General features: G+C 37.8%; 3 protein-coding genes across 6 annotated transcripts in view; 2 read left to right on the top strand and 1 right to left on the bottom strand.

Annotated features, from left to right (window-relative positions):
• Crb1 (crumbs cell polarity complex component 1) overlaps window positions 1–4,788 on the bottom strand; it is a 133,885-nt gene extending 129,097 nt beyond the window's left edge. The window contains exons 1-3 of the mRNA XM_035445827.1: window positions 4,712–4,788; window positions 2,758–2,810; window positions 1,209–1,784 (exon numbers count right to left, since the gene is read on the bottom strand). Coding sequence (XP_035301718.1) covers window positions 1,209–1,784; window positions 2,758–2,810; window positions 4,712–4,788 — 706 coding nt within the window. The remainder of the gene's footprint in view (window positions 1–1,208; window positions 1,785–2,757; window positions 2,811–4,711) is intronic.
• A 56,542-nt stretch (window positions 4,789–61,330) lies between these two features.
• On the top strand, window positions 61,331–94,620 carry Zbtb41 (zinc finger and BTB domain containing 41). 3 transcript variants are annotated; one of them, XM_027417447.2, is made up of 11 exons: window positions 61,331–61,433; window positions 62,148–63,382; window positions 69,792–69,999; window positions 70,907–70,976; window positions 72,828–72,975; window positions 82,106–82,235; window positions 82,829–82,924; window positions 84,213–84,319; window positions 85,825–85,930; window positions 86,622–86,710; window positions 88,517–94,620. In XM_027417447.2, the coding sequence occupies exons 2-11, from the start codon at window positions 62,266–62,268 to the stop codon at window positions 89,188–89,190; spliced, it is 2,745 nt and encodes a 914-aa protein (XP_027273248.1). In that variant the 5' UTR covers window positions 61,331–61,433; window positions 62,148–62,265; the 3' UTR covers window positions 89,191–94,620. The 3 variants fall into 3 exon arrangements, with proteins under 3 accessions (XP_027273248.1, XP_027273246.1, XP_027273247.1); XM_027417445.2 differs by having other exon boundaries at window positions 61,332–61,442; XM_027417446.2 differs by having other exon boundaries at window positions 61,390–61,538.
• A 1,923-nt stretch (window positions 94,621–96,543) lies between these two features.
• On the top strand, window positions 96,544–138,878 carry Aspm (assembly factor for spindle microtubules). Of its 2 annotated transcripts, XM_027417443.2 has the most exons (27): window positions 96,544–96,964; window positions 98,603–98,746; window positions 98,910–100,341; window positions 104,499–104,603; window positions 104,860–105,006; window positions 106,303–106,548; window positions 107,628–107,695; window positions 111,249–111,390; window positions 111,926–112,056; window positions 112,599–112,774; window positions 113,702–113,847; window positions 113,931–114,016; window positions 114,954–115,175; window positions 117,040–117,247; window positions 117,340–117,482; window positions 117,728–117,856; window positions 119,216–119,410; window positions 124,047–127,880; window positions 128,696–128,862; window positions 130,172–130,265; window positions 132,788–132,937; window positions 133,690–133,881; window positions 134,003–134,195; window positions 134,330–134,484; window positions 135,462–135,638; window positions 136,732–136,901; window positions 138,641–138,878. In XM_027417443.2, the coding sequence occupies exons 1-27, from the start codon at window positions 96,686–96,688 to the stop codon at window positions 138,744–138,746; spliced, it is 9,237 nt and encodes a 3,078-aa protein (XP_027273244.1). In that variant the 5' UTR covers window positions 96,544–96,685; the 3' UTR covers window positions 138,747–138,878. The 2 variants fall into 2 exon arrangements, with proteins under 2 accessions (XP_027273244.1, XP_027273245.1); XM_027417444.2 differs by lacking the exon at window positions 124,047–127,880 and having other exon boundaries at window positions 96,545–96,964.
• The last annotated feature ends 5,301 nt before the right edge of the window (window positions 138,879–144,179 follow it).

Here is a 144,179-nt window from a genome sequence, read left to right as displayed (position 1 = left end):
AGTTGAAATATTATCAAGTATATTTTTTATGTAATAGAACCCTAAAACTTATTTTCCTTACCAGCTGTCACCTTGTACTCATTTACCAACATCCTCTCTTTCCTTATCCATGCTCCACCTTCTACCAGTCTATGGCAGCCACCACTCAATACCCTAATCTTTATGTCAGCTATTTTGGATTCTACATATGAGATTGGCTCTTCATGCCTGGTTTACTTCACTTAATCCAATGTCTTCTACGTGCATCCAAAATGCTGCAAATGCAGAATACATGTGACCAAGAAGACACACGATTTTCAACATTTCTGATCACCAGAGGAATACAAACTGTGATATTATCTTACAATTGTATTATTGGCAGTGTTCAAAACGATGAACAACAGTAAGTGCTGGGAAAGTTTTTTTGTTTTTTTTTTTTGTTTTGGAAACAGAACTCTGTTTTGTTGATATGTTATAAATTTTGGAAAACAATATGGACGATCCTCAAAAAAACTGAAAATTAGTTTACCATGTGATTTAGTGACCCCACTACTGAATATATAGCTTTAAAAAAGGTATTTTAAAGAAATGCTTGCCTTCATCCCTTTACTGAAGCACTATTCACAACAGCCAAGATATAGTAGCAACCTAAGTATCCATCAATTGATAGATATGTTTTATTTAAATATGGCATCTATATACAAAGGAATACTATAGTGAGAAATTACCAATACGGAGTCAGGTAGAAATATAAGGGTATTTAATAGGGAAAAGCCTTACTTACAGAGCGACCTAGCCAGCCAGCGTGGCAGCAGTCTGTACAGCAAGAAGCAAAGTGAAACCGAAAGCGAAAACGCAGTCACCCTACATCCCCTGACCAAGCCCTCGAAAGCTTGCGAGGGCGTGGTCAGGCACACCTGTAGCCAGCCCCTAAGTAGGCGTGGCTACAGCTTCCCCTACAGAATACTACTACTAAACATTTGTGAAGTCTGAATCTAAGCTTACAGTTATGTAGAGCTCCTACTGAAATGGCAATAGTGATGCTACACACCTGCTCACAAATTCAGTGAATTCACTAGGTTTTCAGTATTCAGCATGCTTTCTATCTAGCTATTAGTACCTTCTAGAATTTGGCCATTTTCATAAGTGATTAGACATATACGTGTATTGAATAGGAAAGAAAGAGAAAGCCAATCATGTATTCAGGGTGTGGTTGTAATGGCACTTACCAGAATACTCTTGAGGGCAGACACAAATGTATCTCCCTATCTCATTGAGGCACACAGCCTCATTCATGCAAGGATCAGAAGCACATTCATCCACTTCTAAGTCACAATGCCTGCCCTGGTATCCAGGCACACAGAAGCAGGAGTAGCCATTGATTCCATCCTGGCACACAGCCCCATTGTGGCAAGGGCTGGACGCACATTCATTGTGATCTGTCTCACAGAACCTTCCAGCATATCCAGCAGGGCAGATACAGACAGGGTGCTCAGGGTCTTTATGGCAAGTGCCTCCATGTTGGCAGGAGTTCTCTCCACAGGAATTGATGGCAGTTTCACAGGTAAGTCCACTGTACCCCAGGGGACATTGGCACAGGAAGCTCCTTTCTCCTGGAGTAGTCACACAAGTGCCATTTCCTTGGCAGGGACTGGACAAGCAGGGGTCTTTCACATCTTCACAGCCTTTGCCCAAAATATTGTCTATATTTGAACAACAATTGTCTTGTGGAAAACCCTTGCACACAGAATTGTTTTGACAAGAATTTGAGAGGCACCTGGTATTGTTTATATTGCAAAACGAGTCTAAAAGGAAATGCAAAATATCAAGATTAAATTTACAAATGGTTGAAGGAAAAATTAAAGAACACTCTTTCAAACACAGTTATTATTGAAACACACCATTGGATATGTTCTAATGTTGAATTGTAATTCTTCATTTGTCCAGAAGTTTTTTTATACTTGTTGATAAGAAATTAAGGGGATAGGGAGATGCCCCAGTCAGCAAAATGCTTGCCTTGCAAGCATGAAGACCCAAGTTCAATCCCCAGAACCCATATTTAAAACTCAAGCACTTAGAATTCCAGCAATGGGGAGGTGGATCCTTGGGACTCACTGAGCAGTCAGCCTAGTCTAATCAATGAGTAGCAGGCCAATGAGAACCCTTGTCTCAAAAAAGCGTGGATGGCACCTAAGTCATAACATCTGAGGTTGTCTTTGACCTGTACATGTGTGCCCATAAGCACACTGGCTCATATGCACATATGTAAGTACACAATGCAAACACACACATGCACATTCATGCACACACATGCACACACTCAGGCACACATGAACAGAAAGCAAAAATGACTTCACCTCATTTCTTCTGCATCTTCCTTTCCTTGGGTCTAAGTGCAGTTGGATAATGAGAGTCAAATGCTTTTAATCCCTTGAGCTACTCAGAATTCTAATGCCTACCTTCTTTGTGGAAGATTTTAGGAAATACTAGATCACTTACAAAGTCATCTACAAATCAGTGCCTTAACTGAAACATACATTTAGATGAATCCCATTTCTTGATTTATGACTAGCTGTTTAATCAACATCATCATTTTGTGGTCCAAAAAGCCAAGCATAGAAAAGTGAAAAATAAATAAAATCACTGTTTATCTAATGGGGGTATGTTGTACTAAATATTCCAGGTCTTCACACACAGCATTTCTCAGTCTTCCAGGAGCACAGCATAGCTACACACACTTTACAGACTAAAACAGATAATGTCACACTGCAAATATACTGAAGCCCGGGATGCAGACTTCATCTTCCAGAAACCTTCTCTGTTCTAGGAATCTATTTTTGAAACACAATTGGAATAATGAAGAAGAGCAGTAAGTCTGTGACTCTCTCTAAGTTGATTGGATGCATTTCCAGTTTGATGTCTGCAGCATTGCATGCTGGAGGATATAGAACATTTTGGAGCTCCCGAGAGAGCTCTGTGTGATGTTGCCTTTAACACTTGGTAAAAGGAGGCAGATCTCAGTTTGCAACAAGCCTGAGGTATGTAGTGAGACACTGTCATGCTTGTGTGTGCATACATGTGTGCAGGAACATGCACACACACACACACACACACACACACACACACACACACACACATTCACACAGTAGAGGAAGTCATTTATAAACAAGAATTATATGCCCAGCTACACTACAGATTTAATAGAAATAGAGGGAAAAAAAAGAAGATTCCAAATTTCCTCTTTTACTTGATTTTCAGGAAGATTCTGAGAGACCATGAATGAAAATGACGATGAAACCAAAAAAGAAGACATTCATTCTAGGAAATCTTGTCAGAAACCTAGCAGGACAAAAACAAGCAGATTTTTACTAAAAAAAGAAATCCCAGCACCCCAGATGTGCCATCAGTGTCAACATTAAGCAGAGCAGAAAGTGGAGCCTCATGAGGGATGTGTCAGAGAAGAAAAATGCAAATAAACAGACCAAGTGTAAAACTCAAAGCAACTTTTACTGCTATTAATTTTGGGAGAATGCTAAAAACTGTACAAGAAAGGAGATGAAATCAGTGTAGGTGGGGAAGGAAAATCAATACACAGATTGAGGAGAAAATAAAATCGCAACTTATGAGAATAACACTTTGCTGTAAAATAATATAAAACTGTAACTGATTTAAGGAACAATAGAGTATAGTGGTGTGTGTGTGTGTGTGTGTGTGTGTGTGTGTGTGTGTGTGTGTGAGAGAGAGAGAGAGAGAGAGAGAGAGAGAGAGAGAGAGAGACAGAGACAGAGACAGAGACAGACAGAGACAGACAGAGACAGACAGAGACAGACAGAGACAGAGAGAGAGACACCTGATGAAGAATTAAGTCAATTTTGCCACAGAAGGGTACAGTAATATTTTGTTTTGTTTTATATTGCTTTGCTTTCCTTTGTTTTGAAACAGGGGCTCTCTACATAGTCCTGGCCATTCAGCAACTCGTTAGTGTAGACTGGCTGGCCTCATAGTGATCCACCTGTTTCTACCTTTGGTGTGCAGGGCTTAAAGGTGTACACAACCACGCCCAGTTAGGATGCCAGTACTTTGCGTATGTAAAGATGAAAGAAACATCCAGGAAATATAAATGAAGACAAAAAGAAATTCTTAGATGTGGTTCAAGAACTTTGTCCTGGAGTGTACACCCCTGGCATGAGAAGCAGGTTTGTGCTTCATCACAGATCTGGGGATTCTGAAGGGATTACTGAAATACATGTGATAAAATATTTGCAAAGCAGAGCAGATGGATTTAAATACAGTCCACACCCTGTCCCTCATTGTTCTGTTTCTCTGTACATTGAAATGCGCTTTTAGTGAGGCTACAGTGGCACATTTTGCTCTCCTTGTGCCTGGTGCCATTAACACTGTCTACCATGTAGGTTTGTGGATGTGTCCTGAGATGCTAACAGGCTTTCTTACAGATGAAGTTCAGCATACATGTACTGACTAATGAGAAAATTATCTGTCAGAAAGAAAAGTCTGGTTTTTCTAATTTATAAAATATTTTCAATTTACTATATTTTATTTGGCACGATCTCACCTAGGCAGCCTTCAGACTTGAACTCTTGGGGATAATAGACATGTGTCACTCTGTCTGGCTAACCTAACTCTTTCTTGAGATGAACAAATTGATTAAATTGTTAAATAAGCAGCTAAGGAAACAAAACTAAAACAAAAATTTATAATGGGTGTCTATGACCTAAGGATCATGGCCACTCCAACTTTTCCACGAATCTTGGTGAAAAAAGTCACCTGTGCAAGCCAGGCACACTGCATTCTCTCGGTGAAAATGAAAACAATTTTAATAATTATTACGCTTTAGAGTCCGACTCATTAATAAGATTTAAATTTATCACTGGGATTTAGTTACCTGGAAAACGGGCATAGGGAATTTGCCTTTCATAATAGCTTTCTAACTGAGAGTAGGAAAATTCACTGCGCGGTTAATGCTCAGAACAAGACAGAGGCTATAGCATCCTTTCCTTGCAGTGAAGTTCGCCATCTACTGACGCTCTTAAGAAATTCTTCATCAGAGAGCTTTAAATTTCCTTTTCTTCCTTCCTTTCTTTTCTTGTCCCTCTAAGAACAGCAGAATTCCTTCAAGGAAAATGTCTTGAGTGATCCGGGTGAACACATCAGCAGTAGGCCTGGTCCAATTGAGGCACTGCGGACGCGGCCCTTGCTTCCGGTCCAACAGGACTTGCCCCCTCTTCCTTGGAGATGCCCTTCAGGAGTCCCGAGGACTGAGAACAATGGCAGAAGGGGGGAAAAGCATTTCTCATAATTTTTACAAGTAACCATTTTTGCATTTCCCATTGCCATTTTAAAATGAAATAATTACATTTGTTGAAAAGTAGGAATTAATTTCACCAGTTGTAAAGATATTAAAGACTCGTACTTCTTTGCATGTGTATGTCAGTGTATTATTCTGTAATTAAATTTATATGGAAAGTAGGCACCTTGGCAATTTAGCTAGTTGTGAAGTGCATCGTATTTATTCTCCTGGTGGAATGGGAAGGAATCTTTCCAGGAGGGAACCGTTTAATTTTTCAGAGGTTGCTGTCGACAGCATTTATTCTTTAAGCTGTCCTGGTCTTCTATCTACTTACCAAAGAAGAAGATAACTGAATGCTTTTTGAACATTCGATTATCTGAAAAATCAAGGTATTGTTTAATATCACCACTTCATTAACTTTTCTATTAACCAATAAAGAAGGTGAAGCCAAGGGGACAGTGGGACAGCACCAAGTCTGTCTCTGCTTGCGAAGCTTCTGTCTCCTCCTCTTCGAAACCTGAGCAGGACAATTTGTCTGTTTTTTTATGGAGATTAAGTCATTAGATCTTAATCCTGGGCAAGCATACTAAGCCCAAGATAAATGCTATATATGAGGTTGTGAAATGACCTAACTAACCATACAGAGAAAAAGATGTGTTGTATTGTCCTCAGCACCTATTTATCCCAATATACACTCTACAGTTATTTCCTGAGTATGGATTTTGCAAGCCATGCTTCTTTAATGATGTCTTTATACCAAACATGCACTTGTATATGGTCACCAACTATAATCACTACATACAAGCCATGTGTGAAGAAGTAATGATTAATACTCATTAAAAACATTTTCACATAAGTATTCCATTGTTATCCCTTTCTCAGTCTTTTCTTAGAATTTAAGACTCTCTAATCATGTCTGCCATTCATTTTTATTGATACTGAACTTAAGCATCAAATTCATTCTCTGCCATCAGAAAGATGGGAAGGGGGAAATGGCTGGAACTATTATGTGTCATATTTGGGTCAAAAATAGCAATTTTAATATGCCCATATTTAGTCAAACTAAACTCCCCACTACTACTGTCCCAATAGTATATGCACACTTATTTGGGTTCACATTGCTCAGAGGCACAAGTTTTTCCTGGATTTATTAATTCATTTTTGGTTTTTTCAGACTAGTGGGACATAGTCAAGGACTTAGAGAACTCATTTCTAAGGGGTGTGCTAGCTTTGGTGTGGAGTAACTTTTGAAAATATGACAAGGCGGTGCTTTCTGTTTTAATTTTATTTCACATTTAACCACACCAAATGTGGAAATAAATACAGGATTTATGCTTCCCAATAGCACTCAATCGATGGTTTCTGGTGTTTTTATAGAGAAGATTAAATATTTACTAATGAGATGCTGTTAAAATGAACTAAGAGATGTGTGTTGGCAGAGTCAAGCCCAAATCAACAGGTCTAAGAATTTTTATTTATGAAAATGAGGGCATTTGCTGAATTCTCCTTAGCCTGGCTTTCTGCAGAGCATGAAATTCTATTCTAAGCCTGGGCTGGGTAGGGCTTGGTATAGGAGAGAAACATATCTTTATTCAGGACATAGTCAAAATGGCTTGCACATGGTAGGTAGTGAACAGAAAACTGTTGAATAATGAATGAGGGAGCAAAAATAGCTGAATTCTCATTTAAGCCTTGTATGAAATTCTTACTTTGACCTCTTTTGGTAAAATCAAGCAGAACAAATCATCAGTTAAATCACTCCCTTTGATCCACAGTATGACATAATCCACATGGAACAGCTAAACTAAGACAATCCCTTCTCCCGTATTTCTGCTGCACAGCCAAAGCTAGGCATTCACTGTCATATATGCAGTAATTTCTGTGCATATGGTATCAGATACCCAATCAAGGCCAATATAATGCAATGAGAAGAGGACAAACATATGGCTGGCTAGCTAGATTTAAATTTTGGTTTGACTAACTTCCATCTCTGTGACTCTAGGAAAACAATCATCACTAAGACTCAGTTTCTTCACTTTTAATAGGGATAACTCACAGTTATGTGCATGGCAGGTGAGCACACAGGTTTTGGATCCTACGTTTACATTTTGGCTCTGCTACTTACTGATCTCTATGGGTTTTGTCATGAAAATACAAATTTACCTTGGGTTTCATTTTCATAAAAATGGTACTATCCCATAGAATCATTGTAATGATTAAAATAATTATCAAATACCTAACAGTGCTTGGCACAAATGGGCATTATCAGAGGTACTTTTGCTGTTCTTATCATCAGGAACAGAATTAATGATATACATAAAGTTCCTTGAAAAAATGGTTTTTAATCAATACCATTTGCTTTCCATGGTTGGTCCCAAGCCCAAACACCTTAGGAGCCCTCTGTTAACTAGGGAAGTTCAACTTACATAGTTGGTGCTTGATAAAGCCCTCTTCAGTGAATAAATTCAAGAAAGCTGACGTTACAATATTGAAAGGAACATATTGTGTCTTTAGAATTCTATGAATTACAGGCTTATTGCCATCAATACCCAGTGAAAATCAAATGTCAGACTCTATCTAGCTAGAGGCTTACACCTCCATACTTACTACAGTTAACTCTCAGGCAAACCCTGATGTGTAGCTCCCTTGCTCCAGCTGAGGAGACTGTGGCCACAGTTCACTGATGCCACTTGTACCTCCATGTCTGTATTCTATTGTTACTTCTTTACAGGGTCTATGGCTTTTTGTGAAACTTTCCTATGAATATAGTTTGAATATCTTGAGTAAGATAAGCATTTTGCTAGATGTTTTTATATATGCTTTCTGACTGTTAACACCACCATAGATGGGATTAAGTCCCTTTCAATCCAAAGATGTAAAGATCCCCTATGCAACAAAAGCATCTAAGCTCACCACTATATAGCCTGCACACCTTAGAATAGGGTTGGATTGGGTCTTGGCCATTACAGTTTGGACAGTGCCTCACATGCTTCTTGCCCCTGGCTGTAATCATGCACACCACAGAGGAGGTGTCTTCCTTCTTCTATCAGCCTCAGAAAATGACTTAGTAATGTGAACGGTGTCGATGGCCTTTTAGTAAATGTCAGTCACTGAACATTTTAATGGGGTTTCATCATGTTTCTTTGCCATTTAGGATCAATCAGCCTTAGGCTCTGGAATTATTATAACCAGTGTATACTTTAATAATAATTGAATTTTACTCAATAGAATAGACTTGCACTTTATTATAGCCATTGCTTTTAGTAAACCAAAATGGAGATTCTCCCTGATTAACTAAAATACCCTAAATAAAACAGAACAAACATTCCTCAGTGTATAAAACTGTTTTAAGAAGTGATCCGCAGATACAGCTACCAATCATCCTCTTTTGCAAAGCAATAGTCAGAAAAGCTTAGCGACACTGGCTTGGCTCTAGAAGGAGATGTGCAGTTTTTTAATTTACTGTTACAGTCTTATCTATGTGCTAAGTAAATGTACTGTATATAATTAAGACTGAAGAAAACACTAGGCATAATTGGTACAACACACTGAAATCAGCCTTTTGAAGTCTAAGAAGTCCTTTTAATGCTAAAATAGGATAGACAATCAACAGAAACTTAAAAATTATACATATATAGAAGGAATTTTAACAGAGTGATGCTACAGTAGGGACGATGCCTTTTCCAGACACCATAGGCTATCAAATCAAAATCCCAGTGCCAGGAACAGGTTGCCTTGCTTTAGGTTGTTGCCAGTGGGCACCCATAGACTGCCGACACTACAAGTTATTGCGTTCCTCTTGGTTACCCTCCTGGACTTGATAGTAAGACCTGATTGCTGAAGACAGTGAACATTTAAGACATAGAACATGGAGAAATCAAGCTAGTATCAACCTGGAAGTTTCATCTCCACTGACTAGCATTCATAATGCCAGAGGGTTCTATTTACACTACAAGGAGTCGGGAGTGTTCAACAATAAAACTCACCTAAAGGCACTGTGAGCTACGATAGTAATTGTCCTGGCAAGATATGCCCACTGCTGCAGTAGTGGCACAGATGCCACAGGAGTAAAGTGTTTTTTTATTGTATTATTTATTGTATTAAAGCCACCCACAACATGGAACTCATGTCTAGTGCTCTAATTGAGCTATGCTATAGACCTCAGAGGAGAGTCTAAAACTATTATTCTGTCAAATGACTATAGTATTAAACAGGCCTCAAGCTATTATCTTTATTTCTACAGACTAGTGCATCTCTCAACCCTCATCAGAAAAGCTTCTTTTTGTAGGGGATGGAGATGCATAGTGAGACTCACAGCTGGTTGTTGTGCAAAGAATAAGACACTGTGGAGTGGTCAGTTGTAAATCAGGCATCTATATCATGCCTCCCCACGACACACACAGGACTCAGGGATCATGGGAGTAGGAAGACTTAAAGACAAGAAGCAGTGGACATCAACAACAAAACAATATTTGCTGGGCATGACAGGACCATGGCACACATGAACTCACAGCAACTGTAACTGCATAAGCAAGACTAGAACATGATCAAGCCAGCCAAAATCTCAGCATGGAGTCAAGAAGTCTAGCTGAAAAGCTATAGCTAACTGATGGCTTTGGGAAAGGGTGAGTCAATTTTATGGCTCCAGAAAGGCTACCTATGCTCCAGGAGATGGTTCTGTACCCAGGCAGATAAGGCAGCACTATATGAACAGAACAAACATTTTTAAATAAGAGAGAGCCCATGACATTAGAGGAGAAAGTGGTAATGAGGATATGAATTAGACAGGAGGAAACAAAGGTGGAGTTGATCAAAACACACTATACACATGCATAAAAATCCTGAAAAACAAAGTCACCATCATAAAAAAATTAATGTGATCATAGCATAAAATGTCTCTAAGTTTTTGGTCCCTGGGGATTAATGAATAACCCTATAATTTCATTTACTTTCTGTGGAAAGATTATGGGATATAGAAATGTTATAGTCATCTTATAAATGTGGAAGTTTTGGGAATGTCAAATAACTTCACTGGTTTTATGCATCTCACATGTAACAGAACAGAATGCCAAGGGACTTCAAGACATTTTTCTGAAAAAAAAAAGTCAAATAAAGAAGAAAGAATCAGGAAAGGAAACACTGAAAAGGTTATTTCAGCCCATTCTTCCCAAGCATCAGCATTCATCTGAAGCACAGCAAACATTGTTTGGCCGCAGCTTCAGCACGTTTGGGTTGAAGCCTGACATTTGCTTTCCTAGGAAACTCCCAGCTGCTCCTGTTGGCCCAGGACTACATGGAAATAGCATGTGTTTGCACCAGCTCAGCCTCACAGAAGCTGAGTGGGAGCCACATACACAGTGAGGGTTCTACTAACGCCATTAAAAACAAAACACAGAGCTGTGGAAAGGGCTCAGCGGATGAAGGCACTTGCTGCCAAGCCTGCCAACCTGAGTTCAATCTCCTGGGACTTTCGCGGTGGAATGAGAGAGCCAGCTCCCCAAAGCCCAAAAGCCATGGCACTTGCATACACACACACACACACACACACACACACACACACACACACACACACACACACACACACACTCCACAACAAATAAATAATAAATATAGAAATATAAATTGAGAAAATTAATTTAAACATATTTAGTTTAACCACGTATACCAAAAATATGATCATTTCCATATACAATCACTATAAAAATTACTGAGATTAAGTGATACCATTGTATTCTCTTGGAAACCTAATGCATACATGACACTTTCCTTTGTTTTCAAAGCCACATGCGACTGGTGGCTGATGCCTCAGGCAGTGTAGCTCTTCGTGTTCTCACATGTTTGTAGAAGAGATCAAGCCCTAGAAGAGTAATGTGGGGGTGATGACTGCATAATGTAATTTTCTCTGTGATTTAAAATACATTATTTTGTTATTGTTGTAACTATAAATAAGGCATCTCAGTATGCTCAACGAGTGTCATTTGGGAGGTATCTTCAAATAGTGCCCATCCTCAGAAACTCTGGGCAAGGGCACACTGCCTTCCCATCTCTTAGTTCAGCGCAACCGTGTGGATCTCCAGCCAGAACAACCACAGGACTTACAGTTGGCAAGAAACATTGTAACAGTCACCATGTATTTCCTCAGTGGTCCTTCATTCCTTTGCTTATTAAAAATTTAACTCTTTAAGCCCAAGAACTAGGCTTCTTCAATGTGTCTGTGTATATGATCTATGTATTCAATTATGATTGCACACTTTATTTTATTATCCCATGGGTATGTGTGGTACATGAGTGCATGCATGCATGTTCACATGTGTGTGAGCATGTATCTGTAACGGTCCATGTACACATGCATATATTTACTTACAGAGGCCTAAGGTGGCCCTCCACATTTCTACATGGGTTCTGGGGATCCGAACTCCAGTCCTCATGCTCACTGTGCTGAGGCCAAAGGTGCTTTGACAACTGTGCTGTCTCCCCAGTCCTCGATTATACACTTTGAATACTCCTATGAGTCGTGATGAGTTCAGAGAATACATGGCCATTGTTTGCTCTTCTGGTTAATTGGTTTCCATAGGGAAATCGGTTTTGCTCACCCTACGGCTCACTACACTTGAACAGAGAGAGACTGATTTTCTTCTGTCAGGTCTCTCCAACTTGTGGATGGAATCTGGGGGAAACCCAGGTTACTGTGGCTACCAGCTAATTTGGGGGCCACCCTGAATAGATTTCATTTTCTTTATTCAGCTAAAATCTCCATGGCACTGAGCACAACAGCTGCGATGCCACCATGCCTCTGCTCTGGATATGATTTGGAAGCATTTGAGTGGCTCCCTGCCTGGCGAGTTCTGGCACACGCTGTTCTGAGCAGGGCCTTGGTGCACACAGATATGCCTCAGCTCTTCTGCACAACCTCACAGCGCACATGCAAAACAGGTCTTGATCTCACAGGGACCCATTTGGCAAACTCTCCTTGAGAAGGGAAAGGCAAATGTGTAAGTAATGAATTCTGAGGCTGCATTGCTGAGCATGAAACACCAGGGAAAAGAAAATACTGATACTTGAAAACTCCCAGGGAGATGCAGGGGTGTTGACATCCTTCTGAGAGATGGAAAGGACGGCTCATATATGGAGTTGGCAACCTACCTAAAGAGAAAAGTACGAGGGCATTAGAATGACTCTGTTGTAAAAAAAAAAAAAAGAAAAAGAAAAAGAAAAAAAGAAAGAAAGAAAAGAAAAAGTGCATAAGGAGTCACACCCCAGAATACCTATCTTCAACATAGTCATGATCATCTCTGGTTGGAAGATGTGGCTTCGTACTTAAAAAGTTTTTGCAAGCTAGTGGAAAAAGAAGAATAAACTCAAGCAAGTAATTCATTAATTCGATATCTTTGAATTGAATATCTTAATTGAAGTTTTGTTTAATAGTAGTGTTTAAAGTGGGCTTTTTGTTGTTTTTATTCATTTATTTATTTTATTTTTGGTTTTTCGAGACAGGGTTTTTCTGTGTAGCTTTGGAGCCTATCCTGGCACTCGATCTGGAAAGCAGGCTGGCCTCAAAGTCACAGAGATCCGCCTGCCTCTACCTCCCCATTGCTGGGATTAAAGGTGTGCACCACCAATGCCTGGCTTAAAGTAGTTTTTAAATGAAGCCTGTGCATTATTCATCCCCATGTATACCTCCCATACTGACTCATTATTGAACTCATTATTAACAGATAGTATGGTTACATTTAAGCCTTACATCATTATTTCTCTTAAAAATTGTATTCAATCCACTACCAACCTCATCTGGTCCTGTGCCTATTCACATAGAGGCTCTTGAACTGTGCTTATGAATGGGACGCGTGCCTTTGTTTTGTTCTGTCCAATTTCTCTATGCTGAAACTTAATAAATTCAGTAAAAGTACTGAATTTCCTTTCATAACACTTTACTGAGTTGTAAGTCAAATAGGGACTATCCATGATTTAGGGCATGTTGAATGGTATAACTAGACATGAGATGTTAGGCTTAATACAGCAGAGAAATCTCTCTACATGTATCAGAGTACAATGGTATGGGCACTGTGCTAGTATGGATTACTTCACTACATCAACAACCTTTGGACAATATGCTCAGTGAATATTATGAAATATATATCTTTTTGGGTCAGGCTCAGTGGGTAAAAGTGTTTGCTTCCGAGCCTGACCCTTAGTTCAATGTTGAGGACTGTCATCTGGGAGGAGAAAACTGACTCCCCCAAGCTGGCTCCTGATCCATAGCTGTGTGCCTCACTCAAATTATAAATACACAAATTAAAATGTAGTGAAAATTTGCATTTCTCACAAATATTCTACATGTTTAAAAGAAGTTCCTATGTTTTATTTCAATTTCTTTTGTAGAAATAAAGTATTGGTGCTATTGATATCCCGAAGGAGCCTAAAACCCCACCAGCTCAAGCCAGAACTATATAAAATCATGGATTGTTTCATCCTCAAAAAATTAAAGAGATAGTTTCAAGTCTTATCAAATAAGACATGTATTTCAAGAGAATGGCTAATTCTTGGTATAAAAGGGTTAAAAAGACTCAAGAAAGAATCCATTTGCCTCTGGTCCTTTTCAAAAGCACCCTATCATGTTGTTATAGAAACCACTTGCAGCTGGAAATCCCCCATCATGATTATTGCTATAGTAACCACTAAATGACAAGAAGCTAGTCTTTCATCCATTTGCCATCATCCTCTTTCCAAGATTGTTTTGTTTCTACATATTGCTGGAAACAGAAGAAAATGAGTACATTTAATGAGGATGGAAAATTAAAGGAAAGGGCTCACTATAAGCCATCATTAGAACAGTGAAGTTGGTTTGCACTCTTCAGAGAAAAACTGTGATTCTTGAAATGAACTTTTAAATTGTTCACTCAGTACTCATTCATTTTATATATTTTAATTTAAATTCAGAGTATTTTAAAAATTAGATGTAAAACACCCTTACCTTTTAAAACATCATTGAAAATTAGAGAAAATTTCCCAATACTATGTCTTTGCCTAATATAGTCTCTTTGTGTGTGTTCACTTTGTAAAATTAAGTCAAGTTAAATACATAAGATTATTCTCATAATAGTTCATCACAAAATATTAATCTAATATGGCACCGAATTAAAAGTCAACTTCTGACAAACAACATTAAACTAACTCATCTCTTTGCCCCAGAGTATGCAAGGTTTAAAATTATAATACAGTACTGAATTTTGGCAATCTTATATAAAAATTTTTTATGTAAATTAAACCAAACATAGGTCATCTTCTCTTTCACCTATCTATCTATCTATCTATCTATCTATCTATCTATCTATCTATCTCTCATATATTTCTGTCTTTATCTATACTACCTCTTTCTCTGCCTTGGACTTCATCTCTTCATATGGATCATCCTATATGTTACTAAGTAGCAAATCTTTTATTTGTAGACAAATGCACAATTCTGACTTTCAAATGTTTAAAATCAATTTGAGGAGAAGATAATGCAATGATAACAGCAAAATGTAAAAGATATTAGCTCATAAATGTCATAGACAGTGTTCCTGTGTAAATTAAAACCTGTAGTCCTTGCACTTCAGATGGAAAAACATGGTAGCAAATCAAAGGCTAATATTCAAACAGTTGATCCCTAATAAAAATTAAATGTTGCCTTTTAGTCTCAGCTTACCTCCAAGATAATATTATAGAATATCTACAAAAATATAGCATTCTCACATTTTCTAAATATTTTATTCAAGGAGGAATAGCCTCAAATCAGAATACTAATGTATCTGAAATTTCTGAAATAAGAGTGAGGTACTTGGAGTACACTGGACAACTTGACTGACTGCATTTGAATATCATTTTTATTAACTCTATTCTTCATGTGTGGATTTTTGTATATGTCAATTCCTATCTGCTTATTTTTGCTTTTTTCTCTAAAACTGGCTTTTTTATTTAAAATTTTAATTACTATTCATATTTACAGATCCATCCCCCCATTCCCTCGCCCTCCCATCCTCCCATGTTCCCCACCAGCCCCCCCAACTCATCCCCCAACTCCTCCCCAGGGATAGTAAGGCCCTCTACCAGGGACCTTCAAAGTCTGTCATATCATATAGGAGAGGGCCTAGGCCCTCCTTGCTGTATCTGGGCTGCAATATTATCCCTTCATAGGGACTGGGCTCCCAAAGTTCATTTGTGCTCTAGGGTTAAGACTGGCTCCACTGTTAGAGGTCCCATAGACTGCCCTGGCCTCCTAGCTGGCAACCATATTCAGAGGGCTTGGTTCGATCCAATGCTGTTTCCCCAGCTTTATGACTAGGGTCTCCATGCTCTCACTAGGTCAGGTCAACTGTTTCTGCAGGTTTCTGCAGCACCGTCTTGGCTTCTTTGCTCATCCCTCCTCCCTCTCCACAACTGAATTCCAGGAGTATGATTCAGTGCTTAGCTGTGGGTGCCTGCTTCTGCTTGGAACAGCTACTGAATGAAGGCTCTAGGAATGGTAACCAAGGTGGGCACCAATCTCATTATAGGGGAAGGGCATCAATGGCGTTTTCTCCATCACTGCTTGGATTCTTAGTTGGGGTCAACCCTGTGGATCCCCTAACATTTCCCCTGTGCCAGACCTCTCTCCATACCTGTACTGTCTCCCTCTATCAAGCCATCTTCTTTCTTGCCCTCCTCTCTTCCTCCCCTGTCTCAGTCCTCTTGTTCCCCTCCCCCTCCCCCTCTCCCCTTGTCACCTCCTTTCTCTCCACCCCCACCCAATTCTCCCACTTTGTTTAGGGTTGAACTGTGTCAACATTGTATTTACAATCAACTCTGTGATTATTTCAAAACAGTTACCATGATCAAAAATAATCAACAGTATTCATGAGCAAGTGCTGCATAAAATTTTGTGTGTGAACAAAACTAGTTCTGTCCATTTTGATTGCATCACCCAAGTGATCATGTTTTTCTGTGTTAACTTCACCAACTTAAATGACCATACTTGCTGTGTCTCTGGATCACAGGCTCCCCCATCTTAACTAGCCTCAAATCACATGTTTTCTTTACAACAAACATATCACTTAACAAATGAGGAGGGGTGGTTCTAATCATTAGCTCCATCTGTGCATAATAATTTAAGAGACATCGTCTGCAGCCACACCTGCTTGCTCTGTTGTTAGGAACAACTGAAAAATATTGGGAGTAGCATGCAGCATTGTGAAGGCCCTGAACACAGAGATGGCAGGGCTATGATTTTTGTTAGAAGCAGAACTTACATAGTACATTAGGTTTCCCAGAACTGCTTCTCAGAGTAACATGTATGCTCTAGGCAGACTGGAAGAGTATAGAGGAGCAGCCATGTTCCTGAGCAGAACAGAATGAGATCAAAAGCAGTAGGATTTTACAGGGCAGGGCAGCAGAGAGCAGGTTAGAAGGTGAGATGAGGGCCCCAAAGACTAGCTATTTTAAGGGCCAGCCCTGAAATCCTGAATGTTAAAAGAAATTAACACCAGCATAATCAGGAATTGCTAGTCAGTAGACCATAGAAGTTATTATATAATGTTAGAAGAGTGTGCCTTACAATGGTGAAAACAGTCAGTAAAATTAAATAGGATTATAGTAAATAGCATCAAAGAAACAGTCAGCAAAATTCATAGGTGAATATCATCTGGGTTGGAGGAATCATCACTTTTTAAAAATTTTATTTTTATATGTCACACACACATATGCTGTCTAATACATTATCACTCCAACACCTCTTTTTTCCATTATAACTTTTGATGTTCATATGCATATAATACTTTTAAGGTCTGACATTGTGCAGAAGTGGTCTTCAGCTAAATTCCAAATATTATTGGTATAAAGAATCATATACAGATGGTTTGAAAGGTTGTTGGAGTAAGCATTGAGCATGTATGTCTTAGATGCTGCAGGCACCAAGGTGTAGCTCTAAGTTAAGAACTGCATTCATTGGTGAATGGGAAGTTACATTTGAAGCATTTATTATTCTATGCATAGTTTAATTTAGATTTTTATAAAATTGGAGTTTGAGAACTGATAAGAAATGATATTTGTTCTATTGAAGTATTATAAAGTAAATATTTCATGTAGAATGGATGATCCTTGGGAATTAATTATTAACACCGAACAAGCAATGTTTTTCTGCCTCCACCTACCACCTACTTTTTTGCCAAAGGAAATGTGAGTTGTGTTTTGGTAACTTGCAAAGAAAACAACCGGCAAGATTTTTTTTGTTTTTGTTTTTGTTTTTTGTTTTTTTGTTTTTGTTTTGTTTGTTGTTGTTGTTGTTTTTGAAACAGGGTTTCTCTGTGGCTTTGGAGGCTGTCCTGGAACTAGCTCTTGTAGACCAGGCAGGTCTCCAACTCACAGAGATCCCCCTGCCTCTGCCTCCCGAGTGCTGGGATTAAAGGCGTGCACCACCACTGCCCAGCTGCAAGTTAGTATTTTGATAGCAGTTTTCTCTTGTGAATTCAGAGTGTGTTGTCTTGCTTAAGAAACTGCCTTTCTTTCCAAGTTTATTAAAAATAATCACATATTCTTTCAAAAACAAAGTTTTTGCCATTCTTGTAACTGGTTTTTTCAAATTTATTTAGGTATAATTCATGAATAAATTACATGTATCTAAGATGAATTCTATGGTTTTTTGATATATGAATTTATCATGAAATGATTTATCACAATCTAGTTACTAAAGTGCATGCATGTGTGTGTGTGTGTGTGCACACGCACATGTGTGTGCACATGTGTGTAGGTGGGTGGCAAGAACATTTAAGGTCTACTCTATAGAAAATTTCAAGTAATAATCCAATAGTACCAACTGTACATACCGTGCTATGCACTTGATCCCAAAAGTTATTTATCTAACTTAAACAGTGAATCCTTTAATAAGGATTCCTAGGACTATGCTTTGGGGTTCAGCTTTTTCAGATTCAACATGCAGGTGAGATCAGATATTATTTTAATTTCTCTGAAGAATGTATTCTATTTAGAATATTGCCTTAACATTGATCCCAAAGTTTACTCCTTCGTGACTGGATAATGCTACCCTACTCTGTGTTTTCCAGCTTTCCTCTCTCCACCTATGAGCTCTTAACTTGATTCTGTATCTTTACAGCTGCAAACATCTTCTTTAGATGTCAGAGAGCATGCCAAAACAAAACATCTACATTGAAAATATTTTAGCTGAGCAGCTCTGGTTTACACCTTAAATTCAGCTGAACTTTATTCTCTGCTGCACCCTCTGCTTTGATTTCCTGAAGCTGGCCATTCTCAGTACTCTTTCCAAGTGTTCGGGGTGCCCATTGTACTGTTCACTGATAGCAACCCTTGGCTTTGCTTTATGTAATTCAGGTACAAAGGTGTTGTCAAAGAGTACCGGGAACTTTGCCAGTTCTCATTTTATTGTTTTTCAATTTGAAAAGTTATATAGCAAGCATTGCTTTCTAAAATGAATAAACACACCATGTGCTCTTTCTGCGTCACAAAACTTTAAATATATATATACCTTGGAGTTTAAACAAATATTTACAAGAATTACAGATACTTGGACGTGTGTGTGTGTGTGTGTGTGTGTGTGTGTGTGTGTGTGTGTGTGTGTGTTCTCACTACTGTGTGACTGTGTGTTCAGAGGCCAGGGGAAGGCATCAGGTGTCTTGTCACTCTTCACCTTATTCCTTTGAGACAGGTTCTCTCTCTATTGGACCCTGAAGCTAAACTGATGGCCAGCAAGCCCAAGCTGTCTTCCCAGAGCAACAGTGTTAGAGAGGCACACAAGACATGTTTGGCTTTTATTTTTTCTTTTTCAAAAGTTTAGGTCTGGGATCTGAACTTATATCTTCATGCTTGTACAGCAAATACTTTGATATACTAAACAATTTATTCAGCCTTGCATTTGAACATTTTTAATTTTAAGAATAACGTCCTAGGATAAACCCTAAAACTACTGTTTTTTTTTTTTTTAAATAGGGGGAGGGGAGGAGAAAAATAGTGATAAAACGACTCCAGATGATATTCTTCTCTACTCAGAGATCAGTGCTTTATTCAACCATCATCAGAGAAACTCCTTCCTAGAGCAGATGGGAACAAAACAAAGACTCACAGCCAAGGCATTATTCTGAGAGAGGGAGACCTTGGAACACGCGGTTCTAAATGGGATGTCTCCTTCAAATCCCTCCCCTCATAGCTCAGGAGGAAGAGGGGGTGTAAGGAGCATGGGATCCAGGGGAGATGGAGGACTCGGAGAAAATGGCTCTTTAAATCAACTGAGCAAAGCTCATAAGAGCTCACAGAGAGTAAAGCAGAAAACTCAGGGCCTGTATGGGTCTGCATGAGATCCTCTGTGTATGTATTATAGCTTTCAGTTTGGTGTTTTTGTGTGACTCCTGAGTGTGTAAGCAAGTGGGTGCCTGATTCTTAGGTCTGCTCTGGGGGCTCTTTTCCTTCTGTTGCTTGATTGCCCTGTCCAGCTTCAATGATTTTTGTTTTTGTGGTGGTTTTTGTTTTGCCTTATTTTATTGCCATGTTTGGTTGTTATCTCTTAGAAGCCTGTTCTTTTCTCATGAGAGACAGAGGGGAGTGGGTCTGGATGAGAGGGGAGGTGGGGAGGAACTGGAAGGAGTAGAAGGAGGGGAAACTGTAATCAGGATATATTGCATCAGAAAAGAATTTATTTTCAATAAAGGAGAAAAATCACATAATAAAACAAATTTATTGTCAAGAGTGTGAAGTTGGGAGGAGAGATTTAAAAATGTTACTAAGAAATAAAAAACCTTCTATAGAAAGAAAAGGAAATGAAAGCACAATGCACCCAGATTTATGGAGACAATGAAGGTGGTTCTAAGATGCAAGTTCATACCACTAAGTGCCTACATAAAAATAATTGTAGAGATCTTTTGATAGTAACTTAATGGCATGCATGAAAGCTCTAGAACAGATAAGAAATCACACTGAAAAGGAGTAGCTGGCAAGAAATAAACCCAGAGATGAAATCAATAAAATAGAAACAACACTACAAATAACAAAACAATACAAAGGATTAATGAAACAAAAACTTGGTTCTTTGAGAAAATCAGTAAAATTGACAAACCCTTAGACAAATTAACCAAAATATGAAGGGAGAAGATCCAAATCAACAAAATTAGAGACAAAATAGGAGGACATTAGAACAAACATTTAGGAAATCCAGAGAATCATAAAGACATACTTTTAAAACCTGTATTCCTGCAAATTGGAAAATCGAAAAGAAATTGATAATTTTCTGGAGAGATCCGACCTACCAAAGTTAAATCAAGATTAGATAAGCAATTTACACAGACCTGTAACCTCTAGTGAAACTGAAGCAGCATTTAAGTCTCCCAACAACAACAACAAAAGCCCCAGGGCCAGATGGCTTAAGGGCAGAATTCTACCAGTCCTTCAAAGAATTAATGTCGATGAAATTCAAATTATTCCACAAAATGGAAACATTGCTCAAGTTGTTTTACAAGGCCACAGTTTTCCCTGATACCCAGCCCCATAAAAACACAACAAAGGAAGAGAATTACAGACCAATTTCCCTTATGTACATGGATACAAAATTCTCAATAAAATATTTGCAAGCCAAAACCAATAATGCATCAAATAGAAAATCCACCATGATAAAGTAGGTTTCATCTCAGAGATGCAGGGATGGTTTAGAAATAAATAAATAAATAAATAAATAAATAAATAAATAAATATGATTCATCATATAAACAGACTGAAAGAAAGAAAAACATGGTACTATTTCATTGGATGCAGAAAAGAACTTTGGCAAAATGTATCACCCTTTCATAATAAATGTCCTAAAAAAAGATTAGGAATACAAAGGACATACCCCCAACAAAATACAGGTGATTTACAGAAAACCCAAAACCACAATGAACCACAATGGAGAGAAACTCAAAGCATTTCCACTAAAATCAGGAACAAGACAAAGTTGCCTACACTTTCCATATCTATTCAATATAGTACTTGAAGTGTCTATAAGAGAGCACTCCTCAGCCCTAGATAGCTTTTTCAGCCTGATGGATACACTTCAAATTTTTATTTACTTATCCATTTATTGGGAGTGGCACCCACCAGAGCATGCACGAGAGGTCAGACAAAAACCATGTGGGGCCTTGGCATCTAACGCCTTCTGTAGCCCTGTGCTAAGTCTTTCCTTGCTAAGCTACTTCACTGGCCACCTTCTGAATGTCACATCACTTTCAGTTCTTGTTTTGATTCTGATGTTTGCTCTTTACTTTAGCTGGGGATGAGGTATGCTTTTAACTTTGGTTGTCTATATCTCTGACATTGGACACTCCAACGACACAATCCAGTGTCATGGTCACATAACTCCAAGCTGGAAGACAACAGGTCTGTATCCATAAATCATTGAAAGAAGTATCCAAGCACCTGCCAGTAAGCAGAATGATGTTTGTGGTCCCAAGCATAACAGTACATCCAGTCTCATCATTTCTGAAAGCATCGCCCCTCTTCTGAAGACTCAAATAAAAGTTTGGCCTGCACATGGACATCCAAGAATAAAGGCAAGAGAGGAATGGGTAGTGCTTAATGAAAATTGCAATTACCAGTATGTATGGGTAGATATATAGATACATAAATCCACAGGCAGATGAGTATGTGTGATGCAGTTGGAGATATGTATAGTCTAAACTTTAATGAAAGATGATAAGCTTCACAAGGATGTGATGTATTTTGTGCTATACATAAGAATTAAAGACTCTGGGAATGGAAACAAAATATTCAAGTCTCTCAAAATAGAAATAAAATCTCTAGATAATTCTGCTTTATCTCACAGAAAAACAATAGAATAATGTACAGAAATGCTATGAAGTTTTGGTGAGTAATTTGAGATAAAAATCAATTGAATAAAATTGTGTCATGTAATTTGAAGTTACTTTAAATGGGAGATTTTTGAAATAATCATAATCAATAATTAAAATAAGTAATCAAATAATGTTGGGAAATGAAGAAAATATTTAATTTAAAATCTAGATTGAAATCAAACAGGAATTGTTGAAAAGTGTAAGTGAAGGAAATGAACATGAGGCTCGTGTGCATTATCATGGTGTTGTCCTGGTGGCAGAGAGGAGGAGGAACAATGCATCTCTGGGTTAGAAGCTTGCCTTATAATGTGCATGAAGAGGAACCAGATGGATTTACAATTTGAGCATTGAATGAAAAGCAAGTGTTTCTATTACCAGACATGTGGAAGGCAAGAATGGGGCAAATGTCTGCCTGGGTTTTATACATCTGATTTCCAGAAATAAAAACAGCAGGACTTTGCATCCATCCATTTACTGTGTGTACAAATTGAGATGCCCTCTCTCTCTCTCTCTCTCTCTCTCTCTCTCTCTCTCTCTCTCTCTCTCACACACACACACACACACACACACACACACACACACACACACACGAGGAGGGAGAAGGAGAGGGAGAGAGAACTATACCAGGAAGGAATGTAAAACCTAACTGAGCCAATTGGCAAAAGCACATCGAAAGTATTTATAGTGTAACATCCATGACCACAACATAAATAAGTATATCGTATTCTGTATTTTGTGTGTATGTGGTACATGTGTGTGTGCACAAAAGTATAGAGGACAATGTTGAGTGTTTTCGTCAATAGCCCTTCACCTTACTGTTTGAGACAGGGTCTTTCACTCACCCTAGAGATTGGTGATTGGCTAGAGTAGTTGGATGGCAAACCCTGAGGATCCTGTTTTCTCTGCCTCCCTATTTCTAGGATGACAGGTAGGCACACTGTGTCCCATTTTTACATGGGTACTGGGGACCCAAAACAGGTCATCTCTATTGTACAACAAACACCTTGCTGCACTATCTCTCCAGACATAAATATATTTTAAAAGGCAAAAATCTGTTTTTAAGGAAAAGGTAACAACTAGACGTTGGATCTCAGCCAGTAACTTGAAGAACATGTTAATTAGCCAGAGTGGGAAAGCATATGAGCAAGTCAAGTTATCAAACGAGAGAAGGTAGAAGCTCCAGCATTCTAAAGCAAGTTCCAAGGGTGACTGGAGCAAGTCCAGGGACAGTGTGAAAAATGATGTGTCTCAGGTTTCAGACTCTACCTAAAATCATGAGATCTGTGCAGCATCAAACTAGGGAAGTTCAAGAAGTGTTGACTATCATAGGTAAGTTTAGAGAAACAAATACAAATGTATAAATCACAATATCTATGATCAAAAAGCCACATTTCCTTAAAGGAAAAGGTTTTGCTTGTGATAAATAAACTCACTGACTTTGCATAAATAATGAAATGTTTCCTATTTAAAGCTAGTTTTCTAATGCGAGAAAGGAGAAAAAGAGAGTTGTGGGATGGCGGCCACCTGTGAGATGAAATCAATCTGCAAAAATCTATAGTCCTGTTCTAGCACAAACAATTGCCTATTAGAATAGATAATAAATGCCTTAGAGAATTATGCTCCAGATATTTTATGATATCTGGATTATGAAAATAGTTTATTTCTGAAGTTCATGGTCTTTAGAATTCTACCATGAGTCACACATGAAAACTTCCTTTGAAAGTAGAAAGTTTCATGGTATTTGGAAAATACCATGCTGGTGGTGAGTACATGATGAATCATCTTTAATACTTTAGCGTGAGCAATGGCTCATTACCTACCAATTCACAAACTTGACTGATGGATTTCCCATGGCATCCCTATCATAAATTCCATGATTACTGGTTTCCCATTATGTTCATATGAATATCTCCCTTCTTAAAGTCAAAAAGGCTGGTATTGATTCCTCTTACTGCATTCATAACAAGGGCATTGATTTCAAGGGGACCAAAGTTTTAAATAGTTCAATTCGCCAATGTTTAGGAAGGTCATATGACATTTAAATTGCCACTTCCAAATTCTGACTGCATGATCAATGGTTGTATGAAAACCATTCAAATTTAAGAAATTGAGAGATGCCTTTAGCTATGCCACATAGCTCAGAGCATGCCGTGTGCTTGCTTCTTCCTAGTGGGTATTGTAGACTCTGGGTCTTTGCTGACACCCATTGCCAAGATGATTGTAATGGCCTCAGCCTTGGGTCTTTTGATTTGTAGGTGCAGAATCCAGATCAATGGAAAGCAGCTATGTTGGGAATAGCTTGTAAAACAAAATAAGGTAGTGATAAAGTCACTCATAACCTTAAGGCATATTTTCTATCTACCTCCTTGGTTAGCCTGTGTCTAGTACAAGTAGCCTTGATGAATACTCTTTTCATCCATTATGGATTTGAAAATAAAACGAGGAAAGTAAAAAGGTGTGTGTGTGTGTGTGTGTGTGTGTGTGTGTGTGTGTGTGTGTGTATGTGTGTTCGTGTGTAATGTATGTATATTCAAACACATCTTAAAATGTATAAACAAAATATTTGTATATGTAAAATATATTAAGTACCTTCACAGAAGAAACTTTATTTCCTTTAGACGATGTAGATAGTAACTTCATCACAAGATTTGGATTAATCCTGGTAGATTATTTAAAACTACTCTGAATAATGTTTGACAGAAAGAAGAGCAACAGAGTTTTGTTGTAAGTTACAGGCCATAAAGCATAAATCACAGATTCCCGTGAGCCACATATTAAATGGAATGATCATATTTGAACTTAAGGAATAAAAGAATAAAAGGGCCAGTGTTAACAGGGAATCTCTCAATATGGACAAGATTTTATCTCTTCTTGCACCCCTTTGCCTAGGGAAACTGCAGTGATGTACATATAGCCTCAGCTCTGGGTTTGTTCTGAAGTTCAAGGAGTTCAACATCAAGGTTGCCACATACAGCAAATGTGCAAAAAATTAAACAGCGTCGACACTCTCTGCTTGCAGTGTTCCAAAGAAGAGCTGCAAAAGGAGGCCAGGAAACAGAAGAACGTGGACAAAATAGACTTAGGTCCAAAAATATTTTTTATTTCTCTAATTATTGTTTGTATAGATTAATCTTTTAGTTATTTCAGATTGTTTTAGCAGAAAACATGGAACTGAAGTCGAGTATCATAAGAGGGAGATAGCTGAAAGTATAGCCATATATAAAGTCAAATTAACAAATTATCTGCATGAAAAAAGTTACTGCTGCCATTCCACAGCTGCTTTTACAAGATGTAAAAGGGAGATAGCTGAAAGTATAGCCATATGTAAAGTCAAATTAACAAATTATCTGCATGAAAAAAGTTACTGCTGCCATTCCACAGCTGCTTTTACAAGATGTGGTTCTTAATTTGTAAAGACGTGATGGCCTGTCTGAAGCTGGCCTTTGTGCAAAACAAACTGAACTGGACCGAGATTAAACTGTAAACTCAGCCTCATTAGCACTCTGTTCTCACCAATTTGCCTAAACATGGTTACGTAAAAGTTTCAGTGAATTTTGAATTTAGAGAAAAGAGTCATTCATCTGGAAATTACTATAACAATGTGAAAAACCAGAAAGACTGTGATAATAAGGTCAATGGAGGCTACACACCAGCACTGCCCATCTTTGCAGATTTTACTCAGAAGGGTGAGGCATCAGTTAAAATGGTGGGCATTTTAAATTCAAAATAGCATAAAGGTAATGTAGATACTTGGTTATCTAGTGCTATTTTTTCTTTAAACAAATTCACCCAAATCCTGGAAATATAGTATTTGTAATTATTTCTACCCTGGCTGATTTCCTACAGTAATGCCAGCATGCACAAGTCTTTTTGCATTTTGTGAGCTGATATGCTGCTTAGATCCAGACTAACCATGTTTTGAAAATCTCACATGCGGTGTGTCACCCTATAGCTGTGTTTTGAGTACACCTTTTAATCTATCTTGCTTTAAGTATATTAGTGGGTTTAATGGTGGCTGCTTTTTCGGTTTATTGTAAAACTTGAAGATACTGTTAGTAACATAATTGGTACCTACTCTAGTTTCCTGTTTTTCCATTTGTCTACTCTAATTGTACACAACACCTAGCAATCTCTCAAAGTCTATAGGCATGGTCCTGCCTCAGGACAATTGCATTAGATATTTTCTACACACATAAAAAACATTATTCACTATTAACCCCATAGTTCTTTGTCTCATCTTTGCTTTTCCCTACTGACATCACATAAGTACTTACTTTCTTTCTTTAGTTAGTTTTTTTTCTATCTTCAGAAAGAAAATATAAAATCTCACAACCTTAGTGATTGGGAGTCTTTTATTCATTAAGTTTCAAAATGTAGAACAAAGAAAGTTAGATGTATAGAATTTTGACCTGAACAACTATTTAACCTGTAAATCAGTAAACTAAGAAGTGATTAGATGAAGTTTTGTTATCTAGCTACTCACCCATCTTGCAGCTAAGGACAAACTACCGCAGTACCATTTCCCATAGTCATGAACAAAACACTCATGATTCCTACAGCCACCCTACAGCCTTACAGTTAAACAGAAATATATCGACACAAAAAATAATGAGATTAAGTTCAATATGTGACGTAGAACAAACTGCAACATGTAACCTAAGTACAGACAAGGTTGCTAAATCTGATGTGAAGGAGCAATGGCATCAAAAGGGCAAGTATCTTCATTAAAAGAACAAAACTGGCTTCTGCAGAGACTTCCTAAGGGATCAACAGCAAATCTGAAAAGAGAGGGAACCATCCTTGCTGTCCTTGCCAAACTTCAGCATTATATGTCAAACTTCAACATTATAAGAACATAGATGGTAGTCATTGAAAATCACCAAAGGTGAAGAAAGCAAGGAATACTTGAAAAAATCTGGTCTGCTTAGGAAGAGTGCATGAAGAGATATTAAAATGAATTCTGCATTGATGTGGGAAACAAGGGGTAGGTAGCTTCTATGAAGTAAAACTTACTGGAAGCTAATGAAAAATTACTTACAAAGAAGCAAAGAACCCCTTTCCCACTTGCATTGTTGATAAGTACTGTGAAATACACTGCAGTGTGGGCATCTAACTTGTGGCATCAATATCAGAGTTGTAAATATTCCTGCAAATGTAGAATTTTTGAAGAGTAAATGGCTATTCCTTGGTAAATTATACCAAGCTTCTCTGATCCTTTGAGAAAATTCAATTATTCCTTAATAATAGCAGTAAGGTTGGATAAATCAGACCATATCCTGTCTTCATAGATCCTATTTATTCTTTAGGAAATTCTCTTTATGAGGACTTTCCTCAAATTCATTATTTAATAAATGATAGCTTACAGAAGATTGAAGCCTTCTTAAAAATTCTTTTACGTCATTCACATAATTCTAATCAGGGTTTTCTCAAATTGCATTCCTGTTATATGCACTGATCATGCTTTGAATATAAATCAAAAGAATTCACATTACTCTAGACATGACAGTTGCATAGAAAAGGTTCCATTGTTCTTCAAAGTTATAATAGGCTAATGAAAAGGATATACAAGCTGCTATGTAATTGATCGATGCTTTAATACGATAAATTCTTGAGAGCCTCACACAGCAAGCTAATATCAAGGTCCAAATAGAGTTATTAGAACATGCTCCTATTGTTGAAGATAGCTGTAAAATAATGGGCCACAAGACAGTCTCACACCAATAAGATTCTCACTTAATATGTCAGAAGCAAAATGAAAAGGTCCTACTTAAATTATTAAAATATACCTGGTCCTATACATTGGAATAAATTTTGCAAAATTCTGGAACAGATATAGAAAAAAATCAAGAGAGTAGATTCACCAAAGTTTCAAATAAGGCGAATGACAACCTACCAATTTAGGAGAGGGAAGTGGATGCTCTGTGTGGAAGTCGGCTCTAATATCCTTCGTGGTGCATATCCTTAACTGCAAGGATGGAAAGAGAACAGGGCCCTAATAATAAACAGCATCTCTCTGACAGCGTTTTGAGGTATGGCTTTACAGAAGCAATATAATATGAAGCCAGTAATAACTTAAACTTAAGAGAATAAATTTCAAAGTGTGAATAAAACCTAATATGATAACAGTTTCAACTAATAAGATGCCAATCACTGAGTTCTCCGGTGTTTGGGATGTCCTGAGCAGAGTGCTATGGTCCTTGTGCATTGTTCCTGATTGGAACAGTATATATCAGTTGAGAATACAGACTAGAGGCAGACCCTCAGCTGAAAGATCACCAGTTCAAGGCTTGTCCTTACTACAAAGTGAGTTCAGAGCCACCCTGGAACTTAATGATACCTTGTTCAAATTAAAAATTTGAGAGAGACAAGGAAATAATTCAGTGGAAGAGCACTTGCACTTGCTCAGCATTTATAAGATGCTTAGATTTGATCTTTAGCATCACCAAAAACAAACTAATGATAAATCCAGTTTAGTGGCTGCATGGTGGTATATATCTGTAATGCCAGCACTTGGGAGGCTGAGGTAGGATATCACAAGTTGGAGGCTAGCCTGAACTACACAATGGGTCCATCAAGGTAATGTACCTTTTGCTCACTTCCTATCTCGTGGATCCCATTTTAAGTTTGAAAGGGTTGGATAACTTTTAAGATCACACCTCTTTAACAAATGAATCTTTGGAATTTCTTCTCTGTGTGTTTTGTGATGGAAGTTTTACTATCTGTTTGGATGTGTTTTCAGCTACCCAATGAGAGTACCTGCTTGTCTCTTCACCTCATCCTTGCTGTTTGTTCGGTGGTAAATCACCCCAGTAAGAACTCATAGCCCTGTCACAGCCAGAGAAGGTGACCCAGATTACCCATCACTGTGTTCAATGACAGTGGTCTCCCGCAAAGGCAGCTGCTCTTTGCTTTGCTGTATTGATACTCAGATGAAACAGACACAAATCACATGGCCCCTATCTTGACAAGCACACAGTCTCCCTATCTCAATTTAAATGTATTCAATAGCTACTGTCCTTCATATACACACAGCGTAGGCCATTCTCTCCTGGCTCACCATACTGCCACTAACAAGAGTATCCCAGGGGGGGAAATACATAGCTCTTTAAGTTTTACATTTGAGGAAGTTTGTGAAAATGGTATCTTCACTCATAAAATAGAAACATAAAACAATTTCTCTAGTGGTTGGGGGGTGAAAGGGACAGTTTTACCCATTCTCCTTTGAGAAGTATGGAGACTATCCCTCTGATTATGACAGCAACTGTAGCAATACAGAATTATTTACATATGAAGACAAATGCATAGCCTATGGGAATAAGAGACAATACAGCTTATTAACAACATCTTTTTAAGAAAGACCAATTATAAAGTGCCAAACTGTTTCATGAATGTGCAAATACGACAAAATATTCTTTTTACACGACCCTTTTATCCCACTTCATGCTCACCATTCAAGAGATAAAACACTCTGAGAACCCAACTACTACTTTCCATAAAACATAAAACCTGGACCAAAAGCACTGACTTGGTGCACTTGCTAACTCTTGTAATAACATTTACATTTTAGCCCTTTCTTGTAACTATATGCAGGTGATATTATAAGCCGGAAAGAGTGGCAGAAGTTCAGCAAGTGGGAAGGGCTTACTCTGTATGCAGATGAGCAGTGAGGAACTGAGGTAGAAGATGAGAAGGTAGTCAGTTTTCTTGAGCTTCATGGTCTTACTTGGACAGCAGCCTCTGAAGTGCGGCTGATGCTTTCCTGCCTGGCTCCTGACTCTTGTCTGGCTCAGAGAGGAGCAGGTGCCTCAGACACCCAGGATGCCATCCCAATCCCACTGCTCCCCCACAAGGCTTAGATACAAAAAGCACTGGTGCTTCAACCATGTCTCACTCACACAGGAGGACGGGGCGGTCACTCAAACCTGGAGCGGATTTTTCCAGCCTGGACTGGATTCATGCCCCTTAGGGTATTTCCTATCAGTTTTCTTGTGTCAATTAATGCCTCCTGGAAAGGATCTACTGTAAGATAGGGCCCTTGCTTGTTCTTAATAGAGAAATTAGTTTCTTGTGACGGTCTTGGCACATGGTTATTCTTATAGGGCAACTTGTAAAGAGACAATAAAATTTTGCATATTTACATTCACTTGCAAAACCCAATTTATGGAAAAGTAATTTTTTGTTCTGTTTCTAAACCCTACAGTGACAGTTCAGTAGTGCTTTTGTTGTTGATAGGGTAGAAAATTGTAAAAAAAAAAAAATAAGCTATCACATAAAATGAGTATAATTATAGAGACTTGGGGGTAGTTTTTCTATTATGAGTGTTTATACTCTGCTCTTGAAAATTACATCCTCCGGGATTTCTTGAATTGTTTCATTGCCATCATTAATTTATGCAAATTTATAGGTGGATAACAAATCCTACAGTTAAAAATGGAGTACCCGATTCGGTGATTGGTATCTGTACTAGTACATGTTTGTGCTGTTTATATAATGAAAGCTGCCCATGCAGCTTAAAATGCAATTCATGTGACTGATTCTGTGTAAATTTTCATAATTCGGTTAAATTTTGAAGGTTTTATATTTCCTGCCCATCTATAAAAAGCCCATGGTATTATTCCCCTAGCTAAATTAATGTTTTTTAGCAATGGTATTCTCAGACGTCTCTCGGAATATTTTATTTGATAAAGTAGAATTGACTCATTGAATATTATTTATTTTAGTTCTGTGTTGGGACAGGCTTCTATAGTCTGAAGTGCTAGAGCGACTGAGGTGGGGTCATCAGTTCATGAGTCAAAGACTAGGTTGGGCAACATAGCAAGATAACATCTAAAATTTATACACAGAAACAAAATAATTTATTTCTACAGAACTCATGGCAGTCAATATTTCTGGAGATTCCTTTACTTACCATAAAAAACTTAATTTATAAAATTTAGTTCAAAGTGATTTCAAGTTACTCAAGTATTTTTGCTGTTTGTTGTTGTTTTGAGATAGGAGTCTCCTGTGTGTTGTCCAGGCTGAGCTCGAACTTGTGGTCCCTGCCTCAGCATCTTGAGTAGTGGGAATCACAGAGACACACCACTATGTCTGGTGTATGCATGTATTTCTTGCTTTAATATCTGCATTTTGCCAGTTGGGGAAATAAGATACAGAGTAAACCTTCTGTATTCCCAGAATTATTTGTTGCTTTCATAGCATTTTCCTAAAGTCTCCCTATTAAAATCTAGGATATTATTATTATTATTATTATTATTATTATTATTATTATTATATTATTGCTGCAAAGTGTGTGGATCCCCTTTCTGTCATCATTCTATGTCTATATGCCTTTTCTAGAAATTTCATTCTGGAAAACCTATATGCGAGACTAGCATGGTCATCCTACTCCACGGAGCTGAAATCTAAGGAACTGCTACACATGAAGGCAATCAACACACTAGAGAGCACCGAATTTTATCCACTAGACCACCAGGGAAGTGTTCAACTGATACACTAGACAGACAATGTGCAGCTTGAAGCCAAGAATGTAACGGTAGCAGAAATTTTTCTCTTATGTGTGTTTAGTTGTGTCATAATTACAAAAATTAAAATTTGTAAATTTCAAAAGAAAAAAGTGTTAAAAAATAAAAAAGAGAAAAGTGTGTTATAGAAAGAATAGTTGTAGAAATTGGACCTGTGTTTAAACATAGAAATTAAAGGATTGAGCCATTAAACAAATAAGTAATAACTTGTGAGACTTGCGGTTAGATTTTCCAGTCTAATGGAATTCAAGGTATTGAATATTCCCTTATAATATTCTGAATTTCTTCAGTGTCTCTTCTAGTGTTTCCCTGTTCATTTCTGATTTCTCTAATTTGGGTCCTCTTTCTTTCTTTCTTTCTGTTAATTGGGCCAAAGTCTGACAATTTTGTTTGTCTTCTCAAAGAAGGAGCTTTTAGATTTTTTGTATTGTTTTCTTTATTTCTATTTTGTTGATTTCTGTTTTAATCATAAAACCATGCATTTGTGTACTTTCTGATTTTTTCAATGTGGGTGCTAAGAGCTATAAATTACTCTTTCAGGATTGCTTACACTGTGTCCCAGTGCTTTGTGTTGTGTTCAGTGCTAGTGAAATCAAGGTTATTTGAGGAGAATCTACAACCAGTAGTTCACTAAACCAGCACAATCCCTAACACCAATCATAAACATTTGTCCTTAAACCCTCAGATAGGTGTAGTCTTCACCCCTCATTAAAGAAACTTCTGTTTGCAATAGATGGAGATGACTATAGAAAACCACAACCAATCAAAATGCAGAATTATGGAGCAAAGTCTCAGTGCATAGATCAACAGAACACTCCAACACCTAAGGCTCAGGCAACATTGCAGAAGAGGTGGCAGACAGATTATGAGAGCCAGAAATCCAGCTGTGAGATTATGTTTCCACGTAACATCAGAAGCTATAACAGTAATGTCTCACCAACATGTCTGCCCAATTGTGAGCTGAAGCAGGGTGACATCAGTGAACACAACAAATTAGACTGCAAAAATCCTATGAAGCCTTGACCCTACACAGAGAATTTCAGACAACTGAGTAAATCTGGAAGTGGAAGGAATGGGAAGAACACACATATTGGTTGTTCAGTAACAAATAGTTAGCCCTGAAAACATGCCTATAAGTAACATTATATGGACTCAACAGGTTACATTTAGGAATATATATGTATAAGCAAATACATACATGCATGCAATAACACTGAAAAAAAAAGAAGCCATGAATTTGAAAGAGAGTTGGGAGTGTTACACTGGAGGGTTTGGAGGAAGGAAAGGGAAGGGAGAAATGTCATAATTAATATAAGATCTCAAAAATAGAAAACATCATCAACAACAAAAAGGTAAGGCATAGACACAGAAAAGTTTTCCTAACTATGTCGGGGTGGAGGATGGGGGATAATTAAAGCAAAAGAACAAGGATGATAGATAAGTAGGCAACAACTATTCTAACACAGCATTCCAGTCCCCAGTTCATACTGCTTCCATAAAAATGTAGGCAGATGTGTAACACTCAGCCTACAGTTCCTTAGTGACTGCAGCTGAGCATCTGGATAATGCAGATGATTGACAGGCAGATGAGTCCTAGCTTCTCCAAAGTGAGCATTATGCTCCAGTGATCAAGACGCACTGGACTACGGACTCTTTTTTACAATTACTATTGCTCATTTCCAATGAGCTCCTAAGCGACTGAAGCACATTAATGCTTGACAAGTATTTTATCTCTGGCTGCATTCACATTTAAAACAGACTTCTTACATTATAAGTGACATGTTTCTTTAAGAAAATAAAGGATTCCTTCTCAGAACACTTAAGGCCGTATTTAACAAAAAGAACTCAGCAGAACAGGACTAAATAGGAGGGAACAACAGCAACACAGGGCACAAACACTAAGAACTACAAACACATGCATCATGATGATGCCATTGAAATAAATTAATTACAGTAATTTTTCCGGTCACATTCCAGGGGGGTAGGAGTCAGAGTGGCCAGCCTAAGAAAAGGAGGTGTTGCCTTGAACTACAATTCAGATGGACAAAACTACAAGAAAAAAGGCAATAATTCCCCAAAAGGGTTTAACATGCTTGCTCCTATGAGATCAAAGAGAAGTAGAACCCAGCATTAGAATAAATGCCCAAAACACAGCTCAAGAAGAAACCACAAATTCATCATGGGCTTGAGTATTTCTTACAGTCTTTCAAATGAAAAGAATCTACTGCAAAATTATTATATCAAAATGCAATTTACACTTGTGAGTTTTTCAAAATTTGATAGAATTTCTAGAAACATAAATATTACAAATTGTCACATGAGAAAAATAGTTATTTAATAACTTTATTGGTATATATGGATTTACTTTATTAAAGTCTATTACTGTCTTTCAAAATTATTATATTTTAAAGTACCTGTAAAATGTCTTTACATTTTTTTATTTGTGTGTTCATGTGCGTGTGGGTGCACACATGTGTGGGGGTGTATGTGGAGGTCAGAGAACAACCTCAAGTGTCTTTCCTTAGAAGAAGTCCATCCTTTTTGAGACAGTTTGTCACTGGTCTAGGACTCACCAAGCAGATGTGGTAGAATGGATAGAGAGCCTGTGAAATACAGCTGACTCTGCCTTCCCACAGCTGGGTTTACAAGAACATGTCACTCTGCCTGGCTTTATTTCATTGTTTATTCTGGGTATAGAATAAAGATGTATTTCTAATAACTGATGTGTAGGGTTTCATTAGCAGCCCCAGCCCTAATTAATCAATGTCTTTATTCAGAAATGAAAACATCTGAAGCTTTTTTTTTGCTCTCTCAATTATCATCACCACTAAGAAGTAGAAACAGCAACAGTAGAAACGGCCTGAGAGTCAAGGAGGAGAATCAAACATGGAAAAAAAAGATTGCACTATCATAAATCATTGTGACAGTGCTGAGGACAGAACATTAACATTTCTGAGCTGTTGTCACTCATGGCATCAATATTAACTTCAAATGTCCTTCATAGGCTGAAACCTTCAGACCCCTTGGCATTTTATATCTTTCTATACTGACTTCATGGAATTTGTGTGAGCATGGTTCTTGACTATGGAGGACAATGAGTACATAAAGATGCACACTGATGACTCTTATACAGAAGTCAGCCTTCCTATTGCAGGTGAGTGACAGCAAGTTGCATGAACCAGATTTTAAGAAACATTAAAACAACACACACATTGAGTCTTTCTTTCCATGAATTATAATGATATCTATTAAAAGTTTGTCTAGCCTTCTGTAGAGGAGGAGAAAAGTTGTAGGGATTGAATAGAGTAGACTAGAGCCTCAGAGATCAGACCAATAACTTCAAGAGCAGTTTTCCATTAGCACCTTTAGGACACAGGGATTTCTGAAGGTTTCTGTACTCAAGTGCTTACCGCTCAAAACAAACAAACAAACAAAAAAACAAAACAAAAAAAACTCTAAAAATCTCAGATCTGGATTAAAAACTCTCTGTGCTTATTTATGAATTTTAACAGAAATTACAAACACAGCCAGCTATTATTCTTTAAAGCCTGGATATTTTAATGCTATACTTAGTGTTCATCAGTGAAACTCTTCATGAATTTGGCTGCACAGTTGGTGCAGATACTCACAACTGTGCAATGAGAAGAGAATGAATGAATGTGTGATGCTTGGCCTTAAATATAGCATCTGTGTCACACCTTACAGCTCTCAGTTGATAGAATACTTGCCTAACATGTATAAGGCCCTGCATTCAATGAATTACAGAATCCTATCACAAGGGAAGTGGAGGAAAGAGAACAAGAAGTTTCAAGGCCATTCTTAACTCCATAGAGAAGTTGAGTCTAGCCTCAACTGCATGAATCTGAGGGGAGGGGCATGGGAGGGATGGGGGAGAGAAAGAATAAGGATATAATGAGAAAGAGGAAGAAAAGGAGGAAGAAAAGAGGCAGCATTCATTTCTCTGGAGAGGTAGGAATACAAGGAGCTTGTAGAAATTAATTACAATGTATTGTGAACACCCAAGGTCACCAAACTCAAAATAGCATATACACAAAGGGCAAAGATCCCACAGCTTGCTCCCTAAGATCAGTTCCAAAATATGCTATTTCTGTCACTGACGGATTTTCTCATTCTTGATTTTCCAGCTAGCAGCCATCACAGTATTTACCTGCATATTTCGTCCATGGGCATCTAGGTTGCTTCCAGGTTCTGGCTATTACAAACAACGCTGCTATGAACATGGTTGAACATACGTACTTGTACGAATGTGCATTCTTTGGGTATTTGCCCAATAGTGGTATTGCTTGGTCTTGAGGTAGATTGATTCCCAATTTTCTGATAATCCTCCATACTAATTTCCAAAGTGGCTGTACAAGTTTGCATTCACACCAGCAAAGGAGGAATGTCCCCCCTTACTCCACATCCTCTCCAGCAAAAGCTGTCATCAGTGTTTATCTTAGCCATTCTGATCTGTGTAAGATGGTATCTCAGAGCTGTTTTGATTTGCATTTCCCTGATGACTAAAGATGTTCAGCAATTCCTTACACGTCTTTTGGCCATCTGAGTTTCTTCTGTTGAGAATTCTGTTTAGATTTGTACCCTATTTTTTAAATTGGATTATTTGGTATTTAGGTGTCTAGCTTCTTGGGTTCTTTATATATTTTGGAGATTGGCCTTCTGTCAGATGTGGTGTTGGTGAAGATCTTTTCCCATTCTGTAGGCTGCCGTTTGGTCTCATGGCCCATGTCCTTTGGCTTACAGTGTGTGTGTGTGTGTGTGTGTGTGTGTGTGTGTGTGTGTGTGTGTATAGTAGGTAAAGGCTCTTACATGTTGGACATCTTGAATTCAATCCCCAGGACTTGAGAGCAGACACCTTAACATTGTCTTCTAGCCTCTGCTTGTCTGCTGCAACAAGTGGTGGGCATACACACATGTGCGCACACACACAATAGATATAATTTGTAAAGATGCATTTCATTTTAGTTTGTGTGACTCCAGAGTGTGGGTTCTTTATTAAATTCATTTTATCTTTTTATTTGATTTTATTTCATTTTGGTTTTTCAAGACAGGGTTTATTTGTGTAGTTTTGGAGCCTATCCTAGATCAGACTGGCCTCAAACTCATAGAGATCCACCTGCTTCTGCCTCCTGAGTGCTGTGATTAAAGGTGTGTATTAAAGGCTATTCAATTATATCTTGTTTTATATTATTTCTAATTACTGTATTTAGTTTTTAAACTTTATGACAAATTAACAATGTCCTTTGCAGATGGGAAGTCTGGTCAGTTTGTCCTCCACAGCATCAACTCTAGAGACTTGATAATTCTTTGCAATACACGTTTTGATTAGGAGAACATATCTTACTGAAAATTGTGTCACCTTTAAATACACATTTATATTTATATATATATTTATATCTGAAAATGCTCTTCCAGACTTAAAATATGCATTTTTGTTTGACATGTACAGTTATTCTTTGATGCAAAAATATTTAAAATAAGAAAATTAGGAACATGAATGGCATTTATAATTCTTAATTAATATCAGAGTTTATTCTCTGAACAGGGTTAATATTGCTGAAGCACCTATTCACAGTCAATTTAAGATGCACATTCATGTGATAGTTGTGCTGGTGTGCCAAAGTTTAAAGTTTCTTTAACATGCAAACTCCCCCTGGGCATTTTATATTTTACAGTCCAAACAAGCTGATTCCAACAGGATCCCTGCTGCTCTCCAGGGAGCTCTGGAAAGCAGTGGTGTGTGATACAGTTCTGCTTATTTTGATGAATTCCTCCATGAAGAACATGTTTTCCCTGCCTTGCCTGTGGTCGATACCACCAGGGAACAATTCCACTGTCACTGATGAATGCTAGCTAGGTCAGACCTTGTCAGCACAAATGAAAGTCTTGTGATTAGCATCCTGTACCTTCTTACTAATGAACCTTCTAATCACGAAATCTGTCTTTATTGCTAGTGTTCTACTAACGGTTAAATGCCCTTGAAGGTGAGATAGACTGCATATAAAAGCATTGCCTTTTATATTTCCTTTTCATAGCAATCATGCCTTTCCTATTTGTTTGGAACTTACTGTTCAGGACTCTTAGGATTCCAACCAGTCAACACTTGACTCTGACAACCTCAGTTGTACAAATTGTTAACAGAAGTTACAGGTATGCAAAAATGGTTAGAATTAAGAAGTACATTTTGAGATCTTTAGGATTTTTTGAGAAACACTTTGCCAGTAGAAAAGAAAACATGTAAAAATATTTATGGGAGATTTTGCTTGGAAAGAATTTTAACAGTAGTGAGAAAGTCTGGTTTTAGTCCTTGTCATCTTTTAATATTTTTTAATTGTAATAGAATCACATCATTTCTCATATATTTTTTGTTTCTCCAGTCCCTCCCAGCTACCATCCAACCCCTCTGTTTTATGGCCGAGGTGATAAAGTAACTTTGAAATCAATGCTTAACTAAAAGTTTGTTTAATGTAACAAACTTTTAGTTTAATATAAACAATATACATTTAGGTATTCAATGACTTACTTACTATGGCACAAGATCAGTTAAATAGCTAATTAACTCTAAGATAAAAACAATTGCAAAGTATATTATCATTTTACATACCTATCATTAGCAAAGAAACCTATCATCCATTAAAACATAGCAAAGCATAAGACTATGCATGATAAAATGTGGAAACTATTATAAAAGTATAAATAGGTACAAATTGGAGGTTAACATGCTAAAATGTGGGAAAAACTTCTTTTTAGGATGTAGGAGCTAACAATTATAAAAACATGAAACAAAGGCAGCCTTCAAGAACTGTCTTTCTCATCCAGTGTTTCAACTAAGTCAGTATCCATCTTTGGGAGCCCATTCCCTATGGAGGGATACTATTGCAGCCCAGATACACTAAAGAGGGCCTAGGCCCTGCCCCAAATGATGTGACAGACTTTGATGATCCTCAGTGGAAGGCCTCAGTAGTCTTGGGGAGTGGGTGGGGTGAGTTGTGGGGGTCGGTGGGAGGCATAGGAGGATGGGAGGGTGAGGGAATGGGGGATTGATATGTAAAATAAGATTGTTTCATTTTGGAGGGGTTTCAAGACAGGGTTTCTCTGTGGCTTTAGAGGATATCCTGGAACTAGCTCTTGTTGACCTGGCTGGTCTCGAACTCACAGAGATCTGCCTGTCTCTGCCTCACCAGTGCTGGGATTAAAGGCATGTGCCATCACTGCCTGGCTAAGATTGTTTCTAAAAGGAAAACAAAGATTTGCCTTCTTGAGTTCATTGTACCAAAACACCAAACAATTCAATTAAAGAGTGGGGTTCAGAACTAAACAGTGAATTCTCAATAGAGGAATCTAAAATGGCTGAAAGACACTAGAGAAAGTGTTCAACATCCTTAGCCATTGGGAAAATGCAACTCAATATGACTCTGAGATACATCTTACACCGACCAGAATGACTAAAATCAAAAACACCAATGACAGTCTATGCTGGAGAGGATGTGGAGAAAAAGGAACACTCCTCCATTGCTGGTGGGAGTGCAAACTTGTACAACTACTTTGGAAATCAGTATGGCAGTTTCTTAGGAAAATGGGAATCAGTCTACATCAAGATCTAGCAATACCACTCTTGGGCATTACCTAAAGAATGCACATTCATACAACAAGGACATATGTTCATAGCAGCGTTGTTTGTAATAGCCAGAACCGGAAGCAACCTAGATGCCCCTCAACTAAAAAATGGATGGAGAAAATGTGGTACATTTACACAATGGAATATTACTCAGAGGAAAAAACAATTAAATCTTGAAATTTGCAGGCAAATGGATGAAACTGGAAGAAAACATCCCGAGTGAGGTAACCCAGTCACAGAAAGACAAGCATGAGCCTTCATCCAGTAGCTGATCGAAGCAGAAGCAGGCACCCACAGCTAAACACTGAGCCATAATCCTGGAATCCAGTCGTAGAGAAGGAGGAGTGATGAGCAAGGGAGATAAGAACTTGCTGGAGAAACCCACAAAAACAGTTGACCTGACCTAGTCAGACCACAGAGACCTTAGTGGTAAAGCTGGGGAACCAGCATTGGCCTGAACCAAGCCCTCCCAATGTGGGTGCCAGCTAGGAGGCCTGGACAGTCTAAGGGACCTCTAACAGTGGAGCCAGTGTTTATCCCTAGTGCACAAATGGACTTTGGGAGCCCATTTCCTTTGGCGGGATAGTAATGCAGCCCAAATACATGAAAGAGGGTCTTGGTACTCCTCCAATGATGTGACAGACTTTGATGATCCTCCGTGGAAGGCCTCACTATCCTTGGGGAATGGGTGGAGGTGGGTTGGGGGGTGGGGGCATGGAAGGATGGGAGGGTGATGGAATGGGAGATTGATAAGTAAAATAAGATTATTTCTAAAATAAAAAAAGATTTCCCTAAAACTGAATAGAACCTATCTGAATTTACGCATCATCTTTCCTTTAATTGTGTTGGTACTAGTATGCTATAAATAACATGAACAGCTACCAAATAGCTTTATATATATATATATATATATATATATATATATATATATATATAGAGAGAGAGAGAGAGAGAGAGAGAGAGAGAGAGAGCTCAGAAATATAGTAAAAAATTTTTAGATGCATCAAAGGAAGAGTACAAAAATGTTAACTGAACCACAGGAAGGGGAGAAAAAGAAAATAGGGAAGAAAACAGACAAAAAAACCCCAAAAGCTAACAAGCATATTAAGACTTATATTGCTAACATAAGCATACTAAGAATTATGTAAATATAAATGAGAAAACACACCAATTTAAACATATAGGTTTGTGAATTTTTAAAAATGTGACCTAACTACTTCTTGCCTATAATATATCCACAAGAAGTTTAAAAATATTCAGAATAAGAGTAAATAGGCAAAAAATATATGCTGGGCAGAAAGTAATTAAAACCATGAATTCTTCTTTTAATATCAGTTACACTTTACAACAACAACAACAACAAAAAACTATCAAATGCAAAGATTTAACAGCCAGTGGGAATGCATTGCATTCTGAAATTAGATGTCAAAATTGCAAAATATTCCAAGCAAAATTGATAATCTTAAAATATAAACTGATAAACCTGTATGTGACTGCATAAAAATGGCCCTCACATGTCCCTGGCAACCAATAACTGTTTAATTGGACTTAGTGCTCACTCAAAATGTGGGCAATCATGCCTGGCATTAGGAATCTAGCCAGGTTCCTGGGGCTAGTTCGATCATGGGTCTTAGAAAGGAGTTTGCTACTGCCACTCTCTAGAACAAAATAATTCCTTACTACATTATAAGTCTTATTCGTATACCAACAGATAAGTGTAGCTACCACCTTTCATCAAATAGCACCTTTTTCCAGCAAATAGAGATCATTGCAGAAAACTATAACAGGACACAATGCAGAGATTACTGGATTATGGTACTCCAGCCCCACCGGATATATCTGTACCACAGCTCCTGCATCTATGGCTTAGGAAACATCTCAGAAATCTGTTGTGAAAATCTCTACTAGAAATGGCTGCATAAACAAGCCTGGACCAATAATAATATCAATGGACATGTTAAGGTGAAAGGATGCCAGGTTATATCCCTAGACAAAGAAATACAGATAACTATTGACTGCTGGAGGAAGGAGAATTAGTCACTCTCAATGATGAGTCCCTTTTTGGATGTCCAGTACAGGATATTCAGCCCTGAAATCATATACATACTAACAACAAAAATGGATTCTGTAATTCTATTTACATCTATTTGTACATACACTTGTGTGTGTGTGTGTGTGTGTGTGTGTGTGTGTGTGTGTGTGTGTGTGTGTGTGTGTATAACAAAAATATTCAGAGTAAATGAAGTTACCAACTTAACAGTGGGGAGTAATAGGAGGAGTCTGAGGGGATAGAGGGTACAGACTCTATCCTGAAGGAGGAAAGCAGACAGTAAGTGATATAATTCTATTTTGATTTAAAACATCTAAAATTAAAAATGTTGCACTGAACAGGATAAACACGAAATGTTACATATAAAATGCTGCAACCCTTTAATACACTTCCTCATGTCGTGGTAACCCATGACCATAAAATCACTTTGTTGCTACGTCATAGCTGTAATTTTGTTACTGTTATGAATTGTAATGTATGCATCTTATATTCAATCCCCAAAGGGCTTGTGACCCACAGGTTGAAAATCACTGATCCAGAATGACTTATTAAGAAACAATAATATCAGCCGGGCGTTGGTAGCACATGCCTTTAATCCCAGCACTCGGGATTAAAGAGGCAGGAGGATCTCTGTGAGTTCAAAACCAGCCTGGTCTACAAGAGCTAGTTCCAGGACAGCATCCAAAGCCACAGAGAAACCCTGACTTGAAAAAAAAAAGAAACAATAATATCTAGAAGTCATGAATGATAGTAGACAATAAGAGACATTATGGACACAGTAAGGGATGAGAGGTAAGTACTCCATTTAGATTGCATTCCTTTTCACTGCTAATGGAGTTCCGATCTCTGGAAATAATTCTTGGTTATACTAACTTGAGAAAATCTGGTCATAACAAGCTTGTTTCAAATTTTTTGTTTTCTGGTTACTTCTTATTCACTCTTCTTCACAAGTCTCTCTGAAACTTGGATACTCAACAGTGGTTTAATTTAAGGTTCTGCATTCCAAACCATCCCAGCTGATTTGATTGGCTCAAGCCTCCACTCAGTGGGTGTTTTGGCTGTCAAACTTGTACAATCTCACTCATATGACTAGTATTTGGCAGCCTGTCCACTAAGCCACATGGATAACTGGACCACAGGTCTGTCGTCATCTATCAGGTTAGGCACAGACTCTATTATAGATAACCCCAGGATTCCAAGAGCTGCATGAACAAGCTACCAGGTATGGGCATTTTTCAAGCAGCTATTGTCTTACCTTTGCGTGACGGCCAAGTTTAATTACTCTTTTGGAATGTTGACTTATCTCTGTTCTAGCTGGCCATTTAACATAAAGTTCAAATTGTTCAAGGTGTTGCTGTATCATAATTACCAAGACCTGAGTGGAAGCATTCCCTCTTTAAAACAGGGTCCTCAAAACATAACTCTCTGTGTCAGAATTGTAGGGACAGAAATCTTAAGCTTCCCACTGGTTCCATGACAGACTATTAGTGAAGCCACCACTCCTTACAGCCATTGGTTTTCATATATTTCCCTAGTAGGACACAGTAGTGTGTGTTATTACTGATTTTGACTATGTACTGTTTTGGAAGAGTGTGTTATTAATTATCTCTGAGCTGTCAACTTCAGCTGCAGCTTCAAAAGAGTCTTTTGTCCTTCTGTCAAGTCAACACCTACTCAAGCATATAAAATAGGAGATCATTGGGTTCCTAAAGCAGGTGTCTAATTCTGTACCACAGAAGGAAGTGTTGAATGCAGCTATCAGATGATTTTCTCATAGGATATTTTAGTGTTATTACCTATTTTTGTGAGGTTGGACTTCTAGCACCAGCAAAGGACCAGTTGAGTAGCCTTGGGAGATGGGAACTTAAGGACCTGTGATGACGGTAAATGATTTTCCCATCTGCCCTCATGGCTTCTTCATGCGGGCAACCATTGTACTGATACTGAATTGTCCGAGGACAGGAAAGGACAAAGAACTTGACAAGTCACTTTCTCTGTTCAGTTTTTCTTCAACACTGGATACTTGGAGATAACCATTGAGGAGTATAACACTTACCCTTTGTGGTCTAAAAAATTTACAACACGCTTAGCATCTTGAAATACCAAAATGTTTATTGTTTTACAACACTGTATTGTCAGAAAACAGGAAATGTTGCTTATAGTTCAGCTTCCCTTGAAAGGTAGCCATCAAGGGAAGGAGTGTCAGACTGTAACCTGAGGGGCCCTTTACAAGTTCACCGGGATAACCTCCAGTTATCATTATCATAACATGGGCTAGTACAGTGTTCCCTGAGTATCCTTAAGTCAAGGAGTTATAGTCCCTGGATAAAGTGATGAAAGTAAGAACAGAAAGCCACAGTGTTTTTTTACAAACGAATCTCCAAAAGGGCACATCATTGTCTTCTTTCTATTATTCCCATTAGTATTAGTAGGAAACTTAGGCTTCTGTTGAAGAGGACTGTATCAAAGAACTACTGACAACTGAGGAATGCTGCAAGCAGGAGACAAGTTCTTCCTCAGGGAAAAGCACCCCAGTTGGTTACATACAGGTAATATTATATGGGATGATCAGGATATATTTATGTATTCAGTTTCATATATGCATATATAATGTATATATACACACAGCAACAATTTGAAAAAAGAGGCCATGATTTCGAGAGAAAGCAAAAAGGGTAAATATGAGGGGTTGAAGAAAGGAATAGGAATGAGTATGTAATTAAAGTATAATTTTGAAAAAGCAACTACAACTACAGAAGTATACTTTTAGACATACACAACTGATACAATGAGTGACACACATGTCTTCAGGATGTATGCTGGCTCTCATGTGTATAATCACATATTTCTGTTCTATCTGTCTCGCTTATGCTGGCCATTCACGTACTGCTGAATTGCAACATTTCCTCCAAGTTGAAATATTTACCCCAGGAAGGAGAAGGAGGCTCAGAAGCCCCTGATGGTAAATAGGAAGTAATCAAAAGGTCACTTGCCCAAGAAACATAGAAGCTTGGGAGATTCTTGGGAGCTCCTACCAACAGCACAAAAAAGAAGTGGGTGGGCATGAAGACTCTGACTGACCAAACTACAGTGACAAAGGCCTTCTGTTGTGGAAATTGCCTGCAAGCTGCGCACGGAGCTCCAGGGTTGCAGTTTCCAGGAGTTGCCATCCACAGTGGGTTTGGACTTCCAGGTGATACAGCTGCTGAGGCAGAAAGATGGCAAGTTAGTTCAAGACCAGACTGGGCAATTTAGCAAGACCTGAATTAGATTAAATAATAAGAAGGAAGATGGGGAGGGGGAGGCAAAAGAAACCAAGTAGTTTAGCAAGACTTAAATAGCAAAAAGGGAAAGGAATAAAGGGGGAGAAGGAGAAGAGAGAGAGAAGAAAGAGACTGGGGAACTTAGCAAGACCCTGCCTTAAATTAAATAGCAAAACAGTGGAGGAAAAGGAGGAGGACAAAGAGAAGAAGGAAAAGTTGGAGATAAAGTCCAGTGGCAGGTCTCTTGCCCGACAGACACTAGTCCCTTGTCATTACTAGTTCCCTCAGTTCATTGTTTATGTTTAGTTCTCTTTGTTGCTGTTAGAAACTATTGTAAACAGTGACTTAAAACAATGCAAAAAGTCATTCTCAGGTACACCTGGAAGTTACACTCCAAATTGTCTTGAGGGACTGAAATGAAAATGTTGACTGGACTATATTCCTTCTGGAGTCTTCAGGGTAAATATACTGACATACTGGCTTTCAACTAGGCAACTTGCATTCCCAACCTTCACCGGTCAGATCAAGGTTCTGCTTGACACTGATCTTCCTGAATCTCTCCTTTAAAGACTACTGTGATTCCACCTGGCCAATCCAGATAATCCAAAGCCCCTGAAGGGTACTTTGCCACTTAGGCTGAATAACCTTAGGTTCTTAACTTTGGGGTCATTATTCTTATGCCACAAACAGCACTTAGTATTATCATCTCTGATCTACAAAAGAGATTCTTTTCAATGTTTTTGGGTCTTTGAGTAACATGATCTCAACTATAAACAGCAAGTTTTCACTCCCCATTGTGGACACTCCAGTCTTGTGGTATATCCAACAATTCACCCAGCCTCTTTGTCACTTTGTTCATCTAGATATTAATTAAGCTGCATCTCTCTCACTCATTCTGGCTCAGTAGTTTCTCCTTGATATTAATGCCAATCTATTAGCAGGTTTTCACTATTTCCCAGAGTCCTTTCTAGGCTGGTAAACACTGGCAGAATGCTTTAATATTGTACTCTGTCCAACTTTGTGATACATCTTGTTTTGATTCCAGCTTCCTTGGAATCTAGTCCCATGCCTACTCTCCTGGCAAAGGACCAGTAGAATACCATCTAAGGGGAGTCTGGCAGCAGACAAATGACAGCTGTGCTTTTCAAATGTTAAATATGATTCTTGAAAAATACCAAAACCAAGATGGAGTTGAGGTAGTACTGTTCAACATACATTGAGTAAATGTTGTCTCATCTAATATAGTCTCAAGAATATTTACTGAAAATGTATTTATGTATTTATTTAAACTCTGCCACTGAGTTATACCACCAGTCCCATAAATTTTAGCTTTTAAGGATAGCCTTCATGCTATCATGAAGGAAACACCACACACTGAATAAAGTATTCCTCAGGTTTCATAAATTTATTTGTCTTGGTGCATTTTTGTTAATGTATGTACCTATTTAAATGATCATAGGGTGTCATGCCTGAGGCCATGCTGGACGTCTTTCTCTCATGCTCTGTTATGGGTATCATATTCTGTTTCTTTATGAAATGCTCTGGCCACTCCCTTCTCCATGCTTACATTTATAGTTTTTAACTACAATTGTTTTTCTTATTCAAGCCATCCAGTGGCAGATGCCTCTGTGTTGGAGCTAGACTCCCCATGGGTCTTTATAATCTATTCAGGTCCTGGATTTTAGGTGACATGGGATCCATTAGTTATGAGAGTCAGGCTGTTGATAAACAGGAACACTGAATGAGGATAACTGGTCTTCCATACCTTTACTTTATCCATCCTTATTTTTTTTACCTCCATTTTCCTTTTCTAGTTAAGCGCTTTCAATGCTTCTGTGCTCTGTCAACTTCCTGGATCTGAAGATGCTCTTGGCTGCTTCAGGCCATTTTGAAGAGGGACTGTGAAGACTGGAGATGAGGGCTCAAGAGCTGAGTAGGGGCTTTCTTTTCTCTTGCTCTTGAGGGCAAGATCACAAGTAGGCTTCCTGCCTGAAGTAAGGGGTGAAGTGGAAGAGGATGTCAGAAATGAAAAAGAGAGCCCGGAACTCTTTTTTTTTTTCCTTTGATGTGAGACTGGTTACTGTCAGAATTGCATTTGATTGATGAAACGTTCAGAACGCTTGAGCTTTGTGGCAAGATTTTCCATTTCTCATATACTACAGCTGTGTCACCCAGTGCACGTGAGTATTGACTCTACTCAGTGAATTTGCTCTAGACCTGAGAAATACTTGAATTTATTTTAAGCACAGTTGTACCTAATATTCATTTTGTAGCTACCAGTTTGTACAGGTTGGGGAGATCATATTTGTGTGATGCTAAATATAAGAAATAGAGTTTCTGAAAATTCCTGAATCTTAGTTATTTATCTGCTAACATGGAGGTTGAGTGACCTCTTTTTATCTCTTGAAAGCCATTAAGAAAATTAAATACTGAGATTGGGCAATGAAAACCATTAGATTAAAAGTTAAGATTTTCCTTAAAAATTTAGGGAAGAATATTTGTGTCAAAATCTTTTCTCATGTTTTGTAAAAGGCTAACACAACTATTAAACCAGTTTTAGTGGGCTTTATGATTTAAAAAGAATGAAAGTTCCATTAGTATTTGCGAAATGCCTGATTCGCTCCATTTTTTTTTTTTTTTTTTTTTTTTTGTGAAGAAGTTACCAAACTTTTTCTTGTCTTGGTACCAGAATCAGCTCTGAATTCTTGATAGTGTTGTTTTTATAGTGTTTATTGTCTATAGTGGAAGGAAAATTTATTCACAGCAGACTACAGTAGATAAATGTTATCACTTTTATCATCCTCTGTTAATCTCCTAAAATACATTATAATATATTTGACCTTAAGAAGAGAACGTCACAGTGCCCACCCCAGTCAATCTGGATTGCTAAAACAACACACATTTATTTAAGACATGTCTGGGGGCTGGAAGTTCATGGACAAGCTGCCAGAGTGGTGGGCTTCTTGATGAGATCTCTGCTCCTGGGTATGCCCCTCAGGCAATTATTTTGCTATTGTTGTACGTTTGTAGGTTTTTTTTTTTTTTTTTTCTGGTAGGGTATTTCGGGTCAGAATGAAACACTATGTAATCCATTCTAACCTGATATTCATGGCAATCCCTCTGTCTCAGTTTCTGAAGTGCTTAAATTATAGGCTCAAATCACTGTGCCTTGCTTTATAATGACACTAATCTCATCATAGGGTTTCCATATTCATGGCCTTCTCTAAAATTATTTTACCTTCCACAGACCCCATCTCCCAATTCTATCCCATTGGGAACTGAAATCTCAATTTATGGATTTATTGTGGGCAACAAAACTCATCAAAAATTATAGTTTCCTGATGATGTAGGAGAAATATAATCTGGCCTGAATTAAATTATTTTGATAATGGATGCCTGGTAGTACATCATACTCCACAGGTTTCTTATAGAACTTTTAAAATTAATTTTGAGCTATAGATAAATAACCTCTAAAGAAATTATTGTGAAAAATAAAAAATATTATTTATTTAAAACTTTAAAAATTAAAGGTATTTGATGATCTCGTGGCAGAATCACATCCATTGAAGAAAGGATATGGCAGGGTGTTGTTGAAGTTAAAGAGAGAGGAAATAGCTTTTAAACCTTACCAGGATCTGTTGATAGAATTAGAAACAGCTGCATGTAACAGAAAAATAAAAAGCAATCCCCCCAAACAGAAAAAAAAAAAACCTAACAAAAATAAACAAAAAGAAACTCAAACCACAAAATCCAGCAAGAGAAAACCCTTTATGATAGGTGATTAAGGGTGGCAGAAATCATTCCCTGACTTGCTTTGTCATTCTGGCCTCTTGTGCCAAGCACCCAAATGGCTGTTAAACCCCAGCTGCTCTCCATGCCTCTGTGGAGGGCAGGAACAAAGGATAATTTGGAGCAGGCACTGAAGGGGCACAGACCTTATTTTTAAGGAGATTTCCTGGGATCCCCACACAACACTTACAGTGAACATTTTATTGCCCGCTTGATTATGTGGTCATGCACAACTGAGATGGGGAAATTGGTCGTTTACTCTTTGTGACAGGTTGCTGTAATAACGCTGGTGTTCAGAGGAAGAAGGATGGAGTGTAGGCCAAAGGATACATGAGCCATGAAATAAGATATAAAGCTAACTCTTTCTTTTAGTTCCAATTCTGTCATAGTTTGCTTTTGTTAATTCTATTTTGTGGTGGACATGTGAATGCAGCATTCTGTGTTTTGAAGTAGCAAGAACCATCTTTGAATTCCAAAAGAAGCCAACATGTTATGCCTTTGAGACAGTGACTATGAAAGATGGGGTTTTGTTTTAATCCCATTGACCATTTGTACAATTGAAATTAAACATGAAATTTCAATTTGAAAATAGTAGTCATTGAATATTCATGTCATAGTGACCCACATAGGAAATGTGATGTTAAAAAGTTTTGTCGTTGGGATAGGGATTTAGAATCTTAAATTTCCTCCAGTTTCCCTTTCATTTGAAGCTATATGAGAACATTCTGACGCAGTGTTGTTTAATATTTCAACTGTGTTGCTGTACATAAAGTATTTTCTTAAATACTACTTTCCCATTACTGGGACAGAATCAAATACAAACAGATGGGTCAATGACAATCTTGCTCAAAATGACTTCTCTAAGTCAAAATTACAAGAGTTTTATCAGTTTAGGCCAAGGAGAAAACACACACACACACACACACACACACACACACACACACACACACACTTGAGCAAATAAGCCTCAAAGTACCTACTTTCTATATCTAAAATAAACATTAAAATTACCATCTGAGTAGCAGTGATGGACATCATGTATTTAACATAATTGTTAACTACTGATGAAATCTGGGCCTTGGGGATGCCACTTGCATTGAGCCTGGTGCCACTTTATGGACTTGGAAAGTCACTTAGCATTTTATTTCATCTATGAAATGGAGAATATGGTACCGACTCCATGAGACTGAGATGAGGATTAAGTAAATAACTGGAAATTCAAGAAGCATATAATTGTGCTAATAGTGTTAAACAAATACTACTAGCAAAATTCATTGTTTATGCATCTAATAATCTCAATACTATATGGGGTATGAAAAAGAAGTAAAAAAACTTTCAATTAGGTGTGTTGATTAGCTTCATGCTTATTAAATTCACATTTAAAATTGGACTAAATATTGTTGGTATAATAAAGAAAAATGTACCTATATTTTATACAGAATTTTAAATATATGGCTAGACCACTGAAGACAGCAACTATCAAAACTTCATAGTATTATAGATGAAATTATAGTATCTTCATGAATATTTAGTATACTTTTACAGTATTAACACTGGATCTTCTAAATATGCCATTAAAATAATCAAAATAAAATTGTATTTAGTTTATATATTACTTTATCCTAATTAAATCATAGGTATTTTGTTTAATAAATCCTAATTTCCGGGTGGCAAATTTTCATTTATTTAAAAGAATGTGCAATCTCTTCAGTATTCTTTGTGTTTTGGGAATAATCAGTTCTCTGATATTTATTAAGTCTACTCGTTAAAAGAACTATGGAAATGTTGATTTACTGGTAAATTGCACCCTCCAGTGGAAATAATGTTCATCCATAAAAATGAAATGTATTTCTATGCTGCAGCTCAGCTTAGCATATTCAACTGTCCTTCTGGTTAAATTTTAAAAATTTATGATTGTTTCATATCCTGAAAGAACATACTTCTCTCTGTACTTATATATACAATTATAGTTTTTGGCACCACAGGAAATGACTCTGAGTTTCAAATTCTGAACTAATGATTGATAGTGGTTGGCACAGCTCTCTGTGGGTGCTGTCATCCCTGGGCTGGTTGTTTTTGATTTTATAAGAGAGCAGGCTGAAGAAGCTATAGGGAACAAGCCAGGAAGCAGCACCTCTCTATGGCCTCTGCTCCTGCTTCCAGGTTCCTGCCCTGCTTGAGTTTCTGTCCTAGCTTCTTTCAATGATGGCCTTTGATATGGAAGTGCAAGCCAAATAAACCCTTTCCTCTCCAACTTGGTTTTGCTCATAGTGTTTCTTCACAGCAATGGAACCCTGGACTAAGACACTAGTGTATATAATATATATGTGCAAGTGTGTACATGATGTGTGTGGTATGGAGGAGGGGGACCATCGTCTACAGGTGGAGGTCAGAAGATGTCTTTTTGAAGTTGGTTCTCTTCCTTCCACCTTGATGTGTGCTTCACAGATTTAACTCAGGTCACCAGACTTGCAGTGATTGCCTTTAAGCAATTATCCACTTCCTGGGACTAAAACTTGATCCCTGTTTGCCTTTCCTCTCTCTTCCACAACATGACCTCCAAAAATATCTCCCAAGTTTCCTTTACTTCAGGATTCAATTTACACATCTTGCTCACATCAGGGAAAAGGAAAGCATTGTAGTCTAGGTAGGATGGCTTTTATTTGCACCCTTGGCATTTTCTTTTAGAGGACATAGTGACCTCCTCCTCATGCAGAACTAGGATGAAGAAAAGTTATTTATCTAGTGTTTCCACATTCGCAAACATTTTCTGTCCTTAGTTAAGTAGACCTAAATCTTCTCAAAAGCAAGCAAACAACGACGATTAGTATTTACCTTTGCTTCCCAGAGCTCCTACCGTCCATGCCTTAATTCATGCAGGACCCTGTTGTCCCCTCTCCTCAGTTCTTGTATGGCACCAGCCTAGCATAGGCATTCAGTCATCAGGGGACATTTACTCTTACTCTCATCCCTGTTAAATCACTGCTTCCATGCCTTCAGTTCCGTGTTTTATTTTTGCTTCTGAGCTTTTACTTTTCCCCTATGTTTTATTTTACTTATTTATATGCTTAATTTACTGAGTTCTTAGCTTCTCTTCACCCGTTTTAAAGGGGTAACCCACATCTCCTAAACTTTTATCTTGGATGTATGTTTTGATTTTGATGAAAAATTTCCTTTACAGGTTCATATGTTGAAACTTTGTCCCAAGATGGTGACACTATTTTGGAAGGTTGTACAGACTTCAGAAGTGGGGTTTGAATGGAGTAACAAAGCCCCCAGAAAATTGCTTCTGGAAGTTATACCTAATTCTTCAACCTACGTTTAGCTGAGAACTGCCAGTCAGCATGTTTTTGGTTATCTGCCTCTGTGGTTTTTCTAAGAACCAGGATATCTTTACCTGTGGTGAGCCGGTCGCTGTCCCACAGAAATGGAAACCTTTAGGGTCACTGGGGCACCATACCAACTTCCTGGTGGGGATTCTAACTAGCTCTTGACCTCATTGTATGCAAAGTATACTTGTCTATGCAACAATCATTACATTATATTAAATCACACAATTAAATATTTCCTAACCTATTACAGCCTCTTAAATATACTTTTATTGAAAGAAATTAATATAAAGTTCTGCATATAGAAGTGTTCAATTCTGTGGCTTTCAGTGTATTTGTAAGGCTGAAAATGTAAAGCTGAAGATGCATGACCTCTAGCTAATTTTATAAACTTTCGATGACTGTGGAGCTATTTCCTCTGCATTGAAACATCTGAGGCTCATCAGGAACAAAGCATAATGTACAAGGCTCAGCAAACTCATGAAACTCATGAGGCCTGAGGAGCTCAGAAAGTTGCCTGATTTATAAGGACCCTTCTCCCAGGTTATAAAAGCAGTAGAAACTGTCCAATATAGATTCCTGCATGCTGTGCAGGAAGCTATACAGTCATAGCTTTTATGAACTTTCACCTGTATGGGGATGGGATTCCCAATGATGCCATTGCCCTTGAGCCAACCATGTCCCTGTAAGTAACTCAATAAACTCTGCATCACCAAACTAGACTTAGATTCGATAGCTCCCACAGCTTGTGGTTGATGCTCTGTCTGTGACAAAAAGATGTTTATGTATGTCTCCATGGCAAAAGTCATACAACACAAATGGTACCCAAAAAAAGACTCCCAAAACCAAAGATGAACTGGGGAGGAGTGGGTGTATTGTCTCTGAAATGGGTGGTAAGACATGCAGCTGTGACCTGTCTTCATGGTAGTAGAGCATCCACAGAGTCAATCCTAGTATGGCTAGTGTGTGTACATGCTGTAGCACTGATTGCTTGCTCCCTGTGGTGAGTGGCAACACATGCTACCAACCAAAGTCATTCCAGAGTAGAGCATCCTTCAGGGTACTGTCCTAAGGGTAGCTGTCTTTTTCTTCATGTTTTGGGATATCACTCTGAGTTGTTGATGAATGTAGTTTACCATCTAAGTATGCTAATGCCACCCAAAAGAAGTATGGGTTAGGAAATACATTGCAATGTCTAATAGTGTATAAATCATGGGATTGTAAGGAGGTTATGGTGGCAGTCATGTGTGACAAGACATGTAACTGAGGCATTGTTCTTTGATTTGATGGGAAAAGTCTAAAAAGGAAGAAGGTGGAGATGTTGGTTTTCCATTTCTTATAGCTGAAAGGACCCGAGGTTCAGAGAGTAGACATTAGATCTGTTAAAATATAGAACATTTTGGGGATTCAAAAACATGGAACTCATAAGAAAGCTCAGACAACATGGGAAAGAGAGAAGCAAAGGGTATAGAACATACCCCCAAGGCTCAGTGTTCATACATCTATAATCCATGATGTCACTGGCATTGCTCTTTGAACAAAACAACTGATGGAAACAATTTTAAAAATAGTTTATTTGACTGTGCTAGACTTTTAAAGTCTTCACTTGGCCATCCAAGACCAACTGGCACTTGCTTGGAATAGACAGTGTTGGATCTCTAGAGATCCTTCCCATCCTTTATAAAAAGAATACTCATTATGTAATGCCAGACATAGTGTTTTTCAGATCTGAAAATGTAGTTTGACTTATGTAAAAACAGTAGTTAAATTGTTTAAGTGAAGGTAACCAGTGTGGGTGAAAAAAAACATGTACCCAAAAAAGCTATTAGACTTTGGGTGAAATTCTCAATGCCAGGAGTGAACTACCTTCCTGTGGCTTTTGAACATTTTGTGTGAGAGATTTTACTGTGGACACCAAGCACACATGTCCACTCATCCCAAATAGGGAACCCATAAAAGACCACAATAACTATCACACCAAGGTCCAACTGGGTGAAACAGTGAGCTTTTATTGGGGTTACTAGCAGAAGTGTGGGAATTTCTTATAGGAACAGATGTGGCACAAGGCAGATGCATCTCCAAAAAACGCTCACCTCAATAGAGGTGAGGACTCAGGAAAGCTGCAACCATGATCTCTCTGTAGGATTTACCAGCTTCTGAACAGCTTTGTGGTCAGTCTCCTCCAGAAGTCATTTGCTGCTTCTAAAAGCTGAGCAAGGGCTTTTCAGAACAATGCAAGTTTCAGCTTCCTCCTGAAGCAGATGGGAACAGATGCAGAGACCCACAGATAGGCATTACACAGCTGTAAACAGGGTGTCTTCATCAATCTCACCCCTCAAGAGATCAAGGAACTCCATGGAAGAGGTGGCAGGAAGAATGTAAGAACCAGAGGGGATGGAGGTCAACAGGAAAACAAGGCCCTCTAAATCAACTGAGCAAGGCTCATCTGAACTCATAGACAGTGAAGCAGAAAGCTCAGGACTCCCACAGGTCTGCACCAGGTCCTCCGATATATACTATAGTATTAGCTTAGTGTTTTTATGGGACTTCTGAGTGTGTGAACAAGTGGGTCTTTAATTCTTGAGCCTGTTCTTCGGGCTCTTTTCCTTCTGTCACATTGCATTGTTCAGCCTTAAACATGATGTTTTTTTAAATCTTATTATACTTTATTTTATCAAAAAAGAATAAAAGGATAACCCGTTTTAATGAAAAAGAAGTCCAAGTAGGTTATTTCAATATATTTACTGTTTGGAAGCATCTAGGAATTCTACTAGTTATTAAGATAAGAGCAGTGACAGAAATTAATAAGCTTGCCTCAAACAATTTTTTGTCTGATAAGTGGCTTATACAAGCAACCATACAATATGGTATATTAGGTTCTTTTCTAGTGTTATGATAAAAATACCTGGAATAAGTAGCTTAGGGGAGAGAGCGGTTATATTGGCTTTATAGTTACAAAGGGATAGTGTCCATCACGTTTGGGAAGTCATGACAGCAGTTGGGAAGGCTTGGCAGCAAGACCAGGAAGATGGCTGATAGCATTGCATCCACACTCAGAAAGCAGAGAGAACAGCAAGTGGATTCAGGCTCTAAAACCTCCAAGCCACCCTCCCCCTCTTAGTGGTGAAGTTCCTTCAGCAAGTCTCTACCTCCTAAAGGTATATACCCTTTCCAAAAATAGAAGTTATATGTATTTCCTGCTGAAATCACTACCTTAATAATGAACAAGTATTGTCTCATGTCCTTTTTACATCTATCCTTTTCCAATACCAGCTCAAGCGTCGTAATGACTAGATTTCAGTTACTTATAATGTATAGTTTTGTGACGTTTGATCATATAGAAATAAAATGTGTTTGGGATTTACTTAGTTATTGATATTCACTTATGCTTTTATTATTCATCTGTTATTTTTATTTTTAGTAATAGTACTTACCATAGGAATATGGGATATGCATATCTATTCATATGTTTTTGTATCCAATGAATTGCCTCCAGGTTGGGCTTGTATGTGTATGTAGAAACTACTCAGTTATTTTCCATAGCATTTATGCCATTTTACATCCTCACAACAAGTGCTGGAGTTTTTTTGTTATTGACCCATATCCTTACTGAGATCATTTTACTAGTAATGGCGCCCATATGATGGAGGAAGTAGTTCTGTGTATGTTTATCTTATTGACTATTTAATAAAGTTCTGCTTGGCCAATGAAACGGCAAGTTAGGCAGGACTAGGAGTCAAAGAGGATTCTGGGAAATGTAGTAGAGAAGTGGTGATCCAGGCAGGAAGTGACATAGCAAGGAGACTCATATTTAAGCGAAGGAGAAACAGGAAGGGTCCCTTTTTTCCCCTTGCTCCTCCAGCAGCACAATGTGATCCACCGGCAAGGAGGAACGCCAATAAGGCATCCGATAAGATGTCTTATGAAATATATAGATTTATGATAGTTAAGACTGAGCTAACAGATGAGGAATCCTAGTCATTGGCCAAGCAGCTTTGAATCTAATACAAGTTTCTGTGTATCATTTGGGCCTAACTTGGGCTGGCGGCTGGCATAAAGCTCACACGTGGCGGTGGGGCTCGGCAGCATTTGGCAGAAAGATTTGTTGTAACACCCATAGGTTCAAATATTGGAGTACCTGTTATTTTTATTTTTAGTAATAGTACTTACCACAGGAATATGGGATATGCTTATCTGTTCATATGTTTTTGTATCCAATGAATTGCCTCCATTAGTTGATGGAACTATTTGGGAAAGGTTGGGAACTATGGCCTTATTTGGAGGAAGTGTGTCAATGGGTGGTAGGCTTTGTTACATTCTCAGCATTTCTACTTTTGGATCAATATGTAAGCTCTCAGTTATTTCTGTTGTAATTTAAAAAGTGGAGTGAGTGAGAAAAACACCATGCAACAGAGCTCATGCAGAGGGTTTTTTTTTAATTAGGGAAAAGGGAATGGGAAAAGGAGAGAGGGGAGAGAGGATACTGACTTCTTGGGACAGAAGCAGACAGAATAGAGGAGAGAGGTAGAGAGAGGGGGAGAAAGAGGATGGGAGGAGGGAAAGAGAGAGGAGAGAAGAGACAGACAGGCATAGAGGGAGGGAGGAGGGAGGGAGGGAGGGAGGGAGGGAGGGAGGGAGGGAGAGAGAGAGTAGGCAGGGCCCTTTTAAAAGGGATGTAGTAAATGTGCACAGGTGGTACTCTTAGTGGTTGCAGCTGAGGGCATATCTTGTCTTAATCCCAAGTGCAGGCCAGTATAGATACCTGAATACTAACAATTTCTGTTGTCATGCCTTTGTACTGCCATCATGGACTCTGACCCTCAGAAACTGGAAGTTTAAATGAAACACTTTCTTTGTTAAATTGCCTTGGTCATAGTGTCATATCACAATTGAAAAGTAACTAATACAGTCACTTTCTTAGTTAGGTTCCTATTGCTTTGATAAGACTCCGTGACCAAAAGCACCCCTCCCCATCCTAGCAACCTGGGGAGGAAAGGATTTATTCAATTTCCACTTTCATGTCACAGTCTATCATCAAAGAAAGTCAGGGCAAGAACTCAATATTGGAACCTGGAAGCTGGAACTGAAGCAGATGTCACGGAGGAATGCTGCTTCCTGGTTTCTCCTTGTGGTTTACTCAGACTGCTTTGTTATACTATAGGGTGGCACTGACCACAATGAGTTGTCCTCTCCCACATCTGTAATTAATTATGAAAATGCCCTACAGGCTTTCTGACAACCAGATCTTATAGAAGTACTTTTCTCCATTGAATGTCCATCTTTTAAAATGAATCTAGCTTGTCAAGTTGATGGAAAAAACAGCTAGCACACTCATCAACACTTAATACATTGTCAGCATATATTCTATTATTATAATATAATATAGTGTCTGTGGATATTCTAGCATAATTAAACTACATGTTTATCTTTGAATGAAGTGCCTTTTCAAATGTTTTACTTTATACTCTATAGCTTTACATATTTTACCATTTTTATTAGCTTTCCTTATAATATTCTCAATGTAGGTTCTTTGTCAGATACATATCAACTGCCTTCTCTCCCCATTTTTTTCAATATGTGGATCGTCTTTTGGGATAAAAGTTAAAATGGTTGATGGTCTGGGATGGAGAAATGGCTCAGACTGCTAAGAGCACTTGCTGCTCTTGTAGAAGACAGTAGTTCAGTTTTCATGTGAAGCACTTTACAATCATCTGCAACTCAGCTCTGGAGAATCCAGTGCCCCCTTCTGGCCTCCACATGCAGCTACATTCTCATGCACATACCCATACAGGCAAATAGGCATACCTATAATTAAGAATGTTGATGGACACCTAGGCAGTTTGCACATATTGATACAAATAATAGTTTTTTACATAACAATGATGTGCAAGTGTCTATGTGATATGTTGGTTTGAGTCCTTTGGCATGGAATAGCGGGGACATATGGTAGATCTAATTTTAGTTTTTTTAGAAACCACAATACTGAGTTCCATACTGGTTGACTAGTTTACATTCCCACCATCATTATATACATGTATCTATATATAAAGGAACATGTTATCTGCAAGAAACTGCATGAAAGTGGGTATTAAGTCAGGCTCAGACACATATGTCTTCTGTCATGTGTGATTCCTAGATTTCAAATAGATTTATAAAGCCATCTATGTACACATGACATGAAAGTAGAAACAAACTGTTTATGGAACAAAGGCAGTAATAGTAATAGGAAGAGGAATGCATGGATTATACTCATAACTCTGAGTCACCATTAATGCATCATTGCCACATTAAGGAAAGATCTGAGAGTACTTCCCCTTGAAGTCATTTAACCAAGAGTGAGTCCAGATTTGAATTTGAATTCTTTCTCATTTTTCTCTGTGTCTTCCATCCTCTGTTGTATGAGTCTGACTCTGTGTCTGCCTAAAGGCCATCTGTGAATCTGTTTGTCCTTTTGTGTTTGTGTGTGTGTGTGTGTGTGTGTGTGTGCACATGCGCGCTATGTGCCTGCCCCTAACATAGGGCTTTGTTATGTGTTTATTGAAGAGCATAGAAAGCATCACTTGGAAAAATAGGATACTTTACAGAAAACTTTAACAAGTTTTACAAAGGATTTTAAGTCACTGGTTCCAATAGATCTTAAAATGACCCAGATAACAAACACCATTTATCTACTTATTCATGTTTATTTAACTTTGTTTTGTTTTGTTTTCTTTTGTTTGGAGACAGGGTTTCTCTGTAGCTTTGGAGCCTGTCCTGGAACTTGATCTGTAGACCAGGATGGCCTTGAACTCATGAGATTTGATGCCCCTGCCTAGAAAGTGCTGGGATTAATGGCATGCACCACCACCGCCCAGCCTTCATTATTGCTTACCAAGTAAAATCAATAAATGGTTGTCTTTATCCTTTCTGGTAGGGAGATGCTTTCAATTTCTGTATTTGTTGCTTTCAATTTCTGTATTTGCTGGGTCAGGAGCTTGGAGGAATACGATTATGGCTATACATTAGCTTAGGTTGTAAAAATTGATTACATGGGAAAGCCAAGATGAAAAAGGTTAGTTTTTACAATCTTCTCTCAAAGGAAGGTGAATGAATAGCTTGATATACAGCAGGATATCACATTTTAAACAACTTCAGGGTGTTTAACTCTGGCTGTGAGGTCCAGCCAAAGTTCCAGTCTCTAAGAATGTAAAAGATACTTTTAGAATACTGTCCTGCCACAGGGGAAGAGGGAAGAAAATGGGGAGTATGAAAGTGCCAGTTGGGATATGCTCATAGTGCTTTACACATTTTTATGAACATATTTTTATATATCCCAGTACCACATACAATATCTGTATGCTAACAAGGAGGAGTAGTTCAATATGCAATCTCATTTACTGATGTCTTTGAATCTATAGTAATTTGAAGACATCTTGGTGATACTATTTTTTCATTTCGTGATTATGTTGAATGCCCCCACTCTTATACATGCACTGAAACTTAATCTCCAGAATAGTGACTGACATGAGAGCTCTGCCTTCATGAATGAACATGACTTAAAATGGTTGACTAGAATTATTTTAGGACGTCTTAAAACCCTTCCTGCCACTTATCAGAAGAGATAATCTCTTCTTTCATTTAAGGATAGATGAGGGCTCTGAATGCCAACACTTCAATTTTGGATTTTCCACACCCTAGAAATGTGAGAAACAAAATTTTATAGTTATAAATTATCCAGTTTGGAGAGTTTCCTTATCCAGTGCAGAGGGTCTAGGACAGCAGTCTTCAATTATTTGATTGTTATTTTTGTGAGTGTGTCTGAGAGGTCAGAGAAACAATAGCTGTTGAGACAAATTTAACCACTGTCTGGCTTTTGTGTGGTTGATGGTGTAAGAAGAATTTTAACATCCTATAAGCTTTTAAAAATGCAGAAAAGGAAAAAATAATTAATATCTGGCCTTGGAATTTTTTTAGTCTGATTGCAGAGAACTTGCAAACAAGTTGGCTATAATTAATATTCATTTTTAGGCTTTTTAAATCTGTTGTATTATTGAAACACATTTACAGACAGTGGTGGCTCATACCTTTAATCACAGCACTCGGGAGGCAGAGACAGGCCAATCTCTGTGAGTTCGAGGTCAGCCTGGTCTATGAGCTAGTTCCAGGACAGGCTCCAAAGCTACACAGAGGAACCCTGTCTCAAAAGAAAAACATGTTTATTAAACTATACATGTCACATTCCAGTCACAATACAGTTGTTCCATAGGCATTTAATTGAATCAATGAAGAAAAACCTTTTCATTGTTAGAAACAAAATCATGAAACACTTTTTGAGGGTGTTAAGACCATGACATATCAGCAACACAAAGACACTGGGAATTTGTGGGAAGCTCTTTCCTTCTTGCCCTCTCTCCCTGCTCTGTCCTTAAGGGCCCTTACCCAACTTGCTACCTTCTCAGTGGTATATGGCTGAGAAAATTGTCAAGACTTTCTTTTTAAGTTATGCTTATTTTTTTTTAATCGCTGGTGAGTTAGTGTTTTCTAGAGAAACACAAACAATAGGATGGAAAGGTAAGATTGGTAATAGTTAATTCCAGGAATTAGGTCATGGGGTAGTTGTTGTTAGCTATCAAATTCAGGACAAATGGCTGAGGGGACTATTGTCAGTATCACAAGTTCCAGGTACAATTATCCAGAAACAAGGTGAGGCCTTCCCCCACTGGTCCTCCTCCTGGGTAGTTCCTTACCCCATATCTTTTTTTCTTTTTCTCCTGTTTTGTTTTTCGAGACAGGGTTTCTCCGTGTATCTCTGGCTGTCCTGGAACTAAGTCTGTAGTCTAGGCTGGCCTCGAACTCACAGAGAACTTCCTGCCTCTGCCTCTCTGAGTGCTGGGATTAAAGGCATGTGCTGCCACCACCACCCAGCAACCCCATATGTTCCAATGAGAAGGTAGCCTTCTCAGATTCCTAGTTATGTGTGAATTATGAAGAGGGTGGAATTACAGCTGAAGAGCGGATGTCCATTTCCTTTGGTCGCAGCCTTTGTGTCATCCTTAGGTCTGTACAAATAAGATCTAGAACCTTCATCTCCAGACGGGCAATACCCGTTCTCTGGGCATTCTGTCCGAGATGCCACACCTTAGGCACTAGTTCTGAGACTCCTCTAAGTCCCCTCAGAGGTTTGGTTGTCTTTTTTTTTTTTTTTTTTTTCTCAGCTTCACATCTACATGAACATTTTCACAGTAAGTTAAGAAAAACAAACCGCACAATTTTACGTGCTCTTACATCTTCGGTGCAATGTAAGTCGGAATTGTAAGCCATACAGCGACTTCCAGCCTGCACTTGGGCGTTTGCCACCTTGGACTGGGCAGGCTTCCGGCGGTGGCTCTTTGGTGACAAACTGGAATCACACCGGTTTTCACCGAGCCAGCTCCTCCTAACTCCTCATCAGTTTTTCTGATTCGATCGAAGAAGGCCCCGAAGTCACCACTAACGCCGGGTAGGACGGATTTAGGACCTTCGGTAGGGCACCCAGAACTGCAAAGGGAGCCAACGGCACGCATGCGCGCGGGGAGGGGGGGGCGTCAGGAGGCGCGCGCATGCGCTCTGGCGGATGCCCGGGCTCGCCGGCCTGTCGCGGCGGCTAGGCGGCTGCGCGCGGCTGACGTGCAGGGCGGGCGGCGGCGGCGGGACTCCGCGAGGGGAAGGAGCGCCGCCGAGGTGGATGAGGTGGGGGGCCGGACCCGGAAGTGGGTGGGCGCGGGCGCGAGCGCGCGGGGATCGGAGCTGGCTTCCCCGAGCCGGCGCGGGAGCCCGGGGTTCCCGGTAATGGGCCTGTGGGGACGCTTGCCCGGACAGCCTGGGTGGGAAGGGTCACGGGCGAGCGCGGTCCCTGCCGACCCGGGCCTGGGGCAGGGTTCGCTGCTTGCCGTGGTCGCCCGTGCTCACCCCTCTCCCTGCGCCCCTCCTAGGGCCGCCCTGCTCTGCCCTGTGGGTTTCGGAAGGTCTGTCTCCGAGGAGCCGTGCCGCGCTCGCCCGGGGAAAGCACGCTAATGGAGACTTGCTTTCCGTGGCCGCGCTGCTCTTATTGTCACTGTCCCAGCACCCACACCGGGACTGCAGCCCTGGCTGGTCTGCACGGTCCACAGCCTCGGCGGGATGGTCCTCTCTCTGTTCTGTTCTTTCCACCTGACTCGTGAATCGGGCCTGGAAGGTGTGCTGTGTATGCCTTCACTTAACACTATTCTTTTGTTGGTTGTCCTCCCCAAACCCAGCCCTTCTTGTTCCCCGCCCTCAGAAATCTTAGCTGCTAGTGAAGGCAACGTTGGCTTTGTGATTAAGTTACAATTTAGAAAAGATTACTTGATAGCACCTTTGGTTATTTAAATGATTGCTTTGCTGTGGAGTTCTTACATGCTTCTCACTGTTTTGCAGACCATGAAACGGTGGGGCACGCCCCTTCAGAAGCTGTTGTTCAAGACAATCTAGTTTTGTTTCCTAAACCCCATCAAGTCACTTATGAAGTTTCTTGTTCAAAAATTGCAGTACTGCAATGAAGAAAAGGAGAAAGGTTACTTCAAATCTTGACGAGAAGATCCATCTAGGCTATCACAAAGATTCTTCCGAAGAAAATGCTGCTGTGGAGTGCAGCCAAGTGACCTATCCTCAGGCTACAGAAAGACCAACCCCTGAAGCTCTTCAGTGTTACCAAGAACTTCCTCCCTCTCCAGACCAGAGAAAGCTTTTGAGTTCTCTGCAGTATAATAAGAATTTGCTGAAGTATTTGAACGATGACAGACAGAAGCAGCCGTCTTTCTGTGATTTACTTATCATAGTAGAAGGAAAAGAATTTAGTGCGCATAAAGTCGTAGTCGCCGTTGGCAGTAGTTACTTTCATGCGTGTTTGAGCAAAAATCCAAGCACTGATGTCGTCACCCTGGATCACGTAACACATTCAGTTTTTCAGCATTTGCTTGAGTTTCTTTACACATCGGAATTTTTTGTGTACAAATATGAAATACCTCTTGTTTTAGAGGCCGCAAAATTTTTGGACATTATAGACGCAGTGAAGCTGCTGAATAATGAAAGCGTTGCTACTTTTCAGGCAGAACTAACTGAAAAGTCATCTCCAGAAGAAACACTAAATGAATTAACTGGAAGACTATCAAGTAATCATCAGTGCAAATTTTGTAGTAGACACTTCTGCTATAAAAAGTCCTTAGAGAATCATTTAGCCAAAACGCACAGGTCCCTGTTACTGGGGAAACAACATGGGTTAAAAATGTTGGAGAGAAGTTTTTCTGCACGGAGGTCAAAGAGGAATAGGAAGTGTCCCGTTAAGTTTGAGGACACCAGCGATGATGAGCAGGAAAGTGGGGGCGGGTCAGACAGTTTGAATCAAGAAAGTTTTGATAAGGAGAAGTCCGATAGGAACGATTCCGAGGATCCTGGGAGTGAATATAATGCCGAAGATGATGAGCTAGAGGAGGAAATGTCAGATGAAGAGTCTGACACCGAACAAAGCGACAAAGATAATGATGCAGAAGAGGAACCTGAGGCTGGAGATTCTGCAGGAAGCGTACAGGAAGGGTTAGCTCCTGTAATCATTCAGAACAGTAATAAGAAAATACTGCAATGCCCTAAATGTGATAAAACATTTGACCGAATAGGTAAGGAAAGCCTGTTTCCTAGCTCTAATCGTATAGTCTCTGTGGCTTTTTTAGACACTACCATTGAAAAGTAAACTTTGAAAGGAACTGTTAAGAAGAGTTCTCTTTGTAGGGCAGATGTTTTGATTTTCAGCACATAGTTTGTCATTTTAAAGTTGTTGTGAAATTTGGTATGCACCCTTTTACTTTTTCTTCATTATGTCTTAACAGGCTACAGGTTATGTATTTGGGAGAAAGACTCCAGAAAATCAGAAGTTACTGTATATAGCTTTTAACTTCTGTACCAGTTTAATTTTAGAAGTGCTAGTTTTGAGTTTCATGTACATCGATTATGAAATTGTTAAGAACACTCTGCACATGAAATGATTAAAGCAATTTATGAAGTGCAGACTGACCTTGTAAAAGAAATCATGCAGTTCTTTCCACACATGACTGTCTTGTCCTGAGTTACAAGTGCAATTGGCACAAGTTAAATTTTGGTTTATAAGGCATTTGTAATCATTTGCTATCAAAATAGGTTAGTGAATACACTGTGTTTACAGTGGAAACCTATTTATTTACTTTTTGCTTTTTAGTACCCTTTGAATGTATTTCTAAGGATACTTCTTTCAATTAAAACGAGTATTAATAATTTTACTTTGTTTCATACACAGAAATAAAACAACTTCTAAACAACTTAGTCAATTGGAAGAGCTTATGTGTACAAGAAGCTTCTTAGTCCTGGTAGTAAATGTCACTGTCGCTCTATCAATATGAGGATATACACAGAGAGCAGCTTTTTGGAGCTGAGGTGCCTGGGAACATTTTATCTTAGAACATTTTATTTTTCCTATACATCTTAAACTTTGTGATCCCTGCTTCTGTTATTCTACAAAGTTTAATTAGCCTAATTTGATTTAAAAATCAGTGAGCAAGGGTCAGTTCACTGATTATAGACTATCGGTCCAGCACGTGGGTCTCAAACTGCTCTCTGGAACAGTCAGTCTGTGAGGTACTTTGTTGAAGAAGGAAGGCTTTCAGTTCCCCTATGTTTGGGGCACTAATACACAGTCTGTTTTAACTTTATGCAATTCTGTAATAATAATAGAAAATGTTTATTAATTTTGCTTACCCTAGCTTTTCTTCAAGTCACTTTATAAATAAGGTACCTTATGAGTGCTTTTCTTTATGCACATGAACTCAGAAAACCCTGCCTAAGATTGAAGCTGATAAACCAAAAAGTTTGCAAAATGTTTTTTGCCAAAGCCATTCCATATATTATGAGAATCAGTACATTACAATGTAGGATTATTTCCAACTTACTTTTCAGAATGATTTTACATTACAGTCTTTCCCTTCTGTTGGTTGACTATCCTGGGCTTGCTTAGTGTTCATTCATTCTTCCTATGGCCAAGTGTGTCTGTCTCTATGTACATCTATCTAGTACTTGTTTATATCTATGTGTTGATATTTTTTGTTTTTTTATTTAAATTAGAAACAAGCTTCTTTTACATGTCAATCCCAGTTCCCTCTCCCTCCCCTCCTCCCCTATCGCCCAACGCCCTATCTCAAACCCTTTCTGCTCCCCAGGGAGGTGTGGGCTTTTGAAGGATCATACTGCTGGGCTTTTAAATCTAGGCCTTATATGAGTTGTTTAACCTGTGTGGTTTTTACTCCCCTTTATTAGTGAAATGAGATGATGCTGATGTGTTGTTAATACTACGAATGGGTATGTTGAGGACGAAATGAGATGGTTCTGAGGAACCACTTAAGTACTACACAGAATGTAGGTGTTCAAGAATGTTAGCTGTGCTTAGTATTCATTAACTTACCATTGGATGCCTTCCAAGTTCTGTTAAACAGACATGAAATGATAGATTCTCTGTCCACATGCAAAATATTATCATGTACAATAAAGTTGCTTTTATCAGGAGGAGCAGGAAAATGATGAGTGGCTTCACAGAACTGGTAGTATTGAACCTGAAACTTTACAGAAAAAGGGAGGTTTTTACAAGGTAGAAGGATCAGTGTGTGAAGGCATTGAAGTATGGTATGTTCTAGAAATAGCTAAGGTGTGGGTGTCTTTCAGATAAGTGAAGAGACACAGAAAAAATGACAGGGACTAAGAGTAGGCAAGTAAAGGAAAACCAGCTTTGGAATGGCTTGAATCCTATACAGAGGAGTTTTATCTGATGAAACTACTGGGGAGGGGAAGCTGAAAAAGGAGAGTGACAGCTAGTGAGTTATAGCCAGATCATACAGGCTTCATTGTGAGGAGGGAAATTGGGCAAGGAAATGAGAAAGCCAAGGAGGTGAGAAGGAGCATATAGCAAAGAGGCAGAAGCATAAAGCTACTTGGATTCAGAAGTTGAGTGACATTGGCAATGAAAAGTGGGATGAGATTTGAACAGTGTTTATGGTGAATGTCAGTAGAGGAAGCAATTGGTGACAGATAGAATGAAAAGAGTTATGTACAAGAATGTTTTTTCCAGTAACCTCAAAACAATTCTATAGCTGTCTTTCAGTCATTTTTCTCATCTCACACTCATTCCTTTTACAGGATTTTATGCCTTATATTTTTAGGTTTCATTTGGGACCCAATGTTCCATTTGAAACCAAAAATGAGGTTTGTGCATTAGAAAGTTGATAAATTATTTCCCAATCCTGAGAATCTGTACTAAAGATGCTAAGGATAATAATGGGTAACATTTATTAGTGTTTACTAGGTACTAGAATGTTTTGATGTCATTTTGCTAGTCTAACTACAATGAGGCTAAAACTTATATACTTTGTGCTTGGTTAGTGTGCTTTGGATATTTCAGGATATTAACATTTGCCAGTAAGCACTTACTGACTTGAACTAAGTTTAAAGGACATTATCTAGTTTCTGTTGGCTTGCACAGACCCTGCTAGCTGTTTTATCATCTTGCTTGGCTGTTGTAAAGTGTGCTTATGAGAACAAGGAATAAGCTCTGAGAATTCTGCTGGAATCATTAGCTGCACAATACATAACTGAAAAATTTGATTCCATTATTTGGATCTTTTATTCTATCTGGTGCTGCAAGTAACACTCCTGATCTAGTTATGTCTTTCCAGAGGCTACCAGCTGTCCATTTCTCATCCAATTCTCATGTAAATAAGAGTCCTTTGACCTTGCTGCCCCTTATACCAAAAACCTACTGGGTAAAAAGCAAAATAGAGAGATGACAGATGGGGTAAGAGAAAATTTGGATAATTTATAGTTTTTGTTTCCTCCACAGAACTAAAATCTTTGCTTGGAGTAAATCATAATCTTTTCTAGAGACAAAAAATATTTTGTGTTCCCTCTGACTCTTTATTAAACATTAGTTTATCTGGTCTATTTGAATAGGGATTCTACTTGGTTCTTAGTGAATTGTTAACAATGGTGTAATTCTCTACAGCTAAATGTTTTGTTTGTGTGCTTGTTACGGTCTGTTACATGATTAGATGCAATTGAGAGTAGCAGTGTCGGATATGAACTATAGTAGGGTAATGTAGTGATTGTCTCACAAAAACTGCATGTAAAATCTGAAAATAATAATTTTGCCTGAGCCATATCAGGGAGTAAATTTTGAAACACATCAAGACAAATTTATTCATGTGGAAACATCTTTAGTTTGTGAGATCCTCATAGTGAGATTTGGTTCAGAAAACTACTATGTACAAAGTTTTCACTATATGATGCTTTCTAGTTTTTAAGTAGAGACTGATAAGTTTGAAGAGAACAGGCTGATTTTACACATTGTTATTGGAACCTCTTCCACACAAAAATGAAACAAATGTAGATTGTAGATACTGTTTCTACCAAGGAGTGTCCCTTTCACACCTCTACACCCCTGCCATTTGCTTTAAACATGAGATTTATTGGGGGATTACATTTTGTTTGTCTTCATAAATCTCTGGAGACCGACTTGGATCTTCTGAGTCCAGCTTTCCTCAGGCTTGTCTGTTGTTCTTGTTCAGGATTTCAACTCTAGGGAAACAATGGGCTCTGCAGTATACTCTGCAGTACGGATGTGCATAAACTTTGAGTTTGTAACAAGTTTTTCATTTCTGTGATTTGTAATGAAATGGGAATTTATCTCTGTCTCTTGAAATTATTACATTTATTTTGTTCTGTTTTCTCCTTTAAAATGTATTTAAATTTTATTGTAAAAATCTTGCAAATTAAAAAAAATCACACATTTACTGTATTTACTTCGAAACATTTTTTTAAAACCGTTAGGTTTGGGGATTGGGGAAGTGGCTCTGCAAATATGAAGACCTGAGGACCTCAATTGAGTCCCACATAAAAAGCTGGAAATGGCTGCCTGTGCCTGTAAGTTCTGGATTGACAGGTGGAGTCTAGGAATTGGCAGGGCAGCAGATTAGCTGAAGGGCAAGCTTACTGTTCATTGAGTGACCTGTCTCAAGACAACAAGGTGAAGGGCATTGAGGAGGACATCTAGTGCTTTGCTCTGGTCTCCTCGTGTGTACGCATGGACAGGCACCCTCCCCTCCCCCCCCAAAAAACAACCCCCTACACACAACATGCATGCACATGCTCATGCTTCCTGAGCACACTTTGAGTTATTCAAGTTTTAATTTTTTTCTATTAATCTTTAAGACTGATGATCTAAGAAGGTGAGGTTTAATAGGCAATTAATTTTTTTAAAAATTTAACTGTTTATTCTATGGTTTTAATATTCAATAATGTCTTAATATTTCAAGTAGGAAAAATGTCATCGTTGTAAATGTAATGAAAACGCCACTAAATACTAGTATGAGATCTTTACAGCTGTAACATGTTTATGGAAAGTAAACAACTGTTGCAAAATTTTTCTTATGCCTTATATCTTAGGTTCCATTTGGGAACTAATGTTCCACTTGGCACCAAAAATGAGTTTGTGCATTAGAAAGTTAATAAATTATTTCCCAATCCTGAGAATCTGTACTAAAGGTGCTAAGGATAATAATGGATAACAGTTATTAGTGTTTACTAGGTACTATACTAGAATGTTTTAAGTATCATGTATATATTAATTCATTTGCTATATAGAATCCCATAAAGTTTTACTAATTCAGGTCCTGAGAGGCTAAATTTTTAGCTTACTTAGGACATAGCTAATTAAGGAGGTGGCGAATTACCGTGTTTTCTGGAAATGTGTGTAAAAAGAGGATATAGACCACTGTGCAGAAAATTTTATACTTATTTTGTTATTTGGATGAGTAAGATTTGATGCAGAGAAGTTACTTGTTGCAGGTCACACATTCTGCTATTTAAGGAGACAGGATTTGTGTCCTGGTGCAAAGATCCAACATGGCCTATGCTTAGCTGTGATGTTTTTCTGCCTCAAAAATGTGGAAATTTTTATGCTACACAGTGATGTATATTCTTATTTAATTAATTTTATGACAAATAAGAATATACATAAGTTAAACCAATTGTATGCATTTGCTTTCTTTTTCACTGTGCTTTTCTTGTTGAGTAGTCTGTGCTACAGTTTCTTGGTCATTTCTATTAGAAATACCTGTATTACCCATTCTGAGCAGACAAAGATCTTAGACATGTGTTTCATGTGTATGACTCTGGGTGACTTTTATGCCTGCCTGCTCATCTTTTCTTACTTGCTCAGATTTTACCTGTATGTGTTGCATTTCAGTATTAAGCTCATAGTCATATTTTATTTTCATGTTCCTTAAAGAGTTCTTATATAAATAGGTTGTAGTGTTAATTATTTGTTAACTGTTGTAGGTTTGTTGCATTCTTTCTAGAATGCCACTTGTGAGAAGAAACATGTTTCTCTTTCTAACACTTTAATAAGATCTATTAATCATATTTGAATAAGATCTACCAGTTCTGAACACTGAGTTTGTGCATATGTATAGGAAAAGTAAATTGTGGATATAATACACATTAAATGATGAGTAAAATTTTCCTAAAGGGTAGTTTTACATTTAAAAAATACATTCAATATTTAGAATTTGCCAACACCTTTTCAGGAAAATTTCAGACATTAAGATTTATTTGTTTTATTTTTGGTTTTTCAAGACAGGGTTTCTCTATGTAGCCTTGGCTGCCCTGGAACTCATTCTGTAGACCAGGCTGGCCTCGAATTCAGAGATCCACCTGCCTTTGCCTCCTGAGTGCTGGGATTGAAAGTGTGTACCACCATGGCCTGACAACATTAAGGTTTTTAAAGTATATGAATGAATATGTTAATGACTGAAGCTTTTGAGGAAAAGTTATACTTCTGGTAAACTTGAAGCGCCAAGTCTTTGAGGTTTGTTTGAGTTTGAAATTTAGATAAATATTTTTCTTTTTAGTTTATGAATATTAAGTTTATTAAACCATGCATTTTTATTCCACTCTGAAATTCCAGTCACAGCATAATAGATTTGTTGAACTTAATTTTCTTCTTAATTGTAGGGAAATATGAGAGCCATACCCGTGTGCACACAGGTGAGAAGCCTTTTGAGTGTGATATTTGTCACCAGCGTTATTCGACAAAGTCTAACTTAACCGTTCACAGAAAGAAGCACAGTAATGAAGTAGAGTTTCATAAGAAGGAGCACAAGTGCCCTTACTGTAATAAGCTTCACGCAAGCAAGAAGACACTAGCCAAGCACGTCAAGAGGCAAGTATTGTCTTGCTTCCATTTTGTATGTCATTGTGCCTTCCAATGTAAACACAAGTAAACTGAAAATGTCTACAAGCAGTTCTGTCATTGTTTTATGGTCTTTATGGTTTTTTAGAGTTTCCATATCAAAACAACAGCAAATGTTAGTTCAGTGGTATTTTCCCCATTGTTGAGATGAAGTCTTGTGGCAGTGCAACAAGAATATGGCACATAATGAAACGTTTAAGATGCATTTTGATTACCTTTCTTTCTTTCTCTTTTGTTTTGAAATTTGATTTTGACAAGTATGTCTTCAGAAATGCATGGCTTTAAAATTCTTATTTTTCATATTCACCTTTAGTGTTGAAAAGTTCATGATTATATTTAATAGAGTGTTGAAGATTAACTCTAAAAATTAAAGTATCTGCATACATGTAGATGTTGTTTAAGAATGCATTTAAATATGCTTTTCTTAATTTCTTTGTATCTTAGATATATGCATAAAATCTTTAAAATGATGGGGCCTATATTCTTACTACATGTACCTGTGTTTATAAGAGAAATTGGGACCTAAGGTGGTTAAGGTGGCTGATCACTGTGATCCTAGCACCTCTGAGGCTGAGGTCAATGGATTATTGTAAGTTTAGGGCCAATTTGGGTTATAGAGTGAGACCCTGTGATAATAACAACAAAAATAAACAACTCATACCTAATTCTTTGTGTTTTGAAGCTGAGTTTTGGTTTGTAGCCTAGGCTGGCCACCGATACTCATTCCTCCTGCCTCTGCTTTCTGAGTGTAAGGTTGCAAGCATGTACCATGCTGTGTGGTCTAATATCTGATTCTTGAAATTACTGTTGAAAATTCATATGCAATATAGATTTAATTAGCATATTTTTCTTAATATTTTTTCTCTCTTTTTGATAGATTTCATCCTGAAAATGCACAAGAATTTATTTCTATCAAGAAGACTAAAAGTGAAAGTTGGAAATGTGATGTAAGAATTTGTAATTTCTATTAGAAAATCAAAGTAAATGTAATGTTGTCTTTTGGGAAACAAAGGTAATTAGGTTTAAAGTAATAGAGTTACCTCACTTTTAGAATCTTTTTAAGTAAAGTTATTTGAAAAAAAATTCTTATTTTAATTTCTTCTGCAAACCTGTAAGGTTTCAGATAATAGGCCTCAGAAGTGGAGATCCTATTTTGATTCTTATTATTCCTGGGATCTGTACGCTGCATACAATTAACAAAATCACTATGCTTTGTATTTAGAGTTGTGTATGATCTCTAACATTACTATGGCAGAGTATAAAATGTTAAAATTACCCCTCCATTCCTGATTGTCTTTTGATGTATAATAAACCATGTTGAAGCTCAGAGGTCCTTAAACTGTTATTTTACAGTTTTTCAACTTTTTGTGGGTCAGAAATCCAAACTGGGGACAAGGCTTTGCTAGGTATTTCTTTATTTTTGTGCTGTCAGTCAAAGTAACTCAGTTGTTAAAAATTACTGGGTGGGGCTGGAGAGATGGCTCAGAGGTTAAAACCACTGGCTGCTCTTCCAGAGGTCTTGAGTTCAGTTCCTAGCAACCACATGATGGCTCACAACCATCCATAATGAGATTTGGTGCCCTCTTCTGGCCTGCAGGGATACATGCAGACAGAATGCTGCATACATAATAAATAAATAAATAAATAAATAAATTAATTAATAAATAAATATAAATATTTTTTTTTAAAAAAGAAATTACTGGGTGATCTTTTCTGGTTTTAAGGCAATTTCACAGCGACTTTCTAATATAGTAGTCAACTTGGTGATGCCTGATGGCTAGGGTTAGTAGGGATGGATCAGGGAACAGGAGACTTCCTTCTTGCCCTCTCTGAAGCTACTTGTGCTCTGCTACCCTTCTGGTATATAGCAGCTAGGATCAGAGAGAGAGAGAGAGAGAGAGAGAGAGAGAGAGAGAGGGAGGAGAGGGAGGGCGGGAGGAAGGAAGGAAGTGCTTGTGTACATACATGTATGCACCAAGAAACCTAGTCCAGGCTTTATAACTTTACAGATCATAGCTTCTGTCCCATGCTATTTGTTAATGGTCAGTTGTAGAAAAGGGTGGAGGGGAGAGGAATTCAGTGGGAGTATTAGCAGTGACAGAATTTGTTTATTCTCTCACACCCTAAGGATTTTTTTTTCAGCATTTAGTTGCATATAGTTTAGTATTTAATTTTGCTTATTATCATTTACATTATTGTTCTAAAGATTAACTTACATATATATGACACTTGCAGAATTGTCCCTAGTTGCTGATTGCAGCTTCAAAAAATTGAAGTTAATTTTTTTGACTCCTCACAAGATTATGTCTCCTTCATTTTATTAAGTTTTATCGTCTTCAACTCCAAAATGAAGCTGTTGATAGTATTCTGCTCTGTAACATTTTTTGAGCATTAAAAAAATAATTGTGGAATTGTGCCTAATTGGTACAGTTATCTGGTGCTGCAGGAGCTTCACACTTTTTAAATCCCTGACTTATATCACTTTTTTATTTTTTAAGTTTGATTTTTCAAGACAGGGTTTCTTTTTGTAGACCTAATTGCCCTGGAGCTCACTCTGTAGACTAGGCTGGAAATTTATCTGTTAGGGTTAATTTAACATAATTCTGAACTATAATTCTAGTGTTTCTTATTTCTCCCCCTTTTTAGCACAGTTAGAAAATTGATAATATTTTGGTAAGTTTTCTGTTGGGAGATGTTTCTCTTTACTTGAATTTATTTGTTTTATCTTTATTATGAGCATTGTATTTTAATTCAGGCTCAAATTAAGGTAGTTACATTTTATATGCACTTTCATTTAGATTTGTAAGAAATCTTTTACTCGAAGACCACACTTGGAGGAACACATGATTCTGCATTCACAAGATAAACCTTTTAAGTGTACCTATTGTGAAGAACATTTTAAATCCCGATTTGCACGGTTAAAGCATCAGGAGAAGTTCCATCTGGGTAAGTTATGTTTTTGTAAAGCAGGCATCTAGTTACTGATTATCTGAATCTAGAAGAGTTCACCACTGTTAAACTGTACTTTTTCCTCTTGAAGGTCTCTGTTGCTTGAAGGGAGTAAAGAGAAGGGGGAAATGAAATAATTATTTTATGATCTTGAAAAATATCTTTTTTGTTTAAGAGTAATTTTAAGTTCACAACAAAATTGAGAAGGTGCAGATAGTTATTGTATTGCCAAGCTCTATGTACGGTGTCATCCTTCATCAGCATCCCCACCACATGCTATCAGCCTCTGTACATAGCACCATCCATCATTATCAGCATCCCCACCACATGGTACATTCTAAAAATGATGAACATCCAAGTTTTGGTGATTAATTATAAAATGGCTTTAGTTATTTGTTTGCAAGTTTTGTTGTGGACATAAATTTTAAGTTTGCTTGGATAAAAAATCTAAGAATATAAAGAAAAGGTCTATTGGATTGTTAGAATACATTCAGTTTGTTAGAAATTGCATATTTGTCTTCTAAAATAGTTGTACCATTTTGAATTCCCACCAACTGGATTAGAACTCCTGTTACTTTAGCATTTAAATTTAGTATTGTCAGAATTCTGTGTTGGAGCCACCATAATAATCGCTTGCTATATCATTGTTTCACTTACATTTTACTGGAGATAAGGTGTGGGACATCTTTTCACTTGTTTGTCATTTGATTGTGATGCTCTGTCGGCTAAGTCTTTAGCTTTTTTTTAGTGTGGTTGTCTGGTTTTTATTGTTGAGTTTTGAGAATTCCTTTTAAAAATACTTAGGCATTTGTAGTTGGTGTCACATCTTCCTGGGTAGGCCTATGATCAGGTATTGGGACAACTTGTAGGAGTTCGTATTTCTTTCCACTATGTGGAACTCAGGTCACCAGGCTTAGTGGCAAACACCTTTACCTGCTGAACTATCTCTCTGGCTTGACATTTTTCTTATTGTTTTAAGGATTTATTTTTATTATTTTAATTGTGCGTTTATGTTTTCATCCTGTGTGTGCTCATGAAAGGGTGGTGGAGTGGTGGGGATCTTGGAGCTGGAATTACAAGTGGTTGAAAACTATGCAACATGCTTGTTGGGAACCTAATGGACCCTCTGAAGAGCAGTATGTGCTCTTAACCCTCTAGCCCACTCTCCAATCTGTTTAGAATGCTGTATGTATTTTGTTATACTACTTTAGTAATTTTTTTCCAGTCTGGCTTGTCATTCATTACATTTACAAGGTTTTGCCATAGAAATAAATTTAACTTTCATGAATGTTATATCTAAACGTTGCCAAACCCAGAGTCACCTAGATTTTTCCTACATTGTTGGTATATGTTTTATAGTTTTTTATTTAGGTTGGTGAAACATTTTGAGTTCATTTTTGCGAAGGACACAATTTGTAGAGGACTATGTCTAGATTTGTCAAATTTCTAGTCTCTTGTGTACATGATTGTCAAATTGTTTCCACACCATTTTTTTTTTTTTTTTGAAAGTCCATGGTGTGGCCTTCACTCCTTTGTCAATTCACTTCATGTTTGTGTGAGTCTATTTGCTGTTCTGCATACTATCTATATTATTACAGCTTTATAGTAAGCTTTGAAGTCTGGTACTGTTGGTCTTCTAACTTTGTTTTTGATTTCAGTATTATGTTGTCCATTCTGGATTTCTTGTCTCTATATAAACATGAGAATCAGCTTTTCAGGCTGGACTTGGTGACTCATGTTTGTGGTGATACATTATTTATGGTTTATTAAAGTTTGGCTGAAGATCATAATCATAGAAGCAAAGCAGCCAAGCCAGTAGATCTTACCTCTGCCAAGCTGAAATGGCAATCCTTCTTGTATTAGACAAAAAAAAAAGAAAGAAAGAAAAAATTCTTGTATTAGACAAAAAGGGGGATTGTGGTGATATATTATTTATGATTTATTAAAGTTTGCCTGAGGATTCAGAAAGCAAAGCCAGCCACAAGCTATAGAGGTCAGGCAGTGGTGATATACACCTTTAATCCCAGCACCATACTAACTAGCCATAGATAGAGCCAGGCAGTGGTGGCACATACCTTTAATCCCAGGACTCAGGAGACAGGCAGATGGATTTCTCTGAGTCCAAGGCTACCCTGGCCTACACAAGATCCTCACACTTGGGATCACACACCTTTAATCCCAGCACTAGGAGGATATGGCTGGGCAGAGAAAGGAATATAAGAAGGAGGAGACAGGAACTGAGAGCCTTTTGCCTCTGAGGATTCGTGGAGACAGGATTGCCGTTTCAGCTGGGTAAAGGTAAGATCTACTACCTTGGCTGCTTTGCTTCTCTGATCTTTAGCCAAGCTTTAACAAATCACAAATAATACATCACACACATGCCTAAAATGCAGCACTCAGGAGCTGAGACAGGAGGATCAGTATAATTTTGCAACAATTTAGGCTACATAGTAACTCTAAGCTAACCTTGTATACATGGAGAGACCATGTGTCAAAGAAAAAACAAATTCGGTTTATTGATACCCAATAATTTATCAGGAATGATTGGGATATCATTAATCCTGTTTTATCAAATCAGAAGTCCTGGTGTTCTCTAGTCTTCCTGCTTATGAACATAAGATATCAGTCATTTTATGCAGTTGTTTATTTTCATTAGAGTTTTGCCATTTTTTGTTTTACTCCTTGTTGTGTCTTTCCTAATATTGTTGAGACTTTTAAAGCAGTTTCTTCTGGAGGGTTATTAAAACACTCATGATGAACTTTGGGCATTGAATTAGGGCAAAGGGACTTGTACTTAATTTGCTATATATATTACATTCTTACAGACCAGCAAATATGGCTTGGTTTTGTTTTGAATAGCAAAAGTATCAGAGGGTGTAAACAATTCACATTGATCATTGGATAGATCTCATTAAGTGCTTGAAACAGGGCATTTGATTTTATAAAAGCTTTTTGTGAATGAATAAATTTAGCATATTTGGAATAAAATATTAGGTGGTGAGTTTCCTCCCTAAAGCTTATGGCCAAGATGGAGACTCATATTTTAAATTTGAAAATATGGCTTGGTAATTTTATGAAAGTTAATCCTCATAATCATTTGTTGTTGTCCCAAATGGAAGGTATTTCTTTCAGTTTTATTGCTTTTATTGACAGCTTGAATAATAATTTATAGTAAGTAAGAATCATGTGGGCAAATAGCTTTATAAATGGTATGAAGCTGTGAAGAATGTTTCAGATACCAGAGAGTAAATTATGTATTATTTTGAAAAGTATAGGTCATACAGTAGTTCAAGGCAAAGACATTTGAAATTAGGTATAAATGCAGAGTGGTAGACTTTCGTTCTTGTACTATTTGATTATGAAGCAGTCCATGATCCAAACACCTTTTCTTGTGGGTGGGCTTAATACCAGAGGCTTTGTAGATGGAGGTGTGGTATGAGCATGTGATGAGTTGATAAAATCAATGTAGATCTAAGCTTTATTAATAGTGTATATTTTTCAGAATTAAAGTAGTATTCTTTTTTCTCTTTTTATTTTAAAAGCACTCTTATTTACATATCAATCCCTCTATTCCCTCACCCTCCCATCCTCCCATGCTTCCCACTGGCTCTCCCAACCCACCCCCAACCCATTCCCAAGGATAGCAAGGCCCTCCACGGGGGACCATCAAAGTCTCACATCATTTAGGGGAGGGCCTAGGTCCTCTTTCTTGTATCTGGGCCGCAATAGTACCCCTCCATAGGGAATAGTCTCCCACAGTTCATTTGGGGCCTAGGGATAGACACTGGCTCCACTGTTACAAGTCCCATAGATTGCCCAGGCCTCCTAGCTGGCACCCACATTCAGAGGGTTTGGTTCTTTCCAATGCTGGTTCCCTAGCTTTACTTCTAGGGTCTCTGTGTTCTTACTAGGTCAGGTCAGCTGTTTCTGTGGGTGTCTCCAGCACAGTCTTGGCTTCTTTGCTCATCCCTCCTCCCTCTCTGCAACTGGATTCCAGGAGTATGGCACAGTACTTAGCTGTGCATGCCTGTTTCTGCTTCAATCAGCTACTGGATGAAGGCTCTAGGAATCATAACCAAGGTAGTCATCAATCTCATTATAGGGGAAGGACATCAAAGGCAGCTTCTCCACCACTGCCTAGATTCTTAGTTGGGGTCATCCCTGTGAATCCCCTAACTTTTCCCCTGCCCCAGACCTCTCTCCAAACCTATACTGGCTCCCTCTATCATGACATCGAATTGATCTGAAAAATTGTATTAATTTCTGGATAGTATATTTAAAATGGATATTAACAAATATAGAAATGAGTAGTTTGGTTTGTTTTTATTTTTGTTTTTGTGGGTTTTTGTTTTTGTTTTTTTTGATAAAACAGTGTTTTAAAGTACATTACTTAAAAGTGTTGAAGGGCCTTGAATTATTGTGCCTCGATAATAACTTCAAGCCTGTGTTGTGTTTCAAGGCATATTTGATTTTTGTGATAATAATACAGAAAGCTACTTATTACAGGTAGATACAGCACATGCATTTTTTAGCTTAATCCTTTCCAAGTAATTTTTGACTAAGTTCAATCTTAGAAATTCTAAAAAACCATCATAGAAACTATTAAATTTATTAAAGATTCCAATTGGAGAAATCATGATTACGTGTTACATGTGAGAAAATTGTTTTTATACTTTATTTCAGGAATAACTACTTTGTGATTGTATTTGTGCATTTGTAACTGTGTGTGGTGTGTGCACATGTGTGATTGCAGGTGCACCTGATTGTGCATGCAGAAGCCAGAGGAAGATGTTGTATGTCCACCTTAATCCCTTTAGACATTATATGTGACTGAGCCTGGACCTAGACTGTTGGCCAGAAAGCACCAGCAAGTGCACAGCACTGGGGTTACAGATGTGCTGTCCTCACCTGGCTTTTGACCTGGGTTCATTCTTACTCAGGAAATACTCTTATTCATTTCTGAAACTCAGTACCTACCTACTTGTTATTGGACAATTAGTGGCTTCTTTTCTATTTGATTTGAAATCTATAGTTGATCTTTTTGCTTTTTGGTTTGAAACATATCCTGGCGAAGAGATTTTTACAATTACTATGTTGATTCTACCTTCATTTCTGTATCAACTTCTATTTTTTATTCCAACTTCTATTAAATGTATCACTTACTAGTCAGCATTTGAAGTATTCTTAGAGTATAAAAGTTAAAGTAACCTGTTGTATATAATAGTTTCTTCCCTATCAGCATATGCTGAGCTGGCTAACTCTTAGAGCTCTTGAAGAGGACATTTCTAAAAATGAATTAACTGGATTTTTCTGTTGTTGTTCATTGAAAGATTACTTATTTTTCTATTATATCTGATCTCAATAAGGGAAATGTTCCAGAAATGGTAGACAGTGAAGTTTAATTACTGTGTTAAGCTTTAGTTATAAAGGACACTAAAAAAATACTCTAGGAAAAGACACTGAACATTCAAAGTAGTACATGTTTATCAAATAACTTCTAGCTGTATAATGAGTTCTGTTTTTGTGTCTAGGGAGATTATGTCTTTAGATTATATTACAGTGCAGAGCCTAATTGAGCAGTCCAGTAAATCACAATTCTCTGCCCACACATGCTTATTTGCTGCTGTGTAATTTCTGTAAAAGGTGACATTTACTAGGAGAACTTGTAGTTATGGTGTCATGTAAATGAAGTATATGACTTCATAGTGAAGCTGTTTTTACTGTCACGGTCAGCCACCTACAATATAATCTAAAGAATGTTCATAATGTTGTAGTTTTCTCATATTTCAGAGAAGGTTAATAAATGTTGCTACGTGGATTAAACAAAATTGTATTGGTCACAGTTCTGTAGAATCACAGAACATGTACAATGAATCTATCATCTATCTATCTATCTATCTATCTATCTATCTATCTATCTATCTATCTATCTATCCTCTCTATGTAAAGAGGATTTATTAGAATAAGTTAAAGCCTGTGGTCCCACTAAGCCAACAGTGACTGGCTATGAATGGAAAGATAAAGAATCCAGAAGTTGCTTATTCCACAAGGCTGGGGAATAAGTGTACATTGGAATCCCAGAGAAGTAGGCTCTAATAATGCCAATGAAGGCAGCAAGTGAGAACAAGCAGGTGAAGGGCGAAAGATTCCTTCTTCCATGTCCTTATATCCATCCATCAGAAGTTGTGGCCCAGATTATGTGTGTGTCAAGATTCAGATTAAAGGTGGATCTTCCTATTTCAAATTAAGTAAAAATGCTTCACTGCTGTGCCCTTCATTTTTTTGTTTTAGTTAATTCTATATGTAGTCAAATTGACAACCAAAACAACCATTGCATGTAATATGTAATAGGTGTTAAGTTTGCATTCTCTTTCTCTGGATATATGTTATAGCCAGTATTATAGTTATTATTTTCAAGGGCTTTGAAAAGTCTATTTTTGAAAAAAAAATGGGCTTACATTTTTTCATATTTATGAAAAAGATCAAACACAATAAACTGTATACATGATTGGCTTGATTATTTCTGTTTTTATTTTCCCCCCTTAAATAATGATGCTAACAAATGGTAGATGGTGATGTGGCTCAGAACCCGAGCAGATGCATGGCGTGGGAAGGCACAGGGTCCATCCTTAGCACCATGAAGACAGTGGACAGACAACAAAGGGAACGTGTAATGACAAATGTAGTAAGCCAGTTTTGAGCCTCACTTCTATAACTTTTATTGCTGTGAACTGCTATAACTTCATATGAGTGATTCATAAGAAACAGTACAAGTTGTCTCACCTAAAGGGTTTGCTGAAGCAGCTTGATCATACATGCTCCCGGGGACTTGCTTTTGTAAGTCTGCTCTACTTGTTTGTTGATTCTGATGCTTCCATCACACATGGAAGAACTCTTACTCAAAAATACACTTGTGTTTCCTATGTTATGATTGTACATTCTGTTAAATTAGAGAGAGATCTAAGTAATATGATTGGAACAGCTAAGAAAGAATTTTTAATATATCTGCATTTGTAAATGTGAGATTTATAGTAAGATTATTTAACTTTTAAAAGTCAGATCTTGTAATTCTATCCTGTGTGCAGAGTTATTTTGAAGTTCTGCTTAATGGTAAGACTTTAGCTTAGCTACATGAAGTAAAGAGTTGAGAGAAATTTGATGATATGTGAAACTGAGCATCCAATACTGGAAAAAATTAGAAGTGTTTTCTTCGAGGAACCCTAACAAGTAACTGAACATACAGGTGGATGCTCTGTTTCCTCTTCACCCTGGTGAATACATCAACTATATAGAGTTAACAGGTTACAGAGATGTTAAGAATAGATAGTTAATACTACACTCAACTTAGGCTTGTCCTAATAGGTTCATCTTGGCTGTACAACTTACCAGTTTGTTTTCAACTTCACAAATACTGTCTTTTCTTTTCCAACTATAGCAGGAATTCAAATCGTTCTTAATAGTAAAAACTCAGTCAGATATTGGGGTTAATGCTGAAGATAAGAGAAACAAAGTGACCAGCCACTAGCGTTCTTTACTCTACAATGCTCAGGCCAAAGGGGCGATCCTGTTCTCAGACTCCATGCTTAGACTGCACTGCTGCTCCTCAGACTGCAATGCTCCGTTTTCTCCTGCCTTATATTTCCTCTCTTCACCCAGTCATATAACTCCTTTCTCCACCTTGCTTAGCGCTAGGATTAAGGGCATGGGATCCTACTTGCAGGGATCACCTTTGTGTGAGCTATTTTTCTTTTAAAACAGATTCAATCTTTTGTAGCCCAGGGTGATCTTGAACTAAAAGAGATCCATCTCCCTCTGTCTCCTGAGTGTTGAGATTAAAGATGTGTGCCACCACTGCCTGTCCTGTATGGCTTACAAGTGTGGATAGCTTTGCACTTTGATCTTCAGGCAAGCTTTATTTATTAAATCATAAACAAATTATCACCACTCCCAACTATTTGGACACCTTTTCTTTTCTCAGCATAGATGAAGGAGGGAGTTTCCACAATACTTAGAATGAATCAGTAAATATTTGTTGAATGAGTTAATACATGAGTAATAAATTGAAATTCCATGATCAAAGAAATATAATTTTAAATACGAATATGTTAAGCATACCTGTAGTGATATAGTTTTGTCTCATTTCCCGAGTTCATGGATCAGTTTTGCTTTAGTCTTGGAGTCAATGTCCAAATTCTTTATCTTTCCCTTGTGCTGTTATGATTAATTCATTATAATTTCTACTTCAATTTATTATTGCAAATTCTGAGACACCATCCTGAAAATATATGGTTTCCTTGCACTGTATCTGCTGTGTGTGTTTTCACCATGTTTTTCTTTTGCTCGATGTTCAGTAGAACTTACTGTCTCTACTTACTTACTTGATAAAATTCAGAACCAGGAAAGGTCAGTATTTCGCTTTAACAAGTATGGGTTTAAGTTTGCAAGAGTGGACAGAAATGTGCCACAGTTGTTTTCAGTTTTCTCAGTGTCACTGACAAATTACTGTATGTGAACAGCTGGTTATTAACAAATCATGAACTGTTCATCTTTTATTCTTTAAAAGTTCTCATTGCCTCTTTTCATAGAAATTGTGCATATAGTACTTCTTACTTTGTTTTAGTCTATTTTGAAATTAGAAATTAGCCATTTAAATGTATGGACACATTAGTTTATTCAGGACTTCTACTTATTTTTTGGATATAAAGCCTTGTACTTGGGCTGGAGATAGCTCAGTGGTTAAGAGCATGACTGTTTTTCCAGAGGACCTGGGTTTAGTTCCAGCACCCACATGGCAGCTCACAGCTGTCTGTAACTTCAATTCCAGGTGATCTGACACCTTCACACCAATGCATATAAAATAAAGTTAAATGAATTATTTAAAAAAAAAAAAAACTTCCTTTAAAAAAAAAAAAAAGCCTTGTACTTTGGCCTAAGGTCTAAAAATGCTCTTCAGGAATGAACAACCTAGAAAGGAAGAGAATATAAACAAATAATTTGAGTGTATCACAGATTTTTGCCTATGCTCCTGGTGGTGGTAGGAACAAATTTGTGGTAACTCTATTGAATTTAACATAGTATCTCTCAAACTTCAAATATATGCTTTTGTTTGTTTGTTTTGTTCTTTTAGGTCCCTTTCCATGCGATATATGTGGTCGTCAGTTCAATGACACTGGAAATTTGAAACGTCATATAGAATGTACTCATGGTGGAAAGAGAAAATGGACTTGCTTTATTTGTGGAAAATCAGTACGAGAAAGGTAAAATTATTTGCACATTCAGAAAAGTTGAAGGACTTACATGTGTTATAAATTGTTATATAAACTGTTTACTGTGGCTGCTTTTATACATAGTTTAGGAATATCTGCAGGGGTATTCCCCACAGAGCTTGGGAATCCTCTCCTAACACTTGTCAGGTACTGGAGGTTCTTGTAGATGAGCACCATCTGCTGGCAGAGCCTCAGCTCCTGATGGTCTGCCTTTTCAAGTCAGCTCACAGGGGATTGACATGACAACCAAGTCAGAGAGGTTGGAAAAGCCAGCAGAAGTAAGGAACATTTCCTTTTCTGTCTCCTTTAATAGCTTTGCCCTTCCTGATTCAGCCCTTTAAGTGTGTAGAAAAATTCTAAAGTTAGAACTACAAGAATTCTGGCAAAGTGCTTGCTGAAGTAATAGATAAAACTATAGGTCTATGTTCTAATAAGGGGTTTAAAATCTGCATTTAGTATGTATGTTGGCATTAAAAAGAATTAAAATGTGAGTATCTACATCAGAAAATATAAAATTAAGGACTCTGGAATATGTATATATATTATATGTATATATATGTAATTTTTAATGTTTTTAAATATAGAACTACTTTAAAAGAACATTTGAGAATACATAGTGGAGAAAAACCTCATCTTTGTAGTATCTGTGGGCAAAGTTTTCGTCATGGAAGCTCATACAGGTGAGTTACCTTTCTCTGTATTATATGATAAAAAATTTACAGGTCTGGTTTAATTCTATTTCATTATAAGTGCTTTGTTCCATTAAAGACTTATGGTATGCAGCTGGGAGAGAACTTTACTGACTTTTCTTCCTACAACTTTAAATGATTATCTTTATTCTCTGTGTAAAACATTAAATATTTCCTCATTACCAACTTTACCAAAGTCTTTACTGAACTGTCATTATTTAAATATTTAATTATTTATCTTTGGGTGAAAATAGTATTAAAACTCTGGTGTTCTAAGCTTTGTTTATTTCTTCATTCTTCATTGTAGAAGAATATATTTAGTATTGAAATAAGATTAAGGACTCTGGAATTCTTAGTTTTAGATGGCCTTCTGTCCATTGTTACTTGTTTAATTGTTTTATGTATGAATGACTGTACTGAAGGTTCTGAATTTACCCCTAAATAGGTAAGTGCTTACTACAAAATATGTATGATTTTAGTTTTTCTTAGTTAATTCTGGAATTGTCATCTTATGGCTTTAATAGTCATAGTTTTATTTATTATCTCTTTACCTGTGAAGAGATTTTTTTCTCTTTAGGGGTAGTCTAGTCATTTGACTATTTTAGTTAATGTAAAGTCAACACTTATTTTAGAAAATGGAATAGAAAAACTATTCATTTCACTTGGTATACAGAGGACATTGAGGAGTAAAAGTGATTCAAACTAGGCAAATTTCAATAATCTAAACCTTTTATTGTTTATCTTTGAATTTAAAACACTATTTTTTAGTATGAAGTAGTAAAAATGTAATTTTTATAAGCCTGAGGTATTTTAAAATATTGTGATTTTTCAGCTATCAATTTTATAAATAGTATCAGTTTTACAGAGTAGTGTCGTCATCAGTTATTACTACTATCAGTAGCTGTCATTATCATGTAGTTATTTCTATAGTAACCATTTGTCCAGTTCTAATTCCAGAAATAGATCCTGCGACTCAGATCAGTAACACACCCAAACATTTGGTAGAGTCTGTGGGATAGATTTAGTATCCAAGAACTTAGGAAGTATCTAGAACCGTGAGGGATATGCATATTTCAAAGTGCTCTTTTGGGGGAGGTGGATAGGAACCCTGAGGTTTTTGTTTAAAAGACGAAGAAGGACTCTGGAAGTGATACATGCTAGCAAATGATAGATGAAGGTGCTTGTGCAGACAGCCCGTTTTCATTCTTTTTCATTATTCATTATCAAGCATTTTCTTTCCATGTCAGTTTCAGCAGTCTTTGCTCTTTTATCTTTATAGGCTTCACTTAAGAGTACATCATGATGATAAAAGATATGAGTGTGATGAATGTGGAAAAACATTTATTCGCCATGACCACCTAACAAAGCACAAAAAAATACATTCAGGTAAGTTTTATTTTGTATTGCTCTTTCCAAAACTGTTTAAAAAACAGGGTAGAGAACATAATATTGTCTTCTGTATATGCTAGCTGTGGTTTTAATAGTTTGAGGTTTGTTGATCACCCCTTTTAAAATACTTTCTGCAAAAGCTTCTGGAAACAGAGAAATAATTATATCATGTTTACTGAAATTTAAAATTTAGATTTGAATAAATTCTCAAAGGTTATAATTTGCATATTATGCTAATGTATGCAGTAATACTATTGGCACTGCCCTGAAGAGAGAACTGTATTTTTTTTTTCACTGTGATCATATTTAAGAAGAAGTTAGTGAAAGTTTTGTGTGTGTTTTTTTTGTTGTTGTTGTTTTTATTTGTTTTTTGAGACAGGGTTTCTCTGTAGGTTTGGAAACTGTCTTGGAACTCTCTTTGAAGACCAGACTGGCCTCGGACTGACAGAGATCCCCCTGCCTCTGCCTCCCAAGTGCTGGGATTAAAGATGTGTGCCACCACCGCCCGGCTAAGTTTGTTGTTTTAAAGGAACATTATTGTAACTGAATGTTAAAGTTTATGTTGTAGTGGATTTTGAAGCCTTATATTTGGAAACGAATACCTTTATATTCCTGACCGGTTTTTCAGATCTTTACTTTATATATACTCTGGGGATTTCCTTCATGTTTCATCTCAGATTGATGTTCAGGAAGTACTAAGAGAGCCAATTATGTGAGCACACTATAGGAAAGAGCCATCTATGTGCATAGTAGAACAGGTGATTATCATCAATATTATAAACATTCCTTAGTTATGAAGTGTGACTGATGGCTTTCTTAATGATCACAACCAGGCAAATTGTAGTTGTCCTTACTTCTAAGAGATTAAAGATCTGATGACATTTTAATTGAGATTATCATTTCTAGTGAGGGAATTCTAAATTTGTAATTCTAGAAGACACATGCATTAATTCCACATTGGTATAGAGACAATGATGTTTAGTGATCAACCCTGGAATGGAAGTGTAATAATAGGTAATCAACTGGATTTTTCACTGTATTTATATTTTGGCTCATTGTGAATGTAAAATATCCCCATAGTTGAAAAATATTTGTAAAATACAAGATCTGAAAATACTCACATCCATTTTCTAAGTAGTGAAATAGCTCATCTGAATTTAAATGTGTTCATTTGAGGTATTTCATATCTAGATATATATTTCTTGGTTTAAGTAATTTTATTCATCTTGTTCTGCTACATTAAAAGGTAAGGTTAATGTCTACCACAAAGGTTACTAATTTCTCCATGTGAGTGAAACATCCACAATCATGAAATTAGGCGTGGTTTCTTTGTGAAAGATAATTAAATAAATGATATAAAAGAAATAACCCAGATTGAAGGGTGGCTTTGTTTTCCTGGTGTCCCATCAAATGATCTTACTATTTGATCATTATTTCTGGGGAAAAAACATCAAACTTAAATGCCTATCATGTTAAAAGAAATATGTGGACTTTGTTTTCAGGTGAGAAGGCTCATCAGTGTGAAGAATGTGGCAAGTGTTTTGGTCGGAGGGATCATCTCACTGTTCATTACAAGAGTGTGCATCTGGGAGAGAAGGTCTGGCAAAAGTGAGTAAAAAAAGCAACTTTCCTCTTTACTACTGTTGGCAGCCTAATGGATGGAGAAAAATTTAGACTTTTGTTTATTCTCTTTAATTTAGGACAAGTTAATCATCTCTCTTTCTTTGGTTTCTATATTCTTCTAAAGTCTTAAAAGAAGTGTGCCCCCCACCACACACACACACTTGGATGCACTGTTTTACATGGCTCAAAAGCTAGAGAGTGATAGGCATTGACTTTCATTTAAATGCTACTTAATCCACAGATGTCATAGTCCTGACAATTAAATTTGAATTTGACCTTAACTTAATACTTATTAGGCATCCCACTGTGTTGCTAACTATGTTAACTTTTGGGCCAATTATAAATTTACTTATATCTTTGTGTAATAAAAACAAAGAATTTACATTTTATTTCTTTTTATTCTTTTCTCTGCATTCTTTTGTGTATCTAATAACTAGTTAAAAGTTGGGTTGATTTAAGATATTTTGAAGTTGGACTCTTACAAGTGTCTTTTAAAATGCTTTTCTATTAATGATAACTGGAGAAAGTCCCTTGAGGCTAGCTCTGGATTTAACAGTACCTCTGATCCTCCAGGCTTGGTGCTTTATTGATGTGATATTTGTCTGTATAGCTGTAGAGTGTCAATTATTTGTTATTATTGATTACAGTTACATAGATGAACTATTTACTTTCTTAGATATAAAGCAACGTTTCATCAATGTGATGTTTGTAAGAAGATTTTTAAAGGAAAATCAAGTCTGGAAATGCATTTTCGGACACATTCAGGTAAAATTTAAGGGTACTATATGCATAGATCTTTGTTTAGTTATTTAATAATACAACATACCTATATGTGTTATTCTTTTTTTTTTTGTCAAATTTTATTCTAACAAAATTATCAGAACTCTAGGAATGGTGTTGGGTTATTTAAGCAGAGATTTTTGTGACTTGAGAATAAATATAAATACTACCAAATATATCTATATTTACAACTAAGTATCACAATAAAATAATGTAAGTTTTTTTTTTTTAATGATTTGCAAGTCTAAAGCCTTAAAATTTATGACCTTAATCCTAAGTGCTTTGGCCACAATTATATAACTCTGTACTAAGGCTAGACAGTGGAAATCATTTCTTTCCTTTACATTTTTGCATTAAATAAAATTGAATGTGGTAAATGCAGTGTAGATTGTATAGAAAATCATGGAGTGGCCATGGCAAGGTGAAAGTGATATTCCTCTCTCTGAGGGTCAGAGTCCAGGTGTCAGAGAGACATTCATTTTTCCACTGTTTTTTTTTTTTTTTTACGGTGTGTATTTTATTAATTTAAAGGGAATGTTGGTATTGAAAGTAATTCATCTCATTATATTTGTACAGAAAATTATTTAATTCAGCTATAATCCTATTGTAGCTGATACAATAACTATGTTTTATCAATTACCATGTGTAGTAGCAGTAGTAGTAGTGTGTAGTAGTGCTCTACCACTACTTACATACCCAGCACAGTCTTAATCACTGTTATTGTTTGCTGTTCCCCTACTGTGTTACTATTCTTCACCTTGTGCCTGATAAACACAGTTATCATCACTTGTGGCTTTCTCTTTCCTTGGCCACTTGCTCCCATCCATTTTCAAAGCTAACAATTTGAAGTTGAGTTCTGACACATCTGACTTACCCTTCATTAGTCATCAGACACTTTTTAAGGTCTCTTGTAGTTATTTGGGTCTTTTGATAGTCCCATCAGTCTGCCCATTTACTTAACTTAAGTACACTGCAAAGCATATCTTATTGTGTAAAGTAATATATTTCTAGCTTCCATGGATTACAACACTTGCCTTTAAAGGGTTATTATTCTGCTTAGCACTTTGGCTGTGCTAGGATTTTATTTCATATTTTTTTATTATTTTTGGGTTTAAAGACAGGGTTTCTCTGTGGCTTTGGAGGCTGTCCTGGAATGATTTATTTTATTTTTTTAAGAAAAAAGCAAATGAAACTATAGTGTAAGAACATGACTGCAGAAGAATCAAGAACTGATTTAGCATTCTTAATTCTTTTCCCCAATGTAAATTTTGACCAGTGTTACTACTTTTTGTTCAACACCCCTACCCCTCCCACCCCTTCTCACTCCCCCAAACAGCTCAAGTTAAACAGAGTTGTTGCTCTTTTGGTTTTTATATATTTTGTAAGTAGAAGGAAATCAAATGTTTCTGTTTTGTTTTTTTTTTAGTAGTAATAAACCTTTCCCATTTTTTTAGTAGTAATAAAGTAATAGCAATAATAATGTTTATTAAGCACTTAACAACATACTGACAATAGGGCTAAGTAGTTCCTTATTTAGGTACTACATTGTTGGTTAGGGAACCAGGCTTAAATTTTGGCTATTAAATGGTTTATTCAGGTCTTAAACTCAGAACATTTTAATGTTTAATTCATTATCTTAATGAGTTTGATAGGCTGTCTTTATTTATAATAGCATAAAATACTACTGTTTTTACCAAGTCATTACAGGTTTGTGTGTGATGCATTTGCTACTTAAATTGCCATCTTATCAAATAGGTACATTATACATTAATTTTATTTTTGTTTATACAGGTGAAAAACCATACAAGTGTCAAATTTGCAACCAGTCTTTTAGAATTAAGAAAACTTTAACAAAACACCTGGTTATTCACTCTGATGCCCGACCTTTCAATTGTCAACACTGCAATGCAACATTTAAGCGAAAAGACAAGCTGAAATACCACATTGACCATGTTCATGGGATAAAATCTCCTGAGGATTCTCTCAGTACTTCTGAGGAAAAACTTGTGTCTTTGCCAACAATAGAGTACTCATCTGATGATAAGATCTTTCAAGCAGAAACAAAACAGTATCTGGACCAGCCCAAAGTTTATCAGCCAGAAGCCAAGACTCTGCTACAGAATGTGTCTGCAGAAGTATGTGTTCCAGTAACATTGGTTCCAGTTCAAATGCCTGACACATCCAGTGATCTGGTGCCTCATACCACCACACTTCCCCCATCATCCCATGAGATGCTGCCACCACAGCCTCAGCCAACTGATTATCCACGGGCAGCAGATTTAGCTTTTCTGGAAAAGTACACTCTTACTCCTCAGCCTGCAAATATCGTTCACCCAGTACGACCTGAGCAGATGCTAGATCCTAGAGAACCATCTTATCTTGGAACATTATTGGGCCTTGATAGCACAACTGCTGTCCAGAATATGTCCAGTAGTGAGCATCGCTCAGGAGTAAACATTCCATAGACTTTTTGATGCCTGTATGCGGACAGCCAGAAGCTACTGGCTTTTCAATTAGTAGGGCTGCTATTTTTTTTCCATTGTTTTCTAATTTCTCAAGTCTTCAAAATAGCTACAAATCAAGAAAAGTTTATTTCTATTGAGTGAATACTTTGGACACATTTTGACATAATATTTGAAGTATGATTTTTTAAAAGATTATTTAGTACTAATTTTGAATGGATTTTTAAATTTCAGATTATTAGCTGCTGACAATGGTAGAGGTATTTTTTTAAATCATCAATGGAATTTTTCTATTTCTTTCCTTTTTTTTTTTTTGTTTTGTTTTTGTTTTTTGAGACAGGGTCTTAGACTGTAGCCCAGGGTGGCCTCAATTTGTGGCAATCTTTCTGCTTTAGCCAACCAGGTGTGAGCCCCAAGACAAAGTTTACTTTTAGTCATCTCTTTTCTCCCTTACCATATTGCTATGAAGTTTTAAGAACCATGTAGCCTATAGGAAGGAATATAAGCAAATGTCAAAAGTTGCAAATTTTTAATACTAATTAAATACCATTATTTCATTTAGATGTTCAAAATTGAGATTTGAAATTTCTTACATATTTATGTAAGAAAATCTTGAGATTTCATCATCTTTCCATTTTTTTTGTCATTATATTTGGGGTTTTCACAAACTGAAAGCTAATAGATAACAACTATAAGATAGATGCTAAATAAAATGTAAGATTGTTATTTTAATCCAGATAATTGGGCCTGTACTCAACTATGATGAATAATAAATACAGACAGATCCAGGCATTAGATTATCTAGTTGAGTATATCTTAATGAGAAATGTGACAGTTTTGCCTAGATATCATCAAGACATGTGCCTGTTTGTATTTGTTTATTTTTTCCACATTCACAGTATGTTTCAGCATCTAGATGAGTAATGAAGGGACAGCTGTAACTAAATTGATGGCAGTTTAGTTAGATAATGTATTTAGTGTTTCATTTATTAAGTTTAGCTGGCTAAAACGGAACCTAGATATTTTATGTATAATTGTCAGAAAAGGTGCCAAACCCATTCTCAAATTTGCCCTAATTTAATATAATTAGTTTTTCAGCCATGTATACTGCCATTTGTATACAGATTTACACTCAAACTAGATCCTTAATTTTGCTTCCTCATGAGATCTGTCTCTATTCTTCATTCTAGTTTTTGGAGGAGACAATAGTTGAAAGCTTTGTGAAAGGAAATAGCAATCACAGAAACACCTCACTGATTAAGTTTAAGTGAAAAAGCCTGCCAAAATTATAAAATACCTTTAATGATGTGCACTTTGCATTTTTTTTTTTCAACTCAGTTTTCACTTAACCTAGGATTAGGTTTTTCTGGTGGGGTTGCTTGAGGGTTAGACCAGGCAGAGTTGACTTACTGCTAACATGTAATTTGTAAACTACTGGAAAATTAGCAGTTTTTAAAATTTTCTATTTCAATTTGTTTACACTCCTAATTGCTTTTAGCACTTTTTTGTGTGTAAACTGTAAAGTCTTGCCTAGCCCTTGTGGGTTTTGAAAGCATATCACAATAAAATAATGAACTTTTAGTGAATAAAATGTAATCAATAAGGAGGAAACTGTTTAAGCACTTAAGAAATGAAGGTACTTTATAGGAATGGTTGCCATATTAGTGTTCAAACAAAGAGCATGTTGCAAGTTGAGGCATTAACCAAAGTAGGTGATATAAATAGTAAAGGTAACCTGAGTTTGCCTCACTTATGAAAGTTTGGTTGTAATTGTCTTCAGAGCAGTACACTTAGTTTTATATTATTTCTTATTGTTAAGGCATTCTTATTTACTTAGTGTGGAAATGTTCTATGGGGACTAATGCTAAAGCTGGACTCTGCAGCACTGTGAGTCCCAGACTTTTAAATCAAGTGTCAAAAATATGGATTTATAATGTTTATCCTAAAAGCAGATAAGATTTTAACTAAATATCTTACTGAAATTAAAACATCATATCTATAAATATGCTTTGCCTTAGAGATAAGCTGATGTTGAAAAAATTGGGTTTATCACAAAAGGCAAGTGGTATATATGTGTGTTATATGCATGATATATTGTATATTTTGGCAGAAAAGGAGGATACAACATTTTCACAGTGAAAATAATACCTTTGGTTTTGAAGGTGTTTAAGGTTCTTTTAATAATGATGTGCTAATACTTTAAATATATGATTTAATTTTAGGAATTAGTTTACATAGGGCTTTTCAAGAATATAGCTCTTATGTAAAGTGAAATACAATTGTATAATTGTACTTAGTTATTACTGTAGATAAGCTGGAATATTGTAGTAACCAGAGCATTTTCACATGTTATCTCATTTGAGCCTTGTAAGTAGTTCTAAAAGAGAAAGGGAATGATGTATTTCCATGTTACAGAGAAAGGACTCATTTTGACTCTCGAGGAAGACTGCAAAAAATGGAAGAAGGAAACATTTAGCATTAATGAATGCATACTGTGTGCCAGGCACTACATTCTCTTGCTCCTAACTCAGTCTAGAGGTAGTCAGAAATAAGTAAAACCACAATAATGGGAAATCGCCTGGCTCCCTCTAGTTTCCAAAAATGTAAGAACATGGATTCAGGTAAACTGAGTGTATATTAGCTTTCAAAGTTGACACAAAAATTATAAAATGAGCCCCTTTCTTTGTAGTTCACCTTTCTATGACTCTAAAATCATTATTTTGTAACTAAAATTTTGAATCTCACAATAAGTTTAGCCTCTTTGTGAATATTTTATTTTGTGAGTATAATTTATTGTTTTAAATTAATTTTGATAGATAACAGTTAGCACTTAATCTGTAAATTGAATAAGTTATTGAGTACAGAAATTTATTAACTTACTGTCTCTGACTTAATGCACCAAAGATTTTGAGTAGGTATTGGACAATTTAAAAGAATTTAAATTCTTTGTTGTTTGACTATTATCTTTGTCCAAAGAAGCACAGTTGAAGTCCTTGGATAATGGATTTTAAAAAAAATTGTTAGTTTGAATACTGCTTTTAAGTGTTAAATGTTTGTGTTTATATGTATAAAATAAGTAGGATAACTACTCTGGGAACAGTCACACTGACCAACCAGTTACAAGCTAGAATACTCATTTCTCTGTTTAGTTGGATGCAGTTTTTTAATGAACACTATTGAATAATAAGCTTATATTTTACACTACATTATAAAAATAATTTCTGCCTTAGATTTTTTTTAGATCAAATTGAGGTTATTTTTATAAGAAACTCCTTTGGTTTTGGCAGCCTATAATACCACTTAACCATAGTTTTTGTTCCTCATGCCAGCAAGACACTTTTAAGCAACTACAAAAGTAGTAAAGTTTGCAAACTTTTAATTTAGATCTTTACTGCTGGGGAAAAGAGGAATAAAAATAGCAATTTAAACTGGTGCTTTAATAAAGTGACTGCCTTTTAAGTGATGGTAGCATAAAAGAAGTACACTAATTTCTCTCAACCTTAAAAAGTGTCAAAAAACACCTTTACGGAGTGACTATAAAGTGTTAAGGGCTATTAAAAACCATCCATTGCTTTTCACTCAATCACAACCTAATTAAACACAAGTAACCTGGTATATTTATGAACTTGAATGTTGTTCCTACCATATGACTCTAATTTATTGACAGGAGAGGTTTTGAGCATTAGTTTTTTAAGAGTGTTCTTTTAGACCATCTTTTTCGGATTGAATACTTTGTACTATTATTTCAGAGATATGTAGCTGTGTTTCAGCTCCCTAGAGTGTACTGATAAATAAATGGCTTGTTCGTTTTGTTTTATTCTTTTGGTTCTGAGTCTCATGTTTGTGTTGCCTGCTGGCTGGGCAACAGCCTGTTACATTGTTTTATGTTAACTTAGAAAAAATGGCATTAAGTGATAGTGTGAACATTGGTTTTTATAATTTACATGTCATGTTTTAAAAGTTTCTACTGTGGCCTTTAAGGTTACTGGAGTCACTCCTCAGCCTGTCTAGATGTTTAGAAGAATCTGGCAGAAGGAATAGTGTGTCTGCCCCTCATGTCGCTCTGTCTCTGATTGCTCTCTTGAGTAACTTGGTACCTTGAGCACACAGCTCTGCACTGAAGACTTAATTCGCTTTCCCTGAAGGCAACATGATTGAAGGTGTGAGAAGAACTTCTCTTAGGGAGCAGCAGCATCCCAGTCAACACAGAACTTGAGTTGATGACTCAGGAAACAATACAACCTTTCAACAGAGTCATGTTTGGACATTTTAAGATTTAGTGCCAAATTTAAAAAGACTGAAAATGCATTATTTAATAAGGATTAAGTAGTGTTTCTAAATCTTTAAGTAGAATTATGTTACCTGCTATTAGCGTGAATAATGGATGAGAATTATTTTCTACACAGCATATAGGAACTAGACATTTCTACATACCCTCATTTCTTTTGCACATTTCCCTTTAGGTATCCTGTGTGCCCCTCCCCCCCTTTGGTTGGTGTTCTCTCAAATGTATACAATTTTTACTGAGGATACTTTCCCCTATGATATCAGCATGCTTTGTGCACTTCCTCTTTGGAAGTAGATCACTATGATAAAAGCAATAGCATTAGGTTGTGTGGGAGATGAGAGGAGGGATGATTTGGTAGGGAAGGTGTGTTTATGTTTTGCTTATTCATGTTTTAACTTGCTGTATGTTGGTCTTAAGTCTATGTCCTTTGAAAAGGCCCCCAAACCAATTAGTCTCTGCAGCCATTTATTTAGAGAGAATTTAAGGATGTTATTTGGAGAATAAATGTTATTCAGAGATGAAAACCTTTATAAAAACGTTTCAGATTCTTAAGAAAAGCCAAGAAATTTCAATGCTTGCATTACTGCTGGAGATTCTGAAATGTGTGTCGAATGAAGAATACGTTGCACATCTCATTGGCACCATGCCTCTCTGTTTGATATCCCTGCTTGCATAAAGTAGAATAATGTACTGTGGTACAATTAGAAAACTTCCTTTCTTCAACAATCAGAAGTTTCTCTTTGTAAGTAAAACTATATTACAGTTGATGAGAGTGATTGCCAAACATTACCCAAGCTGGGTGCTTTAGTTGCTCCATGTGGTGTCAAAACTATTCTGTTTAAGGGAGAAATGATGTATATTAAAGTGGAAATGCTTTTGTTTTCAGTTTCAAATCATTTTTGTTTTAAGGATAGTTTTAAATTTAAATTACAAAAGAAAATCTAAAATATCAAAGTTAATTATTTCCCATTGTATGTTAAATGTTGAGTTTAATAGATATTTTATTTGTCTTGTGTTTCTTAAGTATAAATGTCTTTGTAGCAAAAAATTAAGTTCTTTGTGAGTATTAGGTGTCATCTTGTATATTGAATTTGTTCTTTGTGTTATTTTTGATTTTTAAAATAAACAATTCTTTGGTCCTAGTAAAGCATATCCAGGTTCTTTTCAATTACATTTTCAGAGTATGGGAACAGTGTTCTGTATTCCTATAAAATGAAAACCATGAAAAAGCAGAATATCAAGTATCTTGGGGGCATTTTTGAAACCTACAATTTTAATAAATTACATATTATTTAAAATATATTATTGATATATTTATGTATATTATTAAAATGTGTGAATTAATAGACCTTAAAATTTAAGTGTTTTATATAAAATTCAAGTATCAGTGATGACTTTTGTTTGAAGCTTTTGGAGAAATCTAAAGTGCAGCAAAACTATTTGTGAAATATGATATCCTATATAAAACTAAAAATGGGCACTCTTCACCTCTTCAGTTCATTCCTGCTATTCATCCCGTCTTTTGGGAGAAATGCTTGCTGTAAATGTTAATGCCTGTATGGGATACTACCTGGACCTTACAAACTCCCCTCCATTTCTGTTACAGCCATGAACACAAATGTTCATGGCTATGGAACAAGGCCCTGTCTAAAAAACAAAATCAACCCAGCAACGTGATTAACTGTTTTCTTTACATGTCTGTTCAGTCCAGTAAACTTAACAAAGTAAAGCCAATTAATTCTGGGCAGGTGTATCAGATAAGGTATGGTTTATATGAAATTTCTCAGCTTAACAGTTGTGTCTGGTTATATGTGGCAAGCAGGAAGTCAAACTTTCTGACATAGTGCAAAATGCTGGTATAAAGTTATAAAAAACCCAAAATTTCATATTAACTGCACTGACAGAAAACCAAAACTCAAAAGTGTGTCCTTCTTTTGGTCCCATTTTATCAGAGTTTAATCAGAAGTCAAATATGAGTGAACATAGCCTAGGGACACAGATTTAGGTTATCCCAAATTCCCTGTTCCAATGTGTTAACAATTCGATGAAGTTTTTACAGTACTCAAAGGTACTTTTCAAATAATAGATGGGAACATTAAAAATGTGTTAAGACAAAAGGGAAACCTGTTACAGATACAGGCAGTACCCATAGTTGGTTGGAAAAACAGTACTCTGTACATTATAATTAATTTACACAGCGGTCACAATGCTATTAGGTAATTTACAAATGATTGACAAGACATGGCTATTAATTGGGCCAACGATGTTCCCCAATAATTGTTAGACCCTGTCTAAAAAGCAAAATCAAACCAACAACGTAACTGTTTTCTTTACTTCTCTGTTCAGCCCAGTAAACAGAATAAAAACGGGTAATTCTGGGCAGGCATATCAGATAAGAAGGTATGGCTTATATAAAATTTCTCGGCTTTGCTGGGCGTTGGTGGCTCACGCCTTTAATCCTAGCACTCGAGAGACAGAGGCAGGCGGATTTCTGTGAGTTCGAGGCCAGCCTGGTCTCCAGAGTGAGTGCCAGGATAGGCTTCAAAGCTACACAGAGAAACCCTGTCTTGAAAAACCAAAATAAATAAAATAAAATTTCTCGGCTTACTTAACAGTTGTGTCTGGCTATGTGTGGCACGAAGGAATGTCAAACTTTCTAACCCCCAAAGCGTAAGCTCTCCGCTATCACTTTCTAATCAGTTCCTCAGCCTTGCCCAATATTTCTGAAGATGCCCTTTCTTCCCGGGAACCTTTGCTCACAAGTTGCACTCAGTTATTCTGGGCCGTGTGCGGCCGTGGGTTGGGCAGTGATGATGCCTTTTCCTTCAGCGCAGCGTATTTAAAACACCAAAGGCAATTTCATTTCTAAGCCAATGCATGGAATTACGCATCTCCCCAGGCAGCCGTGTGAGCCGCGCCATCATTTAAACAAGGCGCCGCGGTCTCATTGGCCAGCAGCTCTCGCTCATTCATTGGCTCTTTAGCAGATGTGGGCGGTTATCTGCTCACTGATTGGTGCGCTAGCGAGGCGGTTCCGGGAGCTACCATTGGTGGAGGCCAGACATTTGAACCGAAGCAAAAGCGGCTAGACTGTTTTCCTCCGTCTTCGGTAGTGTGTGGCGTCCTGATCTTTATCCTGATCCCGGGTTTCTGGGGACACGGCGGGCCGCGGGCCGCGGGTACGAGATCGCCTGCAGCGGGGCGGCTGCTATGGCGACGCGGCAGGCGGCTTACAACCGGGAGGAGAGCGGGAGGCGCGTACACCGGGACCCGGCGCCGGCGGCGGCGGAGTCGCCGCCGCCGGTGCTGCCGCTCAGCCACTTCTGTGCCGCTCCCTTCCTCTGCTTTGGGGACGTTCGCGTGGGCGCGTCACGGACGCGGTCTCTGGTCCTGCAAAACCCGCACGAGGAGCCTCTGCTGGTGGAGCTGTCGTTGCTGCGCGCCGCGTCTCAGGGCTTCAGCGTGGTGCCGAGCCGCTGTGAGCTGAAGGTGGGTGCCAGGGGCATGTCACCGGGGCGTGGTCCCCTGGGCTTTCAGCGAGAAAGTAGCAGAGAAACTAAGTCAGCCTCCAGTCTTGACGGTGGGGCTGGGGAGATGAGGGGACTCCGATATTAGATCAACCTCCTGTTTTGATTCGGGAACGCCCCCCTTTGCACAGGGTATGGCCAGGGCAGATAGAACAGGACTTGGACACCAAGTCTGACTAGACGGGCTTTGGAGCTGCTGGATTTTTGTGAATGCTTGGCAAAAGTGGACAGTAACTTGCTCCGGGTGATGACTCAAACAAAGGTCGTGCTCCTGCCATCCTCAGAAGCTTTTCAGAAAGTTTCATTTACACGTTTTTAATGGATTTGGCAGTCATTGCAAAAATATGTTTGAGGTTAGCGTTCTGTGTTTTGAGATTGGACGTTCTACATCGATGCAAGTTTTCTAATTGCTTCTTTTCAGCCATTTTAATATGCATTTTATTTGTCATATATATGCTTACACTCAGTGGAACTACATTTCTGTTTCGATCATGAGCTGTTTGCTTAAATATCCAGACAACACCCTATAAGCATCCTTATTTAGGATTGTTACTCGATATATATATGTGATGTATAGGCACATCTTTGTAGTTTACTCTATTTTCTTTGCTGTCAATGTAGAGTTAAAAAGTTTTTAGTTCAGACCGTGATTACTGTGGCCTTTTCTTGGAGTAGAACCTCAAAAGCTGAGACAACAATTAGATGAGGAGGTCTGCACAAATTGCCCAGTAACTAGTAAGAAAGGTCTTCAGGAGAAGACTAATCGTAGGTTGGTTGTCTCCATCATCTGGAGTCCCTGCACTTCAGTAAACGGTGCCCGCCCCGCCTCCCCTTTGATGAAAAACTTTCTGAATTTTTGTCGATAGCAAGACTTACTTCCTCTCTCCCCAATTCTTGTACTTAACTCCATTTTGTTATAATATAGAAGCAAAGTTCTTGGTTGATTTTTGTTTTTTTCGAGACGGGGTTTCTCTGTAGCTTTGGAGCCTGTCCTGGAACTCACTCTGTAGACCAGGATGGTCTGAACTCTAGTGCTGGGATTAAAGGCTCGAACCACCACTGCCCAGCATCTTGGTTGTTTTTTTTAAGGATAAGTGCTGGCTTATAGAGGAAAAATTCTCCATTGTTATTATTTTTAATCAGCTGGTTGAAAATCTATGATTCCTACTTTTCAAGAAAAGCTTATCTTTTGCACTTAAGGTTTCTGCCACCATGCCGGGGCAACCCAGGCTATTCAAAGCGCACACTTTACCACTGAGCTAGGTTCCTAGTCCCCACAACTATTTTTTTTTTTTAACAGTTAAAAAAATGTACAATTAAAATGACTTGTATATTATGAGTTCTTTTGCTTTTGTGTAATTAGATTTTATTATAATTTTATAGTTTGCATGATAGTTAAAATTTTACTTTGTTGTGGACTTTTATTTCTGGTAGCTGTTTTTTCTTACAATGAATTAGCATAAGAAAATAAGAATAGCAAAAAAAATATTTAACCCTATTAGGGTGTGATAAATAAGTTATTAATCTAAGTTATATATAGCACATCTGAATATTATATAATTATATCATAATAATCATTTAAAATGTATTCTTCTTTCAGCCTAAAGAAAAAGTTACTGTTTCTGTTACCTGGGCACCACTGAAAGAAGGACGAGTAAGAGAGATTGTCACATTTCTTGTAAATGATTTTCTGAAGCACCAGGCTATATTACTAGGAAATGCAGAAGAGCACAGAAAGAAAAAGGTAATATTTTAATCATTTTAAAAAGGTGATTTATTGGAAGGAAATATTGTTATAGAGAAATGACTTTTATGGGAGTCACGAAGTGACATGTATAACATCTCGTTTTTAACAGTAATAGAGAACAACTTACCCCTTGTTTAGTGTATTTCATTTATTTCTACAGAGAAGTCGATGGAATACCATTAAGAAGATTCCAAACTCTTCAAAACATAATAAAGGGACTTCCAAAAGCCAAAATTGTAATGAAGCATTTACCATTTCACAAAATGTTGGCAGAATTAGGAGCCCACTGCAGGCCTGTGAAAATCTGGCTATGAGTGAATGCTGTTCTCCAACAGAAAACAGTTCTTTATCCCTTGAAGAGAACAAAATACCCACCTCATCTGTTACCCCTGTTAAAGAAAGCCAGAATGAAACCTGCCTGGCAACGCCTTTCCTCAGTTCTACTGCCTATTCATCTCTGCCTGGATCCAAAGATGCACATGTAAAAGTACAAGATGCCAGCATTTCCGATGATTGTAACTTTAATGAGGAACTCACAAATCAGACTTTTCTTAATCCCCTTAGTATTAGTGACCAAATTGAAGGGAAGGGCCAACATCCTCTTGCCCCAAACTATTCTTCACCTTTGAATATTATGCAAAGCCAAATCCATTTTCTGAGTCCAGATTCTTTTGTAAACAACAGCTATGCATCTGATAATGGCCTAGGGTTAGTGAGGAATGTTTTATCAGAAACATTTAGGAAAGATAACTCAGAGCCTTTGTGTTCAGAATCCCAAAAGGTCGGTGAAGTTTGCCAAACAATCATAAGCCCAGAGTCTTTTTTAAATGATAATTATGGACTTAAAAAAACTCTTAAATCAGATTCAGTCAATCCCATTTTAGCTCCACAATTTTCTAAGGATAACATGGTACACATAGGTCAGCAAACATGTAAGTTATCAACATTATCAAATAAAACTTCCCAGGATTGGAGAATAAGTGAAGGTTTAGCATATAACCTGGAGTGTCTGCATTCAGAAACTCCCAAAGTTCGTTTTGAAAAACAAAACCTTGAGGAAATAATGTCTCCTAACCCAGGTTTTACAAAGCATCCCAGTATTTCTAATGCTTCTCTTTATAACCAGAGTAAGCAACCAAAGAGACGCCCAATTCTTTCTGCCACTGTTACCAAAAAGAAGCCCACCAATGGCAGAGAAAAGCTACCTGAGATTGATAAACCAAATGCAAAAAGATGTCTCAAAGGCCTAGTAGGTCAATGTGGAGAAGAAATGACTAACCTAAAAGAGAAAAGTTGTCATTCCCATCTTCCAGTTGTAGAGCCGGTAATAAGTAAACCTCAGGGTTATAAAAGTGAATCGACACCTTTAACTACAATTTCAATTTCTCGGAAGAGAAAGAGCAGTGGAAACATGGCAGATGCAAATGGAAAGCTAGCTGTTACAGAACATGTAGACGTGTGTGAAATCAAACGAGTCCACTTTTCTCCTCTTGAATCTACATCATCAACTACTTCGAGAACCAAGAAGAAAGAAACATTCACCTCAGAACATACTGGCAACTGGGAGAAAGCAAGCCTGATGAAGAAAACTGGTAAGTTGTCTATACTGTCTCGAGTGGAAGGGCAGTGGGAGAACAGGTTTTCTGTTTTTGTGAGGGTTCTGAATTAGCAAATCTGCTATTGATGGGTTTGGATTTGTTTGTACTTTTAGCAGTTTGTTGATACTTGTTATGTGGTGCTTTGAAATAATCATAATCCAGCCCCAATTTAAATTTCATATTTTGTTCATAAATTTTTTGCATAAATTATAACATCAAAAAATTCTGGTGGGATCTTGTTATCTGCTTTCCATATCTATTTCCAAAGTATTATTTCTCTTTTCTTCTTCAACTAACAAATGGAGAAAAACAACATATCTTCCTGACTGTCACTCATGTCTTTCCTTGCTGCAGTGAGTAATTATTCTCAGAAGGAATTGGCTCATGATATTCTTCTCCAGTGACTAATCTGAAGAATTCAAATCCTTGGAGAAGAGTCTTCTTGTAACCTGGCCTTTTTAGTTCCAGCACATAGAACTCAAAAGCATCTCTGATTTCAGCATTTCTTCCTTTTTTTTTTTTTTTTTTTGGGTTTTTTGACACAGAGTTTCTTGTGTAGCTTTGTAGGCCAGGCTGGCCTCTCGAACTCGAAAAAATCCACTTGCCTATTCCTCCCCAGTGCTGGGATTAAAGGCGTGCGCCACCACCATCTGGATAGCGTTTCTTCTTGATGGGAACTCCATGTAGGTCTTTGTGACTTTTAACTACAAAGTCCTTATCCCCCCCCCCCTTTTTTTTTGCCTAAATTTTTTCTGGCTGGAAAAATTTGACATTCCATTTAATTATATTATCCCTTCTTTGCCCTGAAGTCTCCTTTCCCCACTTCATGTCATATTAAAGTACCTAACATTTATTGAGCACTTGTGTGTCAGGCACAATTGTATGTGCTTTCTTTCCTGTGGCCTTCTTTAGAAGTTATCATGTTCTCATGGAGTCAGTGTTGGCTTTACATGTAGTACAGTTCTACAAATGGGAAGCAGGTACATGGAAAAGTTGAATAGCTTTCCCAGCATTCACAGAGTTATTGAGAGACCTGCTGGTGTCTCAAACTGGTCTTGTGAACCTCATTTTTTTTTTAAGGAACTAGAAATGCAGGTGTGTAGTGTGTTAGGTGCTTTTCTGTTTGTAAGAAAATATCCCGACCAAGGCAGCGTAGAAGGGAGTTTTTATTTAGTCCGTCTTGGTCTGGAAGATGTGACAACAGGAGCAGGGAACTGGGGGATTACTTTAACTGAAAACATAAAGCAGAGAGGTGAGTGGCCTCAAAGTGGGGCCAGGGTGAAACCCACGGCTTGCCCCTAGGCATGTGCTTCTGTTGGAAAATATTATTTTAAGGTGTGTTACTCTTTTTTTTTTTTTTTTAACTGCTCCGGAACATTTGTTAAATGATAAAAAGATGTGTTTGATTAAATAAAATTCACTTGTGGTCAGGAGGCTGGCTTAGGAACTAGCTGACAGGAAGTTGTAGAGGAGCCAGGTGGAGAAGGGTTTATAAAGAGGGGCAAGAAAAAGCACAAGGACTTCTTGGAGATGAGACAAGATGAGCTTCTAGCTATTTAGCCTTTCTGGGAAGCAGAATTCTACCTCAACCTTTGAATCTTGATTTCTTTAGTGGGACAAAGATTTAAATAAGTTTTCTTAGTAACTTTGAAAGAGTTGGTGCCTGAGGGAACATAATTCCCTCAGGCTTCTGCTCTTGCCACCTAGCAGCGGAGTGGCAGTTGCTGAACAGGATAGCTGTAGTTTAAAAGGCAGCAACAAATTAAAAAAGAAGAACAGCATGCTACCTCGGGGAAGACTATATACCTCCAAAAAGTTTCATGACTTCCCCAAATATGAACTAGGGACCAGGCCTTTAAATATATGAACCTATGGGAGGTACTTTGTGTTCCAACCCCACAGATGGAATATGTCCCCTAAAACCGTGGGTGTTGAGTACTCAAAACTGATTGCAGTTTGTCTGGTAGACAGGGGAGGAGTTAGAAATTGCTAATACAAGCACCTTTCAGAGCATACTTTTTAATCCAAGTATAACCCATACACAGAAAAATATTCAAACAAGTACATAACTCAGAGAATATTGATTGACTTTTCTAGGTTTTGCTTAAAAGAAGCAGGAGACTGGAGCATGGCCTGCAGGGATATGTGGTCGATGGCGTCCAAACTGTAAATACAGTAGTTGTTTCTTAAAGCATCCTGATCATCTGTCAGCAAGCTATTTATAACTTAGCTTTGGGCCTCTCCCTTCCTGGAACACTGTTTTCTTACTGTCACTAGTCTTCTTACAATACTGGTGCCTGCTTTTGGTTCTTTTCTTCTAGAAGTTCTTATTGCCCTAATCTTTGGGCTATAAGAATGGTTTTTGTATTCATTTTATAATATCCTATGTCAGAGTTCTGAATGCTAATTATGCACATGTATCTTCATGTATTTAGTTTTCAGGATGGACTCCTACTATGTAGACCTATAGTCAATATGTTTCTATTTGGCTCTCCAACGGTCTCTTTCACATGCTTTATACAAAGCCAAATCCTTCCTATCTACTCAATACAGACCTCAGTGAAGAATGAAGCTGAATTTTTCCATTGCTTGGGACAATTACCTTGGCATCATCCTTGATTGTGGTTCTTTCCCATCCTTTCTATGGAAATTCCAATACAGGCCCGATTCTAAATATTTATTTATATTTGAAAATGTTTCTACAGGAAAATTCATTAGGCAGTGGAATTAACAAAACTTAAGCTTTTAATACTTTAAAGGAGCACGACTTGCCAAGAACCCAACAAGCACAAGTGTTAGTCAGATACATAGAATGCTAAGAAGACTATCATGACCATTCTACTGTAGAATCAAAGGCTGTCAGGCTGGATAAGCAGATGATTCAGTGGACATCCTTAACTGATGTCAGGAGGTAACAGGAAATCATATAGGTTTCCTGCATAGGAAGTGAAAGTACCATTTATTACTATTTGCATCAGCACGTCAGAACTTTGAGACCAATATGTCCTTCTAGTTACATTTTCAAATATAAATGACTTGCACAAGCCTGGTAGCAGCATCTCACTGATTGACTCTTTTATATAAGATGTGGTCTAAGCAAATAAATTCTTTGATTTTAAGGAAATATTGGTTTTGACCTTCTACAAAGTAGACAATAAGTGATAAAGAAAGTCATTGAATTCATGAATAAATACACAAATGACCATGGAAGCTTTGTTGTCCAAACCTACTGTTTATTTGAAGCAGCAGCCTATTAATGCCTCTTTGCTAGATTTAGAGAGAATGACATGTGTTAGCTTTTGATTTGCTAGCCAGTGTAACTTTGACTACAAAGTTGCACTAAGCCCAGTATGCTAATTACATAAATTATGTATGATTATAATACTCTTGATTAATTGTGTATGTGAATAAGACCTTGAATTTAATATTTTGTAGTTCCTGACACAATATATTTAAATATTAGTTGCCATTGTTGTTAATATTGCCAAACTCTTCCCCCTTTTGCCATTTTTCACATGTAATCTTAGCTTCATCCTTATTGCAGCTTTGTTAGTAGGCCAAATTCCTCACATGAATCTCAGTTAATTTCTCTTTAGAGGGGCTTTCTAAGGCCCTTTGATACCGCTGAAGGCGTAATGACTGGGAGCATGTGTTTCCCTGCATATAACACAGTCTGGAAGTACACCCACACCCTAAGCTGTGGTTATATAAGGATGCTAGCTTCTATAGGTCATTAACAGGTTTGTGGTCTGTAATGTGCAAATGTAATGTTTAATGGGTATGGGTGTTTTGCACGCCGTGTATGTCTGTGGAGGATGTACATGCCTAGTGCCCATCGAAGTCAGAGAAGGCAATGGAACCCCTGGAGCTGGACTTACAGATGGTGGTAGAGAGAGCCCTGTGGGATCTGAGAATTGGACTCAGGTCCTTTGGAAGAACAGCAAGAACTCCTTATAGTGGCACCATCTTTCCAGTCCCCAGGGGTTGCTGGTTTGATTACTGAAATTCATAACATTGGCACCTAGAACATAGTAATTATTAAGTATCTGTTTTATGATTATGAAGAACCTAAGTTTGATTTTCAAATTTGTTACCTTTTTGGAAAATTTATTTTGTTTTTTAATGCTATTGTGTTTTCTATTTTATTTTAGATTCATTAGTGTTAAAAACGCCCCTTTCTAAAACAAAGAAAAGGACACGACCCATTGTTGCTGTAGCACAGTCTCATCTGACCTTCATAAAGCCATTAAAAGCAGGCAAGTGTCTTTTATTTAACAAAGTGTTTTGTATTTAACAAACTGAAAAATAGGATAACAGAGGGATATTGCCTTTAGCCTTAGATTTGACTATATTTCGCACTTCAGAAGTTTACAGCTCTCTTCAGCAAGTAATGAAAGCAAATAGTGTTCAGTGTTTTGAAGATGATTTTTCTAGTACAGAAGTCCTTTTGGTCTATTTAAAAAAAATAATTTAAAGGAAAATTTCTTACACAGTAATTAATTATATCCTTAGCTATTCCTAGACACCCAATGCCGTTTGCTGCAAAGAACATGTTCTATGACGAGCGCTGGAAGGAGAAGCAGGAACAGGGCTTCACTTGGTGGCTAAATTATATATTAACACCTGATGATTTCACTGTAAAAACAAATGTTTCTGAAGGTAAACGTTTTTGAATTACATACTGTATGATATTGTACTTGATGGTGTTTTACTAGCTCATCGTTGTACCAGTTTAAGGAGTGTGCAGGAAAGTTAGGTAATTATGAGGAACCTGGAAGCCAATACGTAAGGAATTTAAAAATATCCCAGTGTTTGTTTTGCAGGAAGAAATGGGTGTAGACAGGGTAGTAAAAGTTGGAGGATTCTCTTGTGAAGGAGAAAAGTCAACTTGAGTGGTGCGCTGGCACAGAAGTGATAGGGTCAGTTTTAGGCAGAGATAATAACAGATCAAGCTACTGTAGGTTTCCTTGGGAAGTGATTTTCTCACTGTGGTTGCAGAGAGATACTGCTTTGTAGTTCTCAGACAGACTTACCTAGGATTTCTGCATGAAAGGGGTCTTTGAATTCCATGCTTTCTCCCATTGTGCTTCTTTCTCTTCTTAAGATAAAATATGCTCTATAAAAGTTTCAGATGCAGGTCGGGAGACAGCTCAATTGGCAAAGTGCTTGCCGTGCAAACATGAGGACCAGAGAGTTCAGTTCTTGGAAGCATACAATAAGCCGCCTAGGTCTGTACTGTAGACAGGCAGATCCATGGGGTTCATTTATCCACTAGCTTAGCCTACTTGATCCATTCCAGGCCAGTGGGAGACCATCTCAAAAATAATTAAGAAGGTAAAGGACACCTGAGAAGTGACATCCCATATTGTCTCATCTCCATCATGTGCACACATGTGCATATAAACACACACAAACAATTCAATTTGTCATAGTTCAATTGATTCTCAACCTCTGGGTCACGATCCTTTTGGGGGTTGAAAGACCATTTCACAGGGTTTGCGTATCCGTTATTTACATTACAATTCACAACAGTAGCAAACTTATAGTTCCGAAGTAGCAAAGAACTTTATGGTTGGGGTCATCATAACATGAGGAACTGTATTGAAGGGCCACATCATTAACAAGGTTGAGAACCACTGCCTTAGAAGCTTAATATTTTATGAATTCATAAGGAAATAGAAACAGAAACTTGTTGGGAGGCCCTTTTGCTAGTCGGAGTTAGAAGTGCTAATGTTTGAAGTTGTGCACAGAGTGCTTGGGTGGCACTCTGTAGATAGAGTTTGGTCAAAAGTTCTCAGTGAATAGTGAGTAATTGTTGTAAACTCAGGAGAGGACATGCAGAGTGGAACACATAGGCCTTTTTGAGCATCTGTCTTGTCTTGCATCCAGTTGCTCGGTTTAGGAAGCTGTAGAGATGCTGCATAATCAGAAGCGTTGTCCTCTTGTTTTATCCAGTAAATGCTGCCACCCTTGTTTTGGGAGTGGAGAACCAACATAAAGTAAGTGTCCCGAAAGCACCCACCAAAGATGAAGTTTCTCTCAGAGCTTACACAGCCAGCTGCAGGATAAATAGATTACGCCGTACAGCTTGCTCCTTGTTTACTTCTGACAAAATGGTTAAAGCTATTAAAAAGCTTGAAATTGAAATTGAAGTTGGACGCTTAATTGTACGGAAAGATAGACACCTTTGGAAGGATATTGGTAAGACTCTAGAAATACCAGGATTCTTTCTTTTAAAATATTGTCAAGTTTTTTGCATTACTTTTTCATCAGTTTTATTGAAGGGTAATTGACAAACATTGTATATATTTGAAATGTGATGTGGTTTTCCCTTGTGCAGTGAATGGTGGTCACAATCTAGTTAAGTAGCAGCCATAGTTACCTTAGTGTGTATGTGTGTGTCTGTCTATGAGACTATGTGTGTGTGCTTGTGTGTATCTGTGTCTATGAAACTGTGTGTGTGTGTGTGTGTGTGTGTGTGTGTGTGTGAGTGAGTGTTAATGGAATGTAAGATCCACTCAGTAACTTTCAGCTCTGTGTTATAATATTAGTAATTACACTCGCCCATGCTATATAGCATATCTCTAAGATTTACTCCCCTTGCATAACTAAAACTTTGTACTTTTTTAGCCAACATCTTCCTACCTCTGTCAATCACCATTCTCTGTTTCTGTGAGCATGATAATTTTAAATGACAACTTGCATATGCAAGTTGAAACTGTATAGAATTTGTCTGTTTCCCTAGCTTATTTAGTGTCTTCCAGGTTCATCCATGTCATTAGAAAATGGCAGGACTTAGCTTTCTTTAGAATACATTAATATGCCCCTCTGTTTCTCTGTCTTTCTCTGTGTCTCTGTCTCTGTCTCTGTCTCTCTCTCTCTCTCTCTCTCTCTCTCTCTCTGTGTCTATCTGTGTATCTGTATGTCTATGTCTGTACATGATAAAAGTGTGCTTGCTGTCTGCTATAGACACAAAGATTGCCCTAGTTGACTATGGTGAATGTTGATCCAACAAAACATGGGATTGCCTCATTCAGATACTGACTTTAGCTCCTTCCTATACATCCCCATGAGATGCTGCATTTCTTTGCTACATAGGACCACATTCCTATGTGTTAGTAATTAAAACCACCCATGCTATATAACATATCTCCATGTGGTGCTATCCTTGAGAAATGTAACTTATTGTTTCAGTTTTGCACTGATACATGCTCTGAAGTGGTTTATTTATTGTCTCTTTTAGTAATATACACTTACTTGTCTTTTAACCTATGTTTCAGGACAACGCCAAAAGGTTCTGAATTGGCTGTTGTCATATAATCCTTTGTGGCTTCGAATTGGCCTGGAGGTAAGTTTTCAGGTTTTGAAAACAGTTGATTTTAAAGATTATATGCTTCCAGTAGAATACACTCTTTTGTAAAAATGTGGTATTTGCTTAGAAAAGTCGTTTGGTTGACTTGATTCATCTTCCGTAGCACCAATTCTAAATGGTATAATAATAAAAAACCCAGAGTCAGATCGAGAGGTTAATGCTGAAGATCAGAGAAGCAAATCGGCCAGCCACTAGAGTTCTCACCTCTACCAGTTCTCAGCCCAAAGGGGCGATCCTGTCCTCAGACCGCATCTCCAGACTGCACTGCTCTCCACAAAACCTCAGACTGCCTGGTCTCCAGTCTCCTCCCGCCTTATATTTCTCTCTAGTGCTGGGATTAAAAATGTGGGATTCCCAAGTCCTGAGATCATCTTTTTTCGAGCTCTGTTTCTCTTTTAGACTGGGTGACTCTTATGTAGTTCAGTGTGGCCTTAAACTAACAGAGATCTGTCTGCCTCAGTCTCCCAAATGCTGGGATTAAAGGTGTACACCATCACTGCCTGGCTACTGTGGCTAACTAGTGTGTCTAGCTTTGCACTATGATTTTCAGGCAAGCTTTATTTGTTAGATCTTTAACAAAAATGCCACCACAATCTTCCTGTAGAAAATATAAGGTCAGTTAATAAATACTTATTGGGTGAATAGATCATACCTTTATAAGTTTCTGGCATATGTTTCAAAGTAATTTGCTCATGAATTATTTGAAGTTTTTAATCTAATCTACATTACTATTATTATTATTATTATTATTATTATTATATCTTTACCCTTTTATTGAAAACAGAATCTTTTCTCATAAAATATATTCTGATTACACTTTCCTCTCCCTCTACTCCTCCCAGTTATTCCTCACTTCCCTTCCCATCCAGATCTACTTCCTTTCTGTCTTTTATTAGGAAAGAACAGGCTTCTAAGAGATAACAACCAAACATAACAAACTAAAATATAAGAATAAGATTTTTTTTAAAAAGCCATCAAATTGAAGTTGGACCAGGCAAACCAACAGGGAAAAGAGCCCAAGAGCAGGCAAAAGAGTCAGAGACCCATTCTTCACACTCCAAAGTCTCATAAAAGATACTACACTAAAAGCTATAATATATGCAGAGGACCTGGTGCAGACCTACAGGAGCCCTGTGCTTGCTGCTTCAGTCTCTGAGCTCATAAGAGCATTCATCAATTGATTTAGAGCGAGTTCTTCTGGTGACAAAATGAAAAAAGATTTTTACCAACTCCACGTCCAGTAGAGGACTAATACCCAAATATATAATGAACTCAACAAACTAGATATCAACAAACCAAAAGATCCATTTAAAATTCGGGGTACAGATCTGAATAGATCTCTCAGTAGAGGAAACCCAAATGGCTGAGACACACTTAAAGAAATGTTCAGCATCCTTAGCCATCAGGGAAGTGCAAATCAAAACTGCTTGGAGATTCTGTCCTACACCTGTCAGAATGACTAAGGTCAGTTAACACAAGTGACAGCTCATGCTGAAGAGGATGTGGAATAAGGGGACTATTCCTCCATGGCTGGTGGGAGTGCAGACTTGTTCATTCACTCTGGAAATCTGGTGGTTCTTTGGAAAGATGGCAATCAGTCTACCTCAAGATCCATCTATACCACTAATTTTTTAAGCATTGTTACTGAAAAAAAAAAAAAGTTTTCATACAATGTGTTTTGATCATATTTCCCCCCCAATTCCTCCCAGACCCTCCTCACTTCCCCAACTACCCAACTTTATGTTCCTTTTCTCATTCTCTCGCAAACTGACAAAAACAAAACCCTATAAAAACACAAAAATGAAAATAAACCAGCACAAAACCAAAAAGACAAAAATAGTAAAATGTTTTTTTTTTTTTTTTGTGAGTGTGTTTTTTGTTTTGTTTTGTTGGGTCTTTTTATTTTTTTTATTTTTTTGGTATGTATGTTGGCCTTAGGATGGGCCTGCCATGTGGTTAATATACCCAGAAAACTGGTTTTCCCTTTCTTTGCCAGTGAGTATGAATTGTTGATGGCTTCTTTGTTAGAGGTGAGAGTTCATGTCCGCTTCCCTTCTCTGTGCTGGGAATCTCTGTCTTGCTTGGACTTGTTCAGGCCTTGTGCATTGTCTGAGTTCCTATGTGAGGCAGTCCTGTTGGGTCGAGAAGACACTGTTTTCTGGGGTCATCTGTTACCTTGCCTTTATAGTCTCTTTGCTTCTGCATAGCTCCCTGATCACTGAGGGGAGGAGTTTGATGAAGACATCCTGTTTAGTGCTGAGTGTTCCAAAGTCTCACTGCCTGCACATTGCCCAGTTGTGGGTCTTTGTGTTACTTTCCAGTATTGTTACAGAGTAATTTACTGTATATTCTTCTATTTTGTACATCATTTGTTGCTGGTTTAATGACAGATGGCATTTTTTAAATTTTTTTTTGTCTATTTTTCTCTCAGCAGTAAAAATGACAGCTTAGGTCGGGTAAGATTTGACTGTATATTAGTATGTTAGCAAAGCACATGTTTGTAAGTGTGCAGGACTATTTCTCATAATAATGCCATATGGATTTAGTTATGTACACTTGGTTAATAACGCCTAGAGTTATGACAGGTGTGTTGGCTCATGCCTGTAATCTTGGGTGGGGGTAGGGAGGTAGAGAAAGAGGGTCTTTGCAAGTGAGAATCGGCTACATGGTGAATCCAGGGTAGCCTGGGCTACATATTGAGAACCTGTCTCCAAAAATTTCTTAAAAATTAAAAACTGACTTAGCAGCTACTACTATTAAAGTATTCTTATAAAAGCATAAGATAGAGCATTCTTTTGTGTTTTCCTGTGAGTATTTTACCGGTATGCTTTTGTGTTTTCCTGGAACTAATGTAAAAATCTCTCGATATTTCAGTTTTTTTTTTTTTCCCTATTTTAGAGCACAGGAGTCTGGAGAGCTGAAAGCAGTAACTGTGTAACTAGTAACTAGGTTCAGAGAGAACTAATTCTACCAGCACTATAACAGTATTGCATGATATTATCATTGCATGTCATTGTACAATAGTGTCATCACGTGATAGCATCTTCACACAATAGCTTCATTGCATGATAGTGTCATTGCACAATAGCGTCATCACATGATTGCATATAACAGGAATAATAAAAACCCAGGATATTTATAGATAATTTTCTCACTAGCCATTATAAAAGTGTAATTAGGCTTCTATTTTACTTTAACGGCATGCTTCTTTAGACAATTACTGAATGTGAGCAATGCGCCTATACTTGGTAGGTCTTTAATTGTGAGAGAAAAATTAAACTGTAAATGGCTTTCTTAGATGATGAGTAAGTTGTCTATGTTTTTGAGTTTATCACACATACACTCACACACACACAAAATGCATACATAACAGGCTCTGCACAGTTTAAGGACACTATTTAGCAGCCATGTTGCATCTGTGCTCTTTTATATTCCTTAGAAGACAGCAGTCTGCTCTGCTTTAGCAGTTGCTTCTTCCTCCCTACAGTTCGTGTAACCCTGGCCTTGCCTTGCCTTCTTCTCTTTGCAGACAGTTTATGGTGAACTGATCCCTCTGGCAGACAACAGTGATGTTACAGGGTTGGCTATGTTCATTCTAAATCGCTTACTTTGGAACCCTGATATAGCAGCTGAATACAGACACCCCACTGTTCCTCTCCTGTTTCGAGATGGTGAGTATCTCCCCCCACTATGCAAAATGGCTTGTTACTATCCCTCTTAGCTTGCATTTTACTTACTTCAATCAGTTTAAATAGGTCTCTGTTTTGACTAGCTTTTCTTCTCTTACCCTCATTCTTTGCCCTTTCCTCAATCACTGTTTGCATTTCTTGTCATCTCTACCGACTGCCTCACCCCAGTAGGTTGTAAGTCCTGTGAGGACTGTATTTGTTTTAATTTGCTGCTTACTATATATAGCACCTAGGATGATGCTTTTGTATAGTAGTAGGTGTTTATTAAATACCTGTTGAATGAGACCAGCTAAAAGTCATTGCTGTCACTGTGTTGTCTCTTCCATGGATTGAACATATTAAATAGTATTATAATAGTAAATAGTCTATAGAGATATTTGATTGACTCATACCTGTAAATTATTAAGAGAAAGTACCTGGTGATTTAGGTATACTTGCTACTATTTTTGCTGACATATGATAACCACTGCCTTTCATAGATAAACTTACTGTTTTATGTGTTTGTTTGTACTTTAAGGTCATGAAGCAGCCTTGTCTAAGTTCACATTGAAAAAATTACTGTTGTTGATCTGTTTCCTTGACTATGCGAAAATTTCCAGACTTATTGATCATGATCCTTGTCTCTTTTGTAAAGATGCTGAATTCAAGGTATCATTTTTTTTATTTTACTTATAAAACTTTTTCTTGCTTTGGTGGTATGTTTTCTGTCATAAAAATGTTTGTGTCCCAGCGAACACATTCTGAAGTGGGTTAGGAATGGGAATTTGTATAGTGGTTCCTTCCCTCTTTATTCCTGTTTCCTGGGTAGGGCTCAGTTTATCCATGTATATGAATCTCATTTCTGTCTTCTTACAATGTACTTGTAGAGTTCACACCCCCAGACTTAAATGCCTGATTTAGTTGAGCGACAGCTTCCCATTCATTTTGACTTTTAATTTTGATTTGAGAATTAACTAGGCTATTAATAGCTGCAGAATTAACTTTGGAGAAAATATCTCCCTTAAGTCATAGGCTGATTGTGAACAGTTTTCACAAGGTCTTGAATTGGAAATATGAATTTGCATTTGCCTTGGTCATAGGCAATCTCGTTATACTCCTTTATTTCTGTAAGCACAGAATGGTTTGAAGATTTGCTGTTACCACAAATAAAATTATAATAGTGAAACATAATACTTTCTCTCTGTTTATAGGCTAGTAAAGAACTTCTTCTCGCCTTTTCACGAGATTTCCTACGTGGGGAAGGTGACCTTTCTCGTCACCTTAGCCTATTGGGATTACCTGTGAGCCACATCCAGACACCACTTGATGAATTTGATTTTGCTGTTACGAATATTGCTGTGGACCTGCAATGTGGAGTGCGCCTCGTGTAAGTATAAGTTTCAGATTTACTTAATGGGCTAGGCTAAATTTTTTTTAAAGTGTAATATTCTGTACTAATATTTTATAATATTATAATAGTCTATAATACAATAAATTCATGGTTTTTTTTAAATACCTGAGATTTCTCTTTGAGGAAAAATGATATATGAGTTATGCTACACATTTTTGTTTTCTCTGCTGTTATGGGAATAGGTTATGTGGATGGGAGCTCCCAGTGTCTCAGAATTGTAGTCACAAAGAACATGAAACTGATTGAAATATTGAATACCTATTAATATTTTGTGTCAGCAGTGGCTTCATGAGTTCCTTCATGGCTTTAATTTTATTTATGCATAATAAAGTAAATAATAGATACTATCAGGAGTTGGATTTCAAATTCTGATGTAGCTCTTTTAGGTAGGTTCTCAGGTATTTTCATAGTGTTTGCTATGACTTGGAAACTGATGTCATCTTTTATCTTACTTCTGTCCTTACTTGCTTGCTATGTGACTAAGTTCACTTAACTTCTCTATGTCTTGGTCCCGTCTGTAAAAAAAAAGACTAGGAGCAGTTAATGCCTAAGTATGTGATTTCCTGGATGAAAGAAATAAGAGAATATGGCATCTTAAACATGCCCCACATTTTCCTCCCAAACTCTTCCCCTCCTCATCTGCTTGTGTCTTACTGTGTAGAACTCTGTTGGTTTGTTCATATATGGAAGTCTTGTGTTTTTCTTTGTCATATATTTGTAGATCTCAAACCTCCAGATGTAAGATGAAAAATAATTCCATTTGCTAACTGAAACAGTAGAAACTTGGAATAGTTTCTGGGAGTCATTGTGTTTATAGTTTTGTGACTTATATGGGCAATAACTTTATTTAAACGAACCTGGACATGTATGCAGAAGCTTCATTGAAAATTTCTTTACTGCTAGGCGAACCATGGAACTTCTCACACAGAACTGGAATCTGTCTAAGAAACTGAGGATTCCTGCAATAAGTCGAGTTCAAAAGATGCACAATGTTGATATTGTTCTTCAGGTTCTCAAATCTCGAGGGGTTCAACTAACTGATGAGCATGGTAAAAATTGAGTGAAACGTAGTGTCCTTGCTGAACCTTGATGTGTGCGTAGATTGTGCTAACACACTGCCTTTCATTTGTAGGAAACACAATCTTGTCTAAGGATATCGTGGATAGGCACAGAGAGAAAACACTTGGGTTACTTTGGAAAATAGCATTTGCTTTTCAGGTATTGTGTGTTCAGCATACTTTTTTGAAATCTATTTTGAATGCTGATTACTAAAATTATTTTTAATCAAGTGAAAACTAGCAATACTCACTTTCACTTTTTGGACTTTTTTCTATGCTAGGAACTGTGATAATTGCTTTATGTTGCCCAATTTAATCTTTTTATACTATGGACAATGTAAATATTGCTTCCTTCCTCATAAAAGAACTGAAGCTAAAGTTTTCGTCTTTGCAGAAATAGAGCTAACTGTAGAACCCAGACTCATGAAGATCTTAATTCTATATTCTTTAGTTGTGAGTCTAGCCTTTGATGACTGAGCCATCTCTTTAGCCCCAAATTCCATATTTTTAACCACTAAACATTTCTGTTGTTTATGTGCGGAAACTATTTGTCATTAAAAATAGAGTTTTTGTGCTAACATACATACTTTAGGTAGTTTTTGTTGGGTTTAAGAAAAAAATCCGGTGTGTGTGTGTGTGTGTGTGTTTGTGTGTTCGTGTGATATATTTATGTGTGGAGAGGTAAGAAGATAATGATGGATGTTTTCCTTGGTTGCTCACTTTGTTTTTTTTTTTTTTTTTGTTATAAGTTTGTTTATTGAACTTAAGGCTCACTGACTTGGCTAGACTGGCTGACTAGCAAGTTCCCAAGTTACATCTGTGTCTAACCCCCTAGAAATGGGGTGAGAGGTGTGCTGCCATAACTGGCTTTTAGTCATGGGTGCTGGTGATCTGTGCTTAGGTTTTCATGACTCTGCAGTGGGCCCTTTACCTCCTGAGCTGTCCCTTCAGCCCCTTTTGTTAACATTTCTGATTAGGCTGTTTTTGTTGTTGTTTGTTTTTCTATCTTCAGTTTCTTTTTGTAGAGACAGTTACTTTAATTTTTGAGGGTTAAAAAGAAATGTGAAAACCATAGAAATGTATTTTGTACTTTTCAGGTGAATATTTCCCTTAATTTAGATCAACTAAAGGAAGAAATTGATTTCCTAAAATGCACACACAAAATAAAAAGAGCGATGTCTGACATATCATGCCATTCTCGAGCTGGTGCTGATAAGCAAAAGGACAAAAGGAACAGTGGACCCTTTGAACACTATGGTGACAGTGTTAAGTTATTGATGGACTGGGTGAATGCCGTCTGTGCCTTCTATGATAAGCAGGTTGGTCTTTCTGTTTCTGTTGTAATTTAACAAACCTTGGCTAAAGTCTAATGAATACATACGTCTTTTTCCGTATTTCTTAAATATTTAGCCTGTCGTCACACACACACATGCTAAGCATAGTCATTATTAGCAAACTGTTTCTCAAGAGAATGATTACCATATTGTCATCTGTATAACCTGTTATACAATCTATCTTCAATTGAACAGTATACAGTAATCCCCAAGAAATATAAAAATCTTGATAAAAGGCAAATGTTGCAATGTCTTCTCTGTTAAATCTAGATTTAAATTCATATATATGACAAGATATTTATATACACATTTGACACAAAATCAGAAGGGGCCGTAGAAGGGGGAGACAGTGATAGTGGAGCAGGGGAGAATGACTGAATAAGCTGGTGTGTGTGTGTGTGTGTATTTGTGTGTGTGTGTGTGTGTATTTGTGTGTGTGTGTGTGTATGTGTGTGTGTATTTGTGTGTGTGTGTGTATGTGTGTGTGTGTGTGTGAGACATTTTGATGGCTTACTATAGAGTTAGGACATGAAAATCCTGACATTACTATATAGTAACATCCAGAGAAACACCATGCAGAAAGGAGTAACAGACCTTGGTTGAGTCTTATAATGATGATCAGGTTGCTGCTTTCTGTACTATACATCCTTTTAAGTATAAATACTTGAAAACTTTCCCACATACACACAAGCTCCTTGCTAAGGAATATTGAACAGGACCAATAGTAGAGTTTGCATGCTACTAGGTATATAGTGAACTGTTACACCTCAAAGACATGCTACTAGAAACATGGTTGGCTGTATGCGTGGCCAGTGTTGTAATCAGATCCTTTGGCATTAAAGTTGTGACTCATGATTAGCTGTGACTTTCTGTCTGTGAAGTGATAGTGGCAGTCTGTCTGGTTGTCCACTGCAAGTGTTGAGGCGCTCATTCTCAGCTGAGGTTGAACAGTGACCCCACCTTCTTGCATCTGCCTTTTCTGTCCTCTTCATGATCCATATGCTTTTTGTACTTTCTGCTTTTCTTTGACTTTCTTGTTTAAAGTGGTCCTCAAGTGTAGTGCTGAAGCACTGAGTAATGTTCCTAAGGGAAGGCCATCGTATTTCAGACTGACCACTTGATACATAAGCTTGGTGTTGGCATCCATTCCAGTGCTGTGGGCCATGAGGAGAATGAGACTTCATCCTGTAAACACATGGACCAAGTTTTATGATTTGATGGAGATTTTGGAACTTAGCCTGATTTTTTTTTCCATTAAGAGATTGATTCATTTTTCCAAATTTCGTTTTCATGAGTAATTAGGATTGACTATAAGTCTTACAGAGTTTTCCATAGCCTGTCATAATACATGACTGTGCACCAGGTGACTTAACATACAATTTATTCTTTCAACAGTTGTAGAGGCCAGAAGTCCAAAAGCAAGGTGTTGGCCAGACCATAGTCTTATTAAAGGTCATTCTCCCCCACCCTTCTCTTATGTTCTGCTACAAGTCAGCCATCTTGTTTGTTCTCTGGCTTGAAGCTGTATTAGTTCAGTCCCTTCCTTTGCCATCACACAGTGCTCTGTGTTCCTATCTGTGTCTCTCTGATTTTCAAATAAAGTCATATTCTGAGGTTCTAGAAAGGGTAGTATTTTGAGAGATGTTGTCCAACCAAGGACAGTAATACCTGTCATCAAACCTACTTTTGAAATGTTATTTAAGAACTAAAAATTTGATTATGACTAGTGTTAAATGCTATCTACATTATCAATGAATATGCCTTAAGCTCTTATAAGGAAATAAAGACTAAATTATGTTTATGCTCATATCTAATTGGAACCAGTTGCTTCTCTGGCATTTGCATGCAGGTGGAGAATTTTACAGTGTCTTTCTCAGATGGCCGTGTGCTGTGCTACCTGATCCACCACTACCACCCATGCCATGTGCCATTTGATGCTATATGCCAGCGCACTACACAGTCCGTGGCCTGCGCACAGACTGGTTCAGTGGTGTTAAATTCTTCATCTGAATCTGATGGCAGTTGTCTGGATCTGTCTCTTGAAGCACTCACTCACGGTTGGTCCCTTTGGTTTGATTAAGTAGTCACCTTCTTTGCCGTGTCTGATTTTTGGCTACCGTCATCCCCTTGTCACTTGTGTATTTAATAGAAAACACTCCAGACCTATACAGAGAGCTACTAGAAAATGAAAAGAGCAATTTCCATTTGGTGAGATCAGCAGCTAGAGATCTTGGTGGGATACCTGCTATGATTCATCATTCAGACATGTCAAACACAATTCCAGACGAAAAGGTCAGTGAATGACTTCTTGTTTTGTTGTCCGAGACAGGGTTTCTTTGGGCAGTCTTGGCTGTCCTAGAACTCACTGTGTAGACCATTTCGCCCCAAACTCAAGAGCTCAGCCTGCCTTTACCTCCTGAAGGAAGGGATTAAAGGGGTGTGCCGCCATAGCAGGCACTCCTAATGAGGCCCAGAGGTTGATAGAGAATCCTATTTCCCTCTTGACCCTCTGCTTTCCTCTTTTGTATTTTTCTTAGGTGGTTATTACCTACTTGTCATTTCTTTGTGCAAGGCTTTTGGATCTCCGTAAAGAAATAAGAGCTGCCCGACTTATACAGACAACTTGGAGAAAATATAAACTAAAAAGAGACCTAAAACACCATCAGGTAATTGTGGAAAATGAAAACAGCATTTCGAAGGATTCTAGTAAATTTCACAAGCTGGAGGTCCTTGCCTTATATCTTCCCTTTTTCTACTACAGTCTACCCTGTCTCCAGAGATGGGAAACTCTCTCAATGTCTCAGTTGTGCTTTGCATGGCTGTGTTCTGGTGCTGCTTGGGCTTGAGTGTAGCTCGGATCCTGCAAATTACCCTCATATCCAGTCATGTTGACAACTGAGATGAGCCATCAATGCCCGTATTCCCACCCTTACACAGTTTTGATGCCATCCATCTGTATCTCTCTGATGGGAGCATTGTGTAGCATCCTCTCTAGATTCTCATTGGCATTTCCTAAGCTACTAGGCTGATAAGGATTATCCTGAGATACCTTTTAAGCTTTTAGAGTTTGCCTTTGTGTTATTATTTTAACTAGTACAAACCCTCTATTGATAATAGAGTCACTTAAGCTCTGTGGCAACAAACTGGCAGGTAGACAATGTTTCCTGGGTCCCTGGAGAAGTTCTGCCTGTTGGTTTTTCCTATCCATAAGTCGACACAAATTCTAAATGAAATGAAATAGTATTTGGTCCATGTAAGAGGGAAACAAAATAAACTGGCAGCTGGATGATGGAATAGTAAGAATAACATTAAAAATGATGGCATGCTTTAGAGAGGGTCCATAGTGGCAGATGAGGACATAGAAGCCCTTAGCTTAGGGGAGTTTTCTAGCTAATTCTTGTAGTGTATTTCCCTGCTTCTTATCATCTGCTTATCTAACAACAGATAACGTTGTGGGTTTTAGTTGCTTGAAGTAAAATTGATTTTGCAATTGAGTTAACTTTCATTTTACTTTAGCTTCTTACATCCAAGATGTCCTTGGTGTTTTTGCTGTATCATTTCTAAAATCTTTTCATCAGTTGCCCTTATTATAATGGTGTGCATCTAGCTGAATTTGTTTACAGATGCATGCTTAGTGGAGTGAAAATGCCCTGTGATGATCTGATCACTTTGGTAGGCATCATTCCTCTGTCCCAAGTTTAGAATTGTCTGGTTTATTATTTCCTCTTCAGTGCTGTGGTGTATTACATGACCTTTCCTGTTTCCTGGTATTTGTGTTAATCTATTGATTGCCCTTTTCATATTTTAGAACAACAATTTGATCTGTGCCATAGTTGTGTTCACACACTGAAGAGCACCCACCAATGGTTATTGACTAATAATTGACGTGTATAGCTAGCCCCTATGGAGCCCACCCTTTCATGTGGGATGTTCCAGACAGTAACATAAAGGGCATCAGTCATGCTTTATGTTGTTAAAAAAATGGTTAACTCAAATTTGTTCTTCTTTTCTTTTCCTCATTAAAGGAAAGAGATAAAGCTGCTAGAATTATTCAGTCAGTTGTTCTCAGTTTTCTAACCAGACGAAGATTGCAAAAATGGACCAGTGCAGCTTTGGTCATTCAAAAATGTTGGCGAAGAGTTTTAGCACAAAGACAGTTGCAGATGCTGAAAAATGAAAAACTGGCCAAACTTCAAAGTAAATCAGCATCAGTTATTCAGGTATGACATTCTAGAATTATATTTAAACTTAAAACATCTTCATGTTTTTTTTTTTTTTAACCTTAGAAGGCAATATATGATAGGATTTTCAGTGACCATATCTCAAGATTCATTTTCAAATGCTGCTGTCCCTTGGTGTGTCAGGATGGGATTGGTCCTGGAGTCCCATGCAGATACCCAGATTTGGAGGTGTTTGCATATAACTTTTATACTTCTTCCCACATATTTCAAACCATCCAAAGCTTCTTTATAGGATCTAGTGCTGTGTACATGCTGTGTGAATTGTTCAGGGAACAGTGACAGGGAAAGTTACTGCACATTTGGCCCAGAAACTTGCTCATTTCCTCAGGTATTTTCCATCCGTCCTTAGTTTGAATGGAAGGATGTGAGACTGGAGAATACAGGGGCTGACTGTCCAGTGACTAAGCACTTGCTACCTCCTTGCTGTCTGCTGAGTGCTGCTGTATTCAGCATCAGGCTGACTTGTTGAAGCTCTTGGTTTACATCAGAGCTTTGTAGTCTTTGAAGATATGGGGAGTGCCGGCATGCCATGCTATTCTGCTGCCCTTTACTTTGAATCCTGGAAAGTTCTCTTTTCTAAGAAAAGTGCACATTCTAGCCCCTTTGGTTTGTGGCAGAAAGAGTGTTTATAACAGGTTAGTAGAATGCCTATATTACTTTTCTTTTAAAGACAAAAATGTTCCATACATTGATACCAATTAATTTTAATAATGAATTCTAACAACATTAGTGGGGTATGCTATTTACATTCATCCCTTGTAAATGCCATTGAAACTTTGCCCAATAAATGTATCTCTTTTAGAAATTTAAAAGCATCAGTCTACTTGAAATGCTAGATTAGTTCCATAAATTGTCTGTTTTTGAATCTTTTTAAAAATGAAATACATGGGAGGGGTAGCATGCAACAACATTATAGATCCTGGTGGTTTCTCACAAAATGAATACCCATGTTATTGCCTCCTTTACCAAGAGATAAAATATGACCAGCTTCTTATAAGCAACTTCAGAGTCAGTTAGCTTCTCTACCTCAACCCCAACTGACGATTAGCTGTTCTATACTAACCATACCTTTCTCATATGCATCTTTTTAAAGCAAAATAAATTAGTTTTGTTCTCTTTTGAACTCAGATTTATGTACATTCTTTCATTTACTAATGTTGCATTTGTGAGAATTTTCCTTGTTGTTGAGTATGCTATGGCTTAGTTGTCATTGTATTGTAGATGGACATTTGATATTCTAGTTCTGAACTATTGTAATTTAAAGGCTAGTTGAATGTGCTATTAGTGTGAACACGTCGTCATCCTGCTCAGTGAATACCTGGAAGTACAACTGTGGAGGTGTGTTTTTTGGGGGGCAGGGAAGGTGGCTTGTTGCATTTTAGGAGATATTACCAGAGACTTGCCAAAGTGTTGTGGAGCTTAACACAGCATGTAATGTAAATACTTGGAAAGTTTCTTAATAACTTTGATATGTAGTAGCATACAGAGCAGTTTTAATTTTATTTTATTGATAATTAATATGATGAACACCTATTTTGGAAATTGACTTGTGTGTGGTGTTATTTCTAGTGTCAATAATTGTTTAGTTTATCTCCTTTAGACTCAGAGGTTTTTATACAGTCCAGTTATTAGAACATTGTTGGCAGTGTGTACTGTAACTTTGAGTTTGTTTCATTTCTCCCTGGTGGGAGGATTTTTATTTTCTTTTATACTTTTCATGTTTTGTTTATAAACTGCTTGAGGAATGTTTCTTTACTTTCTCTACAAGTTTCTGTCCAGTTCTCTGAATGCTTCCTCTTTTACATGCAAATGTTGGCTGAGAGATCTGCTGAAATAGCTGTTGTTTTCCCTGTTATCTTTGTATTTGTATTGTTTCAGTTTTGTTTTGTTGTTTTGGCTTTTTTTTTGTGGCAATCAAGATAGTTCTATTCTTTATGTGTCTTTTTTTTTTCCCCCTCTAGTATCTCTTTCTGTTTCATTGATGCTTTTTAATCTATTTAGTCTTGCTCTATAGTTTCACTTCAATTATGGATAGGTAGTAAATAGAGCTTCAAGGCTTTGCCTGTACCTGACTGATAATTTCTTCCCATTGGTATCTTATCTTTATTTTGTTGCAGGTATTTTGCAAAGCTAATGTATTTTATCATGGTTCCAAATTTGAAATAGGAGGCCATGGAGCGTGTAGAATCCTCAGATACGACAGTAAATCACAATTCATAAAAAGGAATGAAAAATTCCCTTTTTGATGTATTCTTGAATTCTCTTTACAAGCATTTCATTGAGAAATTTTGTATCTATGTTCATTGAGAAGACTGGCCTATAAATACATTGCTTTTGATATGTCTTTATTTGGTTTGGGATCAGGGTTCATAGAAAGAAGGAACTTGGCATTGTACCTTTCTCTTTTATGGAATGGTTTGAGAAATATTCCAGTTGATTCTTTAAAGTTCTGGTAGCATTACACAGTGAACCCACCTGAAGTTGGACTGTTTTCAGTTAAAGAAAAAAACTGTTTAATACATTTATTTTATGTATAAAAATATATGTTTTCATGTATGTTTATATACCTTGTGTATGCCCAGAGGCTAGAGGAAGACATCAGATCCCTTGGAACTCAGTTATGAACGGTTGTGAGCCACCATGTGAGTGCTTGGGACCAAAGCCAGGTCCTCTGCAACAGTAACAGGTGCTGTTAACTGCTGAGCTTTCTCTCCAGCCCTAAACTTGCTTTTAAAATACCTCATTGATCTTGCTGCTTGTTATAGACCTGGCTAAACTGTTTATCTGGTATTTTAATTTTTATCTTGTTTTGCTTTGTCTCTTTTCATGCAAAATTGTTATTTCTCCTTTTATTATGGCAGTTTTGCTGGATATAGTAGTCCCAGAGGGCAGTCTCTTTCTAATAGCATATGAATTATATTGTCCTCTTCTCTCCCATTGTCCTTTATCTACCTAACCTGAGTATTCTAAATTTGGCACACATATCTAAAGCTTCTTTTATTTTCCTCATGGTTCAGGATGCTAGACATTTCATGTATTTATTGGTCATTTGTTTTCTTTTGAGAGCCACCAGTTTTAATTTGTTTGTGTACTTCTTGATTGAAAAACTTGACGTTTGGTTATGTACATGTTTGAGATTTTATTCTAGATACTATTTCCTGTCAGGTATCTAATGGACAGACTACGTGCACTTCTGCAGCTGTTCTTTCTGCTTCTGTCCTTTGCTATGAAAAAGCTTCTTGAGTTGATGTGATCCCATTTGGTAACTCTCACTCCTCAAGCAGCATCAGATCCAGATCTTACTCTAAGGGCTTTGTTTATTTGAATTGTTTCATGTGAGATGAGAGACAGCGGTCTAGATTCGCTCTTCTATCTGTAGATTGCTAGTTTTTCCGGCACCATTTGGTAAAGTCTTTTCTTCATTGCATGTTTCAACACCACACTTGACAGTCTGATGGCAGCAGGTACACAGGTTTCTATTCCCTCTGTCCTGCTTTGTGAGCTGTATGTCCGCTCTGTGCAGGCATCCTGCTGGTTTGTATAGTGTGAGCTGTTTAATTTTAGTTGACACACACACTGATGATAAAATCTCTGTTGTGCTAAGCAGGGCTCTTAGAACAGAACATTTAACTTACCTTCCTTAATATAAAAATTCACTAACATTTTAGTGACAGACTCTAACCGTGATACTGAAGGTGCTACACAGCTTCAATGTCTACACTCCTCCATCTCTTTAGTTTGAGTTTACCAACAAATATCTGTAAGGAGTACAGGATAAAAGCTTAATATTTGCAACTCTGGGCAGCGTGTCTGCTTACCTTGGCTTCATTTTAGTGATAGTAACATAAAAATACTTCCTAAATAGCTAGTAACCTTTAAAGTCATTTTGCAGAAAATAAGCTAGCATGCACCTGGATAGATAAGATAATTATACATCTTGTTACAAAGAAAAACAATATAGTACACATACTGTCATGTCTTGAAAGGCAAACCCATGTGATAGAAGACAATGCAGCTTACAGGCAACGGGAGTCAGCAGAGTGAATGTTTCTGTAGGGTGTGCTTAGACAAGCATGGGGCCTTCACAAGGGGACATGCTGTAGGGGTGCCAGGCCAGTTATGTTCGAGCCATTTACGTCTTTGACTTTATATACAGTCACCTGTATGTCTCAGACACAGATAATTTGTTCCAGGTCCCTGAGAGATTCCAAAATTCTGTATATGAGCAAGATTATTATAAAACAGCATGGTATTTGCATTTTCACAGCCACCAGCATACTTAGTATCTCTGGACTGCCTCCTAGAATGACTACTTGTCAACAGTTATTGGCTTTAATGTCTAGAACATTATGTCAAGAAACAATAAAAAACCTGTAACCATTAAGCACATTTTTTTTCTTCCCTTTTAGAACATTTTAACATTTGGAATATGGTGAACTGCCTGATGTGGGTGCTGGGACCCAAACTTGGGTTGTCTGGACCTGGTGGCTGAGCCATCTCTCCAGCCCTTAGCGTGGTTATTTTAATGCAGAATGCTAGAACAATGAGCATTTTTGAGTGTTCAGTTCAGAAAGCTATGTCTACTTTGCTTTGTTTCCTTTCTTACCTTTCTCAGGCTTATTGGAGAAGATACTTCACCAGAAAACAGTTTCTGAAGTTGAAATACTACTCAGTCATCCTTCAGTCCAGGATAAGAATGAAAATTGCTCTTACAGCTTACAAACGATATCTTTGGGCCACAGTTACTATTCAGAGGCGTTGGCGTGCATGTTTAAGAAGCAAACAAGATCAACAAAGATTTAAGATGCTGAAATCTTCAGCCCTTATAATCCAGTGTATGTTCAGAAGGTGGAAGCGACGCAAGCTGCAGTTACAAACTCAAGCTGCAGTAACATTGCAGCGAGCTTTTAGAGAGTGGCATCTCAGGAAACAAGCAAGAGAAAGATCCGCTGTTGTGATACAGTCATGGTATAGAAGGCACAGGCAAGTGCAGAAATATACTCATATTAGGTCTTGTGTTGTAGCCATCCAAAGAAGATTTCGGTGCTTTCAAGCCCAAAAGTTATACAAGAAACGGAAAGTCGCTGTCCTGACTCTCCAGAAGCACTATAGGGCATACCGGAAGGGGAAGCTAGCACGCACCGACTATCTTCAGAAACAAGCTGCTGCCATTCTACTGCAGGCTGCATTCAGGAGGATGAAGGCTCGCAATTCACACAGGGAAATTCGAGCTGCCTGTGTTCTTCAGTCCTATTGGAGAATGAGACAGGAAAGAGTCGGATTTTTAAACCTTAAAAAGATTGTTATCAGATTGCAAGCACACATAAGAAGACATCAACAAGTTCAGAAATATAAGAGGATAAAGGAAGCAGCTATTATAATTCAGACTCGTTTTCGAGCTTCCGTTTCAGCTAGGAAGGCTCTAGTATCTTATCAAAAAACACGGTCTTCAGTCATCGTTCTACAGTCTGCATATAGAGGGATGCAAGCCAGGAAAATGTTTAGTCATACTTTAAAATCTGTTGTAAAGATTCAATCATATTATCGGGCTTATACATCTAGAAAGAAATTTCAGAGCTTCAGAAAGGCCACAATAAAGCTGCAGTCCATTGTCAGAATGAAACAAACACGTAAGCAGTATTTACATTTAAGAGCAGCTGTGCTCTTTATCCAGCAGTGGTACCGTTTTCAAAAGCTGGCTGCACAAAAGAGAAAAGAATACATACAGGTGTGTGAATCCTGTATCAAACTGCAAGCATATTTTAGAGGATGTCTGGTCCGAAGGCAGATGAGGTTGCAAAGCAAAGCTGCCATTTCCCTACAGTCTTACTTCAGAATGAGGAAAACGAGGCAGCAGTACCTGAAGATGTGCAAGGCAGCTGTTGTCATTCAGAATTTCTACCGGGCCTACAAAGCACAAGTCAGTCAAAGGAAAAAATTCCTGCAGGTCAAAGGAGCAGCTGTTTGTTTGCAGGCAGCTTTCAGAGGCCACAAAGCACGCCAGGTGCTCAAGCAGCAGTCTACAGCTGCTGTTACAATTCAGCGGGTATTTAGAGGCTACAGTCAGAGGATGAAATTCCAAACTGTGCTTCAGTCTGCTGTGAAGATTCAGAGATGGTACAGAGCCCACAAGATTGCTTCTGATATGCGAACACAATTTCTCACCACAGGAGTGGCTGTGGTTTCTCTCCAGTCTGCCTACCCTGGCTGGAGAGTTGGGCAGCAGCTCAGGAGGAAACATGAGGCTGCCGTGAAGATCCAGTCTACTTTTAGAATGCTCCTGGCCATGAAACGGTTCAAACTACTAAGAACAGCAGCCGTAGTCATCCAGCAGCATGCCAGGGCACGGGCTGCAGCAAAGAGGCAGCGCTTGGAGTACCTCGAACTCCGTCGTGCGGCTCTGGTGTTTCAGGCTACCTGGAAGGGAAAGACACTGAGGAGACAGATTGAGCGGCAGCACGGATGCGCTGCCCTCATACAGTCATATTACAGAATGCACGTTCAGCGGAGGAAGTGGAAGATGATGAGAACAGCCGCTCTTCAGATTCAGGTGTTTTACAGGACTTACAAAGTTGGACAAGAACAGCGCCGTTTATATTTGGAAACAAAAGCAGCTATAGTAATTTTACAGTCAGCTTACCGTGGCATGAAAGTGAGAAAACGACTAAAAGAATGCAGCAAAGCAGCAGTCACTCTACAGTCTAAATTTAGAGCTTACAGAGCCCGAAAGAAGTACACGAACTATAGAGCTTCAGCTATTATAATTCAGAGATGGTATCGGAACATTAAAATCACAGCCCGGCAACATCAGGACTACCTTCACTTAAAGAAAGCAGCAGTTAAAGTTCAAGCTGTGTATAGAGGTGTTAGAGTAAGACGACATATCCAACACATGCACATGGCAGCCACACTTATTAAAGCCATGTTTAAGATGCATCAGTCGAGAGCAAGATACCACGGGATGAGAAGAGCAGCTGTTGTAATTCAAAGGAGGTACAGAGCGTATTGTCTAGGTAAAATTCAGCGGGAAAAGTACCTGTCAACTCTGCAGGCTATTAGAACTCTTCAGGCAGGTGTCAGAGGAGCACGAGTTCGGCAGACTGTAAGAGAGATGCGGATCGCAGCCACACTCATTCAGTCGCACTTTAGAAGATACAGACAGCAAACATACTTCCATAGGTTAAGGAAGGTGACAAAAATGGTGCAGCAGAGATTCCGAGCAGTGAGAGAAAGGAACATTCAGTTTCACAGGTACCACAGGCTGAGACGTTCTGTAATACTCATTCAGGCTGCCTTTAGGGGACTGAGAGCTAGGAGACATCTGAAGGCTATGCACAGAGCTGCCGTTCTGATTCAGAGGAGGTACAGAACTCTACTCATGAGAAGAAAATTTCTCTCTCTCAGGAAAAGTGTTATTTGCATCCAGAGACAATTCCGTGCAAATCTTCACACCAAGTATCACCGGCAGTTTCTGTTGGAAAAGGCAGTTGTTAGGATCCAGTCATCATACAAAGGATGGGCGGTGAGGAAAAGGATGCAGAAGATGCACAGGGCTGCCACTGTGATCCAGGCCACGTTCAGAAGGCATCGAGCCCACGTGAGGTACCAGGGTCTGAAGCAGGCCTCTGTTGTGATCCAGAGACAGAGACATGCTGCTGTGATCCTTCAGGCTGCCTTTCGGGGTATGAAAGCCAGAAGCCAGTTGAAGACTATGCATTCTTCTGCAACCCTTATTCAGAGTAAATTTAGAGCTTTAGTAGTAAGGAGGAGATTCATTGCTCTCAGAAAAGCTGCTATATTTGTTCAGAGGAAATACCGAGCCGCCATTTACACCAAGCGTGAATTGCACCAATTCTTGCAGTTACAGAAGGCAGCCATTACAATACAGTCGTCTTATCGAAGACTACTGGTAAAAAAGAAGTTACAAGAAATGCACAGGGCTGCAGTTCTTATCCAGGCTACTTTTAGAATGCACAGAACATATGTTAGGTTTCACACTTGGAAACGTGCCTCGATCATAATTCAGCAGCATTATCGAACATACAGAACTATGAAACTACAAAGAGAAAAACTTATCAGACATATTGGACACTGGGATTCTGCTGTGGCTGCACATGACGGAATGAAAGCGAGCCAGCTTTTAAAAGAAAAACACAGTGCTGCTGTCATAATACAAAGCACATATAGGATGCATAGGCAGCGCCGTTTCTACCAGCAGCTTCGGTGGGCAGCAAAAGTAATACAAGAAAAATATCGAGCAAATAAAGAGAGACAGCAAGCTCTTCTGCTCAATGCATGTAAGGAAGAAACAACTCTTATGCAGATGCATTTTCAGGATTTGAACACTACAAAACAAATTCAGGACCAACATGAGGCTGCCATGATTATACAGAAGCATTTTAGAGCCTTTAAAGCAAGGAGGCATGTGGAGTGTGAAAGAGGCTTCCAGGTAAGTAATGTGTCCCAGAAGCACCTGGTTGTCACACGAGAGTCACTCTGCCAAATGCATGTGCTAAAGCTGTTTATTGAGCAAAGAAATACATACATGTTTTTGTGGTGGTGGTATAGCATTATTATAAATCAGTTTTGAAAGGAAACAAAATGGTAGCAATTCAGCAGATAAACCCTTCACGGCCACAGGGATCAGATGGAAGGGACTGAGATGATGATGGGCTCATTGTGGAGCACCAGACTGTAGTGTCTCACAGATGTCCCAGCAGGATGTCACTATGTCTGGAGGTCAGAAGAGCAGTGGGTTTTTAGTTTGATTTGTACATTTTTGTCTAGGAAGAAGAGGGCCTAAGGCTGGGATCTGGAGAACATAAGAGCTCAAGAGTATTGAGCAAAGTCTACATGATCCTAAAAAAGAAAGAAGACACCAAGCCAAGGACTGGGGAGAACAGGAAGTGTGCTCAAATTTCAGATATTGTAAATCACTGGGTGTTTTAGTTTTTAGTTAAGGATCTCATCAGCTACATGACAGAAAAGCTGAACTGATCTCATGGAAAGGCAACTGGATTATATTTTATACAAGTAGAGGCTTGGGAAGCTATTTCACTTCAGGTGGGAGGTATTTCACTTTGAAAATTCTGTCTAGTAAAGAAGCAGAGTCTTACTTGATTTTTACAATGAATGTTTTTCTATTAATTACATATTAACTGTTTTTATATATGCAATTAATATAACATCAATTGCATTAGGTCTTTCTAGTTCGTAGTCTTAGGCCGTTACTGTATCCTTATTGTATTTATATGCTTGATATAGGCTGGATGGAGGAATTATAAAGCTAAGAAATACTTATCCAAAGTGGAAGCTGCCTGCAGGATTCAAGCCTGGTATAGGTGTTGGAGAGCACGCAAGAGATATCTAGCTTTAGTAAAAGCTGCTAAAATTATTCAAGGATACTTCTGTGCCAAGATGGAGAGAATGAGGTAATGTATTGAAACTCTTTGAAAGTGTGTAGGATCCTAGGTAAAGTAACACTGTTTTCTTTTAGTAAGTGTTTCTGTTCAATTCATATATTTTTAAAAATTGTGTTTTCACAGGAAATATATCTTTTGAGCTTAGTTTTTTTGATGTAAAGTATGACTTTGATAAATAATTTAGTAAAAACTATTTATGTGAGTACTTCTAATCCTAGGGAATGATTGTAAAGCGAGTGGGCTTGTCCAGTACTTATCCCTGTCCACTTATTATTTGAGACAGGGTTTTTCACCCAACTCATAAGTTAGCTAGGATGAGTACCCAGCAAGCTCTAGGTGTGCCTGTCTCCAAACCTTGGTGCTAGGGTTACAGACATGCTCAGCTGTGTCTGGCTTTACATGGGTGCCCAGAATCTAAATTCAGCTTCTTAAGTGTAAGATTTTTCTTTATCCAGAATTGATGAACCACTGCATCAGTAATTGCACCATAATACACCATAATACACTTTACTGATTGAGCAGTCTGGGTTTTGTTTTTGTTATATGGTGTATTATTTTCTTTCTACTTTATCCTTAATGGTGAAGAGCCTGATTATCAGCCTGTTCTTACCGAATTTATTTTTCTATTCCTACTTAATGTCAAAATGTTCAGAAAATTTTACTAGATATCTTTTTTTTTAATGCCATAGTGTAAGATTTTTCTTTATCCAGAATTGATGAACCACTGCATCAGTAATTGCTTAAAATTCCCTAAACAAGACCTCCAGAGTTTGAGGAACTTGATGACCAATACTGTTGGGGAAATGGGTTACTCTGTAGGTGATGTTTACTTTTGATATTAAGGTATATGCTTAAATTTTCTGTACCAAAAGTGATGACCTTTTCTCCTTGATACTCAGCTTTATTCCTGAGAATCATGGCATTAAGAAAAGCTAGTCATTATTCTTTTTTTCAGTATCAAGTTCATGTTCTAGAACTGATCTTTCTTTTCCAGTAGTGTCCCTTGTCCTTTGATGATTTTATGTCAGTCACCACTCCTTCATCCAGTAATTCTCCTGTTCCTAATAAGACTTTGAAAAATGTACAAAATTCTTTGTCCTACTGGATTTCAGAGTTTATATTTTCTACAATAGGAGATTGTTAGTTGCAAAACTGGCTCTCATTGTATGTGTAAAAATATAACTGCTGGAGCTAAAGTACAAGGTACATGTTTGCATTTTGCATCATTGCCTTTCTTACATGTTTCTTCCTCAGTATTGTGGGGGCTACACTGACTAGACTAAACTGATTTAAAGTTACTTTCTAATCTACTTTTCAGGTTCTTGAAGATGAGATCATCAGCAATTATAATTCAGAGGAAATGGAGATCTAAACTCTCTGCAAGATTAGCTCATGAAAAGTTGATTTTAAAAGTAAGTATAAATAAAAGTCAACTCATTTGCACAGACCCACATCAGGAAATAAAACAAAAAGAATGTTAAAGGTTGAACTGCATTTGTTTTACACATACCTGTTTTAGTCCATTAAAATTACATTGACTCATAACAATATGATTTTGCCAGTATGGTGTGTGTGTGTGTGTGTGTGTGTGTGTGTGTGTGTGTATTAAATAATATATTCTCAAACTTGACATTTTCATAATTACAGTGAAAATAAACTATGTTTCGAGAAAGCAAAGAAGTATATTTTGTATATTATAAGTCAAATATTTCATAACTTGCTTTCTAAGCCGTAGTTGATCTGTTTAAAGTATGTAACAATTTTAGGATAACTGTCATGACCATGACCTGTTATGAAATATAGCTTTTAAAAACTGCTATGTGTCACAATTAGATTTTGCATACATGATTTATGTTCATATAATATGCATTCTAGCTACATAGTAACAATTGTTTTTCCTCTGACTGCTAGCACTTCATATATGCCAGGTGAGACACTGAATAATAAATTTATGTGGTAGTTGCTATTGCTATGTTCATGTTAAATTCTAGAAATTGTTTAGAGTACTAATTTACCTGGGACTGTTTTGTGGGTGTGTGGTAATTTGTAAAGCCAACTTAGCTCAAATAGACTCTAACTGTATGCTTTTAGTTGTGTAAACTTGTTTCTGAAGATGTTATATGACCGAGCAATGTAAGAAAGGCGGTCGACAAGCTGTGTAGTTCTTTTTTTTAAAATAATGTATGTGTATGTGTGTGTGCCTAGTGTATATATGTACACCACATGCATGCAGGCACCACATAGGTCACAGGAACATGTTGTATCCCTTGAAACTGGAATTGTAGAAGGTTGTAAGCCACCATTATCAGTGCTGGGAATTGAACCCAGGACTTCTGCAAGAGCAGCAGGTGCTCTTAACCACTGAGCCATCTCCGCTTTTTTCTGTGGTGAATTGCTAATGACTACTGTACACCCCACACTGTAGCTTGTGCTTTCATCCAGGGTGTTTGTCATGTGATGATGCTGTTTTTCCCTCCACCCACACAGAGTAGAAAGAAGAAGATGAAAGGGAAGGAGCACCTGATAGCTTGACACTAGCTTGTACGTTCCTTTTGTGCTGTAGATCTGCATGGTTTTAGAAGGACTGTTTTTATCACCTTCCCATGTCCATGAAATAGGCCATTCTCAAACTATGAAAGTAACGCAGATTATGAGTATAGCATCTCTCTTTACAGTGAGAAACTCAAGAACTTGTAACAAGTTGAAGTCATATTCTTACCTCTTAATGTTACTTGCACTTTTTTCTCTTATGAAGACATCGACCTGCTTGTTTGATATGGGCCCCTTTTAGCGGTTAGAAGAGAAGGCAGTCCTTTCTACAGCAGAGCTCTATTGTTTTTATCATACAGAGACATACAAGCCAGGGTGGCTAGGAAGTGTGAAAGGATAAAATATATCAAATTTTACAATCAAAAGTCTACAGTTATTTTACAAGCATTGGTGTGTGGCTAGTTAGTAAGGAAAAGAGTAAGCATTTTAGAGTAAAATTAAAGTATTTGTTAAGTGGTAATAAAGTTTGGATTTTGGAGACCACTGTGAAAATTAATACAATCATTAACTCAATTCAGCTTACACAGCCATTTAACAAGGTGATTGGTTGTCATAGATTTTTGTTTCGTTGTTGTTCTGTGGTCCTTTTTCTTCCCAGAGATGGTCACCCCAAGATATAAAATGGATTTTTTAAAAAAATTTTAATGCAGTTAACACTTGACAAAAGAGCTTCCAAGAGTGTATGGGCTTTGTGTGTGGAGGAGGCTAATTTTCACAGAAGTAGCCTTTTGCTACTATCCAACATCTCTCAGAATCATACCTGTGATGGCCACATCTTCATTAAAGAGGATTCTTTTCTATTAGGAAGGCCATGACATTGGGGCTAAGGATATGTGAACTCCTGCATAGGGAAAAATAATTCCATTTGAAGTTTAAAGGGAGAGATCTTGTATTCATTAAATCTAATTAGAAATCTCAAGTCAAAGGTCTCTTACCACAAGAGCCTCCAACCCCCTCTGCTTGTGCTGCATTTTCTGGTGCTGGAGAAATGAAATTTGGCATCTTTCATACCTCTGTATCTTAACATGTCTGCTTGGAATGCTGTAATCTTTACAAACCTTATACCTGCCTCTTCCTGGGTACTGCAAATCTGCCTTGAAAACCATCTTCCAGTAAGCCTGTTAACCTAAATGCTATCTTTCTTTAGTAAAGCACCCAAAATTCTGCTTTTGTATCTTGTTATATGAGTTATCATGTTAAAACTCTTGTATAGTGGAGAGTTATAATTACTTTAAAGTGAAAATAACTATTAACAGTTCATACATTTCATTTATGTAATTTTATATGCTTAGACAAAAATACTTTTTCTGCACATTTCTGCTTTAAAATATTTAAATGCATTTTGCTTATATTTCTATTGGAATTTTTTCTCTCTGTACTTTAGGTTTCAGAGCTGAAAGCCAAAATTCAACTTCTCCACTTTACGGCGGCCGCGTACTATCACCTGTGTGCTCTTAGAATCCAGAGAGCATATAGAAGGCATGTGGCAGCCAGGAAGGCACAGGAGCACATTGATGCAGTCATCTCTGTTCAGGTGAGCTTGTCCCCTGCCCTCATTTCCTCATGCACTTACATGAGGTCAGCGTATTTAGACTGTTAGCTGATAGCTCACAGGGTGAGTTAAGGATGAGAAACGGGTCGCTGTTTTGTGAGCCAGAAATAGGAGTGATCATCCACTGTTGCAGTTGGACTCGTCTTCATCCCCACTCTGTAGACTCTTGTTTCTCTGCATCCTTGTCCGGCAGTGGCCTCGGAGACATTATGATTGAATGGGAATGGAATTACATCTTTGTTTTGAATTTACTTGTTTGCTGTCATTTCTAGTTTTTTTCTGTATTTATCAGTCATTTACATTCTTACCTGAGTATTGTTTACTATTTAAAATATTTTAATGCACTTTAGCCTATTTTTCTATTTAATATCCATATTGTAATTTATAAGGGAAGTTTTTCCTTTTGTATGTACTGATATGTTTATGTATAAAATATTGGGGTAGAAAACAACTTGCAAAATGCGGCAGAGTTCGATAGGACTCTTACATTGTAAATTGTGCTCACACATATCCAACAAGAGCTACAAGGATCTGCTTCAAGTGGGGTGGGAAAACCATGCTACAAAGTAGGATGGAGGATCAAAAGTTATGTCAATATTTCTTTCATTTTTACATGTAAATTTGTATATACATATGAACATATATGCATAGACATATCCATAGACCTTGTATGTATGTGTATATTTTATTCACATATATTATGAAACGAAAGTGAAAAACCATGTTTTGAATAGAGATGGTTTCGAAGAAGATTACAACAAAAGAGGTGTATTGAACAATATCGTAAGATCATAAAAACTGAACATGAAGTTCAAGAATGTCGGCAACAGCAGAGTAGGGCTGCCTCAGTGATACAGAAGGCAGTACGCCACTTTCTCCTGCGCAGAAGACAGGAAAAACTCAATAGCAGTGCCACTAAAATTCAGGTAAGTTCAAGTCTAGTTTTAGTGCAAGATTATAATCTGAGTTGTAGCTTCAGTTGTAATATAGGCTCAAAACATTACTGGCTGTCATTTTTAAATGACTCTGTTGTACCTGTTTGTTAAGGCATGGTGGAGAGGCTATTCTTGGAGGAAGAAAAATGATGGCACAAAAATTAAAGCTATCCGACTAAGCCTTAGAGCTGTCAATAGGAACGTTGATGAGGAGAACAAGCTCTATAGAAGAACTGAGCGTGCGCTTCATCACCTGCTGACATACAAGCATTTGTCTGCCATTCTGGATGCTCTGAAGCACCTGGGTTAGTTTCCTGTAGCAATGCCAGGTTAAGAGTGGAAATACATTGTCCTAAGAATGGGGTCTAATACAGTGTTTCCTAAAACTCTTGATTCGCTGCTGTGAATTTCCTTGTTTATTCATCTGTTTCTCTCTCAGAGGTCGTTACCAGATTATCTCCACTTTGCTGTGAGAACATGGCTGAAAGTGGAGCAATTTCTACAATCTTTGTTGTGATCCGAAGTTGTAATCGAAGTGTTCCTTGCATGGAAGTTGTTGGCTATGCTGTTCAAGTATTGCTGAACGTAGCAAAGGTAGCTTTCCATTTTAATAATAAAATATTGTTGTCAAGAAATACGACCCGGCCGATTAAACTTTATGTTTGATCATTTTTAGATCAGGCTTCTGTCTTTAAATTCCTTTATGTTCAAGAGTCTCCCTGGGAGTCAAAAAAAGTTCAATCTATTAACATGACCGTATATGGAAATGCTAGTTTTAATATGATTTAATTTATTTTGCTCATAATGTATTATGTTTACCATTTACTGTCTACATGCTAGTGACTTACAAGTTATTTCATTTTGTGTAGCTATCTAAAGTAGTTCCTGTTCCATTTTACAAAGAAGATATAGCAATAGGACTTACTGCAGTCACACACAGTCCAGGCATTAAGAGGAAAGACTTCTGATGACCTGCCTACACCATCGTCCCGCGTTGATGAGAGGTGGTGGATGAGAGGTCTGCATTCGGGCCCTTCATCTCTGTTTGTTGCAGCTTATGTAGAGTGTCTGCTTCATGATTTTCACCTGAAATGAGTGCAGTACAGGACCACCCTGGGTGTTACAGGCACTAGGCTCATGGCACTAGAGGTGCATTTCCAAAGAGACCACAGTGTTAGCTAATGATGTTTTGTTATTTTAATATCGTTATAGTGCACATTTCAGTGTGAATCTAATGACATGGTTGGGCAATTAAGCCATTGAAAATCTATTCTAGACTCAGTATTAAAATTATCATTTTATTTTATAGCAATTTTACCTACTTCAAGATATTCTCTGTCTCTCTCTTGATTTAGACTCTGGTTCACTTTAAACCTGTAAAAATGGGTGGAGTAACATGATTAAGAGGGGAGTATGTGTGTAATACAGGATCAGAAATAACAAAATGTCATCATTAAATCTTTCACTTGCTGCAGATGCTTCAAAAATTTGGCTCTAGCCTTATTTTGTGGTTAGACTGTTTAAAGGCATGTGTTCCTTGTAAGTTTTAATTTCATTCTTGTCTATTCAAGTATGAGAAGACTACCTCAGCAGTTTATGATGCTGAAAACTGTGTGGACACGCTGCTGGAGCTTTTGCAAGTGTACCGAGAGAAGCCTGGTGACAGGCTTTCTGAGAAAAGTGCGAGCATTTTCACAAGAACTTGCTGCCTATTAGCTGTGCTGTTGAAGACAGAGCATTGCGCTTCTGTGAGTAGTACTTGCTCCTAGGTTTTTTAATGTCTTTGACTTGTATATTTTCTTTAGCTATCACACTAATATAGAGCTTTATATGTATCCAGACATGCTTTATTTAATGATAAAAAGGGAATGCACACAGATATTTTTCTCATCGTAAAGAACCTGACTCGGGACCTGGAAAAATGGTTCATTAGTAGAGCACATACTTAGCAAGCACATGGTCCTGAAGTTCAGTCTGAAAAGGGGCGTGGCAGGGCAGGGGAAGCTGAACTCTGAAAGTGGAATTCATTGCATCCATGTCAGCAACTCACTGGGAAGAATAACACATCCTGGCAGGTTAGGAGCACCAGGTCTGTGTAACTGTCCTGACTCTGACTCTGTCCTGCTGCTGTTACCATGTTTAAATGTCAAGCATTTTAGTGCTGAGACCACTCAGCCTCTAGTTACAGCTGTTGACACAGAGTAACCATAGGTTTTTTTTTTTTTTTTTTTTTCCTGAGTAGATTGGAAACCAACTTAAGATTTTATGCCAGAAAATATCTTCAGTGTGAGGCCTTTTTGTTGTTTTGGTTTTGGTGTATATTTTCTTTTGTCTTGAGGCAGAATCTTACAGTGTCGTCCTGGCTGGTTTAGAACTGACTGTAGACAGGCTTGTGTCACCATGCTCAGCTCTCCCATGGAGGTTTATGTCATTCTGGCTGCTGATGGAGAATGCATTTGGGAGAGCATGTGTGGATACAGGAGATGTTAGCAAAGAGGCAGGTGCAGGTGTGCCAACATCATCTGGAATCATGTCAGTGACAGGAAGAGGTTCTCTTTGGAAACATTTACAAGACTTGGTGTCTAATCATGATGGTGTCTAATCATTGATTAAAGTCTTTCCTTTCTGGATTCCATGTGTAGCCTTTTGAGTATGTGTCTTCCTAATAACTAACTTACAAGTTAGTTGATAATTTAAATCAGTCTACCTGCTGAAGTTAGAGCATTGCTCCTGCTTCTGAGAAGCAGAAAGCATAGTACTGATCATTCACGACTTCCTACAGAAAGAAATTGAATTCTTACCAGTTTTTAACAAGAGTAATTTTCTCTCTCTTTTTTTAAGGATGTTCAAAGTAGATCAAAAGTTATCGATCGTATTTATCGCCTCTACAAACTTAAAGTTCCCAAGCATAAAGTGCATATGGAAAGGTTATTTGATAAGCAGAAGCAGAATCCCTGTATAGGCTTTCCCTTTACACCAGCAAGTTCTGTGAAGACCAGAATAGTTTCAAGGTAAGCGTTTCTATGTGGTCTCCAGTTCCGTGTATGATAGATTTGCTTAGTAAGTATTTACATTTGGAACAGGAGGAGAGCACTGCGGGAGTGGAGGAGATCTAAGTACATAATGAATCATCATTGCTATGGCCTTGGCACTGCCTAGTTACTTAAAAAGTACCCTGGGTTAAGTACTTATAAAAGCATGCTAGGAAGCTGGTTATAACTTTGTTACTTGATTTCTATAGTAAAGTAAAAATGCATTATGTATCAACTGTCAAAAGTCCCTCTTGGCCAAAATGTCAACCCCCACTCTTCCCATAATTACCCCAACTTCCTACATTTCTTCTATGTAAGATCTTGTAAGGCTTTGTATTAGCTTTTGTGGTATGCTGTAGTGAATTACCTTAAGCTTGGTGGGTAAAGCAATTGTCACTGGTATATAGTGTTCAGATTAAGTTCCTGAAAAATAAAAACTAAAGAAAACTTTGGAGAAGTTATGATAGATGGCAGGCATTCAAATCATGGGATTTGTTTGGAGCGAGCCTGAGAACCATTGACTGAAGCAAAATGTCAGCCAGCCATTAGAAAGCCAGCTCTGTGGCTGAGCCAAGAGCCAAGGTGGCCATAGGATTTAGAGTATCATTAGTTTCAGGATCTCTTGTTAGCATTAATACTAGATGAAGGTAACCCCAGGTTAGAATCATGTTCCCTTTTGTCACTGATACTGTTCCATTGTCTGTGAGCCCAACATTTGGTCTTCTTATTTTGTGCCCAGATTCTTTATTATTAAACAGGAAAGAACAATAAGATAGGAATGCACATAGGAGGCATTTCTTCAAGAGGATATGTGACCCCTCCTCCTCCATTTTCTCAGTCACTGTCATATGTGATTATAAACTCAAACTCAGAAGTGCCTGAGAGGGCGCAAGGAATAAAACAGCCATCTTTGTGAAGAGAAAGAAGCAGTGTGCTTGGGAATTTCAGATGACCCTTTAAAACGTGGACATGACACAAGACGCAAGCCAGATTCTGTAGTTTTTCATTACCAGTATTTATCTGTGTAGGAATGGAAAAGCAACATTGTATGCAGTTTTGGAACACAGTTGGGTTTTCCAGATGAATGTAATATGGGAAGAAATAAAGTTGATAGCATTGGGAAGAAATAAAATTGATAGCATTTTCAAAGTAGATTATTGACATACTTATGCTAGTTAAGAAAGAGTGTAGACTCTATATCCTTACTAACTAGTGTATGCTTAAGGTTGAATGAATTGGAGACGTTGAGATGGAACATTTAGTTTAAAGGCTTCAATAAAGCATGTGACATGATGGAAATCAGAAGTGGGGTTTGCAGAATGGAAATCTAAGTTGGCCATGCAGTTTCTATGAAGACTTCTTTCTCGTAGGCACAAACTAGGACAGTTGAATGGTTAAGGAAGTACAGAGAGAGAGTATGCAAGGGGTGGCAGGGTGAATAACCTTGGTCACATATGGATGCTGATGTTACAAAGAATGGTGGCAAGATCCAAGAAAAGACTTAACCAGTTTCACCAAGATAACACCTTGAGAGTTTGGTAATGAACAGAAAAGGCATTGATGGAAATAAATAGCAAGCTGAATAGAGGCCAGCGTCAACTTTTAAAAATAATATATAGGTGGTAATAAGCTATGATGGAAAACTCTCCCACATTTTAGAAGTGACTGTTTTTAAAAGAAACACTTCACTAATGCCATTTTTTTTTTCCCTTTAATAGATTTCAGCCACAGTGGGTTTTGAGGCGTGATAATATGGAAGAAATCACAAATTCATTGCAAGCTATTCAACTGGTGATGGATACCCTTGGCATTCCTTATCAGTAAATAAATGGAAACATTTTTCAGTGTAGGACTGTAAATAATTATGCCAATCATGGATACTTAGAGCAGCTTTTACTGTCAATGTAAAATTTTGAATATGACTTTGTATAAAATAAAAATATATATTACAAGTTAGTGAGGTGTTTATTAAATTTGTCATATTTACTGTTATTTTTTGATTATTGAGGTAATAACTACATTTTTCCCTTCTATTTTCTTCCTCCAAACCCTCCCATATGCCAGTCTCTGCTTTCCTTCAAATTCATGGCCTCTTTTCACTAATTATTATGCATCTGTATTACTAAATACATGGTAAGTCCCTGTTATGCCACTTGCATGTATGTTTCCAGAGCTGACTAGTTAGCAATAGTTCTATGAATATGAAAGCCTACTTTGTCATAAGGTTATTACAGTATTTGTGTCTATCAACTTAAAATATTTCTTTGAGTGTAATCTTATTCATAGAGGAAAAAGAATATTGTCTTTATACATAAGTTGAGGCACATTTTTAAAGCAAATATTGGAAATTGAGTCTACAATCTTCTCTGAGGATGCTATATGTCTTATGCTTCCTGTTTCTCTTAGTTTTCCATTTCTGTAAAGAGATACCATGACCACTTCAACTCTTATAAAAGAAAGCATTTAACTGGGGCTTCCTTTCAGTTTCAGATGTTAGTTCCTTATCATTGTGACTGGGAGCATGGTGGCATGCAGGTAGACATAGTGCTGGGAAGTAGCTGAGAGTATTACATCCCAATCTGCAGGCAGAGAGAGAGAGAGAGAGAGAGAGAGAGAGAGAGAGAGAGAGAGAGAGAGAGAGAGAGAGAGAGAGAGAGAGACTGAGCGTGGCATGGGTTTTAGAATTTCATTGCTCACCCCTAGTGACATACTTCCTCCAAGAAGACCACTCCTAATCCAGTAGTTTTCAACCTTCCTATTTCTGCCACCCTTTGCAGCTCCTCCTGTTGTCCTGACCCCTGAGCCATATAATTACTTTGTTGTTACTTCGTTACTGTCATTTTGCTATTCTCATGAATCGTAATGTAAATATCAGAAATGCAGGATATCTAATATGAGGCCCTCCAAAGAGGTCATGACCTACAGATTGAGAACCACTGATTAGGACCTAATCTTTTCAAATAGTACCACTCCCTGGTGAAGCTGTCAACTCTGAACCTATGGGGGGGGGGCATTTTTATTCAAACCACCACAGTGTTGCTGTTACAAAAATATCCCACAAGAGTAGCTGAATCAGTTTATTTGGAATTGCAGTTCAAGAGTGTAGTCTACCATGGGGTGGAAGTCATAACAACAGGAACTTGAAACAGTCATGTTTCATCTACTGTCAAGAAGCAGAGACCAATGATGAGTGCTTGTGCTTGTTCTTTTATATAGTCTAAGATCTCAGCCTGAGGAATGGTGCTACCTGCAGTGGATAGGTCTTCTCAGTTGTTGCAGTCAAGATCATACCTAATAGGAATGCTCAGTGAAAGACCCCCCGAAGAGGTACTTTCATAGAGGGAGACCCACACCCAGGAATCAGCGAGGCCATGAACTGGATGCAAAAAACAAGAGGCTTTATTGGAGACGCGGGTACCCGGGGCGACTTAGCTTCAGTGTGGCTAAGCGCCCCGAGCCAAGGGAGAGGTGCCTTTTTATAGAAAAAAACACAAGCGAGGAACAGGGATTCTATTGGATGGTTCAAATGAGGCACAGAGCCATTCCAGATCAGCATATTCTCAAGGTCTGGTGTCTGGTACAACAGACTTGATTCCTCCCTCCGCGCCCAGGTGGCTGACCTTGGGACGAAGGTTCCCCAATGGGGGGGCGTGGGGGCAAGGGGTGCCCTTTTCCCGCTCGGCCCCAGCCCCGGGGCGCGGTGCCAGGGCAGCCCCGCCTGGGTGAACCGGCTTGGGAGGGAAAACGGCAGCCGGGGGAAGTGGAGGCCGGCGGGGGCAGGGACAGCGGGATGAAGGTGAAGCAGGGCGGCTCTGCGGCAGCTCGCAGCTCCCGGAAAAGTATCACCCGCGCTGCACTCTCCAGCCCCTGGCCGTATCCTGGCTCTGCCCTGCTCAGTCCCCGACGCGCTGCCCTAGGTCAACTGCTCTTCTCAGCCCATCCCGGCTGCTCCAGAGAGAACACCCAGCATCAGCATAGGTGGGGGGAGACAGAGAGGCAGCGGTCCTTTCATCAGAAGCACGTTTCCCAGGTTATTCTAGGTCTCATCAAGTTGACAAATGAGATTAACCATTATAACCTGGAAGGTGCTCACATTTGCATCTTTCATTGGCAAAGCATTCAATTAGATGAGCATGATTTCTCTATTACAATATTACAGCTGGACTTTTTAGACTAAAATTCTGAACTGTGGGTGAATTGGAGTTCAAATTTGAAAGTGATTCAACTTTGAAAAGTTCTTTTACTAGAGTTGATCAGTCTAGGACCATGGAGAGTTCAAATGTTGCAGATATGGAGACAGTTTGTCTTCAACTTTATACCCCTTATACCATTCACTGCCCCCCTCTTTATGTGTTCTAACATCCTTTTCACTCTAGGGTAAAGTTTTGGTATGTCTTCATAGCAACCTAGAAGGTAACAAATCATCAAAAAAATCTGGTGTTCACAGCTGAGTTTCATTGTAACCTACATCCCTACAGTCCCACCAATGCAAATGCTTTCATTTATTATTTCCTTTTGCTCCATAACTCTACAAATCTTATTAAACTTGTATATTGGAACATGTTATACAGCTACAACAAGAATCTATTGTCAGCCATGATCTTGTGTATTTGATTCCTTGTCTGTCCTGAAGTCACAAAATGAATGAATCTGCTTTACAGTTCTGGTTACTGGGTATATCAGCCACAGCAACTACCATACCAAAATTCTTCTCCTGAATGGAAAGGACCTAATGTAAGCCCTTTACCCTGGGAAAACAGAAATTCAAGGGACTCTCAAGACATTTACCTAAGTGCAGGGAAGCCAGTGATAAAGTGTCACACTGTGCCATGAAGCAATGCAATGAGTCTGTTATGACACTACTCACAAATCTGAAGTCCTTATGCAGAAAACTGCATAAAAAGAAAGTGGGCATGCAGATAAGTGAGAATATACACATGACAAAGTACTAGAATGGTTCATCCCTTATGAAACCAGACCTTACATCTTACTCTGGCTTCATATTAAGATTATGGATATGATAAGTTCCTCCTTACTTAAAGTAGCCCAAATGAACCAGTCGTTTGCAGCCTGAAAAATAACATTTTAAGATATTTCTTCACAAGTACTATTAAAAACAGATGAAATGACTCACTGATATAAAAGCATCATTTATAGGATTTCATAAATAGTATTTTATAATGGTAATTTATTATTAGAGTCTTACTATTTAATTATGGGTGGCCACCAAGAACTGGCAATAACCTGTTTGACAGCGCCTCTGGTTCCACTGCCCAATAGCTCAGGGTTATATCCCCCATGCCTACCACTGAGGATTTCGTTTAATGAACCATGTCTTCTGGAAGCAGCAATGTGCACCCATACAGGTACTCTCTTTTATTTATATATAATTAGCCTACAAACTAATGGATTTCCATAAGGTGTCTTCATGTTCCCTTTAAGTTGAAGCTATCCCACTGTGTTCCAACTCCTTCCCCAGCCACCTGATCCCCACTTAAACCTTTAGCTCCTAGTATTCCCCCATTCTCCTTTCATGTCAGCTGTGTTCTATTTGCTCTAATTGAATATTCTTTAAGTTGGATGACAATAAATCTCCATATAACTTTTTGTACCCTTTAAATGACTAAATTTTCTGCCAATACCTCATTTCCACCCCCCCATAATATCTCCACACTTGACGCTTCCTGCCCCCACTACTGCCTCTCTCTGTGCATTCATTTTACCTCCCCTTGCCTCAAGCACCCACTCCCCACTCCCCACTCCCACAGTTGCCTGTTTCTAGATTCCTCTCTTCAATGTATAGAAGATTCAAAGCTAGGACTTAATGAATTTGTTGTTTGTGCATCCCTAGCCTCAGTATGTTTTTTTGTTTGTTTGTTTTAGTTTCATCCATCACAATAGCTTTTTGTCTTTTGATTATTTTAAAGGAAAATAAGCAAAAATCCCTGCCCCCCCCAAAAAAAACAATAGAGTGGGGGCTGGAGAAGATGACTCAATAGATAAGAGCTTTAGCTGTCATTGCTGAGAACCTGGGCATGTTTTTACAACACCCTTTCATAGCCATCTGTAACTAGAGTTCCAGGGACATTCTTCTGGACTTTGTGCATATCAGGTATACATGTATACAGTGTACATGTAGGGAATATGTAGGGAAATCCACTCATACACATAAAAAGTTTCTTAAAAATAATGGAGGATAAGAGTTAAATGGATTTTATAAAACCACAAATATCCTGTTTATTGTCTAGGAGAGACACATTGATTTAAGGCTACAAACAATTTGACAATGCAGGAAACAAAAACATTCGATTTAAATGGTAACCAGTGGAGAGGAGGTGTGACTAGAGCAGAAAAATACATTTTAAATATAGCAGTCTTAAGGTGATAACCAGCAGCATGCCTTCAGGCTTTCAGAACTGTGAACTAGATGAATGCATTTTTTTTTTTTTTAACCACTGAGCATCAGGCATAGCAAAGCAAATTGGATTAAGATACCCATCAAGACAGAACCAAAAAAAAATAGAAAAATTTAAACAGACTTAAAGTGAATAAGAAATTAAGAAGAGAAAATTTCCCAAGGAGGAGCTTTCCTAGATGGATACAAGGGTGATTTCTACTAAACGTTTTAAGCCGAACTAAACCAATCTCGTTTAAATTTGGGCCCACCCACCCCCCCCCAAAAAGCAAAGAAGTTTCCAAACTCCTATAGAGCCAGCATCACAGCAACAAAACCAGATAAGGATATCCCGGATGAACACATAAGCATGAATGGGAAGCTAATACATGTAGTACCACATGCTCTTCAGATACAAAGATATGCTAACTAAGGAACCTATCAATATACTACACAAATGGCTGAAGGATGGAAGAACAGTACCATAGTGGGCACTGCTATGTGTTGAATGTCTTCCAAATGATTATGTGTAGGACCGTTAATTCTGCAGCACAGTGGTTTTCAAAATCGAGCCCTAGTGGGAAGCATCTGGGCTGTGGAGACAGGGACGATATGCCTTGTCCATAGTGTCCTTTCAAATCTTTCTCATACATGAGTGATACCGTAATGGTGTTCATCAACCCTCTTCCCACAGAGCTCATACATCCCGCATGTTGTGCCATACTGTTTTTGATAACTTCCTGTCAGAAACAAAATCATTTATGTCTTTGGGGACTATAGTCCAGACAATGCATTTTCATATCAGGTATCCATTAACTCACGATCCTAAGTTCATCTTTGCTCTGTCAAAGCTGGCAAACAGC

Source organism: Cricetulus griseus, chromosome 5, assembly GCF_003668045.3.
Source record: "Cricetulus griseus strain 17A/GY chromosome 5, alternate assembly CriGri-PICRH-1.0, whole genome shotgun sequence".
Lineage (NCBI taxonomy): Eukaryota > Metazoa > Chordata > Mammalia > Rodentia > Cricetidae > Cricetulus > Cricetulus griseus.
Note: the sequence above shows the minus strand (reverse complement) of the source record. Positions and strands in the feature narration are given on the sequence as shown.

Bases quoted from the DNA above. Each gene is read 5' to 3' on its own strand.
- Aspm (XM_027417443.2), top strand. From the start codon at position 96,686: ATGGCGACGCGGCAGGCGGCTTACAACCGGGAGGAGAGCGGGAGGCGC. The intron at 113,848-113,930 runs GTAAAAATTGAG...TTTCATTTGTAG, and splicing joins TCAACTAACTGATGAGCATG to GAAACACAATCTTGTCTAAG. The intron at 136,902-138,640 runs GTAAGCGTTTCT...TCCCTTTAATAG, and splicing joins AAGACCAGAATAGTTTCAAG to ATTTCAGCCACAGTGGGTTT.
- Zbtb41 (XM_027417447.2), top strand. From the start codon at position 62,266: ATGAAGAAAAGGAGAAAGGTTACTTCAAATCTTGACGAGAAGATCCAT. The intron at 85,931-86,621 runs GTGAGTAAAAAA...TTACTTTCTTAG, and splicing joins GGAGAGAAGGTCTGGCAAAA to ATATAAAGCAACGTTTCATC. The intron at 86,711-88,516 runs GTAAAATTTAAG...TTGTTTATACAG, and splicing joins GCATTTTCGGACACATTCAG to GTGAAAAACCATACAAGTGT.